Source organism: Procambarus clarkii, chromosome 49, assembly GCF_040958095.1.
Source record: "Procambarus clarkii isolate CNS0578487 chromosome 49, FALCON_Pclarkii_2.0, whole genome shotgun sequence".
Lineage (NCBI taxonomy): Eukaryota > Metazoa > Arthropoda > Malacostraca > Decapoda > Cambaridae > Procambarus > Procambarus clarkii.
Genome location: NC_091198.1, coordinates 20,706,906 through 20,851,084, shown reverse-complemented (window position 1 = coordinate 20,851,084; position 144,179 = coordinate 20,706,906). Strand labels below are relative to the sequence as shown.

The 144,179-nt window shown below is 41.6% G+C and overlaps 4 protein-coding genes and 1 long non-coding RNA gene across 6 annotated transcripts in view; 4 read left to right on the top strand and 1 right to left on the bottom strand.

Moving 5' to 3' along the window:
- Positions 1–27,798, top strand: part of LOC138351351 (synaptotagmin-7-like) — a 63,677-nt gene extending 35,879 nt beyond the window's left edge. Inside the window, exons 4-6 of the mRNA XM_069303130.1 lie at positions 12,866–13,037; positions 15,658–15,867; positions 19,610–27,798. Of these exons, the coding sequence (XP_069159231.1) occupies positions 12,866–13,037; positions 15,658–15,867; positions 19,610–19,710 (483 nt within the window). The 3' untranslated portion in view covers positions 19,711–27,798. The remainder of the gene's footprint in view (positions 1–12,865; positions 13,038–15,657; positions 15,868–19,609) is intronic.
- A 3,684-nt stretch (positions 27,799–31,482) lies between these two features.
- On the top strand, positions 31,483–38,573 carry LOC123763198 (uncharacterized). Its single transcript, XR_006773408.2, has 3 exons — positions 31,483–31,646; positions 32,100–32,260; positions 34,001–38,573. It is a non-coding gene; the product is annotated as an uncharacterized lncRNA (long non-coding RNA).
- Positions 38,574–60,676: 22,103 nt separating this feature from the next.
- LOC123763196 (uncharacterized) lies at positions 60,677–96,366 on the top strand. 2 transcript variants are annotated; one of them, XM_069303129.1, is made up of 6 exons: positions 60,677–60,927; positions 65,477–65,863; positions 69,777–69,848; positions 86,086–86,188; positions 87,048–87,229; positions 89,165–96,366. In XM_069303129.1, exons 2-6 carry the CDS (start codon positions 65,490–65,492, stop codon positions 89,796–89,798), a joined length of 1,365 nt encoding a protein of 454 aa, XP_069159230.1. In that variant the 5' UTR covers positions 60,677–60,927; positions 65,477–65,489; the 3' UTR covers positions 89,799–96,366. The 2 variants fall into 2 exon arrangements, with proteins under 2 accessions (XP_069159230.1, XP_045606180.1); XM_045750224.2 differs by lacking the exon at positions 60,677–60,927 and adding an exon at positions 61,885–62,061.
- Positions 96,367–97,256: 890 nt separating this feature from the next.
- LOC138351419 (uncharacterized) lies at positions 97,257–115,036 on the bottom strand. Its single transcript, XM_069303241.1, has 8 exons — positions 114,973–115,036; positions 114,668–114,807; positions 113,242–113,632; positions 112,411–112,530; positions 106,419–106,528; positions 105,657–105,798; positions 98,723–98,863; positions 97,257–97,396 (listed from the first exon to the last, which is right to left on the bottom strand). The coding sequence occupies exons 1-8, from the start codon at positions 115,034–115,036 to the stop codon at positions 97,305–97,307; spliced, it is 1,200 nt and encodes a 399-aa protein (XP_069159342.1). The 3' UTR covers positions 97,257–97,304.
- An 11,156-nt stretch (positions 115,037–126,192) lies between these two features.
- LOC123763326 (zinc finger protein 578-like) lies at positions 126,193–126,522 on the top strand. The gene has a single exon (XM_045750479.1). The coding sequence runs from the start codon at positions 126,193–126,195 to the stop codon at positions 126,520–126,522; it is 330 nt and encodes a 109-aa protein (XP_045606435.1).
- Positions 126,523–144,179: the final 17,657 nt, after the last annotated feature.

The following is a 144,179-nucleotide window of genomic DNA, read 5'->3' as shown; positions in this document are numbered from 1 at the left end:
CACATCCTGTCCGGTCCAGTTTTGTCCAGTTACCTGTCCTTTTGTCCTCCAGCGCCTCTGAACCGGTTATCTTGATATGATTTCGGGGCTTAGCGTCCCCGCTGCCCGGTCCTCGACCAGGCCTCCACCACCCCTAGGAAGCAGCCCGTGACAGCTGACTAACTCCCAGGTACCTATTTACTGCTAGGTAACAGGGGCATCAGGGTAAAAGAAACTCTGCCCATTGTTTCTCGTCGGCGCCCGGGATCGAACCCAGGACCACAGGATCACGCGTCCAGCGTTCTGTCCGCTCAGCCACCGACTTCGGTGGCCACACCTAGTTCCTCCTCCCTGCGTTCCTCACGTTCATTTTGCTCTGTGGCCGTGCCCCATAAAAGCCCCTTCCCCCATCCCCCATCCCCCTTCCCCCATCCGTACACCCATCACCACTACCCTTCCCTCTTACATTGAAAATGTAGGAATACTTTAAAAAAAAAGTAGTATTTGTTTTACTGAACATTTTACATGTACAGCTGCTCTTAGTAACTCATGAAATTAATAAAATATTAGATGTTAGTAATATATTAAATATTAGCTAAATATTAGATGTTTAACGATGACTTGTTAGAATGTCTAAAAAAAAAAAATTTGGGAGGGAGGGGGTGTTGGCGGGTTTTTTTTTAATGTGGGTGATTTTGTTTGTTTTGATTTGAATTATTTTTGTGTGAATTGTTTGAAACATTTGTGGATAGTTGGTGATTTGTGTCGGAATATTGGTGATTTATCAGGGTATGTTCCTAGTTAATGGAGATGTGAGAGTTGGTTTTTATTCTCGGAAAAATAAAAGTGAAGATGTATGATGAATCCCCTCTGTGTACATGGTTCCCCTCTGTGTACATGGTTCCCCTCTGTGTACATGGTTCCCCTCTGTGTACATGGTTCCCCTCTGTGTATATGGTTCCCCTCTGTGTACATGGTTCCCCTCTGTGTACATGGTTCCCCTCTGTGTACATGGTTCCCCTCTGTGTACATGGTTCCCCCCTGTGTACATGGTTCCCCTCTGTGTACATGGTTCCCCCCTGTGTACATGGTTCCCCTCTGTGTACATGGTTCCCCTCTGTGTACATGGTTCCCCTCTGTGTACATGGTTCCCCTCTGTGTACATGGTTCCCCCCTGTGTACATGGTTCCCCTCTGTGTACATGGTTCCCCTCTGGGTGTATAGTTCACCCATGACATGATTCCTTCATTCTGTGTATGATCAGTCTTCCCCTCTTACGTGTTATAGAACCCCCTCTCTCTCCCCCATGGTGTAAAAAACCCCCCTTTTTCTCTCTCTATCTCGAGATGTACGAACACAGAATGCGTATGATCCCTCTTCCACCAATGTGTGTGATCTCCCATTCCATATTACCCCCCTTCCACCACGTATGATCACACACCCCTTCCGTAGGCCAGTACTGGGAAGGGTCTTATATACTGTTTGGGGACCCGTATGCAAATTCCCCCCGAGATTATGCAATGGCTTCTCCGCTGCCCGAGCGTCAGAGGATTTTCGAAAATGCTGGAATTCTGAAGGAAGACATTTGGCCACAGGCACGCCGGGATAGGCAAGCTGGAGGGTAGTGTCGATGGATAGGCTGGAGGAGTGCATTGGTGGATAGGCTAGGGAGAGGGAGACTAGCTGTGAGACCTCAAACTCGTTCATATAAATAATAATAGTTTATATTAGTGAGTTTAGGAGGATATAGAGGGGCCTCGTATGGGTCAATGTACATGTTGCGCTTTCATTTATTCTTGTGTTCTTGAAGCTCTGCATCTCGGCAGTGGTCATAAGCTGCCAGATGGTGTGTGTCTCTCACAGGTGGTGTCTCTCCCTCACAGCTGGTCCCTATCCACCTCTCAGCTGGTCTCTTCGTCTTGCTAGCGAATTTAAATTAGATTAAAATTTAAATTAATCTTTTTTATTCTCTTCGTAAGAATAGTTTCTAATTCCTGGGATTGTTAAACCTCTCTTCAAGCGCTTCCGCGAATTTATCTAATGTATAATACAGTGACCAAACCTGAACTGCATAACCTAAGTGCAGTGTAACAAGGGTTGTATATTGCTGAAGGGTAAACGTTAGATGTCATTGGGCTTCAAGATGTGAATCCTCATGTCCTATTTGCCTTATTCCCAACAATTATGTAGTTACTATTAGCCTTAAAAGCCCTACCCACCAAACACACGACGTAACTACATCATTCGAGCAACTTTTAACACTTAACAAGTTGTAACAACCAATATAATACGTTGTAACAACCTTCTCATAATGTGTCGTAAAAACGTTATACCAACATGTAACCATTTTATTACGTTGTAACAAGTGGAAAATAGGGATCGTGCTGGAACCAATCGTATTGGCGCTTGTCTTTCCATTGGAGACTTTCGGCGCCGTGGATAGGGAAGGGGACCTGCTGCATGGGTAACAGCTTCTCCGTATCAACCTACCCTGGCTTTGCGCCCTGGAGAGGCCACTCCAGACCGACAAGCAGAGCCCAACTCCATAGTCTCCTGAGACAGTACCGAGCACAAAACCCATTCTCGAGGTAAACCCATAAAGGTACACCAAATACCTGCCCCCCTTAAACCACCTGGATAGTTGTCTAGATATTTGTGATGGTCTGAAAGCATATTAGAGTTTCAGTAATAGTCTACTTGTATACTGGCAAGTGAACCTTTGTTCTAAACCGAGAATATTCTCAAGTTATAACTTCATTGTATTATAAATCGTGGGTTTAAAATATTTAAGGTATATGCTGAATTCGTTTTATTTGAAACGATCTGAAGAATTTGGTTTTCAGTAAATGAAACTGTAGGAGACACTCAAATAGTTTTCGAATTCCACATTTTCACTTTTTTTATAAAATAATACACTTTATTAACGTAATGAAACCTAAATTAACATAACCTAAACTAATCTAACCTAACCTCATCCTAACCTCAATATAACATAATCGCAACCCAACGTACCCATAACCGTAATTCAACATAACCATGGATAGGGAGCAGATAACAGCACTTATTTTTTTCACGGGAGACATCTCCCGTCACGCAGGTTGCAGTCGCACCTCCACAGATCTCCAGTATCAGCTATTGATACTGGTAATGGCTCAAAAGGGCCACCACTTACGGGCTATTCATGCCCGTGCCACCTTTTGGGTGGCTTAATCTTCATCAATCAATCATCAACAGCACTAATTGCTTAGTGATTTTGTAGATACTATCTTCAGGGGGGAGCCCCTCCCTGAGGACAGCTTGGTCCCCAGATTTTTTTTTTCGCACACAAATTTAGCAATTTCAGTATTGTTCAGGTAATATCTGGTAACACTCTTATCAATACCCTTGGGCTGGACGGTAGAGCGACGGTCTCGCTTCATGCAGGTCGGCGTTCAATCCCCGACCGTCCACAAGTGGTTAGCCACCATTCCTTTCCCACCGTCCCATCCCAAATCCTTATCCTGACCCCTTCCCAGTGCTATATAGTCGTAATGGCTTGGCGCTTTCCTCCCCTGATAGTTCCCTCTTATCATTACCAATATTTTGTCTAGTTTGATAGTCTATTTATATTGTTTTGCAACGATTTAGTTTCCTCTGAATTTATTTTCCTGCAAGATGGGGGGGCGGGGTGGGGGGGGGGGCAGGTCAGGGACACTGTGTTTGGAAAAAAATTAAGAGAAAGAAAAGTAGAAATTAGTTTGGAAGAGAAGGTCGCTATTGTGTATTTTTCTTGGGGATTGTTAATTAAGTTTTAGAGGATGTCCAGACGGCTACGGTGATACATCAGTCACTGTACATTGGTGTGCACTGTATAGGGGGGGGGGGTTGTGTGGGGTGATGTTCACTGTTCACGGTGATTGTGGTCATGTTCACTGTTCAACACGAGAAATGTTCAAAACAATCCCTCCCTATAGGGAGAACATATACATAATAAAATCACACTGTAATACCTACAAACACAGAATTACAAGCACCACTCCTTGCTTTATCAACGACCTAATTAACTTACACAATCAGTACCCAATATTGACACTCTGGTATGACGCGATGCATAACCAATTAACAGGTCTAACCACCTAGAATATGTTAACTGTTTCAGTCTAAATAATCCCATACATGAATCTGTCTGAAAACACCACATACATATACTCTTCTCTATTTTAATTTAAAACACACAAGAGGGTTTTTTTTTAATTTAAATATCTTTTATCGTCTAATTTATACGTTTCTCGCGTTCTTTTCTAATTATATTCATAATATAATAAAAAAAATTAAGCATTGCATGTTTGTTGAAGACTTTCAAAGCGATATTATATGGCTTTAGCGAAGGTGGCTTCTTTTTCGAATCGCAACCCGTGATTCTGGGTACGATTCCCAGAGAAGATAAAAATGGTTGGGCACGTTTCAGTGCACCTAATGCGCCTGTTCACCTAGGTTTAAATAGGTAGCCGTGACTTGGGAAACAGTTGTAGGATTGTAACCTGTGGAAAATTAGTAATTTGACTTTGAGATGGACCTCGATATAAGACTTAAATACAATTCACAGTTTAACTCTCCCAGATATAGATATAATATGTATATTTTTTCCAAAGATTTTGCATACTGTATACACAAAAATCTGTTTCCATACATGTTTATACACTATATTAGGTTTGAAGTGGCACAGGTCGAGATAATCCTGTGAAGCCAATTATAATATAGTCTACCAGGGAGTTCCTAAGTCATAGAAAACGGACGTCTTGATAGCTGTTCTGGAGTCATAGAAAACGTGAGTGTAGATGGAGGAGGGGGGAAGCTCAACAAGACCATCTCTCTTTAACATGCCAGCCTGACTACACTTATCCTCCACCTGCTCTCTACACAGGTGAGAGAGGTGTCACAGGTGTGTCTCTTTTCCCAAAAAAAACGCGGGGAAAAGTTTCATGAGTGAAATGAACTCTTAACAGACCACCTTTCTCAATCTTTCCTTTCTTAAATACATAATAACAGTGATATTTAAGAGAAAAAAGAAGTTTCTGTTTGACTAATCAGAAGAAAAACATTCATCTCTTTGACTTAAAACACTAAATGAGGCACAGACTAAGTTCTTAGATGCACAGACTTCTTTGTAGAAGTAGCGTCTTGGAAGATACAACCATGTACAGGTAGTTAGTCAATCGAATGGCCACTTTGTCGAGGTAGTGATTACATTTAATCAATTTACCTAAATTTACCTGATTACCATCATCACCAGTGGCCTCCACAGGTATTCTCCACCTTCCCAAACGACCTCAAAATAACCCCTGAGGATTATCTTAAGTTCTCACTGGATTACATTTACATTTAAGATGGAAGGCGATTACATATGTATATTACCCAACCACTTGGACTCGTCTATACGGATCTCCTTGCGGGACGGCGTTCGATTCCCGATGGTCCAAGTTCCCTGCGGCCTATCACAGCTACTTTTCCTCATATCCCTTCCAAGTACTGAATTAGTGCTTAATTACCTTATTTAGGTAAGATAGTTGCCTTTAGTAAGGTAACTATCGGATGAGGTACCGGAAGGCTTCCTGAAGTACCGGATGAGATATCGGGAAGTTCCCTACATCACCAGATGAGGTACCGGAAAGTTCCCTACATCAGGTGAGGTACCGGAAAGTTCCCTACATCACCAGGTGAGGTACCGGAAAGTTCCCTACATCACCAGGTGAGGTACCGGAAAGTTCCCTACATCAGGTGAGGTACCGGAAAGTTCCCTACATCACCAGGTGAGGTACCGGAAAGTTCCCTACATCACCAGGTGAGGTACCGGAAAGTTCCCTACATCACCAAGTGAGGTACCGGGAGGCTCCCTGGATCACATGAGGTACCGGGAGGCTCCCTACATCATCATGTACCCGGTGCTGTAATGTTCACTACAAGCTCTATATGTACTCGGTCCACTACAAACTAATTCTGGTCATACTATGTATCATGTGAAACTAATTTTGTATACTTGACAAGGATGCATTGGCTGTCAAATTATTTAACAAACTATTAAGTCCTTCGATAGTCACTCGTATTTTTGCAATATATTACAACATAATTGCTAATATTATCATCACTTCATTTGATCAATGATCGAGTGTTTTTGTCGATGGAATATGGCCTACTCTGCCTGTAAATATTTTCAACATTTACATTTTGTTGGCAGGACTGAAATCTTTTTTTGTTCAGAATTTATGATGAATATAGAATGAGTGGGCCGGGGAAATATATATATATATATATATATATATATATATATATATATATATATATATATATATATATATATATATATATATTTTTTTTTTTGTTTCATTTTGGTCTTGAATCGAAGCGTACTGGCTTTGGGTACGAAGGTGTAGGACTTTGGGTTCTCATCCGTAAATTTATAATTGATTTACAAAAAAAAAACAGTGAATATGTTTTGCTATACATTTTTGCACCTTTTACAAAAAATATATTCAAATTTGTTTACCGTCAATGGCATAGTAACTATATTATAATGTCAAATTAAAATTTTAGCAAATTATCACCTGTTATAATAGGGTAAATTATCACCTGTTCCGGCTGGACCTGCCACACTTTCACATTTGTAAACAAAACATAAAAAAAAATTGAAAAGCGTGAGCCGCGAGTGAGACATCTCGCTGAGCGAAAGGTTACCACCACCACCACTACACTCCATCAGGTCCCCCTGGAGGACAGGGAGCTTCGCCCCCCTCACCCACGCATCTAACAAATCAACTGCTACTGATAAATTGTGAAGAGCAAAGGTTGTAGGGAACGGCGCGCCATGCCAGAGGGCTCTTGGAGCTCTCGTTGGTAAGATGAAGAGCAGGTTCTGGCGGCTTCAGGTGGGGGGAGGAAGATTGCTCAATAGGTTACTGTCTTGAAGATGGTTCAAGGGGGAGTTCAGGGTGCTGAAAGTATTGTGGTTAAACACCAAATGGAGATACTTGTTATTGGACATAAAACGTAAAAATTTTATAAATCTTACATAAAGGTTTTGGGTTTTTTATTTTATATTTGTAAAAATGTTTGTGATTTTTTAACTTGATAAAGTTAGTGTTTGTAAAGGGGAAAATTAGAAGAGCTGAGGTCTCCTTCGCTTTCCTCTTCTTGGAAGAGAGGAATTTACTAAGGTCTCTTTCTGCCATATGGTTCGGGAAAAGTTCTGAGTAAAAGTTCACGTATGAGATATGAGATATCTTTAATAAGTGGTCGAGGTTTAAAGTTACCAAACTCGGAACAGAGAATGTATGTACCTGAGACCAAATCTAAATTATCATCGCTCCAGAACTAAGTCAGCCAGGATTGGACTAGCTTCCCTTATGCAAGGAATGCAGCATGAGTTCTGCAATCCTCGGAAGGGAAACCAGTCCAATCCTGGGGGACTTAGTTCTGGATGGATGATAATTTAGTTTTGGACTTAAGCCCCAAAACTCCTCTGAAGGGTTACTAAAGCTTACCAGAACATTTTGCAGTTTTTGTTATATACTTTAAAGTCTATTTCTCCGAAGTCTTTTTTTCTCTATCAAAGTAGTACTTTCAGTCTGATATACAATGTTGGTATAAAGATTTTTGTAGTATATTAAATAATGTTTGTCAGTCTTTTGACTAATAGTGAAGATTGTATTGTCATTTTTCATCAAAGGTGTGTTTCCCCCCCTGTGCACTGTCTTCCCATAAATCACAGAATCATCTAAAATTGTAAACTGGTTTGGATATTTCCATTAAAGTCTTCGGTGTAGATTAGAAAAAAGCACCGGACTCAAGATGGTCCTCTGCGGCTGTCTCAATAACATTATTCCAGTAAGAGTTAACCAACTTAAAGACACACACACACACACACACACACACACACACACACACACACACACACACACACACACACACACACACACACACACGCACACGCACACGCACACATATTTGGTCAACAAAATTTAACAAAATTTGGGATCACAGTGCTTCCTATATTCTTGCTTCATGCAGGTCGACGTTCAATCCCCGACCGTCCACAATTGGTTGGGCACCATTCCTTCCCTCCCACCGTCCCATCCCAAATCCTTATCCTGACCCCTTCCCAGTGCTATATAGTCGTAATGACTTGGCGCTTTCTCCTGATAATATTACATTATATGGAAACATCAGACAATTATATTCACTGTTGCGTAGACAGGTGGGTGCAGGAGACTAATTCTGACTCCTGTTATGATGTATAGAACTGCTGGTTTACCCCCCTGGAACAAGATCCGCCACTCGGTTTATAACCTAGATCGGTGCCCGGTCAATCCTCCTAGCCCTAGTGTTCGAGCCTAGACAAAATTGCTGGCGAGTGTACTACCACTGCACCACAGAAACACAATTTCCTTCAGGTCTTGGTGTCTATATTAACTAAATGTAAACTTTTGTGTAAACTTTGTTCCTCTGAGCCAGATCGCTGGTCAGGAAGTTTACTGACTTCTGTGGTATGTTTGGACGAAGAAAAGTTGACTCGGTCTTAAATCGTGATGGAAATTTGAAACGTACAAACTTCTCTTGTCCGGTTATTTTTGCTTAATTTTTCTCTTAATGTTTTAAAACACACTTTCGGAACATGTGAGATTTTCTTGAACGCGTTGACAGAAAGTAAATTAGTAGAGAAAGTTTCTGGTGATGATTTTTGGCCCCCAAGTGCTGACGACGGAGAGAGCATTTGTAGCTTGTCTCTCTTGTTTTGTTTCACTGGCTCGCTCTCTCACTCTCTCTCTCTCTCTCTCTCTCTGTCTCTCTCTCTCTCTCTCTCTCTCTCTCTCTCTCTCTCTCTCTCTCTCTCTCTCTCTCTCTCTCTCTCTCTCTCTCTTTCTGTGTGTGTGTGTGCCTGTCTGTCTGGCAGAGTAGGGTAAATTGAGACTAGAACCGTGTGCAACACCTGTGTCACTGCAAATTGCAGGTGTGTGTCAATTAAGCCACTGCACAGGTGTTGCACACATCTCTAGTCTCTGGGGGTTTTGGATGGACCCCGGGGGCGCGTGTGTGGTCCCGCGGGGTGGTTGTGGGTCGTGGTGGGTGTCTGGCCACGCCCGGGGGAGGGGGGGTTGTAAGTCGTGGGGGTGTAAAGTGTAAGTATAGGAACAGGTGATCAATAGTAGCAAGATGAAAATATGTGAGTATGTTGCATAGAGTTAAAAATAAAAGTATGTAGGAAGGATATGTTGAGGGCGTAGAGGGGGAGTCCCTCCCATGGAGAGACGAGCCTCGGAGAACGGGATTTTTAGATGGGTGGTTAGGGAAGGGCATGTGAAGGAGGTTAAGGGAGGGGCAGGTGGTAGCTTTGTGGTGATAGGAGAGAGTGAAGTGGTAATATTTTTACCCAAAAAAAAACTCATTCTTACCCAAAGTGTCCTGCCTTCGATGTTTTCATCGTGGGTATGAGGCCTTGCGTTAGTTACATGTCAGACCTTAGGGTGTGTTCCCGCTAGGAGGTCTTGACGGCAAATGAGATGAGAGTCAATGAGGAATAATAGTTTTTGTAAAGAAGTGGGTGGCCATCCTCACCCCTCCCTCCCCCTCCCCTACCTAGCATCCAGAGCGTTAAGGAGCGGCGCATACCCAGGACATAGGTGTGAAGAGTGTCGCCACATGGGCACATGCCCACATGGCACATGGCAGTGTGGAAGCAAGCATTTGTGCGGGTCACCTCTTTGAAGCCCAACGTGTGACTGCGGTGAATGACAGCAATACCCTGTACCATAGCCACTCCTGCTTGCCCCCCACCCCTCCCCCCCAACCACTTCATGCTCCTTAGAGGTGTATAGGGAGCACATAGCATCACATAGTGGGGGCAAACATTTGGGCGGGCTGACTGTTTGATCGGTGAGGTGTAACTGGTTCATGTGCTTTGAAAGGGTAGTCTGTCCTGTCTCACAGCACACAGAACTTAAACATTATGCCGCGGCTGTTGTTGTTGTTGTTTAAGATTCGCTACCTAGAACAAAAAGTTCCAAGTAGCACGGGCTATGGTGATCCCGTAGTGGACTTACCTGGCACAAAGGGCTCTTTAATGTTAACCGGCATATATGTATATATATATATATATATATATATATATATATATATATATATATATATATATATATATATATATATATATATATATATATATATATATATATATATATATATATATATATATATATCTTGAGGTTATTTTGAGATGATTTCGGGGCTTTTTAGTGTCCCCGCGGCCCGGTCCTCGACCAGGCCTCCACCAGCAGGAAGCAGCCTGTGACAGCTGACTAACACCCAGGTACCTATTTTACTGCTAGGTAACAGGGGCATAGGGTGAAAGAAACTCTTCCCAATGTTTCTCGCCGGCGCCTGGGATCGAACCCAGGACCACAGGTCCAGCGTGCTGTCCGCTCGGCCGACCGGCTCCCATATATATATACACATTTTCACGTCTCTTACATGGACAGAGCTAGAGGGCCTTCTGGAGAACATAGTGAGTTGTAGTGATCATAGTGACCATTCAAGCACTAGTGGCAACTAAAGGGCTCATATAAACTCATGAGTTAATTGCTTCTCATATATTACATAATTTTTGCATTATGTGGTATATCTAGACTACAGGTATATCATAGTGTTCTAGTATTCAGATAATATTTACAGAGTTCAGCAGATTTCAACCCGAGAGTCACATGTCAGAAAATAAATGATATTCTGCAATTTAATATTTAAAAGTGTACAAGTTTACCCTTTTCACAAGTTGACACCTTGACAGTGTGTGTGTGTGTGTGTGTGTGTGTGTGTGTGTGTGTGTGTGTGTGTGTGTGTGTGTGTGTGTGTGTGCGCACTCATCTATTTGTGTCTGCAGGACCGAGTTCCAGCTCCTGGATTCCGCTTTTCTAGCCACCGGTTGTCTAATGCAATAACTCCTAAGCTATTCACATATTGGTTTTAAAGATGGGAATCGAGTTTGCCTCTACAACCTGCTCCTTTAGGTCATCCCATTTACTCACTAAACGCTAGAAGAAAACTTTCTAACATCCTTAAGACACAACTTGGTCTCAGGCTTCTATTTTATACGTCAGTATCATGTCTCCCCACTCTCTCTCTCTCCTCCATTCTAGCGTCGTCAGGCCTTCAGTCTCTCTTCATACGCCATCCCTCGCAATTCTGGGACGAGACGAGTTGTGCGTTTTTTTATTTATTTATTTATTTATTTATTTATTTATTTTTAGATGGGGTTCTGGGCTGGGGCAGTATACTCTAAAATTGATCGCACATAGGCGGTGTACAGTGACCTATAAGTCTCCTTATTTAAATGTGTGTGTGTGTGCCTGTGTGTATAAAACTCTTTATTTGTGTATTTGTTCTTCAAACGAGATTGACCGCCCTCACTGCTGCTCCCCCATTCTTTGTGTTAAGAGAACTTGTGAACAAAACTTTGTTCATCAGTTCCCCAAAAAAATACAGATTAAATCCATAAGAAAAAGTTAGGCAAAGTTCGTTACGTGAGGCTGTTCACCACTGGCCGCCGGTATTAAGCTCTCGGAGGAAATTGCCTCTTAACAGAACTTTTATAAAAGAGAAATCAGGCCTCAAGACTTTCCGGTTGAATTTGGAAATGAAACAAAAAACTGGAATGCCTCTTTCTCAGAAACTGTCCTTGCAGTTTTCAAATAGTTCTGGCCCGAGACAGCACTCGGTAAACCTTTTTTAAATATTTGAATATGTTGGATATTAAGTCACTGCACATCCTCTCATGTGTACTCTGTATAGTTAAAACTCAGGGGCCAGAATCACGAAGCAATTACGAAAGTACTTACGAACGTGTACATTTTTCCTCAATCTATGACGCCTTTGGTTGCATTTATTAAACAGTTTACAAGCATGAAAGTTCCCAATCAACTGTTGTTATTGTTATAAACAGCCTCCTGGTGCTCCAGAGCTCATTAACTGTTTAATAATTATAAACAAAGCCGCCAAAGATTGAGAAAAGATGTATAGGTTCGTAAGTGCATGTTTAACTGCTTCGTGGATCTTGCCCTAATGCCAATCCTGACCTTAAACGCTTCCTAAAAGGTTGTAACAGAACCCATGGGCACCACACCAGAAACAAATACTTATATGATATTCCAAGAGTGCGCCTTAACCAAACTAGAAATGCTCTACAAATCAAGGGACCCAGAATGTGGAATGACCTTCCCAATCATGTCAAAGGCTGTACCTCTCTTAACCATTTTAAGAGTAAAACTGAGTTCTACCTAATAAACTCCATGTAACCTGCCTTACCCCCTAAATGTCAACCCATGTCTTGCTATTTTCAAACAATACTTTTTGTTGAACAAGTTGTATAATTGCTGATATCTGCCATGTGTCCCCTCCCATTTTTTTTAACCCTTTTTCAACCCAATATATACTTTAATCGCAATTAGTATTAAGCTTTAGTTAAGCTTTAGTTTACTCCCCCACACCTTGCCCGAAACACTGCGCGTAGTAGTGGCTTTAGGTATTGTATGTATTAGCTCTATCTATAAATCATTATGTTTATAATTCATCTAATATGTATGTACTTTTACCTGAATATACATTTTGATTTTGATTTTTGTGATTTATTTTAGTTCCGTCTTTGAAACCATTTTAGTTTCCCTTCCCAAGTCCAAAGAAAATTCCATCCCTTGTGTCAATAACGTTTTCTAACACATTTTTTAAACATAGAAAACGTTTTCAAACGTTTTCTAACTGCCTTTGTCGATTAAGGCAGCGTCTGGGATGCTCTTGGACGCAGGATCGAATCCTCGTCATGGCCCATGTGAATTTGTTCATTACATTTTCTCTCTTTACTTCGCAGGTAGACTTCTCAGAGAAGAACAACACTTTCTGGAAAGCGCTGCATCCACTGGAGAAGAACAAATGCGGAGAGATCCTGACGTCTCTGATGTATCAACCCTCGACCTCCCAGCTCACACTTACCGTCATAAAGTGCAGGAACCTCAAGGCCAAAGACATCAACGGGAAATCAGGTAATATAAGCCAGGAATCGGACTTCCAGGCCAAAGACTAAAGTACACTGGCTGGTTGGTCATTTGTTATTGTGTTGGCCTTAATAGCCCTCCAGAAGTTAAGTCCAATGGCAAAAAAAAGTCTCGCTCTTTTATCATTATGTTCATGACAACAAAAATTAAACTGCTGCATTTAAACTTTCTTTGAAGATTGTGCATATAATTACCATCAACAAATTAGTATTTTGGACCAAATGGCTTCCCATTATTGGGGACAAGAAGCCTCTAAGGGGTCACCTAGGGCCCTCCCCTTGGTCAAGGGTTGACCCTCCGCAGCATACAACCCTTAACAGGTAATTGCCTGATGAAGATTAAGCCGCCCAAGAGGTGGCACGGGCATGAATAGCCCATAAAACAGGTAATTAACGTTGTTGTTGTTATAGATTCAGCTACTCGGAACAAGTTCCAAGTAGCACGGGCTATGGTGAGCCCGTAGTGGACTTACCTGGCACATAATGGGCTGTAACTGTGAGGTAATTAACTCCCAAGTACACATATATACTGCTAGGTGAACAGACTCATCAGGTGCAAGGAAACGTGTATCCATACATCTTGTCCTACCGAGACTACAGTACTGTAGTCTCGGTAGGACAAGATGCAAAAGGACACTTTTCTTCTTCAAAAAATACAGTACTGTATTTTTTGATGATACATAAAGTGTATTACACATATAAGTGTGTAGTAACAGCGCGCGCTGTTGTTACTACACACTTATATATATATATATATATATATATATATATATATATATATATATATATATATATATATATATATATATATATATATATATATATATATATATATATATATATATGTCGTACCTAGTAGCCAGAACTCTCTTCTCAGCCTACTATTCAAGGCCCGATTTGCCTAATAAGCCAAGTTTTCATGAATTAATATATTTACTATAGTTTTTTTCTTATGAAATGATAAAGCAACCCTTTTCTCTATGTATGAGGTCAATTTTTTTTTATTGGAGTTAAAATTAACGTAGATATATGACCGAACCTAACCAACCCTACCTAACCTAACCTAACCTATATTTATAGGTAAGGTTAGGTTAGGTAGCCAAAAAAAGCTAGGTTAGGTTAGGTTAGGTAGGTTAGGTAGACGAAAAAACATTAATTCATGAAAACTTGGCTTATTAGGCAAATCGGGCCTTGAATAGTAGGCTGAGAAGTGCGTTCTGGCTATTAGGTACGACATATATATATATATATATGACAATGTCAGACCACGGAGGAAAAATGAAACAGGAAATTTCCTTAAGTACTTTCGTATATTAAATACATCTTCAGAAGGTCCTTCTGAAGAAGGTTTGGACCTTCTGAAGATGTATTTAATATACGAAAGTACTTAAGGAAATTTCCTGTTTCATTTTTCCTCCGTGGTCTGACATTGTCACATTCTTAATCACGTGTTTATTTTCGTGATATACACACATATATATATATATATATATATATATATATATATATATATATATATATATATATATATATATATATATATATATATATATATATATATATATATATATATATATAGAATATATAATCAAATATATAATCAGCGTTACAGAGATTAACCGTCAAGAATGCAATTCGTATATTGCACAAAAAAACTCAAGAACGTGATATGTTGAAGTTATACTTTGGGATTGAACTTGCATCCCCAAACTCCTTAAAAGCTCATCATGGTCCAGTTGGTAGGGAGTTCGATACCCCTTATCTCGCGATCAGTATTTTATTCTCCTAATATATTTTTCCCGGCTAACTTGGGCGGTTTCTAAGGTGTGCGATGTAGTACACTCCCATTGTCTGCGGCTAATATTTACTGGATAGCTCTGCCTTTTACTCAATAAGATTATTAAAGAAATTAGAGTTACCAATATTACTGTTTTTGAGACTTGGTCTCTAAATCCTCGATGAAATACATTGGTGTCAGGGCGCGTGTTATATAACACTAAATAGTTTGCTTTCAGTCCTTCCAAAGCAGACTCATTATTGTGACAATAATTAATGAGTCACAATGTCATCTGGACCGACGACTGAGTGGGCAGCGCTCGTGGTTCGTAGTCCCAAGGGTCCAGGTTCAGTTCCCGGCGGAGGCGGAAAGAAATGGGCAGATTTTCTTTCACTTTGATGCCCCCCTGTTCACCTGGCAGTAAATAGATACCTGGGAGTTAGACAGCTGCTACGGGCTGCTTCCTGGGGGTGTGTGTGTGAAAATTAGGATTAAGGACTTGCCTTAAACGCTATGTGTGCTAGCAGCTGTACAAGAATCTAATAACTCTCGTATATATAAATAAATAAATAAAATAAGTAATGGGGCTGAAGATATGACCAAACCACATACCAGAAGACGAGGAGACGACGATGTTTCGGTCCGTCCTCGACCATTATCAAATCGTATGCGAGGAAGAACGATTAGCACACAACTTGATAATGGTCCAGGACGGATTGAAACGTCGTTATTTCATCATCATCATCATCATCATCTGCGCGTAGCTTGATTATCAGGCTCTTCCAAAGTCTCATTTATGATCTTTGTCGGTGACTTGTTCCTTCCTTCGCAGATCCTTACGTTAAGGTGTGGCTGTATTTCGGAGAGAAACGGATAGAGAAGAAGAAATCAGAGGTTCAGTTCTGCACGCTGAACCCCGAGTTCAACTTCAGCGTGATGTTTGACGTCCCGTGGGAGCGGATCCGGGAGTGCCAGCTCAACGTCACCATCATGGACCACGATAAAGTTGGACGCAATGAGGCCATTGGCAAGATCATGTTGGGTGGGTTTCTTCTTGATGCTCTCCTCTTTACTCTCTAGTATCGGTTATATTATATCTCTCTTCCAGCTCGTGGAATCGCGCAACCTTCTTGCATGCTGGAAAGTCTGGAATAAACGTAGGGGGGTGTTCCAGCACGGTGTTATTATGTATTATTCAGGGATTCCAGTCGTGAAGATTTTCAAGTTGAAGGTGCAGAGCTGAGATGAAGAACTTTTGGCATCCACAGCTTTGCCAAATAAAAAGTAATAGACTATTTTCATATTCACAATATATCTTAGTGCTGGTGGATTTCCGTTCATCCTCTCTTGTTCCCTGTCTCTTCTGAATTCTGGTGAGCCCATGCATTTGGACTCTCGGACTCGCACCATTTCCTGTCTTGATCTTTCTCTTTGTTCGTTCGTCTTCTCTTTACGTAGATTTCACGTGGCAGATTCTTGATGACCTCCATGGCAGTGAGCATTTCACCATCCTTGTTACCTTTTTCACCCTCCCCTCTCCTTCCCTAGGTGGCAGTTTGCTAAGGCAGACTGGAACCTATTTACCCTCAGCGCTGCTCTCTCTGACCTCTCCCTCGCTCTCTCCTCCTTTTTCATGACAGCATCTTCCACACTACCCTCCGCTCTATTCCTCGCTCATCCTCTCGGGGCCCACGGAAGTGCGTTCCCTGGGGGAATACAGACTGTGCTCGGGCTGTCCGCTGTAAGCGTGCAGCCTGGAAGAGACACCGCCGCTGGCCGATTCTTTTCTTTTATTTTGGAAGGCGAGTGCGGTAGCCTGTAGGGCCATCCCTACGGTTAAACGTGAATGTTGGGCGTCTTATATCTTCACCACCACGTCCGAAACTCCTCTGCCGCAGATCTGGAAGCGTGTAAGTTCGTTCCCGATGTCTCACCGGTCTTTCACCTCCGTGGTACTCTTGTGGCGGACCCGTTGCAGGTCGCTACCAAACTGGTTTTCATGTTCCCCAATCTTTCCTTCTTCGTAAACCTGTCCTTGAATCTTGTCCTTTGGATTTCTGTAGTCATCTTCGCCTTCCCTATAACGATCCCTTCTCTCTCTCTGAACTTCGGTCTGCCCTGGCCCTCAGCGGTTCTACGGCGGCGGGCTCCGATGGCATTCATTATGAGATGCTTCGCGATCTCCCTCCATGCACGTCTCAGTATTTACTGAGTCTGTATAATCGGATCTGGGAGTCGTCGTCAGTCCCTGAGGACTGGCTCGATGCTGTTGTCCTTCCTATTTGCAAACCAGGGTCTCTGGGAACGTCCCCTAAGGACTTTCGCCCTATTGCCCTCACAAGTTGTGTGTGCAAACTCTTTGAACGTATGGTTAACGTTCGTCTGATGTGGTTCTTAGAACACCATTACCACCTCTCCCCCCTCTCAATTTGGTTTCCGCAAGTGCCGCAGCACGACAAATGTCTTGGTGAACTTGGAAGTCTATATTCGTACTGCTTTTGCTGCGAAGACCTCCGTTGTTGCCGTCCTTTTTGACCTGGAGAAGTCTTACGACACCACTTGGTGATATCATATTCTATCCCAACTTCATTCTTTTGGCCTTCGTGGTCATCTCTCTCTCTCTTTCTCCTCAGCTTCCTCTCTCGTCGTTCCTTTCGGGTGCGCCTTGGTAGCACTCTCTCTGCCTCTTTTCAGCAATACGAAGGTGTGCCCCAGGGTAGTGTTCTGAGCACTACTCTCTTTCTGGTTGCCCTCAATGGTCTTCTTTCCTCTCTTCTTTCAGGCGTCTTCTCCGCTGTCTATGTCGACGATCTTACCCTTTGCTGTCAGGGTGATGATTCGCCTCTTCTTCAACGCCGGCTTCAACTTGTGATTGATGCCATGTCGTCTTGGGCCAATGATCATGGCTTCAGGTTCTTTATGTCTAAGACTTGTGCTATGACTTTTACTCAGAAACGTATCGTTCTTCTTCCTTCTTTGTCACTTTATGGTCACCCCATTGTGTACAAGGATTCCGCTAAGCTTTTGGGGTTGATTTTTGACACTCGTTTGTGTTGGTCGCCCCATATCTCTTACCTCCGTGTTGAATGCTCTAAGGCCCTTACCCCTCCTTCGGGTATTGTCCCATACTACTTTGGGAGCTGATAGGCGCACTCTACTCGCTTTATATTTCTCTCTCGTCCTGTCTAAGCTCGATTATGGTTGCCCTGCTTACTCGTTTGCTTCTCCTTCTACTCTTCGCCGTCTTGATGCTTTGTACCATACTGGGTTGCGCCTCAGTTCTGGTGCATTTTGTTTGACTCCCGTCTTCAGCCTGTATGTTGACACTGGCTTCCTATCTCTCCAGGACCGCCATGATCGCTACTGTCTTTGCTATCTTGCACGGTCCTTGCAACATCCTTCCTCTCGCCTCTGTCGTGCTTTAACTTTTGCCCCTCCTGCCGTTCCTGTTCCTCTTCACAACCTCCCTCTTTCTGTTCGGTTATCTCGCTTACAAGATTCTCTTTCAGCTCGTATTTCTAATATTCTCCTCGTGTTGTTCCTTTTTTGCCCCCATGGAGAGTCCCCCTTCCGCAGTTTTGTACATCCTTAACCCGCATCTCTAAATCTTTTACCCCTCCTATGGTTCTAAAATGCGTTTACTTGAGCATTTTTCTTCTCACTTCCACTCCGTTTCCGTCTTCACCGATGGGTCTAAGTCTGCGGACGGTGTAGGCTACTCTGTTGTTTTTCCTGATTGCACTTATATGTGTCGCCTACCTCCGGAGACTAGTATCTTCACAGCGGAACTTTATGCTATTCTCTCCGTCTCCTGCTTTCTCGTTGTCAATCTTCCTTTGTAGTTGTTGTTGAATCTCGTAGTGTCCTCATGGCTCTCAGGTCCTTTAATCCGGTTCATCCAGTGGTTGTCGAGATCCAGCATTGGCTGTTTCTTAATCACAGTAAATTTAAGTCGGTTGAATTTTGTTGGGTTCCCACCCATATTGGTGTCTCTTTAAATGAGCATGCGGAGGCTGCCGCCAGGGAAGCTGTCCACTCTTGTCCCATGTCTCGTAAAGGTATTCCTTATTCCGACTTTTACCAGGTTGTCCATTCCTCCATCCTTACCCGTTGGCAGGCTTGTTGTTGTTCTGTTACTAGAAACAAACTGTGTACTCTTAAGAGTTGTGTGTCCTTGTGGCCGCCCTCCTACCACCGTAACCGGTGAAGGGAAATGGCTTTGGCGAGGTTGCATATTGGCCATACTCGCTTAACTCTCGGTCACTTGATGGAGCGCCGCCTTGCTCCTTATTGTCCAAATTGCATTGTTCCTCTTACGGTCATGCATATCCTTATTGAATGTCCTGACTTTCGGGACAAGCATGTGTCTTGTTTTCCGACGGTCCCCCACGGTCGCTTGTCCCTCGATAGTATTCTTGGTGACTCAGATACTTTTGATATCGTTGGCCTTATGCGTTTCTGTTCTCGTATTGGCATCTTTGGTGATATTTTGCGCCTTCTGATTATCCTGCACATTTGATGGCGCTACATAGCCTTCCCGGTTTGGTGAGTTGTATTGATAATTACTTACTTACTGATTGGTTGTATGAATTCACAAATAGAACCCAATTTTGCTCACTGGCATGACCACACTGTTCATTTAGTTAGCAACATATATCCAAGTGCCATAGAACGTTTCAAAGCATCGTTAGCAGCTTAATGGTTAAGAAATATTATTGTATTGGTATGGATGTTTAATTATTAGCTTATGTACTTTACTGAAATCGTATGGTGCATCCATGCAGGCAAGGCTGGCAGTGGCACCTCCGAGACCAAACACTGGAGCGATATGATCACGAAGCCCCGGCAAAACGTAGTTCAGTGGCACCGTCTCAAGCCGGAGTGAGAGGGGCGACCCAAGATTCCCTTCACCCGCTCCATACCCCAGCTGCTGCTGCTACTGCTGTGTTGATGGCAACAAGACCGAGCCAAGTATCAGCCGCTGGAGGGCTTCCCAACCGCTCAAATGATGACGACGACAAGCGCACAGTGACCACACAGAAATGGCAGTGTTGTGATGTAATCGTAGATGGCTTTATACGAGATCTTAATTGGAATTAAGAGTGCTGAGTATCAGGACATGGCATATGTGTGTGTGTGTTCTTGTTCATCTGAGCGTGCCTGTACGTGTGTGTGAGTCCATTTCTGCTGTATATTATTTTGCATGTACACACACCCAAGCATGCGTGTGTACACACGTGCTTTTGTCTGTATGTACATGTGAGTGTTTGTGTGCCAGATATGCAAAGTGCAGCAGCAAGATTGTATTACCACCTCCACTTGCAATCACACCACCAGCTGCCCTTCCTGCAGGCCTAAAGTACCAGCACAAAGCTCAGCTACATGTTCTGCTAGTGTAGGCCTACCATCACACAGCTCGCCGCCTCCACCACACTGCTGTCCCACCACCTATCAGCAACTTTGCACCCAACTAAACCAACAAGAAATGTAAAAAAAAATACCAAAAATATGTAAGATAGTTGTGTAAGCACAGTATTGCAGCAGTTTCATCCCAACAAAAATCCGATACCCCCCAGCCCCTTAAAACAACAGAGAAACACATTGCTGGCATAGTAAGAGTGGAAAGAGTGCCATTGAGGGCTTGTGTGCCAGAGTCTGTAGTGGTGGCGGGCGTAGGGATTAATGTGTGTGACTGTGGCTTGGTGGAGTATACAAGGAAACTGAGGTAATGTCAGTTTGAAATTTCTTTCCTCTGAGGATTTTTTGGTAATTAAATCAGAGTTATTAGCACATTTGCTGCCCAGCTCGTACAGTACTTTTTTATTTCCTTTTTTTTAATATATTATAACCTCAAAGTAACCAGAAATTTATTCAAATGAGTACGATGATGGAAAATGCTAATAAGAAAATGTATATATCTAAGGCGTTAGGCTTGTTTTTTGTGAATGTGTGTTTGGTTATTTCCAAAATGTTAATGGATTTAGTTGAGCATCCAAATGAAGAGCGGCATTACCACTTTTCCATGCATGCCCACTCTGGTGTCGTAGGCCGGTGTGAGGGGGGGCCTGTTCGGATTGTCGGTTGTAGTGGGCTGTTTGACATTAATGTTTTCTAAAACACCCCTCCCCCCCCCCCCTTCCGGAACTGTGGGACTCGTTCATATTGTTTGATAGAAGATGGTCAAGTAGGTAACTTTTGAATTTCCCCGAGATACTGTTTGTAATGGTAATATATTTTGGTTTTTAGTTCAGCAGAAATTATGTACAATACACCAGTTTGTTGCTGTGGGTATCTGTAGGATCTCTTTGTATAATATTGTATATGTGGCTCAATACATCTAATAAATATATATATATATATATATATATATATATATATATATATATATATATATATATATATATATATATATATATATATATATTAGCTTAGTTAAACAAAGCATAATATGTCAAGTGATGAGCATCAACAGAGCAATGCTGTAAGGGCGTATTATCATGTGTTGCGAATGGGATAATGAGTCTAACAGCATTGCTTGACCAGGCGCACTTAGGCCTATGTGGCTTTTCTCTGACGCCCCTTAATTTAGACCAGCACAGAATGCAGGCAAAGCTTAAGCCGAACCCCTTCCCCCTCGTTCTCAAACAGTACCATATATATATATATATATATATATATATATATATATATATATATATATATATATATATATATATATATATATATATATATATATATATATGTATATTTAACTCAATTTTAAAAGTATCCTCATACAAGTCTCTTCAGTGAATGTGATATGAAGCTGTGCTTGTCTTCTGGGCTAGTGTTTGAAATGTGTATGAAAGTGATCATTGCTGGACCAGTCATTTTGTTGAGTAGAAAGTGTGTCAGGCGTGCGTAAATCCTCATGTTAACAGCCTAAGATATATTTTGATTTAATAACTGCTCATGTAATTGTTATGATTGTCATTAGAATGTTTCTGTGATGATTTCAAACACTTGCTGTTGTCTTTATTGATCACAGAAATTGTGTCGCAAGTCGTCAGATAATAATCCAATGCTTCAGTCATTTTTAATTGGAAAATTACTTTCTTTTCAGTAATGCAAATATATGTATATGCTTTTGCAATACTTACATAGCATGCCAACAGGGATATGGCCAGGATCTGGGTATCATGTCACATGATCTACAAGTCTCCAATTGTCCTTGTAAAAAGTTTTGTTCAGCATAATATTGATGATAATTTAATACAGGAATTAGTGTTATGTTTCAGGGAGTATTTTACATATCTGCTTATTTTAAAGTTGAAACACTTTTTATATATGGCACACAAACAATATAAATGTGAATAATTTCAGCATTCATAATCGCTACACTGTCGCATAGGTATATATATGGGGTGTGTGATTTTTAATGTCAACAGTTAGGATGTGTTTATTTTTATTTTTTAGTAGTTTTTTTTTGCGCTAAATAACAAATACAATGTTGCCTTCAAGTCCTGATTACTAGGAATTAAGACCTTGGGTGTTAGGTAACTAAGATCCTAATGCCCAAGAGTTTGGGTCCAGAATAACTGTAGATCCTCAATAATCTAAATTTATGAGCAGTTGAGCTCTTCATATTGTTGGGGATAACCAAGAATTGCAATTATTCGTGTTGAAGATAGCCAAGATCCTGAGAAAGACAGACACTCTTAAATATGCAAATAGTGATAGCTTTTATCTTTGGATAAATAATATGCTTTCCTGTGTGTTTTTGTTTTAATGTTCTGTAGAGATTTGATTGATAAGGAACACCCTCCTAATACCTGCCACCAGTTGCTTATTAATTTCTTCATCTCAACATGTACCAAATGAGCCCCACTGTTAATGAATAATGCATTACAAGTTTATCATAAATATTATACACTGTAAGTGTTTATCTTTTCGCTGTGCTGTTTTGATTTCAAGCAAAGAGTATAAATGGAATGAGGTTATATTTACAGATTTTATATAGAAATATGTAATCCATGTTTTTTCTATAGAAATATTTATATATATGTCAGTTTAAGACCAACCTTCATGGAAACTGCAAAATTGTTTACTTATAAATTGCTTAATCTAAGGTATAGAGTTTATGCTTGTTATTGATAAGGAAGCATTGGATAATTTGTGTTCACATGTTCTTATTTACTACCAATGACAAAAGATCAAGCTTTGGCTTTTTAGCAGCATGAGACAAACTTCCTTAGACAAGTTCATGAGGCGATACATAGCCTTAAGTTGAAGAGTCGCCACACGTTCTTGATCAAAGGGACTTTGGTGAGTTTGCTAAGAATATCACGTTATGTGTGAAGTGAATTAGTAGAACTGGTTCAAGCGTATTAATAAGCGTCAAAAGCATATAGGGTGCATAAGCAGCCCGTCCTCCTAAAGTTTCCCAACGTCAAGAAAACGGTCGTCAATTTAAAGTGGTCTCTCCTAACCTACCACAAGACCCAAAACAGGGCAGTACGTCACTTTCGCCAGCCGCTTCCATTTTCTAGTATGATCATTTTTGGCCTTGTGTAACGCAAACGATCGAAATACGACGTTCTTTGTAGGAGGACAGGTTGGCAGAAGATAGTCAGTTGGACATTTAACTCCCCATCTTAGGCAGACCAATTATATGGGTGTTAGATGGTTATTTCAGTTACCAGGTGTCTGTTCGAGACCAGGAGAGATTAGTCAGAATAGTTAAATCCGAAGAAATTGGTTTTTGTTTATAAACACAAAGTGCATTAGCTTTATCTTTTGTCACTTTATCATATCATTTGAAGGAGATGTAGCAGCCATCATGAAAGTCTGAGCACCTTGACACAACACCTAAATGGATGAATTTATTTAGATGTAGCTGTGTGCAGGCAAATCAAGATGTTAGCCTTTCCTTAAATAAGAGATGCAGGTACATCTTATTTGAATTAGAAAGGTTTTGATATCCATGAGATGTTTGGGAAAATGTATTTTCATTTTTGTCTTGTGATTTAAAGAAAAATACATGCCACAAGGATGCTGTAATACTATTGTAAATGTATATTATTGTGCTGATTGTAACACCACTTGCAGTGATAATGATGATTATTATCTGGAAATGTTTCAATTACAATTTTTTTTAAATCTGAGAAACACGACTCTCAACTTAAATTGTCGTAAACGTAGGATCAAATAATATTGTGGGGAAAATGCATTAAAGAATAGGTTCACAATTTTCACATGTGTATGTAAATGTAATAATTTAAACTGCATTGCTATGAATTTGGATCAAGTCTGAGTGATTTATAAAAGGGGAAAAAAGCGAGAGTACTTTCTGCGGGTGAAGGTATGTTAGCTGAGGGCAGAAACCACATTTAATTAATATTAGTACATGTATTTGTAGAGCAAATTTGTCATCAAGACTGGACAGTGCTATACAGTATAGCCAACTTAGCCAAGTGCTTTCTTTTAAGAAATACTTGCAATTAAGACAGAGGGGATGATGGCAACACACTCAAGTTTATTATCCTACAAATAGACATGCACAATCACGCTGGAAATAGATATACACATAAACAATCGTAGTACATAATGTATACATTCACATTAATAATACACAAGGAACACCACATGTGCATTATACTCGCATGCAGTACCCGACCTACACAAAAGATATCTCACAGAAACACACAAGTATGTCGTAGAGATTCTCACCATTCAGAACAATAACTATCCCGGCGCCGAAAGGAGAGGTGTTGCATCGCCTCACTAACCCCCATTCCCCCTGAGCAAGCAAACTGACTATCCACAACATAGTTTGAAACATTTGCCTAGTTAGCAGAATCCGAATGCCCCCGGACACATTCCAGTATTACACTGTAGTAGCTGTCTTCAGAGGCTCTTTGCACTGTCTTAACCTGTATCATTCTGATTGGCAGAAGAAAGCAGTTAACTAGTGAACAAAAGCTCTATGTGATTCATTTGCATATTATAAATTTGTAATTAGGCTCCCAGTAAACTCAGTGTTAAATGATCACAGATCATATTCGTACAAATAATCCTAATTGTTGTTATTTTGGCTAAAATTGTCAGAGTATGAGAATAAATTGCTTTATAATTTACGCAGCTGCTTATATCTTGTTATAAGAAATTAAAATAAAAGTAGATTATGGAATATTTTTATGCTAAACTAAGTCTTATTTGTGTTCAAAGATATGCTACAATGTAACAAAAAAATCAACCTATATTTATGTGATGAAGCACAGGGTTTTTAAATCTTAAGTTTAGTTTTGTGATGTCCATTGTATCAGTGACGAAAATATTGTAGCTTTGGTGGCTAGCACTTGCACTGTATCTGTAGTTGGCTGTGGCCCCTGTCTGTGGTTGGTGCGCCCCTTCTGTTGGCTGGCAAGACGGCGTCGTGTATCAGTTTTTCAGTGTGTGTGTGGGGCACTCTACAGAGTCCCAGTCTGACTGTCAGTGTCCTTCCTCCTTGCCACCAGAATCTGCCTTCACTTAACTTAACATTCGCACAGGGCAGCTATTGAACATTTTTGGGAAAAAAAAAAGTATTTTGCTGTTTATATTTGTTGTGTAGACACTTGGCAAGCAAGCAACCAACTTTTACAATCTCTGTTTCTATAGTATGTGGCTCTGAGAGCATCTTCTCAATTCCTAAGCAAGAGTGTGTCTATCATTTTGACTTTGATTTTACACCAGATGTTTCATATACTTTTGTTTTTGTCCTTTTAATTATTGTACACTCGCTTCTGGGTGAATCCAAAGAGCTGGTCTCCTGGAGATGTATGTATCTACACTGTATTTTTTTCCTAATTGTTTGATGTAGAGAAATGTCCAGTGACTGGAGGAGCATAAAGGAACATTAGATGTGTTGCCTCTGTAAGACCCGTGTGTCATACCATGTGTTGCTGGCCCTCTCGTGTTCTATTTCAATCGACGTGAACAATAATATTAACTCTCAAAACGTGCACAATAAAAATCTCAATAAAGTGATGAGTCTGCTAATAAACATTGAAGCTGTACGAACAGCCTCAATGTTGAAAAATAATGTATACTCAGTATTATACATACAGAGTATATATATATATTTTATGTAGTGCAGGTCGATCACAGCTAAATTATAAAATGTTGATGAAATCTGACTGCTTTGGACAGTATATGAGAGAAGCCTTCGTGCACCACACCGTAACAACCAGTGTCATCTCTGTGCTGCCAGGTCACATGTCTGCTACCAGTGTCACATCCCAACTACCAGTGTCACATCCCAGCTACCAGTGTCACATCCCAACTACCAGTGTCACATCTCGGTCACAAGCATCACATCAGACACCAAGGGAACCTCTCAGCCACTTGGTACATCCAGCAGGGTCTAAGGATGCAGATGAGTAGTTGAGTTTCCTTCTCGTAGTTTTAATGTGAGTGTCCTATTGTTGAAGTTTTCTTTGCCAACAGTAATGTGACCGAGAACCTAAATACGCGGTGACTGACATGGTGTTTGGAGGCGCGACGCGACTTCAATTCCTTGATATGACTTTGCCAAACGACTGGAGTATTAATTATTAGGTGAAGTGTGTGGAGGAGCTGGAGTGAGTAGTGACTAAGGGTATGTCATGTGTGGCATGCCCTTGGGCACGTTAAGGCAGTTGTATGTGCAGTTAGTACACGTTAGGCTTGTATCGAGGGGTGACAGCGCGTCACACACTGTCTATAGCTAAGCGTCACTCAGGCATTTTTTTCCTCCTATTCTGTCTGGCCCATTACTATAACCTACCGCTCTTAGGCCTCTTGATTAACTGTTGCCAATCCAGTCTCGTTTTGTGGGCCTGAAGTCTGTAACACGAATCTTGCTGTTTCTTCTGGCACAGTTATTGACACTATTACCTTTTCTCCTCCTAAGGTAGAGAGTTGGGATACTCCCCTTGCCATTTTCAGCACCTCTCTCCCCTATATGAACCTATCTCTACTTGGGTGTATTGGTGGGTGAAGTAATGTCTTCATTACACTCTGATCAAAGACAGTGTGTTTAGCTCTCTTGTATCCGTGCCTGAGGTTAGAGTCATTTTTCAGGTTTACTCTTCATGTACAAGTTTTCTTTGTCCGTCTTGACATTTCTCAACTACTGTCTGGCATTTACTCAGGACCAATTATTTCTTTGTTTGTCATTGGAAATGAGAAATATGGACGTTTTTGTAGGCGTACCCAAAAATATATTTACTGAATACATTGCAGACAAATTTGGGTCGAATGTAGCACAAATTTGTTTTGAAATTACACACACACACACTCTCAAGAGGAGATGTCAACATGCAAGGGTTTGTTTGAAGATGTTTATATGAAGGCCAAATTGTGAATAAAGGTCGTTCAAATAGTTTTTGAGGTAATTCACTGTAATCTTTTGTTGGTAGTTGTACAAATCAAATTTCCCGAGATTGTAATAAGTTTGTCTAAATATCTTACTTGTGTCTTCATCTGTGTATATATATATATATATGTGACAAAAGTTTCAAGAGTGGTGGCCAGGTTAGTTAATACATGCAGCTTGAGAGATGTTACTTTGGATTTGCTGGACAGCGTAAAGCTGGCATTATTTATCTTGAGTCTACTCTGGCGCTGAGTAAAACATCCTGTGCAAGTGACCAAATATTGACAGTGGTGGATGACGAATAATGTATTAAGAGTTTATTTATTTTCTTGCAGAGATAAATTCTATATATGTTGTGTCATATTTTGGTAACTACAAGATATGAAGGTTGCGGTGTGCGCGCATTGGGTGAGCTAGGCTTCACTCGGTGGACAGAGAGCCCCCCGCGTCACTGTTGAACATGACTCTGCTAGGTATATTGTATATATATATATTTAGAAAGCAACGTTTCCCCACCTGCGCTTAACACTATGGTTGCCCTTAACAGTGAATGTGATTATACTAAGTCAGAAATATAGTATTGAGACTAAAAAGAAATGCGTTTTCTTAACCCTGTAACAGATACATTTCCTTACGCAAAGGTTAGATATAACTAAAGTATACTTACTTGAAGCTATTCCTATCTCTTTAAAGCTCGGTGTCGTCGTGAAGGGGCTTGGTGGGCAGCTGTTGGGTGATGCTCCATGGGGGCAGTGCTGTGTCCTTTTGAAGGCTTATGCTCCTGCTGCCGTCTTCACTAAGTATGCTGGATGGCTTCTTCATGTTGCTTATCTTTCATTTTTTCTTCTCCCTCTTCTCCTTTCTCATTGTTTTTCCCGCGGACGTTTTGCCATGTTTCATAATTGTTTTGGACATATGTTTTGAAGGCCGGGTGTTTGGATAGGCGCGCGCACTCACCCGTAGAACTGTGGTACCAGACGTTGCGAGCTTTTATTGTCAGTTCTCGGTTTCGTTGCTGAACCTAATCTCGACAAACTGATGGTTCTTAAGGTGGCGACTGCGGGCCGTATACTCACGATGCACCCTTGGGAAGGCCCAGTCTTGTCAGGTGTCTTATCCTCTAATGGTGGGTATGGGGAGTGAATCAGGAATGAAAATATTACCTACTCGTTTGTATGCCGCTGAATGATGGTCTTATAACTTTGTAGGCTCGTGGGGATGGGCGACCAGTCCCCCGAGTCGAAGTGTGTTGGAAGACCAGGCTCTGTTTCCCCCGCAACAATGGGCCCAGACCCAGCTAGTCCTTTGACCCTCCCGACTGCCACCCTATGCTCCCCCCTCTTGTTTTGTAATAGAGATGCAACCTGTCCTCGACTCAAGTCCACACGTTTATTGAGGCAATAAAATACATATGAAAGCCTTGTAGGGTATTTTTATGCAGTTAAACATACGCATAACAGTGTATATGAATGTTGAGGTCTTGCATTCATTGAGGGAATTGTGGATACATTGTTCAAAATGTTGGGAGTACATAATGAATGGAGAAGTGAGGTAATTATTTGTGTTGTGTGGGGAGTTAACCTTGTATGATAGCATCGTGGTGAAAATTTAGTAGAAGTAAAGTATATGAGCCGAATTGACAAAGAATGTGTTATTATGGTGACATATGATAACGGTACTGGCAAGTGTACTCATGAGAGTTAAATGTGAGATATAGTTGACATGTGACTAATAGGCAGAAAGTGAGAGTGGTCGCCTCGCTCTGGGCGGAGGTGGACGTGTCGCCTGTGAGCTCCCGATTTGCTGTCCCGTAGTAGTTTGTGTTTGTGAGCGGACCCTTGGGGCCGTAGCGGCCCCCCTCCCCCCCTGTGAAGCGGAGGGATACCATTGGACTAGAATTTACTGGCCCAGCGTCTTACCCGGCAGTTGAGGTGGTGATGATTGACATGTTGCGGGTGGATGTGGCGTTTAAGTTGTATCCGGGCATCGAGCTGTAGTGAAATTGTGCTCCACGGCCGTGTATCGTGACTTTGTGGACCGCTATGACGGCAGGACGTTTACTCTGCCTGAGGGCTGTGGAAGTGTCGGAGAGGTGCAGTGAGACTACCTATGTGGCATTTCATGGTGCTCCCTGACTGTCTTCTCCAGCGTCACTTTACCCGGTATGGACGGGTCTTGAGTGTCCGGATGAATGCAGTCTCCTCCGGGCGGTGGACGGGTATCCCGAATGGGACCTGCACTGTGGCGCTGCATTTGAAGGACTCCATCCCTTCGTCTCTCTTGTTTCTGGGCTTCATGGTACGCGTATTGTATGGGGGTCAACCCCGGACTTGTTTCCGGTGCGGACTCTTGGGCCATTAGGCTGCGTGTTGTGATGCGAGCCTCTTCAAGGAGGATGACTTTGCCCCGTTGGCGGTCCCGGACCTGTCGGAAGATGCTGCTGTGATGAGTGATACTTCCCAGTTGTCTGGTGTCCCGTTGCCGGTCTGTGATGGCAGCCTTGATGTGGCTGTCGAAATGGAAGTTAGTGCATCCCCGGCTCCCGCACCTCAGCCTCCCCTGCCTGCCTCGTCTCCAGTTGTGTGGTCTCGTGCCTCCGGACGTCGAGGCTGCGCATCGGCGTGTACTGTCTCCAGGTGTTGTGTGTTCGGCCCGTGTCGACGTGCAGACTGTGATGTCTCCTGCGGTGTGTGGTCCTCTTCCCCGGGTTGTTGAGTGATCGTGCGCGACCGACTAGTGGTTCTGCTACGGTGCTTCCTGGCGGGGGTGATAGTTCCGACGACCTGCGACCTGTGTGCAAGCGTTCGCGGCGAGTTTTGAGTCTGTCTCCGCCTCGTGATGGGGCCTGGGCCGACGTCAGGGATTTTGGGGACTCCGGAAGTTCGTCTTGTATGGATGGTGATGTGGGTGATGCTGTTGGAGTGGCTGCGGCTCCCGTGGGCCGTGTTGCAGCGGTGAGATTGTCGCCTGGCCCTGGTCCGGTGTCTTCTCCTAGTTCCCCGAGTTGTGGCACCGGCCGAGATTACGGGGACTTGATGCCGGTTTTTAAGAATGATTCTGTTGCGGCGACCCTCGTGTCTGTGGCGTCTATGTCTGTGCCTTCCGCGCATCTGGCCTCGGTGATGCCGACCGTTGCCCTCTGCTCAGCCGTCCTTTGTTACTCCGCCCCCTGTGGTGTCGGTCCCTGCAGCTTCGCCCTCTGTGATTGTGTCCCCCGCGACTCCTGTGCGGTTCCACCGTCTGTACCGAAGAGCTCTGTGCAGCCTCTTCCCGTGACTTTGGCCCCCCATGGTGGATGTTCCTGACTTGATGCATCGACCGCGAGGATCACGTAGTCACGTTAAAACGCGTCTGCGTCATTCATCAATGTTAACATTGTGTTCATTCAGAATAGGAATTTTGTCAAATGTAAATTAATATTGTTATATTTTATCATCGTATGTATATTTAGGCAATTGTTGTGTTCACGTGGGTGAAGCATTTATAGCGTTGGAACAAAAGTGGTTAGGACGTAGTTGTTTCTGAAGTGTTGGAAAGTCATCTGTTGTTTCGAATGTAAAACATTGTTTTTCATACAAATGTCCGTTTGGCGGCTATATTAATGAATAATTGTCTTGCATTTATAAGGACGGGCAGCCTAATATGGTGAAGAAATTGTCAGAAGTTGGATAAAGGTTATTGTCGTTAATGTAGCCGATGGTTAGTAACGTAACAACAATTGATTAGCAAGCAGCAGGGATACTTTTAGCCCTAAACATAGTCCATGAGGAAAGTAAACAGAGACGTGTGTTTACACGGAGAAGCGGGTATACCTTTTCCTTGATATATTTGAGTTTGAATAAATAATAATGATGAATTACCAGGGTGTCCAATCAGGTGGAGCCGACCAATGAGAGTAGAGGTAGCGAGAATGTGACTTGAATTGAAAACGTGGAACGTGATTGGCTGTTGAGTCGACCTGCTCGTTGAGGCGGAAGCGAACGTTATTTTGGGCCTAGACCTAACGGCGGTAGGTGCTAGTGTTAGGTGTCTGTTGAAACCATTTGACCCCGTGGGGTTACCTTTTGGGGGTTACTGGGGCCAAGAGACCCTAGTGTACACTCGATTACCTAGTACAACGTCAACAGGCAAAAATATCAAATTTTACAGCTGTATATCACCTCTCGTGGGTATATAGGCTGATATTATTGTAGTTGACTAATAATCAGTACTAAAATATAAATTTGAAAGTACGCAGTGCATATTGATTAAGATAAAATCTGAAATATATTTGTAGGGCGAACATGAGATCGTGTGTGGTGAAAATGAGGCTACTGGAGAGGCAGCAAAGTGGCGGAGACTTGACGTTCAACGATGATTGAAGTGTGGACGTGCAGATGTCCCGGTGGAGTAAAAGACTTTACTAGAAAGACCAAGTAGTTATGGAGGTAATCGACCCGAGGCAAGTAAGTGATGTAGTTAAAATAATCATTACGTAATTTAACTGGAACATTTTAGATAGATGTTCATAATGGGCAGGTTTGAGGCATTGCATTACTAGGGTATATAACCAAAATATGGCGTTATTAGGCCATATGACTTAATAACCCCATAAAAGGTGTTACTTTAGTCTTAAAATAGTAGGTAGATGGGGTAGGTTTTTAGTATGTTATGCAGTTGAGTGGACATTTAGTGTGGTTAGTTGTTAATTTAGTATGACCTGAGCGGTTGGCAACGCACTGGTTGTAACTGAGTCACAAGGTTTTTGAGGAATGTGATACCAAGATGCCCTTAAAAGGAACGATTTAAATAGAATAGGCTCCCATCAGTATTTCAGAAAGAATAGTTTTAATGAAAATTTTGTAGAATAAATGAGAATTATATTGTGTGTAGGCAGTGACTTCCCCCTCGTGTTGCAGGTGATAAGTAGCAGAGCGTGGCCTGTTGTGGGACAAGACGCGCGTCAAGCAGATGTTTGGTGCTGCAAGTTATAAAATATCTTCCTGAAGGCTGTTGGTTGCTTTCTTCTTGTACACAAGAGGCGTGGATAGATTCGAGCCGTCCCTTCTACAGACTAAAGGTGAATGTTAATTGTTGACGTGAAATCTTGTAGTACTGGTAAGACCACTCTTGTGGTGTGGACGCTTTGATTGTGGGGGGCAGAGGTGCATCATAAGTGTTGTAGGCTGAACTGTCAATAGGAGTATACGTAAATTTGAACGCAAGTATCCATTATAAAAGAATAGTAAAATGAATACACGTTAGGTTGTTTTTGTGTAGTAAGTGCTTAGAACATTCATACACAATAGAACAGAGGTAAAAGTTCAAACATTTTAAGTGAGAATGGGTTTTACAAACGAGAAGGAGTCTGGGGGTTTGAGCTGAAATCGGATTACAGTATGGGTATATATGTGAAATAAATTGTACGTGTTAAGTAGGTAATTACACGAGTGTTGATGAAAAATGACACATTTTATAGTTAAGGTTTGGGGCTCTTTATTAAGTTTGCTTACAGCGTCAGGCGGAAAGTATTAAATGGCGTGTCCCCGTTGGGGGAATGAGTGAATACGGCCATACGAGGGTGATGTATTATGGCACTCGTTAACTCTTTGATATAATTAGCCTTAGGTGAAGAGAGGCATGAAGAATGAGTACAAAATTGTTCCGGGTTCTGAGTGTGACGTGTATGACTGTGGTTCACGTAAGAAGTAACTTTAGAGGAGGTTGATAATGTGAGCCAGGTATGAGATGAGCCGTGGCTGGGTTGGTTAATGGCTCTCGTATAGAACACAGAACTGAATGTGGTGTTTATAAATCGTTGGGATGGTGTAAGAATGTTTAAGGATCGGGTAAAGTCCCAAAATATATAGTATAATTGCAGTACCCGTGGTGTAGGGATTTAGACGCTTGGGTAGCGTTTTCCGAGCAGTTTTGTCTGGGCGGATTTAATTTGCGCAAATAGTTAACTGTAGCATGTGCCAGTGAAGACGATTGTAGAAACGCATTTGTTAAATATAGGAATAAGGACTTGGGGGAAAGTGTTTGCGTAGTAGTGGCTGTATAAGAATGTTATGTATGAAAAATATATATAGGGTGGCAAGTATTAGTGAGTGAACAGGAAGCAAGTTTTCTAGGAATTACAAATAATAGGAAGTAGAAACGAAGTTGGGGCACGAGTTTTGGTATAAATGAGTTAATGGCGATATGAGACGTTAAAGGTGATCGTTGTTAACTAAAAAATACATGGTCAGACCGGTAATGGCTTGTTGTAGAGAAGTTGCTGCAATGACACGAATGATTGGCGTTCATGTGGAAGTAACGAGAAGAATGTTAAATGTAATAGTGGAGAGTAGGCATTGAGCATGTTAATTATAGCTTACATAAGTATGGTTTTCCGTGTATATATGAGTTGTAATAAATATGGAATTACGAGGGTATCGAATTCGGTGCCGCCGAGCAATGACAGTAGAGTTAGGTAGTATGTGAGGTAAATAGAAAAAGTGGGGAACGTGATTGGGTGTGGTTGCTTAGGGGCAACGAAACGTTATTTTGCGGCTAGACTTAGGCTCGTACATGTTTAGTGTGTTGATGTTAAGTTTGGACCCCGTTACTGGGGCCAAGAGACCGTAGTGTTTTGTAGGTTAGATTGTACAGGGTGCAAGCGCTAAAATCGGGGTAAAGAAATAATTTAGTTGTATATACCGTGTTTGGGGTATATAATGTGAGAATATTTGAGTCGTGACCCATGATGATAAATGTGAAATATTAAAGAAACAGTAGGTAGTGTATTGTGATTAACATGTATTGTTAACTATTGTAGGAGTCGTGAGAAGAGCATCAGGTCGAATGTGGTGAAGTTGACCCATGAAAGTGATGGGAGACGTGACCTTCAGCGATGAATGTAGTGTGGAGGAGGCCGCCGACATGTCGAGGGAAGAATACTTTATTGGTAGAGAGAAGAGCAAGGAGTGATAACCCTGGAAACACAAACGGGAAAAGTTTCTATGTTCCGCTTGTTACAACTTGCTATATTGGTTGTTTTAGGTGGTTAGGTGTTAAAAGTTGTACCAACGTGGTAGTTTTGCGGGAAGATTATAAAGTAGTTATGAATAAGGTACTTTAGACCAAATGTAGGATATGGACATAGGAAATCTGTAGGGTTGAGGGATAGAATTTTTTGTTTGTTAATAAATGTGGTTAAAGCATATGGGTTAACTAAGCCCTATAAAAGTGCTAGTTTAGTATGTTGTCATGTTAACACTATATATTTAGTATGAGGTAATCGGAGGGTATGAACACACAGGTTGTAAATAACGGTAGTAAACATGTTTCGGAAAGTGATGTAGAATTAAAATCTGATGTGGTTCCATCCGAAATTGAGAGAATCGTTTGAATGACATGTAATAAAAATCCTGTTAAATCACAAAGTAACGTATGCTGGCATTTGACCGTGTACAAACTGCATGAAAATATTGATTAAGATGGCGTTGACACGTCCCACAAATGAGAGTGCAAAATATTAGAGATGAATGTGAATTGGTTGTTAAATAACATTTAGATATTGAATGTGCAAATACCAATTGTGACTTGTTAAATGACAAGTAGTGGGCAGATAGGTATGAAAATTTGCATACCAGGAAATTAGTGAGGAATACAGGAGTGTAATGAGTTTTGGTAGCGATGCATGGTAAAATAAGGATAAATTAGTTGATCACTTGCTCCTCAGGAAATGGTGTGATGTATAACAAGGAGAATATTATGTAGTGATGCAATAGGAAATGTTGTATATATATATATGTAGAGAAGGCGAACTTGAAAGAATTGTTTGGGGGGGAAAAAATGTTTGAAAATTAGGCAGGTATAGAGGGGAAAAGTCAATATGCGTCATTCTCGACTAGTTTTTGAATGACAGCAATGGATAGGAGAAAAAGAATATTTACGTTGGGAAGTGAAAATGTAGTTGAGCAAGAGGAGTCTGAAAATGAGAGATTTGTGCGATATGTAGAAAAAGGGGAAAATGTTGTTTGTGCACTGAACATGATTGGTGTGAAATAGAAGTGAAAAATTATCTTCATTGTGAAGAAAAAAACATTTAGTTGTGTGTCAGCAGGTGAAACATGGCTGTTTAATTGCAATAAAAACACCAATAGAATATTAAAGGTTTCAGTTGCAATTATTGTATTCAGTTAGTGAAGAGATTTGATTTGAAAGTCATGATTCCATAGATATAAATATAATGTGCTAATCATGATTGTGGGTATCGGGTGACAAGTTACAGTGGGAGGAAAGGTTAGAAAAATATAAGAGCATAGAGGAGAATGTGAAGTATGGTTGGCTGATGAATTGTTGTAAATATGCATATTTTCGTAAAGTAGGTGCAAACCGTTTTTGAAGAAATGGGATGTAAAGGGGAACGAGTCAGACACCGAAGTAAGAGGCTTGGCCCGGTCGACGAGGCCTCGTGGCTTTTAGATGCGGGTGCTCGCAGCCAGGTTGATCCAGTTCTCTCTGTAACAGTGTGAGGGTTCGGCCAGTTATGGCCCTTGTGTGTAGTGGAAGCGTGTTGAACAGTCTGGGGCCTCTGAAGTTGATAGTAGGTGTTGCACCTCTGCTTTTGAATGTTTTTTTCAAACATCATCGCCCCTAGGCGATGGTGTTTGCAACCTTGACGAAAGGAGGGAATCGAGTAATAATTGATGAATGTGGATGGTGCATTAGCGTACAATATAGGTAGGGCAGGGATATAAGCGTCATTTTTAGAGTTGTGTGGGTGAAGTATGGAATGTGTAACGTATTTACATGTGTTGTAGAGAAGAAAATATTTTGTATCGAAATGTGATTGATGGATATTGTGAGTGATATTATTATGGATGGGTACCCAAAGTACATATAGCGGGCCGAAGGTTGGGTAGTATTCGTGAAATAAGTAAAATTTGTAATGACGCACTAATGGGAAGAGGGCACACCAAAATGAGAAATGCACAAGGGCCGTGACAAAGACTTGAATGTGCGTCGTAGAGCATCCGAGACAGTGCCTTAATGGAGTGACGGTGGTTTGTGGCTGAGAGAGGCTTGAGGGAGTTATGTTGGACTGGTTGTACCATGTCGATTAAGGTAGCGTCGCATCGTTATCACGGCCCTTGTGCATTTATTAATGGGGCGCGATGTCAATGAATATGTATGTGTTATTTAAGAATGCAATAAGATTGAGGTTTAATAATGTTGACAGTTTACAAGAAGTTGATTAGAGGAAATGATGTACAATGAGCGTATGGTAGAGGGCTGATTAACTTAAATCGTGATAAGAATATAATTTGTGTTGCAGGACTCGTGGGCCGTCTGGGAGAAGGAGCACCCAACAGGTGGTAGGGGCGTGAAGTTGATGACATGTATTTGTTGTAGTACAAAGACATTTTTGATAAATCGAATGTTCGTTGCGTTAGTACAGAGTAAAAGGTGTTCGTGTGTTATTTGTTGAAGTTAAATGTGTGGGGGGGGGGGGGGACAGTAGTTTGGTGTGTAAGGTTGAAGGATTGGGTGGTACATTAGTTTTGAAGGTGTTGGTGTGCGTAAAAAGTCAAATAATTTAGGTGAGGTGAAATTAAGAAAACGAATTGTTTGTAAAGGGCATTATGAGATACTGTTATTTGAAGTATATATAAGGGGAAACTGTGAGTAAATGTTTAGTTTGAGGTCCAGGTAGTAAGAAATGAATGACGTTAGCGTTTGATTATGGAGAAAGGTAATGGTGAATGAAATGGAAATGTTAGTAAATAGATTGCTGACTTCGCGCGGCAGGCTACGTGAAGAGCCGTATAGTATAGGTAGCGGAATTGAGTGTTTTGCTGGACGGGTTGAAAGTGTGGGCAAAATGTAAATAGTTTGTAGTACTGGTTAAGAGTGAATATTAGGTTTACATGACGGAAATTTTGCAGGACTGAGTGTTTGGTTGATATAATATTAGTTATAGAGGTGGTTGTTCATAAACTTTCAGTGAGATACTATATTGTTGGCTATGTAAATGTGTTGATTTGGAAATAATAGCCACAAACTGTAATTAGAATAGACCGGATGAGTATGCATGTATAGACGGCATAAATTGAAACTGTTACCCGTACTTTACATAAGTGTAGCTGGGGGACAGTAGTAGTGTATATAAACTAGAAGATCGGCGACATGAAGTGTCTGGTGATGAGAATTTAGTCGAAGGTTAATGAATGAGTTTGGAAGATGTTTTATGGGTGGCACGTGTTTATAATACTGGTTGAATTTGAGGGTTTTCCATGTAAGGAGTAAAAGAATGAGGGGTCATGGCGTGAGTAGGTTTTGATAGTCTACAAGAGTAAATGTTAGAATAAAAATGTGATGTTGGTAGTATTATGTGGAATAAAGTATGTTTGTTGTAAGAAGTAAATGAGTAGACATTGTGAGTGTTGAAAGTAAGACGAAAGTTCGTATAGAAATGTAATGTCTGCAGGGATTAGCGTTTAAAAATAGTAGAGTGGAACATGGAGTGAATAAAATGAGAAAATAGAGTAATAAGGGTTATGTATGAGGTTGATATGAAATAAGGTGAAAATGAGAAGTAGGGAATATGGTATTTGTAAGATATGTTTAAATGAAAGTTAGCGTTGCAGAGAATAGTAGTGCATTGGCTAGTTTGATGGTTAAGGTAAAATTTGCAGTGCATGTAATAGTTGAAAAGAAGGTATTAAGATGTTTGGTATTTGCACGAATGAATTTCGATAGTTAGGCATGTGGTCGAAGAAATGACAAATAGTAATGAAGGTTGGTATGTTACATAGGAAATATTGGGCTTTGAGTAAATTGTGAAGACGATGACTAAGTAAAGAGAATGTTAGGGGTCTTACTTTGTCATTTTTGTTACTTGTCTGTCAAGATGGTTAGTGTACTTAATTGTAATAGAATTATATGATGAGTACTAGTTTCGGGTTTCGTTAAATGTAGTGATTATGCGGTCATTGAAATAAACGTTGCAACATGTTTGTACGAGAAATATATTTAGTATTGTTGAATAATAAAATATTTGTTATAGATATGGAGTTGTGATGAGAGAATAAAGTAGATGATTGATGTGTAAGACAGCGACGTCTCAGAGAGTGTAATGTATACCATTTCATTGTGCACTTGTCCAATAGAGAGGAAAAGAAAGATGGTAAATGTATTATGTTAGCGAGTAGTGATAAAAAGAAACAGGTCGAAAATCCGTCTTTATGCACATTGTTTGTGACATTATGTGTGTCCTTAAAGGAACCTCACATGACGCATATACTGTCACAAGGAAATATAAGATGATTTTGTTGGCTATTAATTTGGTGTATTTAACGTTGAGTCAGAAATAAATATACAAAGATGATGGCAAATTGTCATTTTATGCTGTTTTATTTTAAGTTAACCAATGTATATCGTGCATGTTTAGTATTCATAATGGACAAATACAAGGGAATGTAAAGATGAATGAAATAAATTGCCTATCATTATAACGCAAAGTACTGCACAATTGATATCAGAGATAGGATGGCAATACGAGAGAAGTAGGAATTTTATTTTAGAACGCTTATGACGTGATGCATATACTCGACATTCACCTTCCAGCGTCAGTGTAGATGTAATATGTTATCGAGCCTAGTAGCCAGAACGCGCTTCTCGGCCCATGCTGTACGAGAATCGCAAAAACCTGTTAGGATCGTTGTATTGCCCTCTATATAAGTACCCACCCACTCCGGTGACGGACTACAGAGGTAAAAAGTAACAAATCCGAATATATGTATATTATATTTATAGAAATAATATACTATAAACATTATTATATTATAAAAAATATAAAATGATATGAATAAATTATATACAATAATTTTGGCCGCTAGCGGCCAAAAACCGTGCGATTTTTGCGGCTAGCGGCCAAAAACCGTGCGATTTTTGCGGCTAACGGCCAAAAACCGCGCTATTTTCGACGCTAGCGGCCAGAAACACTGCGATTTTGCAGCTGGCGGGCAAAAATCGCGCGAATTTCGCCGCTACCTGCCAAAAATCGACCGATTTTCGCCGCTAGCGGCCAAAAAGGGCAATTTTCGCCGCTAGCGGCCAAAAATGGGGCGATTTTCGCGCCTAGCGGCCAAAACTCGTGCAAATTTCGACGCTAGCGGCCAAAAATCATGCGAATTTCGCCGCTACCAGCCAAAAACCGCGCGATTTTCGCCGCTAGCGGCCAAAAATAGCGCGATTTTCGCCTCTAGCGGCCAAAAACCATGTGATTTTCGCAGCTGGCGGGCAAAAAACGCGATTTTCGCCGCTACCGGCCAAAAATAGCGCGATTTTCTCCTCTAGCGGCCAAAAACCATGCGATTTTCGCAGATGGCGTGCAAAAATCGCGATTTTCGCCGCTACCGGCCAAAAATAGCGCGATTTTCGCCGCCTGCGGCCAAAAACCGTGCGGTTTTCGCCGCTAGCGGCCAAAAATCGGGCGATTTTTGCCGCTAACGGCCGAAAACAGCTCTATTTTCGACGCTAGCGCCCAGAAACCATGCGATTTTTGCAGCTGGCGGGCAAAAATCGCGCGAATTTCGCCGCTACCTGCCAAAAATCGACCGATTTTCGCCGCTAGCGACCAAAAAAGGGGCTATTTTCGCCGCTAGCGGCCAAAAATGTGGCGATTTTCGTCCCTAGCGGCCAAAAATCGTGCAAATTTCGTCGCTGGCGGCCAAAAATCGTGTGAATTTCGCCGCTGGCGGCCAAAAATCGCGCGATTTTCGCTCCTAGCGGCCAGAAACTATGCGATTTATGCAGCTGGCGGGCAAAAATAGCGCGATTTTCGCCGCTACCGGCCAAAAACCGCGCGATTTTCGCCACTAGCGGCCAAAAACATGCGATTTTCGCAGCTGGCGGGCAAAAATCGCGATTTTCGCCGCTACCGGCCAAAAATAGCGCGATTTTCGCCTCTACCGGCCAAAAACCATGCGATTTTCGCAGCTGGCGTGCAAAAATCGCGATTTTCGCCGCTACCGGCCAAAAACAGCGCGATTTTCGCCGCTTGCGGCCAAAAACCGTGCGGTTTTCGCCGCTAGCGGCCAAATATCGGCCGATTTTTGCCGCTAACGGCCAAAAACCGCGCTATTTTCGACGCTAGCGGCCGGAAACCATGCGATTTTTGCAGCTGGCGGGCAAAAATCGCACGAATTTCGCAGCTACCTGCCAAAAATCGACCGATTTTCGCCGCTACCGGCCAAAAAAGGGGCTATTTTCGCCGCTAGTGGCCAAAAATGGGGCGATTTTCGCCGCTAGCGGCCAAAAATCGTGCAAATTTCGACGCTACCGGCCAAAAATCGACCGATTTTCGCCGCTAGCAACCAAAAAAGGGCTATTTTCGCCGCTAGCGGCCAGTAACTATGCGATTTATGCAGCTGGCGGGCAATAATAGCGCGTTTTTCGCCGCTACCGGCCAAAAACCGCGCGATTTTCGCCGCTAGCGGCCAAAAACATGCGATTTTCGCAGCTGGCGGGCAAAAATCGCGATTTTCGCCGCTACCGGCCAAAAATAGCGCGATTTTCGCCGCTAGCGGCCAAAAATCGGGCGGTTTTTACGGCTAACGGCCACAAACCGCGCTATTTTCGACGCTAGCGGCCAGAAACCATGCGATTTTTGCAGCTGGCGGGCAAAAATCGCGCGAATTTCGCCAATACCTGCCAAAAATCGACCGATTTTCGCCGCTAGCGGCCAAAAAAGGGCAATTTTCGCCGCTAGCGGCCAAAAATGGGGCGATTTTCGCGGCTAGCGGCCAAAAATCGTGCAAATTTCGACGCTAGCGGCCAAAAATCGCGCGATTTTCGCCGCTAGCGGCCAAAAACTATGCGATTTTTGCGGCTGGCGGGCAACAATAGCGCGATTTTCGTCGCTACCGGCCAAAAACCGCGCGATTTTCGCCACTAGCGGCCAAAAACATGCGATTTTCGCAGCTGGCGGGCAAAAATCGCGATTTTCTCCGCTACCGGCCAAAAATCGACCGATTTTCGCCGCTAGCGACCAAAAAAGGGGCTATTTTCGCCGCTAGCGGCCAAAAATGTGGCGATTTTCGTCCCTAGCGGCCAAAAATCGTGCAAATTTCGTCGCTGGCGGCCAAAAATCGTGTGAATTTCGCCGCTGGCGGCCAAAAATCGCGCGATTTTCGCTCCTAGCGGCCAGAAACTATGCGATTTATGCAGCTGGCGGGCAAAAATAGCGCGATTTTCGCCGCTACCGGCCAAAAACCGCGCGATTTTCGCCACTAGCGGCCAAAAACATGCGATTTTCGCAGCTGGCGGGCAAAAATCGCGATTTTCGCCGCTACCGGCCAAAAATAGCGCGATTTTCGCCTCTACCGGCCAAAAACCATGCGATTTTCGCAGCTGGCGTGCAAAAATCGCGATTTTCGCCGCTACCGGCCAAAAACAGCGCGATTTTCGCCGCTTGCGGCCAAAAACCGTGCGGTTTTCGCCGCTAGCGGCCAAATATCGGCCGATTTTTGCCGCTAACGGCCAAAAACCGCGCTATTTTCGACGCTAGCGGCCGGAAACCATGCGATTTTTGCAGCTGGCGGGCAAAAATCGCACGAATTTCGCAGCTACCTGCCAAAAATCGACCGATTTTCGCCGCTACCGGCCAAAAAAGGGGCTATTTTCGCCGCTAGCGGCCAAAAATCGTGCAAATTTCGACGCTACCGGCCAAAAATCGACCGATTTTCGCCGCTAGCAACCAAAAAAGGGCTATTTTCGCCGCTAGCGGCCAAAAAAGGGGCTATTTTCGCCGCTAGCGGCCAAAAATGGGGCTATTTTCGCCGCTAGCGGCCAAAAATCGTGCGATTTTCGCCGCTAGCGGCCAGAAACTTTGCGATTTTTTCAGCTGGCGGGCAAAAATAGCGCGATTTTCGGCGCTACTGGCCAAAAACCGCACCATTTTCGCCGCTAGCGGCCAAAAACATGCGATTTTCGCAGCTGGCGTCAAAAATCGCGATTTTCGCCGCTACCGGCCAAAAATAGCGCGATTTTCGCCGCTTGCGGCCAAAAACCGTGCGGTTTTCGCCGCTAGCGGCCAAAAATCGGCCGATTTTTGCGGCTAACGGCCAAAAACCGCGCTATTTTCGACGCTAGCGGCCAGAAACCATGCGATTTTTTAGCTGGCGGGCAAAAATCGCGCGAATTTCGCCGCTACCTGCCAAAAATCGACCGATTTTCGCCGCTAGCAACCAAAAAAGGGGCTATTTTCACCGCTAGCGGCGAAAAATGTGGCGATTTTCGTCGCTAGCGGCCAAAAATCGTGCAAATTTCGTCGTTGGCGGCCAAAAATCGTGTGAATTTCGCCGCTAGCGGCCAAAAATCGCGCGATTTTCGCTGCTAGCGGCCAGAAACTATGCGATTTATGCAGCTGGCGGGCAATAATAGCGCGTTTTTCGCCGCTACCGGCCAAAAACCGCGCGATTTTCGCCGCTAGCGGCCAAAAACATGCGATTTTCGCAGCTGGCGGGCAAAAATCGCGATTTTCGCCGCTACCGGCCAAAAATAGCGCGATTTTCGCCGCTAGCGGCCAAAAATCGGGCGGTTTTTACGGCTAACGGCCAAAAACCGCGCTATTTTCGATGCTAGCGGCCAGAAACCATGCGATTTTTGCAGCTGGCGGGCAAAAATCGCGCGAATTTCGCTGCTAGCGGCCAGAAACTATGCGATTTATGCAGCTGGCGGGCAATAATAGCGCGTTTTTCGCCGCTACCGGCCAAAAACCGCGCGATTTTCGCCGCTAGCGACCAAAAACATGCGATTTTCGCAGCTGGCGGGCAAAAATCGCGATTTTCGCCGCTACCGGCCAAAAATAGCGCGATTTTCGCCGCTAGCGGCCAAAAATCGGGCGGTTTTTACGGCTAACGGCCAAAAACCGCGCTATTTTCGACGCTAGCGGCCAGAAACCATGCGATTTTTGCAGCTGGCGGGCAAAAATCGCGCGAATTTCGCCAATACCTGCCAAAAATCGACCGATTTTCGCCGCTAGCGGCCAAAAAAGGGCAATTTTCGCCGCTAGCGGCCAAAAATGGGGCGATTTTCGCGGCTAGCGGCCAAAAATCGTGCAAATTTCGACGCTAGCGGCCAAAAATCGCGCGATTTTCGCCGCTAGCGGCCAAAAACTATGCGATTTTTGCGGCTGGCGGGCAACAATAGCGCGATTTTCGCCGCTACCGGCCAAAAACCGCGCGATTTTCGCCACTAGCGGCCAAAAACATGCGATTTTCGCAGCTGGCGGGCAAAAATCGCGATTTTCGCCGCTACCGTCCAAAAATAGAGCGATTCTCGCCTCTAGCGGCCAAAAACCATGCGATTTTCGCAGCTGGCGTGCAAAAATCGCGATTTTCGCTGCTACCGGCCAAAAACCGTGCGGTTTTCGCCGCTAGCGGCCAAAAATCGGGCGATTTTTGCCGCTAACGGCCGAAAACCGCTCTATTTTCGACGCTAGCGCCCAGAAACCATGCGATTTTTGCAGCTGGCGGGCAAAAATCGCGCGAATTTCGCCGCTACCTGCCAAAAATCGACCGATTTTCGCCGCTAGCGACCAAAAAAGGGGCTATTTTCGCCGCTAGCGGCCAAAAATGTGGCGATTTTCGTCCCTAGCGGCCAAAAATCGTGCAAATTTCGTCGCTGGCGGCCAAAAATCGTGTGAATTTCGCCGCTGGCGGCCAAAAATCGCGCGATTTTCGCTCCTAGCGGCCAGAAACTATGCGATTTATGCAGCTGGCGGGCAAAAATAGCGCGATTTTCGCCGCTACCGGCCAAAAACCGCGCGATTTTCGCCACTAGCGGCCAAAAACATGCGATTTTCGCAGCTGGCGGGCAAAAATCGCGATTTTCGCCGCTACCGGCCAAAAATAGCGCGATTTTCGCCTCTACCGGCCAAAAACCATGCGATTTTCGCAGCTGGCGTGCAAAAATCGCGATTTTCGCCGCTACCGGCCAAAAACAGCGCGATTTTCGCCGCTTGCGGCCAAAAACCGTGCGGTTTTTGCCGCTAGCGGCCAAATATCGGCCGATTTTTGCCGCTAACGGCCAAAAACCGCGCTATTTTCGACGCTAGCGGCCGGAAACCATGCGATTTTTGCAGCTGGCGGGCAAAAATCGCACGAATTTCGCAGCTACCTGCCAAAAATCGACCGATTTTCGCCGCTACCGGCCAAAAAAGGGGCTATTTTCGCCGCTAGCGGCCAAAAAAGGGGCTATTTTCGCCGCTAGCGGCCAAAAATGGGGCTATTTTCGCCGCTAGCGGCCAAAAATCGTGCGATTTTCGCCGCTAGCGGCCAGAAACTTTGCGATTTTTGCAGCTGGCGGGCAAAAATAGCGCGATTTTCGGCGCTACTGGCCAAAAACCGCACCATTTTCGCCGCTAGCGGCCAAAAACATGCGATTTTCGCAGCTGGCGGGCAAAAATCGCGATTTTCGCCGCTACCGGCCAAAAATAGCGCGATTTTCGCCGCTACCGGCCAAAAATAGCGCGATTTTCGCCTCTAGCGGCCAAAAACCATGCGATTTTCGCAGCTGGCGTGCAAAAATCGCGATTTTCGCCGCTACCGGCCAAAAATAGCGCGATTTTCGCCGCTTGCGGCCAAAAACCGTGCGGTTTTCGCCGCTAGCGGCCAAAAATCGGCCGATTTTTGCGGCTAACGGACAAAAACCGCGCTATTTTCGACGCTAGCGGCCAGAAACCATGCGATTTTTTAGCTGGCGGGCAAAAATCGCGCGAATTTCGCCGCTACCTGCCAAAAATCGACCGATTTTCGCCGCTAGCAACCAAAAAAGGGGCTATTTTCACCGCTAGCGGCGAAAAATGTGGCGATTTTCGTCGCTAGCGGCCAAAAATCGTGCAAATTTCGTCGTTGGCGGCCAAAAATCGTGTGAATTTGGCCGCTAGCGGCCAAAAATCGTGTGAATTTGGCCGCTAGCGGCCAAAAATCGCGCGATTTTCGCTGCTAGCGGCCAGTAACTATGCGATTTATGCAGCTGGCGGGCAATAATAGCGCGTTTTTCGCCGCTACCGGCCAAAAACCGCGCGATTTTCGCCGCTAGCGGCCAAAAACATGCGATTTTCGCAGCTGGCGGGCAAAAATCGCGATTTTCGCCGCTACCGGCCAAAAATAGCGCGATTTTCGCCGCTAGCGGCCAAAAATCGGGCGGTTTTTACGGCTAACGGCCAAAAACCGCGCTATTTTCGACGCTAGCGGCCAGAAACCATGCGATTTTTGCAGCTGGCGGGCAAAAATCGCGCGAATTTCGCTGCTAGCGGCCAGAAACTATGCGATTTATGCAGCTGGCGGGCAATAATAGCGCGTTTTTCGCCGCTACCGGCCAAAAACCGCGCGATTTTCGCCGCTAGCGGCCAAAAACATGCGATTTTCGCAGCTGGCGGGCAAAAATCGCGATTTTCGCCGCTACCGGCCAAAAATAGCGCGATTTTCGCCGCTAGCGGCCAAAAATCGGGCGGTTTTTACGGCTAACGGCCAAAAACCGCGCTATTTTCGACGCTAGCGGCCAGAAACCATGCGATTTTTGCAGCTGGCGGGCAAAAATCGCGCGAATTTCGCCAATACCTGCCAAAAATCGACCGATTTTCGCCGCTAGCGGCCAAAAAAGGGCAATTTTCGCCGCTAGCGGCCAAAAATGGGGCGATTTTCGCGGCTAGCGGCCAAAAATCGTGCAAATTTCGACGCTAGCGGCCAAAAATCGCGCGATTTTCGCCGCTAGCGGCCAAAAACTATGCGATTTTTGCGGCTGGCGGGCAACAATAGCGCGATTTTCGCCGCTACCGGCCAAAAACCGCGCGATTTTCGCCACTAGCGGCCAAAAACATGCGATTTTCGCAGCTGGCGGGCAAAAATCGCGATTTTCGCCGCTACCGTCCAAAAATAGAGCGATTCTCGCCTCTAGCGGCCAAAAACCATGCGATTTTCGCAGCTGGCGTGCAAAAATCGCGATTTTCGCTGCTACCGGCCAAAAACCGTGCGGTTTTCGCCGCTAGCGGCCAAAAATCGGGCGATTTTTGCCGCTAACGGCCGAAAACCGCTCTATTTTCGACGCTAGCGCCCAGAAACCATGCGATTTTTGCAGCTGGCGGGCAAAAATCGCGCGAATTTCGCCGCTACCTGCCAAAAATCGACCGATTTTCGCCGCTAGCGACCAAAAAAGGGGCGATTTTCGTCCCTAGCGGCCAAAAATCGTGCAAATTTCGTCGCTGGCGGCCAAAAATCGTGTGAATTTCGCCGCTGGCGGCCAAAAATCGCGCGATTTTCGCTCCTAGCGGCCAGAAACTATGCGATTTATGCAGCTGGCGGGCAAAAATAGCGCGATTTTCGCCGCTACCGGCCAAAAACCGCGCGATTTTCGCCACTAGCGGCCAAAAACATGCGATTTTCGCAGCTGGCGGGCAAAAATCGCGATTTTCGCCGCTACCGGCCAAAAATAGCGCGATTTTCGCCTCTACCGGCCAAAAACCATGCGATTTTCGCAGCTGGCGTGCAAAAATCGCGATTTTCGCCGCTACCGGCCAAAAACAGCGCGATTTTCGCCGCTTGCGGCCAAAAACCGTGCGGTTTTCGCCGCTAGCGGCCAAATATCGGCCGATTTTTGCCGCTAACGGCCAAAAACCGCGCTATTTTCGACGCTAGCGGCCGGAAACCATGCGATTTTTGCAGCTGGCGGGCAAAAATCGCACGAATTTCGCAGCTACCTGCCAAAAATCGACCGATTTTCGCCGCTACCGGCCAAAAAAGGGGCTATTTTCGCCGCTAGTGGTCAAAAATGGGGCGATTTTCGCCGCTAGCGGCCAGAAACTTTGCGATTTTTGCAGCTGGCGGGCAAAAATAGCGCGATTTTCGGCGCTACTGGCCAAAAACCGCACCATTTTCGCCGCTAGCGGCCAAAAACATGCGATTTTCGCAGCTGGCGGGCAAAAATCGCGATTTTCGCCGCTACCGGCCAAAAATAGCGCGATTTTCGCCGCTACCGGCCAAAAATAGCGCGATTTTCGCCTCTAGCGGCCAAAAACCATGCGATTTTCGCAGCTGGCGTGCAAAAATCGCGATTTTCGCCGCTACCGGCCAAAAATAGCGCGATTTTCGCCGCTTGCGGCCAAAAACCGTGCGGTTTTCGCCGCTAGCGGCCAAAAATCGGCCGATTTTTGCGGCTAACGGCCAAAAACCGCGCTATTTTCGACGCTAGCGGCCAGAAACCATGCGATTTTTTAGCTGGCGGGCAAAAATCGCGCGAATTTTGCCGCTACCTGCCAAAAATCGACCGATTTTCGCCGCTAGCAACCAAAAAAGGGGCTATTTTCACCGCTAGCGGCGAAAAATGTGGCGATTTTCGTCGCTAGCGGCCAAAAATCGTGCAAATTTCGTCGTTGGCGGCCAAAAATCGTGTGAATTTCGCCGCTAGCGGCCAAAAATCGCGCGATTTTCGCTGCTAGCGGCCAGAAACTATGCGATTTATGCAGCTGGCGGGCAATAATAGCGCGTTTTTCGCCGCTACCGGCCAAAAAACCGCGCGATTTTCGCCGCTAGCGGCCAAAAACATGCGATTTTCGCAGCTGGCGGGCAAAAATCGCGATTTTCGCCGCTACCGGCCAAAAATAGCGCGATTTTCGCCGCTAGCGGCCAAAAATCGGGCGGTTTTTACGGCTAACGGCCAAAAACCGCGCTATTTTCGACGCTAGCGGCCAGAAACCATGCGATTTTTGCAGCTGGCGGGCAAAAATCGAGCGAATTTCGCTGCTAGCTGCCAGAAACTATGCGATTTATGCAGCTGGCGGGCAATAATAGCGCGTTTTTCGCCGCTACCGGCCAAAAACCGCGCGATTTTCGCCACTAGCGGCCAAAAACATGCGATTTTCGCAGCTGGCGGGCAAAAATCGCGATTTTCGCCGCTACCGGCCAAAAATAGCGCGATTTTTGCCGCTAGCGGCCAAAAATCGGGCGGTTTTTACGGCTAACGGCCAAAAACCGCGCTATTTTCGACGCTAGCGGCCAGAAACCATGCGATTTTTGCAGCTGGCGGGCAAAAATCGCGCGAATTTCGCCAATACCTCCCAAAAATCGACCGATTTTCGCCGCTAGCGGCCAAAAAAGGGCAATTTTCGCCGCTAGCGGCCAAAAATGGGGCGATTTTCGCGGCTAGCGGCCAAAAATCGTGCAAATTTCGACGCTAGCGGCCAAAAATCGCGCGATTTTCGCCGCTAGCGGCCAAAAACTATGCGATTTTTGCGGCTGGCGGGCAACAATAGCGCGATTTTCGCCGCTACCGGCCAAAAACCGCGCGATTTTCGCCACTAGCGGCCAAAAACATGCGATTTTCGCAGCTGGCGGGCAAAAATCGCGATTTTCGCCGCTACCGTCCAAAAATAGAGCGATTCTCGCCTCTAGCGGCCAAAAACCATGCGATTTTCGCAGCTGGCGTGCAAAAATCGCGATTTTCGCTGCTACCGGCCAAAAACCATGCGGTTCTCGCCGCTAGCGGCCAAATATCCGCCGATTTTTGCCGCTAACGGCCAAAAACCGCGCTATTTTCGACGCTAGCGGCCGGAAACCATGCGATTTTTGCAGCTGGCGGGCAAAAATCGCACGAATTTCGCAGCTACCTGCCAAAAATCGACCGATTTCGCCGCTAGCGGCCAAAAAAGGGGCTATTTTCGCCGCTAGCGGCCAAAAAAGGGCTATTTTCGCCGCTAGCGGCAAAAAATGGGGCGATTTTCGCGGCTAGCGGCCAAAAATCGTGCAAATTTCGACGCTAGCGGCCAAAAATCGCGCGATTTTCGCCGCTAGCGGCCAAAAACTATGCGATTTTTGCGGCTGGCGGGCAAAAATAGCGCGATTTTCGCCGCTACCGGCCAAAAACCGCGCGATTTTCGCCACTAGCGGCCAAAAACATGCGATTTTCGCAGCTGGCGGGCAAAAATCGCGATTTTCGCAGCTACCGGCCAAAAATAGCGCGATTTTCGCCTCTAGCGGCCAAAAACCATGCGATTTTCGCAGCTGGCGTGCAAAAATCGCGATTTTCGCCGCAACCGGCCAAAAATAGCGCGATTTTCGCCTCTAGCGGCCAAAAACCATGCGATTTTCGCAGCTGGCGTGCAAAAATCGCGATTTTCGCCGCTAGCGGCCAAAAACTATGCGATTTTTGCGGCTGGCGGGCAACAATAGCGCGATTTTCGCCGCTACCGGCCAAAAACCGCGCGATTTTCGCCACTAGCGGCCAAAAACATGCGATTTTCGCAGCTGGCGGGCAAAAATCGCGATTTTCGCCGCTACCGTCCAAAAATAGAGCGATTCTCGCCTCTAGCGGCCAAAAACCATGCGATTTTCGCAGCTGGCGTGCAAAAATCGCGATTTTCGCTGCTACCGGCCAAAAACCATGCGGTTCTCGCCGCTAGCGGCCAAATATCGGCCGATTTTTGCCGCTAACGGCCAAAAACCGCGCTATTTTCGACGCTAGCGGCTGGAAACCATGCGATTTTTGCAGCTGGCGGGCAAAAATCGCACGAATTTCGCAGCTACCTGCCAAAAATCGACCGATTTTCGCCGATAGCGGCCAAAAAAGGGGCTATTTTCGCCGCTAGCGGCCAAAAATGGGGCGATTTTCGCCGCTAGCCGCCAAAAATCGTGCAAATTTCGACGCTACCGGCCAAAAATCGTGCGAATTTCGCCGCTAGCGGCCAGAAATCGCGCGATTTTCGCTGCTAGCGGCCAGAAACTATGCGATTTTTGCAGCTGGCGGGCAAAAATCGCGATTTTCGCCGCTACCGGCCAAAAATAGCGCGATTTTCGCCGCTAGCGGCCAAAAACCGTGCGATTTTCGCCGCTAGCGGCCAAAAATCGGGCGGTTTTTGCGGCTAACGGTCAAAAACCGCGCTATTTTCGACGCTAGCGGCCAGAAACCATGCGATTTTGCAGCTGGCGGGCAAAAATCGCGCGAATTTCGCCGCTACCTGCCAAAAATCGACCGATTTTCGCCGCTTGCTTCCAAAAAAGGGGCTATTTTCGCCGCTAGCGGCCAATAAAGGGGCTATTTTCGCCGCTAGCGGCCAGAAATGGGGCTATTTTCGCCGCTAGCGGCCAAAAATCGTGCAATTTTCGCCGCTAGTGGCCAGAAATAATGCGATTTTCGCAGCTGGCGGGCAAAAATCGCTATTTTCGCCGCTACCGGCCAAAAAAAATGCGATTTTCGCAGCTGGCGTGCAAAAATCGCGATTTTCGCAGCTGGCGTGCAAAAATCGCGATTTTCGCCACTACCGGCCAAAAATAGCGCGATTTTCGCCGCTTGCGGCCAAAAACCGTGCGGTTTTCGCCGCTAGCGGCCAAAAATCGGGCGATTTTTGCCGCTAACGGCCGAAAACCGCGCTATTTTCGACGCTAGCGGCCAGAAACCATGCGATTTTTGCAGCTGGCGGGCAAAAATCGCGCGAATTTCGCTACCTGCCAAAAATCGACCAATTTTCGCCGCTAGCGGCCAAAAAGGGGGCTATTTTCGCCGCTAGCGGCCAAAAATGGGGCGATTTTCGCCGCTAGCGGCCAAAAATCGTGCAAATTTCGACGCTAGCGGCCAGAAACCATGCGATTTTTGCAGCTGGCAGGCAAAAATCGCGCGAATTTCGCTGCTACCTGCCAAAAATAGCGCGATTTTCGCCGCTACCGGCCAAAAATAGCGCGATTTTCGCCGCTAGCGGCTAAAAATAGCGCGATTTTCGCCGCTACTGGCCAAAAACCGCGCGATTTTCGCCGCTAGCGGCCAAAAACCGTGCGATTTTCGCCGCTAGCGGCCAAAAATCGGGCGGTTTTTGCGGCTAACGGCCGAAAACTGCGCTATTTTCGCCGCTAGCGGCCAAAAACCGTGCAATTTTCGCCGCTAGCGGCCAAAAATCTGGCGGTTTTGCGGCTAACGGCCAAAAACCGCGCTATTTTCGACGCTAGCGGCCAGAAACCATGCGATTTTTGCAGCTGGCGGGCAAAAATAGCGCGATTTTCGCCGCTACAGGCCAAAAACCGCGCGATTTTCGCCTTTAGCGGCCAAAAACTATGCGATTTTCTCAGCTGGCAAGCAAAAATCGCGATTTTCGCCGTTACCGGCCAAATATAGCGCGATTTTCGCCGCTACCGGCTAAAAACCGCGCGAATTTCGCCGCTCCCTGCCAAAAATCGACCGATTTTCGCCGCTAGCGGCCAAAAAAGGGGCTATTTTCGCCGCTAGCGGCCAAAAAAGGGGCTATTTTTACCGCTAAGGGCCAAAAATGGTGCTTTTTCGCCGCTAGCGGCCAAAAATCGTGCGAATTTCGCCGCTAGCGGCCAGAAATCGCGCGATTTTCGCTGCTAGCGGCCAGAAACTATGCGATTTTTGCAGCTGGCGGGCAAAAATAGCGCAATTTTCGCCGCTAGCGGCCAAAAACATGCGATTTTTGCGGCTGGCGAGCAAAAATAGCGCGATTTTCGCCACTACCGGCCAAAAACCGCGCGAATTTCGCCGCTAGCGGCCAAAAATCGACCGATTTTTGCCGCTAGCGGCCAAAAAAGGGGCTATTTTCGCCGCAAGCGGCCAAAAAAGGGGCTATTTTTACCGCTAGCGGCCAAAAATGGGGCTTTTTCGCCGCTAGCGGCAAAAAATCGTGCGATTTTCGCCGCTAGCGGCCAAAAAAGGGGCTATTTTCGTCGCTAGCGGCCAAAAATCGTGCAAATTTCGTCGCTGGCGGCCAAAAATCGTCTGAATTTCGCCGCTAGCGGCCAAAAATCGCGCGATTTTCGCTGCTAGCGGCCAGAAACTAAGCGATTTTTGCAGCTGGCGGGCAAAAATAGCGCGATTTTCGCCGCTACCGGCCAAAAACCGCGCGATTTTCGCCGCTAGCGGCCAAAAACATGCGATTTTCGCAGCTGGCGGGCAAAAATCGCGATTTTCGCCGCTACCAGCCAAAAATAGCGCGATTTTCGCCGCTAGCGGCCAAAAACCGTGCGATTTTCGCCGCTAGCGGCCAAAAACCGTGCGATTTTCGCCACTAGCGGCCAAAAATCGGGCGATTTTTACGGCTAACGGCCAAAAACCGCGCTATTTTCGACGCTAGCGGCCAGAAACCATGCGATTTTTGCAGCTGGGGGGCAAAAATCGCGCGAATTTCGCCGCTACCTGCCAAAAATCGACCGATTTTCGCCGCTAGCGGCCAAAAAAGGGGCTATTTTCGCTGCTAGCGGCCAAAAATGGGGCGATTTTTGCGGCTAGCGGCCAAAAATCGTGCAAATTTCGACGCTAGCGGCCAAAAATCATGCGAATTTCGCCGCTAGCGGCCAAAAATCGCGCGATTTTCGCCCCTAGCGGCTAGAAACTATGCGATTTTTGCAGCTGGCGGGCAAAAATAGCGCAATTTTCGCCGCTACCGGCCAAAAACCGCGCGATTTTCGCCGCTAGCGGCCAAAAACATGCGATTTTCGCAGCTGGCGGGCAAAAATCGCGATTTTCGCCGCTTGCGGCCAAAAACCGTGCGGTTTTCGCCGCTAGCGGCCAAAAATCGGGCGATTTTTGCCGCTAACGGCCAAAAACCGCGCTATTTTCGACGCTAGCGGCCAGAAACCATGCGATTTTTGCAGCTGGCGGGCAAAAATTGCGCGAATTTCGCTACCTGCCAAAAATCGACCAATTTTCGCCGCTAGCGGCCAAAAAAGGGGCTATTTTCGCCGCTAGCGTCCAAAAAAGGGGCTATTTTCGCCGCTAGCGGCCAAAAAAGGGGCTATTTTCGCCGCTAGCGGCCAAAAAAAGGGGCTATTTTCGCCGCTAGCGGCCAAAAATCGTGCAAATTTCGACACTAGCGGCCAGAAACCATGCGATTTTTGCAGCTGGCGGGCAAAAATAGCGCGATTTTCGCCGCTACAGGCCAAAAACCGCGCGATTTTCGCCTTTAGCGGCCGAAAACCATGTGATTTTCGCAGCTGGCAAGCAAAAATCGCGATTTTCGCCGCTACAGGCCAAATATAGCGCGAATTTCGCCGCTACCTGCCAAAAATCGACCGATTTTCGCCGCTAGCAGCCAAAAAAGGGGCTATTTTCGCCGCTAGCGGCCAAAAATCGTGCAAATTTCGACGCTACCAGCCAAAAATCGTGCGAATATCGCCGCTAGCGGCCAGAAATCGCGCGATTTTCGCTGCTAGCGGCCAGAAACTATGCGATTTTTGCAGCTGGCGGGCAAAAATTGCGTGATTTTCGCCGCTACCGGCCAAAAATCGGGCGGTTTTTGCGGCTAACGGTCAAAAACCGCGCTATTTTCGCCACTAGCGGCAAAAAGATGCGATTTTTGCAGCTGGCGGGCAAAAATCGCGCGAATTTCGCCGCTAGCGGCCAAAAATCGACCGATTTTCGCCGCTAGCGGCCAAAAAAGGGGCTATTTTTGCCGCCAGCGGCCAAAAATGGGGCTATTTTCGCCGCTAGCGGCCAAAAATCGTGCGATTTTCGCCGCTAGCGGCCAAAAATGGGGCTATTTTCGCCGCTGGCGGGCAAAAATCGGGCGGTTTTTGCGGCTAACGGCCGAAAACTGCGCTATTTTCGCCCCTACCTGCCAAAAATCGACCGATTTTCGCCGCTAGCGGCCAAAAACAATGCGATTTTCGCAGCTGGCGTGCAAAAATCGCGATTTTCGCCACTACCGGCCAAAAATAGCGCGATTTTCGCCGCTAGCGGCCAAAAACAATACGATTTTCGCAGCTGGCGGAAATCTGTATTTATATATATATATTATATTTAGTTTTTTTACAGATTGTCAGTCATGTTTCACCACAGGCCGGCTTACTTAGAGACAGGAGGAAGTATCTGGAATGGCCAACTCCAGGGGCTCTAATGGGCCAGGCTCTGCTTCAGGAGGCTCGGGTGGTTCTCTGGCCCCGACCACTGCAGTCTCCGGGTTTGGAGTCTGTCTTCTTTCAAGTCAACTGTCAGTAACTGCGACGGCGCTGGAACAAATTATATGACAGAAAATGTCTGCATTGTTGTGAAGATTCGCTACTTGGAATAAAAAGTTCTAAGTAGCACGGCCTATGGTGAGCCCTTAGTGGACTTACCTGGCACAGAAGCGGGGCAAGTAGCACGGGCTATGGTAAACCCGTAGTGGACTTACCTGGCACACGAGCGGAGCTGTAACTTCCTGCCTGCATTATAGAAATGGTTAACAGACCACTGGAACATTATTTAACAGTGCAGTTACAAAACCATTAAGATTAACTCATTCAACAGAGCAGTAGTAGTTACACACGGAAAAAATTACTTAAGCGCCCATACAAGTCAAATACTCATACTCTGCCCAAGTATAACAAATATAACTGTCGCCCTGCCACAGGATTAGGGCCCCATGCAGGATTATCCCTGCAAAAAACTTACAATTGTAACTTTTTCTTTCACATCTTATCTTGCTCTAAGGCTTCTCAATATACGGGTCACTGCCTTTTAGTGGGTGCCAAGAAACAAAATCTTCAGTTTCATTAATATAATTCACAAGGCGGAAGTTACTGATGTTCCCAGCACATCTGTGGTCGACTCTCGTATCTTTGCTATTTTTATTTACAGCACAAATTCTCCTTCAACCAATTAAAACCTTTATCAAAGCACATATTTCATTAAAACCTGTACATGCAACAAAATTAACAATATTCGTTCAGTTTTTCGTTCCAAATGTTCATAAACTTTCATTTGATACTTCTGAGATGTATTTTTTTTTTGTTTTTCACTAGATTTTCAGTTTTTTTTTTTTTTTGGGGGGGGAGATATATACAAGAGTTGTTACATTCTTGTAGAGCCACGAGTACGCGTAGCGTTTCGGGCAGGTCCCTGGAATACGATCCCCGCCGCGAAGAATCCTAAAGAATCGTCATAACCACCCAACCTCCAAACCAAGTAGTTCGTCTACACTGGTCTGGAGGAGGGAGGGACCTGTAGTTCACAAACTACCACCACTTCAACTGAATTGTTCTAATGCAGGTAATGAGTCACAATAACGTGGCTAAAGTATGTTGACCAGACCACACACTAGAAGGTGAAGGGACAACGTTTCGGTCCGTCCTGGACCATTCTCAAGTCCATTGGATATAATCCAATCAACGAATTTTTCTAATGTCATGTCATTCTGACAAGCCACAAGCCATTATTATTTTCCTTAACCGGTGACTTAAGGATGTATTATTTTTCCCTGTAACAAATTACTGTGACACCAAGTCCTTATCAGAAACTTACACACCCATTAAGTAAGTAATTATCAATAGAAGGCACCAAACCGGGAAGGCTATGTAGCACCATCAAATGTGCGGGATAATCAGAGGGCGCTAAATATCACCAACGATGCCAATACGAGAACAGAAACGCATAAGGCGAACGATATCAAAAGTATCCGAGTCACCAAGAATTCTATCGAGGGACAAGCGACCGCGGGAGACGGACGGAAAACACGACACACGCTCGTCCTGGAAGTCAGGACATTCAACAAGGATATGTACGACCGTAAGACGGACAATGCAATTTGGACAATAAGGAGCAGGGCGGCGCTCCATTAAGTGACCATTAGTTAAACGGGTATGGCCAGTACGTAACCTAGCCAAAGCCGTTTCCCACCACCGGTTACGGTGGCAGGAGGAATGCCACTGGGACACACGACTCTTAAGAGTGCGCAGTTTGTTATCAATAACAGAAGACCAACAACTCTGCCAGCGGGCAAGGATGGAGGCATGAATACCTGAGTAAAGGTCAGAATAAGGAATACCTGTACAGGAGATGGGACAAGCGCGGATAGCTTCCTTAGCGGCAGCATCCGCACGCTCATTTAAAGAAACACCAACATGGCTGGGAACCCAGCAAAACGCAACTGACTTAAATTTACTGGAGAAAAACAGTCAATGTTTAATCTCGACAACCACCGGGTGGACCGGATTAAAGGACCCTAAAGCCATGAGGGCACTACGAGAGTCAACTACTACCACGAAGGAGGACTGCCACCGGGAAAGCAGGAGACGAAGAGCATAGAGAATAGCATAAAGTTCTGTTGTGAAGATGCTAGCCTCCGGAGGAAGGCGACACATATAAATGTGGTCAGGAAAAACAACAGAGTAGCCCACACCGTCAGCAGACTTAGACCCATCGGTGAAGATGGGAACGGAGTGGGAGTGAGAAGAAAAGTGCTCAAGGAACAGGCGTTTCAGAACTGTAGGAGGGGTAAAAGATTTAGTGATGCTGGTCAGAGAAGTACAAAATTTGGGAAGGGGGACCCTCCACGGGGACAAGGAGGGAACAATACGAGGAGAAACATTCGTAATATGAACCGAAAGAGAATCCTGTAAGTGAGACAAACGGACAGAAAGAGGAAGGAGGTGAAGAGGAATAGGAACTACAGGAGGGGTAAAAGTCAAAGCACGATAGAGGCGAGAGTGAGGATGCTGTAAGGACCGCGCAAGATAGCGAAGGCAGTAGCAATCACGGCGGTCCTGGAGAGAGGAAGCCACTGTCAGCGTATAAGCTGAGAGTAGGAGTTGAACAAGTCACCAGAGCTGAGGCGCAACCCAGTATGGTGCAAAGGATCAAGATGGCGAAGATTAGAAGGAGAAGCAGAAGAGTATGCAGGACAACCACAATCGAGTTTAGACAGGACGAGTGAGGAGTGCAAATAGAGGAGCGTGCGTCTGTCTGCACCCAAAGAAGTATGGGACAAAACCTTGAGGTTAAGGGCCTTACAGCATTCAACACGGAGGTAAGAGATATGGGGCGACCAGGACAAACGAGTGTCAAAGAATAACCCCAAAAGCTTCGCGGAATCTTTGTACACAAGGGGATGACCATAAACCGACAAAGAGGGAAGAAGAACGACCCGCTTCAGAGTAAAATTCATAGAACAAGTGTTGGTTGTAGAGAACTTTAAGCCATGATTGGTGGCCCAAGACGACACGGCATCAATCGCAAGTTGAAGCCGCCGTTGAAGGAGAGGTGAATCACCACCTCGACAGCAAAGAGTAAGATCGTCAACATAAAGAGCGGAGAAGATGCTAGAAGGGAGGGTGGAAAGAAGACCATTGAGGGCAACCAAAAATAAAAAAAAAATAGTAGTACTCGGAACACTACCTTGGGGTACACCTTCATACTGCCGAAAAGAGGCAGAGAGAATGGCACCAAGCCTGACTCTAAAGGAACGACGAGAGAGGGAGAGAGGGAGATTACCACGAAGGCCAAAAGAACGAAGTTGGGACAGAATATGGTATCTCCAAGTCGTGTCATAAGCCTTTTCCCAAGTTAAAAAGGACGGCAACAACGGAGGTCTTCGCAGCAAACGCAGTATGAATATAGACCTCCAAGTTCACCAGGACATCAGTCGTGCTGCGGCACTTTTGAAAACCAAACTGAGAAGAGGTGGTGATGGTGTTCCAAGAACCACATCAGACGGACATTTACCATACGCTCAAAGAGTTTGCAGACTCGACTCGTGAGGGCAATAGGGAGGAAGTCCGTAGGGAGAGTACCGAGAGACCCTGGTTTCCGAATAGGGAGTACAACGGCATCGAGCCAGTCCTCAGGGACTGACTACGATTCCCAGACCTGCTTATACAGACTCAGTAAAGACCGAGACGTGCATGGAGGGAGATGGCGAAGCATCTCATAATGAAGGTCATCCGAGCCCGCTGCGATAGATCCACAGTGGGCCAGGGCAGACTGAAGTTCAGGAAGAGAGAAAGGATCGTTATAGGGCAGACGGAGATGACTGTGGACATCTAAGGGATGAGATTCAAGGACAGGCTTACGAAGAAAGGAAGTTTAACGTACGATTATGTTACGTTGTTGGGTTGATTAGATACACAGTGTTTAGTGAGTTTCATATTTATTTAGTAGTCCTGGATACAGCAGTGTCGTAGACGTTGAGACGAAGCCTGGAGCAGAGCAGAGCAGAGAGCCGAGTGTGGCCGGAGTCGCGGAGCTCTATGTGGGTTCCAGTCAGCCTTGGCAAACTGCCACCTAGGGAAGGAGAGGGTGGAAAGAGAAAAAAGAAACGAGGATTAGAAAATTATCACTGTTATGGAGGTCAAGAACCAGCCACGAGAAATCTAAGTAAAGGGACGACGAGCAAATAGAAATTTCAAGACAGGAAAGGGTGCGAGTCCGAGAGTCCACATGAGTGGGCTCGCCAGAATTCAAGAGAGAGAAGCGAGGACGAACGGTTCGAGAAGACGGCCTCGGGTTTTGGTCAGAACATCACCCCAGAGGGTATGTCGACAGTTGAAATCACCCAAAAGGAGAACCGGCTCTGGCAAGGAGTCCAGGAGGTGCTTAAGATCAGGAAGGGAAAGCGGGACATTTGCGGGGAGATAAATTGAACAGACTGTATACCATTTACCCACAAAAACACGGGCAGCAGAACAATGGATAAGTGATGGAAGAAGTAGGGGGACGAAGGAAACATCAGAACGAATCAAGAAAGCAGCAGAGTTATGGGGGAACGAGGGGGAGGGTAGAAAGAAAGGAATAACCACGAAAGTGACCAGGACGAGCACCAAGCATGGGTTCCTGGAGACAAACACAAAACGGTGTAAACTGTGTAATTAGAAGTTGGAGTTTATGGAAGTTGGCATAAAATCCACGAATATTCCACTGAAGATTAGACATTACCAAAGAGAAAGGACAGTAACAGAACAATGAAGAAACAAAGAACAACACAGTATATTAAAGAACCTCAGGATCAGGAGCAGAGTCAGCAAAATCAGGGTTAGGGGGCATGGGTAAACTAAGGATGGAGGGAAGGAAAGAAGGGAGCGGGAGGACAGACCAGAGGCGGACTGATGGGACCCCGGAGGAGGAGAAGACAACCGAGAGGGGCACTCAAAAACAGCAGGAGGAGGGGGGGGGGCCGAAGAAATCAGGGAATGCACCTCAGCAAGGCCAGCAACCGAGAGGGAATCGGGGGCGAAAGAAACTTCCATATCTGGGACAGGGGGCCCGACCACCCAAATGGGAGGGGACGTAGTGATAGAGGGAGGGTGGGCGAGGAAGAAAGCGATGCCTTCTTACCCCCTGGGGAGGAAGAAGGAGAGGAGCCAGGCTTACGTTTCTGACTAAGAGACAGGCGTTCCAGTAACAACGTACTGAGCGACAGACTCAATGATCTCAGCAGAAGAGGAACGGGAGCGAACAACACGAAGATTGCTGGGAGGATGATGGACATCAGCCTGGACAGACAGGTGGTGTGGAGGGTCAAGAGACTGGGGGAAGGGTTGGGAAGAATGGAGGGAGATGGGAAAGAAGACAGACATGGTGGACTGGGTAGGAAGGGGTGAAACTCCAGATGGAGAACCAGGAGGGAGACCTATCGGGACAGGACGCACAGGAATAGGGGAAGAGGTGTTGGGTGTGTTCGGGTCTAAGGCCTGGAAACGGTTGTGAGACTGAGGAAGGTGGGAAGAACAAGGAAAGGTAGAACGCAACACGCGAGGGTAGGATACACCCTCAAAAGGGGTGAGACCACTAACTTGGCGTCTCACTTCAGGAAAAGACAGACGATCACGGTGTTTCAAGATGAGGACGGCCTACAAGTTTGTAGTGTATACACGAGCGTGAGAAGGTAGGGTGGGCCTCTGGCATACGCGGGCGTGCCACTGCGGTCCAAAACAACCATAGAACCCGCAGCAACAGATTGCGGGTTCTATGGAGCGACATCATAGCACTATGAAGTCCCTGTAGACAACCTGCGAACACTGCTCAACAACCGCACGGTGACTTTAAATAAGCTATACACCACCGATTGTCCGCCACGGCAACTTTTCAACACGTCAAACAATGCCACATCCACGAGTTGGTAGTCCACATACCTGGAAAATTAAAGTCCAAACGTCAAGGAATACTCCACCGGGGGAATAGACACTTCCATCACACAGGAGGACGCGGGCTCAAGTCCCCACGAACCACACCACAAAACGACCGCACACCAGACTGGGTCAGCAAGTACTTGAGAGCGCAGCCGACGTCTACCCTCTCTGGCGGGCAAACCCCGAATGCAAAACTTTAAAAATTTATCAACTATACTGTGACCCAAGGCGGTATGTGCGCCAGGCGTCGTAACAACCCGGACCGTTGAATAACAATGCCAAACGGCAGTATTAAAATCCAAATTTCGCGAAACAATGTGACCCGGCGGCTCCCAAGCGGAACAGATGTCCATTCGTTGTCAAGGTTGAACCAGGAGTCCCACCATTTAGTTTGCCCTTGAAGTTCCCCCGAGGTGAAATAATTTGGCCGCACCCCCAACACTTGGGTAAACTGCCCAACCACCTTGGCAATAGTTTAATCGGCCATCTCGAGCCAATACAAAAGTCACATGCTGGCTATAATTCGGCCTTCACTGTCCCACCAGCCCTAGGCAGGGTGAGCATTCTTTACTCAAACTCACTTATACAATTCGCAAAAGAAAGTGGGGCACCGAATTTCACCAGGACAATGCCAGTTGCCAGCAACTGTATAAGCCAGCCACATCCCGAAAACCTCCCACAGCGCCTCTGGTACCATTGAAAACTGCAACTTAGTTGCAAACTGTAATCTATTCGCATTCGAACGACGATTCCTCGGTGACAACGATCCCATCCTCAGCCGGACGACGTTCAACTGCTACTCTCCAGTCAATAGCAGAAGTGACGAGTACACGTCCGCACTCCACGGCCACTCTCAGCAACTCCAAAGGAAGAGGTATCAGTGGATCAGCATAGTTTGGTTGCCGCGTAACTGACTCGCTGCAGATGTAAACTTGCCATTTATAGAAACTGTTGTCACTTGTGACATTAAAAAAAGAAGATATATATGCGTGCGTTTGTAATAAACCGGAATGTGTGTAACTAGCTGAGAAGATTGTCACTTGCTTAGTTAAATAAACCATTCAGTTCGTGAACACATTAATTACGTGCCCCTCTAATCCTTTTCACTATCGTGGAAATGGGTATTTGGTGCATAACACATGATTAGTGAATGGATGTTTATGCTCAAACATAATTTTCAAAATAATCCTCAAATTATGCTACAATGTACCTGTTGATAACCCTCAAATTTGACTTTAATGTACCTACTAATCTTTGTTATATTTTCTTACAATACATTTTTTTCAATTTTGCTAGAAATTATCTACCCAGAAATTACATGGTCGAAACGCTGTGCGTACTTAGTGGCTTTAAAATAAAATGGTATGTACTCTTATAAACCCAATGCACCTTCTTGTGTGTGTATATATATATATATATATATATATATATATATATATATATATATATATATATATATAAATGTTATGCCCTACATGCAAAGTCTTGCATTGTTATTATGTTTCCACATTATAGAATTTACTGAGTAACATTTATTGCTGCTAATTTTCAAATCTCCGTTGTCAATTTCTCTGCAAAAGACTTAATACTTCACTTAATAAAAGAATTAGTTTAGAATTCTGGTAAATTCAGGTACAACTCTAGCGAGTTATCTAGAATTATCTATCCAGCTATATTGGTTTAGATTCTATGACATAATTCATCGACACAATAGAAAGATTCTCTCATACAGTATATGAGTAGCACGCAATAGACTTTTGTAAAGTGGAAGACGCTCTCCTTAAAGGCTGGGGGTGATTTATTTCTTAGGGAGTTGTCAATATTGTGGCGAAGATGGAGCCGTGCGCATGGCGGCAGTCGTCGCGGCCTCAGCAGCCGACTAGTGTTTGGTAAACACCGCAGGGAGCTTGTTGCTGAGTCTTAGCCCTCATTTCAGCCTTCAGATATCTTATGACAGGAGATCTTTCACGCATCTAGCTAGAGGGGTCATTGATCCTAGCGTGGGAAGGTCAGTAATATATATATTTAGTGAAAGTATAATGTATTTTTTTTGGAAGGGGAAGAGAGAAGAGACATGTTTCGCTGATGTAACAGATTTACGTCTTAAGGAAACCTTGAATGGTGTCTTGATTTTGGTGTGTATTATCGTACAGGAAGGCAGAGGTGTGGCCAAGGAGAGACGAGTGTGGCGTGGAGGAGCAGGTGATGCTGTAGCAGCAGTGGGAGGTGTCTTATAGCCTCTTCTTCCTACCTACGTCTTAATTTTTTTTTTTTTGCTTACTTCATAAATTCTGATTCTTATGCCCATCTTGTGGCTATAGGCAGCAGAAGCACATAATGGGGTCAGGAACTGAATCTCAAAAATCGTTTTGCTAAGCAAGTTACAACATTGATGAGCTAGTTATACAATTTATAATATACTTAAGTATCAATTCATTATTTAATTAGTTTATTATGGACCCTATAATTTTCCTTGTAGGCGAGTGGCAGAAAAGTTTGTTTTGCATAATGGGTTAAGGTACTGGATCTTAATAATTATTATGATTAATTTTGTCAGGGACAGGTAGCCTGTGTATGTATGTTAGGCTTGTATCGAGTTTACCCCAAGGTCAAATTACTGACCCTACCTAGGATACAACCCCTACAATGGTTGACTTATCTCCCACGTACCTAGCTACTGCTAAATGAATAGAGGCATTAGGTGATAGGAAATTTTCCTAACTATTTCTCTTCTCTGCAATTCCTGATTATGAGTTGAGAATGGACCAAGCTGTACAAGCTATATTACCAAGATCCCAATGTTTAAGCTAAATAATTTGCATTTCTAGTGATTCAGTTACATACCTTTTGAGGTATTATTATTTCAAAGGAGGTTACTCTTCCAGTGCTGAGGAAACTGCAAATAAAAGCCTTTGGCTGCTGTGAGAGTCAGTTCCTGTTTATACATAATCACATCCATACATTGAAGATGCAAAAGTAGTGGAAAAGATGTGACAAGAATGAGAAGATGCCCGAAATGCTTTGCGTAATAGTGGCTTTAGGCACTGTATGTACTAGCCCTAACTATAAATCCATCACTCTTTGTAAAATCTCTTTTATGTATGTACCTTACCTAAATAAACATTTTGATTTTTGAAGAATTTATGTGTGGGTATGTATTATGCATTGCTGGTCAAAATAAGGGCAAGTGATAGTTATCTTTTTCATTGCAGTATTAGGAAGTTAAGAGAGAGTTCAAGAAAGTATTAAATTTCAAGAATGATTAGGAAAGATATCAGATGCTGTGAAGGAAAATGACTTGAAGAATGTGAATGCAAAATGGGCATTAGGTAGTGAGGCAGTTGCTTATTGCCTCACTTATTGCTAAGTGAGGCTGAGGCACACTAGGAAATGTGCCCAACCGTTTTTCTCTCATTTGGGAATTGAGATCGGGATTCCCAGTTACTGTATGAGTTGAGAACGAAGCCAACTGTACTGCGAGACAATCTAAAAGTGTAGAATATTTTTAGGTTTGGGGGCGAGATGATGAGGGACATAAAGTTAAAAATGTCAAATGTGGCAGGATGGTAAAGTGCCTATCATTTGAGCAAAGGCCATTGAGGCACCTACATAGAAGGGAATGAGTAGTAGGGAAGATTGTAGGATTATTCTGCTGTTATAGATTTAGAAAAAGCAAATAACTGCATTGATTGGGTAGTTTTATTGGAGGTTTTGAAGATCTATCGAGTAGGAGAAAGTTTGTTGACATTAGTATAATCCTTTAACAAATACCAGAGCATGTGTGTGGGGTATGGCAAAAATTTTAAGATTACACTTTCTCTGGCTCTATAATAAGTATTGTATGTGTATGGATGAGTTAGTTATGGAGCTAAACTTGAGAATATTGGGAGTGGCAGTTCATTGTATTTGATAAATTGTTGGCACCGGCATGTCTATAAGCAGATGCTGTAGTGTTCTTCGCTGAAAGTGAAAAGGAATTGCAAAAGATTGTGAAGGAGCTTGAAAGTGTGTGCATGAAAACAAAGTTGAAGGTCAGTGTTGGAAAAAAGTAAGGTAATGGTGTTATCTTACCTTTTATGTAGACAGTGAGCATTGTTGGTGCTAGGACTAAACTGTGTTATACTCTGCTAGTGACATTTCTGTCTGTACTGATGTTGATGTTCTTGGTGTATTATTTCTCTCAGACTATTTAAAAGCATTCCAAGGTTATACTCAACTTCTTTAAAGGCAGATTCTTTGGTTAACTCATGAGCTCTATCATGCATTTGGACACCAATATGTGATGCAGTATCAATCATACTATCATGCAAGAAGAGCCACACATCTATGGATCATCCAATAAAATTGGCAGAAGAGAAAACTGGATAGTTTTTATCGTGAAGAAAACGAAAACTTCACAAAGTGTCGGACCAACCGAGCTGTGGTGGATATGTGGGCCACTTTCAAGCAACAGCCTGTTGGACAAAGCTCTCACTGCCTGGGGAGTAGGCTTGGGGAGTTGAACTCCCAGAGCCTCATCCAGGTACTCCTAGATGTTACAACTGCTCAGCTTAGACTTGGCTTTAAGTATCTGGGAGTTTTCATTACCTGCTGATTTAGACCTGACCAAATGTAAACTGTGTCAACTAAATTATTCACAAACCCTCCATCACTGTGATGGAGTACAAAAATATGCATGAATTCAGAGACAATTCTTCAACAAATGCTCAAGAAATGTCTAAATATTGTTTGTGAAATAAATTGGAATGGTTAAGTGCTGGGATTAGTTGATCAGTTTAAATACAGTATTTGAGATGTATGATTGTCAAGAGGAAGTGAATAAAATCAGTGAATCTTACTGTAAGGACATTTGGTCCTCAGAACCACATCACTGTGATGGCAAGACTGACCTTATTATGCTGGCAGACATGAGAATTGGATCCTGGATGACATCAACTTCATAGGCATTGTTGTCTCTCTTTCATTTAGGTCTAAGAGATTCAGGAAACTTCTAATATTCACTAAAAATGTTCTCTCTCTCCCACAAGGAAGAATTAGGTGGTGTTAAAATATAGGAAATTGTCAGAGAAGTCAATGTTGTATATTCCCTCCCTTAAAACCTTCCTTAGAAGCCAAATGATCAGGACATATGTGGTCTGAATCTGTCTTTTTAGCCTTTAGGAATTAGATTTTTTTATTTGCCAATGAATTGGTATTAAACTTGTCCCCTGAAAAAATATAACGGTGAATAGTTTCATATGTCATTTTTAATTATCAAAGGGCTTCTATTCATATCTCATTAGTACATAATAATTGTCAATAACCTTCTTCCAGTCCAATGTTTCAGATCTAGTTGTTCTAATATTTCAAGTCTAATTCCAAATCCTTTAGAAACACATCTTAATATTCACTTTTTACTAATCCATTTGTATTCCTCTTAACAGGTGTGGCATAACAATGAACTTTCCTGAGGTCCGGTCAATGGGAGGCAGTGTAGGTGGTGGTGTGGGCATCGGTGCAGGTAGTTTGGGACACACTTCTTCCGTGGGGGAATCTAACTTAACTGTTGCATCTCCTGCCTCCTCACCACCAGAAACGGCAGCTTATTTGAGTTTCCAAACTACATCACCCCTCTCCTCCCCTCAAGCTGGTTACCCACCAGTCTCCCGTCCCAGTATAGCCAGTATGTGGGGCATCGGGGGCTTCACAACACCACCCATGCCACCCCCGCCTGTTGTGTGTCCTAACACCACTGCATCAACCCTTGGCATTCCGCAGATGCCCAGTGCAACTTACTTCAACTCCCGAGCACCAATGGGTTTTAATTTCAGGTGGGACTTCAAGCCATACTAGTTTATTATTGGTTTTGTATGAAATTATCTTTATTTTTCTGAGTAATAATGCTTAGTAGTTGATGTATATTTACTAGGCTAAATATTTTTTTGTTGCGCAGGTTTTTTATTTTAAGGGGCATTTAAAGTGTTTCAGCGCAGACACAACTTAAATTATCTCATGTATAATATGAGGGCATTTACTGTAGCTGTTGAAATGATTAAAAGATTAGGTATTTGAAATCAAACTTGTTTACATGTGCTGTACTCTAATTAGCTTTAGACTGATAAGTAGTGTTCCAGAAATCATATTGTCTCTACATACTGTTATTTCCATTCTTCAGAAATACATTCCGCATCAGTAATAGAACACATGAAAAGTACTGTTATTAAGGGAATACTGTATATATATGATGGCAAACTACATGTTAAACTCTGAATAATTTATCTTGCACATAGTGATTGAAGGTTGTGTAGTATTTTCACTCCTTTCTGCTTTAATGCATGTAGTTACGACCTGTACTGATGGTCAGTTGGTATGATACCACTTATCTTAATGGTTTGGCATAGTGACAATTTCTTGTGTACAATTGTTTCTATATAATTAGACTTATTATAGGTTAGGTTTTTGTTTTTGCTTTTACACTACTGTATACAACATTATTATACATTGAACTGTATGCTCAAAATTGTAGATATTATGCCAAATATATGTACGAGCTGTATATTTAGGAATTTCTAAAAAAAATACAGTAGCAGATGTTAGTGACAACATATGATTGGGCATATCACTTAACTCTTAAGTATTAATGAACAAATGTAGTGACTTGAATGAATAAAGGGAATGAAAAAAACAGAGGGGCCAAGCAAGTTTGTAATACAGTTGAATCCCATTTTTAAATGGGTATGCTTTGCTGAATTGAACTAAAAATTTACCAACAATAACAAGCACAGCATATATATAATTGCCATTTACCTCCTGTACAGTCAAATATCTGATACCTGAATGTTCCGATTCATAAAACACCCACAATTTTGAAGAATTTAAACATATTATATCATTATATATATAAAACTACTGTACTATACTGTATATTCCTGGAATTGTATCTAAGAATAGAGGCATATCTTTTGGATGCGCATGCAGTCACACTTTCACTCAGATACTCATGATTTGTCATCAAGAGGAAGGAGTATGTATACAGTATAAGAATGGATAGTGAGTGAGTGTGTAATTACTTCAGTGTAGTCTCAGGATGAGAGCTAAGCGTGTAATGTCCCTTCTTCTCAGTACTGTACTCTTTTTGTTATTTGATACTGAAACTACTGATGGTTTTGGCTTCTACTGCCTTCTCACTTAACGTGTTCTGTCTTCTACTTTGTTTGCAAAAAGAGAGCGTTTTTATAATTTTGTGACATATTTGCGTCCTTAGCTTGAATCTATGTCCTCTTGTTCTTGAAGTTGCAAGTTTAAAATAATTCCTCTTTGTTTTGTGAATGCCTGTTACTATTTTTGTAAGTAGTGATCATATAATCTTTTTTTTTCCTGCTATCATTGAGCTTTGGTGCACTTTATACATTTAGCCTCTCCTCATAGCTCTTGTTTGTCAGCTTCAGAAGCCATTTAGTAGTGTGTTTTTTAATCCATTCCAGTTTATTGATATGTTTTTTAATATTTCTGAATATGGACACCATACCACCACTGCATATTCCAATTTTAGTCTAAAAAAAAAAAAAGTTGTGAACAATTTCTTTATTATTTCACTGTCCATGTATTTTAGGCAGCTGCCTCCCAAGGGTTAAAAAGTAATTCTAAAGTTGGAAAGGGCAGCATAGGCACCTCACACGATGTCCTTTATGTAGTCCAGATACATCCCTAGATCTTTTTTTACCGAGTTCTTTAATGGCTTAATGCTCCACTAGTGGTGTCCCATCTTCCCAGTACTCTTTCTTATAACGCTTTGAAACTACTGATGGTTTTGGCCTCCACCACCTTCTCACTTGGCTTGTTCCAACCGTCTACCACTCTGCAAAAGAAAACTTACTAATGTATTTTTGGCACCTTTGTTTCCTTAGCTTGAATCTGTACTGTGTCCTCTTGTTTATAATGTTGATGGTTTCAGGAATTCCTCTTTGTCAATTTGGTTGATTCCTGTTAGTATTTTGTATGTGGTGATCATATCACCACATTTTCTTCTATCTTCTAGTTTTGGCATGTTTAATGTCTGCAGTTTCTTCTTATAGCTCTTGTTTTTCAGTTCCATAAGCCATTATGTAGCTTGCCGCTGCACCTTTTCCAGTTTCTTTGTGCTTCTTGAGATTTGGCCACCATACAACTGCTGCATATTTCAATTTTGGTCTCGCAAAAGTCATATAGTTTCTTCGGTAGATATGTGTATCTATGTATGTATGTGTGTGTATGTACAGATATTTACTATGTTTGCCTGCAGGATCAAGCTGTTAGCCTTTCTAACCGTCGGTTGTCTAATGTACTGACTCCCAACCTATTTTTTCTATTATATCTTTATATATTTCTCTCTCTCTCTCTCTCACACACATCTCCAGGATGCAGTCCATAGCAGCTGTCTTTTTCTTTATTTGTTTCTTGTAATTGCCTTCCCATTATGGTGTAGTTAAATACAGGTCCCCTGTCTCCTTACCCATTTCATTACTTTACACTTATTTTGATTAAATTCCAGTAGCCATTTATCAATCCACTCCTGAAGTCTGTCAAGGTCTTCTTGCACCACTCTACAGTCCTCATTAGTTCTTACTCTTCCTATTAACTACAAATCATCAGTAAACATCGACATGTAAGAGGTTATTTACATAATTAAACAAGCATTGGTCCTAGAACAGAACCTTGTGGAATAACCAGTCTCCGTGATGTAGTGGTAAGACACTCGCCAGGCGTTCCGCGAGCGCTGTGTCATGGGTTCGTATCCTGGCCGGGGAGGATTTACTGGGCGCAAATCCTTAACTGTAGCCTCTGTTTAACTCAACAGTAAAATGGGTACTTGGTTGTAACGACGATTCTTCGTGGGGGTCGTCTTCCAGGGACCTCCCGAAACGCTACGCATACTAGTGGCTGTACAAGAATGTAACAACTCTTGTACTGTATATATATCTAAAAAAAAAAAATCACCACTTTTCACACTGCTTGAACCTGACATCCTCTGGCTATGACCCTTTGTTTTCCTGCCCATCAAGCACTCCTGAGCCCAGTCCAGTGCCTTTCCTGTTATCCCCGCTTGTCTATCTCTTCACTTTGTGTATTAATCTTTCGTAAGGTTCTGTATGAAAAGATTTTTGGCTTTTCATACAGATCTACCAATCCGTCTCATACAGATCAGTTTACCCATCCTTCCTTCTCTTGTCTTATTTTGATGACCCGTCATAGAATTCAGTCAAGTTCATTAAGCATGATTTTCTGTCTTTGAACCCATCTTGTTCCTCCGTTATAAAATTTGCTCCTCCCAAATGTTCTTCAATCCTTTTTCTGACGACTTTGAGTCTTGCATGGAATGCATATTAAGGACACAGGTTCATACTTTATCTGTCCCTTTTCTTAAATATTGGAACTACTGTACATTGGTCTTTTTTCCAGATTTCCGTTACAGCTCTCTCATCTCTAGAGTAATGTTGAACACAATAGTTAATGGGTAACACATGCTCCCTGCAGCTTCCTTCAGTAACCATGGTGATATCTGGTCTGGTCCAACTGACTGTGCAATGTCCAGTTCCTGCAAGTGTGTTTTTACCTCTTCTACATTAACTTCACGTTTGTCTAGTGTTGTTTCTAGTAGTTTGTTGTATGTGTATGTATGTGTAAATATTTTTGTATGTTAAGGTACTTTATAAACACGAATGCAGTGTTGTATACAGTATTCTTATATGGATTCTTTTCCTCCAGGATGGCAGGTTCACACTTAAATGGTTTACCCTTTGTTTACAAGCGCAAGCCTGAGGAGGAACCAGAGGAAGTGTAAGTAGTTCATTGTGCCACTTACTTTTTTATTTGGTATTGCCAGTAGGGCTTTCTTTGATTTTAATATAATTATTTATCTTTTTTGTTGACAATTTTGCTGTGTGCACGCACGATATCTGGAAAACTCCTTTGTATATCAACTTGATACCTTTAACACTTATTTCTGTTGATGTAGAAAGTTTAATGTATAAACAATTATTTTGCTATGGGGAGCCTCTTAATGGTAGATTTTAGAGTTAATATATCAAGGAAGGAGGTAGAACTTTTGACTTGAAAACTAAATACAGTAAGTGTAGCTGTAACGAAATTTGCAATTGGTTGCCATGGGAAATAATGGAAGACATCTGTTGGAGCGAGTTTGCATATTTGCCGGACAGGAATGTGGTGACGAAAGCCTCAACCATATTCAATAAAATACAGCTTGTTACAAAATTCAGTTTTACAAGTGATTTTGGTATCAAAATGTGTGTAAATGTATGTTCTGTTATTTTCAAAGTGCTTCTTGCATCAGTCTTGCACACATTACACTCCTTAAACTCAATATACTCCCTGCAGTTATTACATCACCTTGTATTAATTATACCACTGTTAATATATCTCGAAGATATTTTCAAGCTTGATCACTCCTCACGTATGTGATTAAATATATCTTAGTAAAATGATTAAATAACTTACTATATTTTTATATTACTTATAATAATAACATAATATATTCACACACACACTGAACTTCGTTATTTGTTTCCGCCATATTTCGTTTATATTTGCGTATTAACCATGCTCAGTGTTCTCCAGTGATATTTGTTTTGCCCAATACTGTATTGGTGACATATCTCGTATGAATATGCAGATATTTGTCAGTTCACCATGTTTCACCAAAACCTTGTAATTGGTACACAATGGCTTCACCAAGCCATATAAACACTTTAAGTCGTGTTTTCACCATATACTGTTTGTTATATGCATTCATTATTGTCCCGTAAATGTTTTCTGGGAGGGACAACTCGGTGGCTTTCCTAGCTTATACACTGGTACAACAAAGCTTTAGCTCCACACACCAGGCCTGTCCCTGCAAACACACAATGTAATGATCCCTATGATTCCCTTGTTACAACTTGTAATAAAGTTATACATTGTGTTCATAATGTTTTTATAACATATAAGAACGTTGTTACAACATATTATATTGGTTGATACAATTGTTAGGTGTTAAAACTTGTTTGAATGTTGTAACAACGTTGTACAGTAGTTTCATTGTGTGTTTGGCGGGGTGAGACCTGAATGTCATCTGCCAGAAGCCTTGAGCAGAATCTGGCAGATTGTTAGTCAAGACTTTCCCCTCATGCTAGCTACCATTGTCATGTGGGTGAGATACAGTAATTTACTTCAGTTTAGCATGTTCTGTTAGCAGATTCTTTTGAGGGTCTTCTGGGGTAGAAGCAGGACCAAGTCTTTTACCACCGACATGTTTTCCATGCGTGGAGATCAGCATCTTTCCTGTTTTCTTCTGCTAGAAGTTGAATATATCCATAGGCTTAGACTTCTATGGAGAAAAATAGTTCAAAATAGTTCTCCTGAGTTGGAATGGACAGAACACACAGCAGGTTAAGTTAGGTCTGATATATCAGTTGACTTGTTTTAATTGAGGGCTTATCTGGACTTGGACAAGTGGCATTTAAGGATTGTTATTCCTATAGGTCCCCGAGTTGCCATACACATTCTGCTTATTACCTGCTTATGCTCTCCGCTGTACCCCCTGGAGTCACTTGATTGCTTATATCATCCCTTGCTGAGCTCTGTGGTGGATATTTCAGTGTATGTCATGCATTTCTCAAACCTTACTTGCTTATTTCATTTCAAATTTATGTGGTGTGTGAGCAGGCCCTCGAGTTGGGTGTATCTAGGAGACCTATTTCTCATGACCTGGTGGTATGGGGCCAGATTCACGAAGCAGTTATACAAGTACTTACGAACGTGTACATCTTTCCTCAATCTTTGACGGCTTTGGTTACATTTATTAAACGGTTTAAAAGCATGAGAACTTCCCAATCAACTGTTGTTATTGTTATAAACAGCATCCAGGTGCTTCGGCGCTCAATAACTGTTTAATAATTGTTAACAAAGCTGGCAATGATTGAGAAAAGATGTACAGGTTCGTAAGTGCTTGCATAACTGCTTTGTGAATTTGGCCTATGGTCTGTAGTGGCTCCATGGACTCTGTTTTGGATTCTGATTCAGCACCACCCCTTCATCAACTTCTCTATCCTCCCTGCCTCCGCTACTACTACGTTGCCCAGTGTGACCAGTGCTTCATCCCTGATGAATTCCTCGTTACACTGGCATTGAATACTCTACCCCCTCACTATTAAGGGGCTGTGATATTGTACTCGCCCTTGGCTCCCTCTCATGCCTTGAATGCTCCCACATTCACTGATATGATTGATTCATTTATGTGCACCAAATATTTAGATGTTATTTATACTGATTAGATATTATTTATACTGACAAGTATGCAGTTGTGGATGAGCTCCAGCTGTCTGCTTATTGCTTCGGTCCATCTTCAATTATCTAGTACTGTATATGCATTGTTGAGGTTCAATCTTAGAAATAGGGCCAACTGCACTGCTTCCTATTAGTTAGGTTCCAGAAAGAGTTAACTAGCAAGTGCTCTCTCCTGGCTAGTTAGGAAAGAGCATTAAATTTCACACCTACCATCGCTTTTCCACAGATTTTTACCTTCAGCCAGGTGGTGGTGCCTTTTCCTGGAACATAAGTCCTGCTAGTCCATTGCTTTGCTTAACTTCATGCTTTGCAATTGTGTTCATGACATTGCATGTGCTCTAGATTCCATTTCATTCCAACTGTGACCACCAGAGAAATCTGCTCTTGAGGGGTTGTAGGTTTCCAGCAGTGTGTGTTTGGCACCTCTTGAGTTCCCTGATATCCAGGCAGTACATTTCATATACAGTATTCTAATCCTGTGGGGTTTGTTGTTGGGGAGACAAGTCTTTTCTTTGTTTTGAGAATGACTACTGTTAAGTCATTCAGCTAACCCTACTCGGGGTCATTCAGGACTGTGTGTTTGGGCATGTAAGTCCAGCCTGTAATGCTTTGTTCTGTCCCTGGTGCATGTTTGGGGGAAGGGGGGGGGGGGAAAGCCTTGCACTTTAGCTGAGGGTGAGAGACTGTTAGGTGCACACCTTTCCTAATAGGTACATGGTAGCATACGTCATTCTTTAACAAGTGGTATATGTTGTGGGGTTCACCGAGATGCTCTACTGGCACCCAACATGCCAGTTTGTCTGTACAATCATGAGTGGCTGGTGGCCCTTGTCACTGTGTGGTTTATTGTCTGTATTACAGTCGGTCTGGGGAGCCGGTCAGCCGAGCGGACAGCACGCTGGACTTGTGATCCTGTGGTCCTGGGTTCGATCCCAGGCGCTGGCGAGAAACAATGGGCAGAGTTTCTTTCACCCTATGCCCCTGTTACCTAGCAGTAAAATGGGTACCTGGGTGTTAGGCAGCTGTCATGGGCTGCTTCCTGGGGGTGGAGGCCTGGTCGAGGACCGGGCCGCGGGGACACTAAAAAGCCCCGAAATCATCTCAAGATAACCTCAAGATAACCAGTGCTGTACTGGCTGGGACATAATGTTCTGTTTGATTGTTTACCTGACATTGGGATTTGCAGATTTTTGGGATGTACTGTACTTGTATATATTTGAACCCCTGATAGTGATCTCTGTTGCTACCATCATTCAGCTTGTTGGGTTCAAGGTCTTTTCACCTTCAGAGTATGTCATTTGATGGGACTGAACTCCAAGCAATTCTAAGCAGAGATTAGTCCCTCTTTCTGGGTTTCCATCTGTCTCTGCCCTATTATCTACTGATAATGGCTGTGGATGTAGTTCCTATTGGTATATTATATTCTGTTGCTCTATTCCTACTCGTATGTTCGTAGGTAGAATTATGTTCCTACCAGTCTATTTTTTTTTGCAAACAGTGTGTTAGACGGTTGGAACAAGTTTAAGTGAGAAGGTGCTGGAGGCCAAAACCGTTAGTAGTTTCATAGCATTATGACAAACAATACTGGAAAGATGGGACACTACGAGCGTACCTCTTACCCTGTAAGTGCACTTAGGTAATTGCACATGCACTTGCATGCATATGCATGCACATACAAATTTTGCCCCACATAAGTTATTGAACACTCATACTATATAATATAATAAATACATGAAAACGAGTAATAGATGATCAAAGAAACATCTAAGATGAACACTGGAGTCGTATCTTATACAGACTGTGTCAGCAAAGTTATTATTGGGTGTTGAGTGATGACTCTGTGCCTTGCCACAGCACAGCTTTTCACAGCTCTTACTACCGGTAAAAATGTGCATAATTATAATATTTTTTTTAGTGTTTCATACATTTTGCATACGAATGTGTAAATCTGTAATAAAATATATTTTGGAATTTTTTAAATATTTTGCGCATAGGCATTTTTCAATAGCCGCTGTCTAAGGGTTAACTCGGGGTGCAGCTCGGCCTCCTCCAGGGATGGTCCCATCCACTATGACGGCAGAGGCAGTTGACCCTTCTAGTCCTACCGGAGTTTTGAGGCATTTTCCTTTCCCAACTGACCTTAACCCCCAATCTGGAGCTTCTCCTTGGGAAGATGTCTTTCTGTCACATGTGTTAGGCAAGGAATATGGTTCTGTCCCAGAACTTTCAATGTAGGGTTCTGGGAGCTGAGGGGAAGGCTGAGGAGGGGTCCATGGGTGTCCTTCAGCCCTTCTTGGACCTTGGTTCCCTCAGGGGAGGATCTTTTGCTTTAGCTGGAGAGTTTTCCTTATTTGTCTGCTATGTTGCTCTGGGTGGGATCTCGTCTGCTGTTGGTCGAGGTAGGTCCTTAGGTGGATCTGATTCTCGGGCCATTAAGCTTCCTACTGCAAGTTCCTTTCTGCTCAACATCTCAACTACACATTGCAGAAGGATGGTTCTGCATTTGATTCATGCTGGTCTTTTTTGTGGTTCGCCCTTTTGACTCGGCTTTGGGTGTTCCCATGCAAAATCGGGCAAATTTTGCCAGCTTTTGGTCCTATGAATTGTGGGCTTTTCAGTCGTCTTCCTTGTTCTGTGGTGGAGTTGGTCGGTCCTTCCCTCCATTCTTAGGGTCGAGTCTTATGGGTCAATGTTCCTTCCTGGCACTGGTTCGGGTCACTGCGTGTTGGTTTGATGCCGAAGTGGTCAAGATGATCTCAGTCCTTCAGTGGGTATCCTGGTTATTTCCAGTCCTGAAGGAAGACTTGGCAGACCAATGGTACTTCCTTGATCTTTCAGGATTGAACTGTTTCATTCTGTGACTCGCCTTCCACATGACCAATTTTGCCCAGGTTTGACTACTACTACAAGCTGGAACTTGGAATAAGAGGTCCCTTAACCTCTTATTCTTCTTAAGGAACTTATTTCTCGCCTTCTTAAGGTGCCCTTAACAGGGCGCCTGATAGCTGAGTAGACAGTGCTTCGGATTCATAGTCCTGAGGTTCCGGCTTCGATCCTCGGTGGAGGCGGAGACAAATGGACAAAAAGTTCCTTTCACCCTGATGCCCCTGTTACCTAGCAGTAAATAGGTACCTGGGAGTTAGACAGCTGCTACGGGCTGCTTCTTGGGGTGAAGCAGCCTGTGGTGTAACAGCTGCTACAGGAAGTCCGAGTTGGTTCCATCCCCAGGTTCAGACTTGGCTGGGTCTAGTTTGGGACTCTTGGTTGGCTTCTCTGTCCTTGCCTCTGTCTGCTTTGCCAGGTTTGTCACTACTGTATTGGGCGTTGGATTGAACCCAGATGACTCGTCGTTTAGTCAAGCAGTTGTGCGAGAGCCTGAACTTTGCCTGCATGATTTTCCCATTATTCAGGGTTTGACTCAGGGCAGTGTTCAAGTTTCTCTGGTTATGCCAACTTTGCTGCTGCTGGGACTAGAGGGTTCTAACAGGGTTCTAGCTGCCCAGTATTTAGTTAATGTTCCCGCATCGCAGTTGATTACCTCCATCTCTTCCAGGTTTGTTGACGAGTTGCTCATTAGCTCTAGAACTGATGGGGAACCGGTTGAGGGTAGGAACCAGGTCGCCTGGCGATGGTGATCAGTACTAATGAGTTTTGAGTTTGAATAAATCCCTTGTTCAGTGGGAATCATTTGTAAAATTATTTTGTTGTTCCGATGTATCATTTTCTAATGATGCAAGCTGGAATCCCTCCAGTGTCTGTAAAGCTTCGCTGACTTTTTGGATGCTTTCCAGTGGGGTGACGAATTGGCAGTCACTCTCTGTACCTCGGTGAGGGGAGGACAGGGAGGGGGGGACTAGGTTCTTGCTCTGTCTGTGATAGGCTAAATAAAACTTCCATGACTAGTAATATTGCCTGATATTGCAGTGACTTTCCTGATATTGCTCCATTAGCTTGGAGCAAGATCAGGAAATAACTTCAGTGACCCAATGGGGCTCGACCATAAAGAGGTATTTTATTGCATTTAATGTTGTTGAACACAAATAACTTAGTGGCTAAGGACTTGTGATCTTATTCTGCAAAGCATTTTTGAACTGAAAAATGAACTAGAGGGCATTTTTGTTTTTTTTAAATATTTATAATATATATTTTTTTAAAAGCGATACATGTTGGCATACAAGCTGTGGATACCTCTCTTGATCAACTGCAATCTAAACATAGTTAGTATATTATTTAATTAGGATTCAGAGCAAGAGGTTTTCTTCTGAGTGATGATAGGTACATAGTTACAGTCTGCAGAATAAATGTAGATTTGTTATGCATTTCAACTGATAAGCCTTTCTACCTGTGTATTAGAATGTGGAAGCAATAAAGTACAAAGAGCTAGCAGTGATCATTCTCTAAAGGGGAATTTGTTCCAGCCAAGTCCATTGGCTGGTTGACTGGTAGAAAAATGTACCTTTGACTTCGTGTTGTGCTAGTTTATTAATATGACACTACTGTACTGATACAGAAACTCAGCAACTTCCTCGTAAGAATCCCAAGACGGATGCTGATATCTTCAGTATCATGGCACGTTAAACCACTGAAGCAGTTACATCTTCATCTGCAGACACAAGTGCAGAAGCATCTTAATAATGTGTGTCAATATGTACAAGAAAGTAAAGGACAACAGAGTACATCCTTTTACTGCTTAAATTATCTTGGTATAGTTTGATCATCAGCTCTTGGGGGAGCGTTTGTTTAATATTTCAGCAGAATTACTTCTCGGAAAACTGTTTTCCTTTAAAGATGTTACTTTTTCAAATTCCCGATGATCTAACACAATTAGTCTAAAAACATGAAAAGATAAAAACAAGTGGTTCGATTCCGAAATTACTTGATAAATCGAATGTTGAAGTAAGAATCCAGTTCATCTCTAATTACTGTACGCGTTTTTGTTTATTTAGCATGTGCATCTGCTTATGTTAATGATTAGTATCACAATATGATTCTGTTTAATTTAATATATTAGAACATAGTGATTTTTCTTATGTGTAATACCACGACACAAAAATCAGAATGACTTAAATTTTCAACTTTCTGTTTATATATATATATCATTTCCAGGAAATTCTAACTGTAGTACTTTGCTGAGAATTATATTGCAACAGCCTGGGCTCATATCTTTGCATAGTGGGCTGATATAATATATAATTTTCTCTTTAGTTTTTCCTGTTAATTTCTTGGCCAGTGAGATTTGTCCTTACATTTTTTTTTTAAATGGGATATATATTTTGAAATGTGATATATATAATTTTTTTTTAATAATGCCATGAGAAGCTGTGTGTTGATTTCAACAAATATTGTTGCTTTCAGTTGCAGGAATTTTGTAATTGTATTGACTGATTAATTGTGTGCTTATCAACTCTTATGTTAGATAAAATTAATATGTAACTTGATACTGTATATTGAATAAGTAAATTGATATGTTGAATAAATAAGGTTGATATATTGAATAAATAAGTTCATATGTTGAATAAATTGGTTAATATACTGAATTATTGTGTTGGGATGATTGATAAATAATTTGTCTGTTTATTTGAATATTAGCGTCATGTAAAGCTTGGATCGTGTTGATTAAATATGCATGTAGTTTGGTAGGAACTGCAATGAACTGAAATATTCCGTTTGATTGCATTTTGTTGTTAGTTGTTTTGGTATGAAATGCATATAAAGCACCATTTAGTGCCATATATAATTGTTCTATATATATATATATATATATTCTAATATATACATGTGATTTTGAACATTTTAGTATTTTGTACAGTATACAGTATATTAAATTGTATGAAAAATGTATTCGAATACACAATTAAAGTATTCGTATTCGTATTCAAATACATTGACAAATTAGAGTATTCGTATTCATGCCTTACTGAAGTGTTTGTATTTTAATGTATTTATATATTCAACCCAAGTCTTACATTATTTGCAGCAGGAGCCATTGAATATTTAACATTAATCTACTCATTGCACTAACACTCATTGGCTCTTTGTTCTTATCAAATCTCCAATGAGACTAAACTTGCCTGAGAAGACAAATTGAATACCCTGGTTGGGAGAAGGGAGAGAGACACACAGGGTCAGTGGTCAACAAAGTCCTCTTGAGATTGTGCTGTTTACAAGAACGCCAGGGTTTGTCCAGCTTAATTGGGCAGTAGATATTTTAGTTTTAGTCAAATATGGTTTACGTTTTTTTTTATAGAAAATATCTTGTTTACATATAATTTTAGAACACTATATTCAGCGACAGACACGAAATGTCATATGTTTTAAATACTGTACTTGAGTACTATATATTACATAAGATAGATTACAATTGCAGAAACATAATTCGAGAACTAAGTTAACTCTCATACCAGGACTAGTTGAGGGCCACAGGGCTAACAACACTGCGAACCAGACATGATAGGGCTGATCTCACTGAAATGTTCAAAATACTGAACAATTTGGAGGATGTTGATCCGGACAATTCTTCAAAAGGTCAGATGTAGTGCAAACAAGAAGGTAACAGTTTCATGTTCAACAAACCACAGTTTAGGACTAAAATCAGGAGATGCTTTCCGTGCACAGGGTTACAAACTCATGGAACCGGCTATCCACTGATGCCGTAAATGGCAAAACTCCACGGAACTTTAAAATCCAGTTTGACAGAATCATCAGGACAATTGGTGAAATCTTTGACAAGCTGCCGGCTTCCTCTACCCATCAAAGCCACTAGAGTATTAGTGGCCCTCGGGTGAAATATATACACCTGTACATGCAACAGTGGTAAATTTATAACTATGCTTCCAGGTAGATAATACACAACTATATTTTTAATAGGAGCAATACAATGACTGTGATGAATTTGTTGTGGTGAGAAGTGGACTATATAAGAATTTAAAATACTGTGGTTTGATGCCCCACAAAACTTTAGGGGGTTAGTTTATTTAAATTTTATTTAATTTTAATTTAAACTATTCAGTCAGTTGGTAAACATTAAAGTTCAGATTTCATTCCGAGTATTAATTTGACTATTGTGGTTTCTGAACAAATCCACAAGGGCCATGTCATGGCACAGTTAACTAAGGGGCGTCTTGGAACATCCCGGACGTAGGTTCAAACCCTCATCACGGCCCTTGTAGATTTGTTCATTTGATATAGCACACTATTGTGATTTCCTGTGTGTATTCTGGTCTCTGTTCCAAAGGCCAACCAATCGCCTGCTCGTGTGCCTTGCACGAACATAAGGCACACCATACAACATACAGTATACGGCAACAATGACTGATCTCGGCAGCACTGCTGAAAAGGAATATAAACCCGAATTTATTTAAAGTATCTTGCTTATCTTAATTTATGCTTAATTACTGGATAGTATAAATTTGTTAGTATTATTTAAGGTTTAAGGCCTTGACTGGCAAAAAAGCATGCTGTGTGTTAAACCTGGGAGGGTCCCAATATGGCCTCCTGGCATCCTCCTATGGAAGATGAACTTATGCTGTCGTTTATAATACAGGAAATTTTAGGCTACAATAATAATAAGAGCATAAGGTTTATATCATAATTATTTAGTGTGGAATGATCAATAGTGCAACTCGCTTGTTAATTATGATTTTCATGCCTCATAACTGCACTCAAGTCACCCCCCTTTCCTAAGTATAATCTATTTGGCCAAACAAGAGAATATGAAGGTGGGGTGTCACTTATTTTTCTTAAGTGTGAGGTGGACAAATACCATATTTGAGGTCTTGAGGCTATCTACCAACTGTCAGCAACAGGAATGGCCCACGTCCGATGGTGGCGTATGAGTGAGTTCTTTCTTGAATGGCAGCTTAACTGAGTTATATTGATGGCCATTTCTCAAAAGCGAGACTATATTATTCGGTAATTATTGAAGGTGTCAAAACACTATTATTTGTTAAGGAGCTAATCATGTTTCCTCTTTAAGATATAATTTTAAACTATTATTAAAGTAATGTTGACAGTTGATTTGATTGTTATGGTATGACGCCATGAGCGAATTATTGGTGTTGCATGTAGGCGTTACTGTGCAGTTATGTTATGTTATGATCTCTTTTATTTGTTATTTATTTAGGAACAGAGAATTTAATTCTCATAAAGGATTTAGTTTATAGTATCTTACATTTAATGATTATCAATTACTCGTTACCGTACTAGATAGTTTCCATAATTACATTAGATCTGTAAGTCTGACTAATAGAAAACTATGGTTGTCCCAACTATATCAAAAGGGAAGGGCACACATACACTAAAAAACAAGTGTTGAATGTAATGAAACGGCAGTTTCTGGGTGAACCCCAGAGGCTCCATGAAGCTATCACAGTGATTACGTACCATACTACTGGATGTCATCAGTCGCAAAGTTTTATTGGTCTGCTTGGGACTACTGGCCAGAACCTGGGCCCCTCTACAGAGGTGCAGAGGGCGATAGCCTATGAATACTTTTACATCTGCCACCACCAGGGAAGCACCCAGAAAGATAGGCAAATAAAGACAAATTGGTTCACAATTTAAAAACAAGGTTGAGGCCCCAGTGTTGCCAAAAGAACTCCCCAACAATGAAAAAAAACACAATTTAGTGAAATTGCTCCCCCCCCCTCATTTGGGGGTGGAGGGAGCCAGCTCGAGTCAGCTGGGCTTCCTCACCATTCAATTCTATAATAACTATAATAATAAAACACCGATGCCCTTGGGGAGGGAGGGTGACGGGAACCTCTTGGGTTCACCCAGAGACTGGCGTTTCATTAAATTCAAGATTGGTTTTCTGGGGGAAGAGGGGCTGTGTCAGTTCCTTGAAGTTAACTATCCACAGTGAAGGACAAAAGGGGCACCAACCGGGGAGGTGTCAGCATTGCAGGTATCAAGACGAGGAAGCGGCCGGCAACTGCAACTCATGACCCAAAGTCACATAGGTCCGCCAAGGACCCGGAATGGGCACAAGACACCAGGTGCCAAAACCCCACAACCAAAGGACCCCTCCAGATGACCATCGACCCAATCCTCACAGAATAGGAAGAGCCAGCAGCAAATAATCAAACACCCACCAAGGCCAAGAAAACAAAACACGAACCAAAGGGGGCCAACACAAATGTACAGAAGGAAAAGATAGAACCCAGTTCAGACACCAGGCAGGTTCAAATGGTGCTCGAGCAGGCCAGAGGTGAAAGAGATAGCGAGAAACGGCACTCGAAAATGGTAGACCGGAGCCAGAGCAACAATGACCATCAAGTACAGGCATCATTAAAGAACTGAATGGTGGGGGGGCCTGGCTGACCCAGGCCAGCTCCCTCCTCCACCAAATGAGGGGGAAGGTAGGGCAAACTAGTTAGGGGCTAGTTTTGCCAAATTTTGGTTTGTTTTCATTGTTAGGGGGAGTTCTTTTGGCAATGCTGGGGCTTCAGTCTCGTTTTTAAATCATGCAGTAATTTGTTTTGATTCTCCTATCTATCTTGGAGCTTTCCTGGTCGTGGTAAAGATGATCAACTTTAAATATAAAGTGTTCATAGGCCATCGCTCCCTGCACATCGCTAGAGGGGGGGGGCCAGGTTCTGGCTCGTGGCCCCTGATAGACCAATAGAACTGCAACTGATGACACCTAGTAATATGGCACTTAATCAGTGTGATAGCTTCAGGAAGCTGACGGGCCTCCCCCCAGGAAGGACAGGGTAAGTAGCTTGATAATGAAAAACCAATGATTTTGTAATAAGTTTACATATATTATAATGAGACTAAATTTAAAACAAATAGTGGGATTTTTTTTTTTTTTTTTTTTTTTTATAGTTTCGTACTTAGTGTTTACCATTGCTGTTCACAGTGCTTATGTTCCCTCTTACTATTCTTACTTATTACACTGCTGTACCTAATTATTAGTAGACTTTGAGGTAGGGTGAGTCTTTGATACCTTATTACAGTGGGTATTTCCCATGGTTTTGTAGTAAAAACAACAACCCATACAAATTTTTTTATCTTCACTAGCAGCAACCTTCAAGTTGAGAAGAAATATGAAAAAATCACACATTTAAAACTGTTTTGGTTAGCAATTAAATTTTACATTATTTAGTATTAAACTTATGTGTCACACTTTCCACATTTGTATCAAATATCATTAACTATATTTTAATTTCAAAATATAAAGAAAACAAATTTTAAGTTGCCTAATAGAAAAAGTGGCTTGGGCAGATCTTACTTTGTACCATTGACGGAGTCCTGTAGTGCAGTGATCGACAACGTTGGCCCGCAACCCAGTGTACCGGGATCAATGTCCACAGTAGAACAGAGATGATTGGACCTGATGCCTCTCTTCATCTAGCAGTGTATAGGTGCCCAGGAGTTAGGCAATAGGTGTGGGTTGCATCCTAGGAAAGATCCATAGTTGGCCTAGAATTGGGGAAGGCTTGAATAACCTGATTATGGTCTAAGCTCACTAATTCTGATCATATGGGATAACCCTGATCAAGTGGATATGAAAATTACCAAAATTGCTTATGCCATATGTCAAATAAAATTGCTATACATACTAGTATATTGTACCACAACGTAACTTGTATATCCACATATAATAATCAATTTACATTGTTATGTTAGCATCTTCATAAAAGTAAGTCAAAATTGAATGACAAAAACTTATCTTGGTGGAGTTAATAGCTGTTCTGGCCTCTGCTATACAAGTGTTTGTATTGCGTGTACTACTGTACTGTACGTTCTTTCCTTATTATTAAACACAGTACAGGGTACTTACTTCTATCCCAAATGATATTGCAACACTCACATCAGTACAGGAAATCCATTTTCACAAAGTTCAATGACTCTAACCTTATCCTTAATTGATAGAGTAACTTTCTTTTTCTTAACACCTCCACATTGATTGCTGCTACTGCCAGACATGTTCTTGGCCAAATATTATCCAAATTTATTTTCAAGAACAAAGTTTTGGAATGAAACTCTTTCTGCTATGGTCTATCACTTTGGTATATCAAGATAGGAAAGAAATGCTTGGCTAGGCATATTCACAAGGTGGGATGGGTCCACTCAGGAGATGGTATGTGGCCTACCAGATGAAACAAATTCCTTTATTTTAGCCGGGAAATATACTATACGGCCTTTACACACACGTTTAATGGAATAGTTACAATATTTTATACTGTTTTTATATATTTTGTTATTAATGTATTAATATAATTGTTTACTAACTTGACAGCAAAGCCCAGCTTTTTAGAGTTCTATCTGAATTCAATGAACAAGAACTTTGACTCCGTTTTAATTGAATTACCCAGAGATTCGTGCTGCAGAGGTTTGAATTAGCACGTTCTTTGTGTGCAGGCCTCTCTTTGCCCAATAACAAAACCATTGGAGGAATATACACACTGCAATAATGCAGAGATTGATAGAAAATACATTAGAATAAAGGACACATGTGCTGTATTACTAAACAGATTATTTTAAATACAGTATTAGATGATTTGATAAAATTGAAGACTGAAATATATTTGAGAATGTTAATTTATTAAAAAGTAAACTCATTGAAGTTATTATTAAAGATATACAGTATTTGGAGAAAATATTGTTTTGGCAGAGAAGAAGAAAAAGAAATGTACAATAGACAAAATCAAGTCATGTGTATATATATAAAACAGTGAGCCACATTAGTTGTTGAGATGTAAGTTTTGTCCTAACCACATACTTGACAAAGCACTCAGGAAAGTGCAACAAATGTGGTGTAAATCTTTACATCAAATTAAAAAATACATGAGTGTGTATTTTTATCTTAAATAATAATAATAATATTATTATACAGTACTGTATGTTGGCTCAATTATGGAGGAGCTATAGTAGACCTCCAAGCTTATTTAGAAAACGTTATGTTAAGGATAAGGAAAAACCTTTAGCAAAGACCTAATGTGCACAGTAAAAAAAAAAACTGAAACTCCTCAGTTTTTAGGCCCATCTGCTCCAGCCTTCATCCTTCCTGAAGGAGCAACCATTTACTGTACAAGGTAGGCTCATATGGGGTGAATAAATGAAATCAATATTTAAAGGCATAAGAGCAGGGGTCGGAAAGATATTAATGGTGGGGGCCAAAATGTTCCTGCCATTTCATGTTGCAATAGAGGTTTTGTTAATGTTAAAATGTAAGTTAATGTTATATGGAAGTTAGCTATGCATATTAGAAATTCTTTACCAACTCATCACCTGTAGACTTGGCCTTGTGAAATTATAGGGGGAAATTATGGACAACCATGTATGGTTGTCCATAGGTATTAGGATTAGAAATTAGGCAAGAAGTGGTTAGTAACCCCCTTTGCTGATTAACCTCGTTTTGGGTTAATTACATTTGATATGGAAGGGGGGAGGAATGGGCCTGTACCAACACTGACCTGGGTGTCCAGCACCAACACTTGACCTGGACATCCAACACCAACACTTGACTGGACATCCAACACCAACACTTGACCTGGGCATCCAGCACCAACACTTGACCTGGACATCTAGCACCAACACTTGACTGGACATCCAGCACCCCTGGAAGAATGGTAGACAGTTGGTGTGGGACTACACTTGCATTTCAGCTTTGGCCAACACCTATGTTAACTTCAGTGCTGCACAGGCAGGTGGTGCTGCCAATCACTGGGAAGCAGCTAAGTCTCATAAATACAGAGATCTTGATCACCACTACAATTTGGTCCCCATTGCCTCAGAGACACTTGGTGCCTGGGGTAAAGGTGCTGCTAGTTTTTTTAAGGAACTGGGTTCTAAGCTAATTGAAAAAACTAGAGACCCCAGAGCTGCCAGTTTCCACTTTCAGCGCTTTAGTGTAGCGACCCAGAAAGCAAATGCTCACTGCATCCATGGTTCCTGCCTGCCATCTGAGGAGCTGGAGGAACTCTACAACCTATGACAAGTAGCCTTGTACCCTGCATGTAACCAATGTTGTAACCCTTTTTGTGTAATTAAATTTTAAATAAAATAAAATGAGATATATATATTTCTACAGTATACAAAAAGAATAGGGGTGGTAGAATAAAATATTAGTGTTCAGTGAGGATCCACAACGTCTTTTCTAGGTACTCCTTGTTTTCTTCTCCAAGGCTATGGGTCCCTACAATTGCACCAGAGGTGGTACCCTTATTTGGGTTAAAAAAAAATTATGTATATATATTTACAGTATATTAATTTAAGAGAGAAGCATATATATATTGCCAAGAGTTTGTAGGGCTAGTAATTGGCTCAAATTCTTACCACTGAGTGCTTTAATTCATCTTTCAAATGTTCAATTTCTTCATCATAAAACAGGAAAGTTAAGAATTGTTTGTAGCAGTATGGGAATTGAGTATGTTGAAGGTCATTAAGCTATCACAAAGTGGGTTGGTTTCATAATATATATACACTACTTTATACTAAAAGCCCACTTTTCTTGGTGGGCTTTTAAAGAATCCAAGTTGAATATCTCCAAGTCACATTAATGTTATTCAACGATTAAATATTGGCATCGTTGTGAATGTGATGATATTTACACACCATATTTCCTTAATTTATCGTGGCGCAGTCGACTAAGGCGCGTCTGGGATTATCCCGGATGTAAGTTTGAACCCTCAAACTGGCCCTTGTGGATTTGTTCAGCTGATGATGCCTATCTTTATTCTCTATACAGAACTGTTTGTTATTATTTTTTTTCCTCTACATGCAGGAAACCAATAACCAAGCAACACATCAGTGAAGAGAGAATGGCTGCGCATCTAAATTCTCTCCATCTTTCAGAAAGTTACTACAATCATCGACTTGGTAAAAAAGTAAGTGCATTTTAGTGCTATTGATATGTGGATTATATGTCTCACTTTTCCAGTTAACATATTCCTTGCAAGCCTCTCAACTTACAGACTACAGCATATATACAAATTACATCAAGTACTAGTATAGTTACTAGCAGCTATCAAAGTGAAAAAAACTGTAGCCAACTCTCAGGCTCCTAGCTTCGACGCAGAGCTTGACTTATATATATACTGTATGCGGAAAATCCACAGAGAAATGTGAAAGGAAGTGAACGTTTCGGCCTGGTTAAAGTCGGCTGAAAATAAATAAATATATACAGTATATAGGTGAGTAGAATATATATATATAATACATATATATAAAAATTTGTGAGGGTACCACCTCTGGTGCCAATGTGGGGACCCATAGCCTCATAGCCTCAGCCTACAGTATATATGTATATATATAAATAAATAAGTAACACATGATCACTAAGCACAATTCTTATTACACACTTATGCTCTACTGTACAGAATATGATTTTCTTTGGAGTTAAGTCCAAGTGAATATATGTGGCCCACTCCGTCAGAGCCTGGGTGAAGATGTTCACACTACTATCGCTGACCCTCCAGGGATCTACCAGATTCCAAATTTCCAGGGATTTAAGAGCCCTAATGAACTGCTATGATTCTTCCAGAGCCCAAATTTCTTACAATTTTAGGGATACTACATGAGCTGTGGCATGTTCATATTTGTCTAGAGATTTATAATTACAGTCTTCCAACTTAGTGATGTGTGTATGCTAGTTTTTAAGAGCGTGGTTAAATATTATTTAAAGGAATTTCCTTAATTTGTATTTACATACTAAGCTCAATCAGTAATATAAGGTCTTACTTTCAGGGTTGTGCAAGTGACATGGACATGATGCTGGAGGAGGAACCTGATGACGGTTTGGGAGACGATGGGATTCCACGACCCTGGAAATCCAGAGCCAAAGGTCCCGCGTGTCTTATCATTGCTGATGAAGTGAAGCAAATTATTCCTGGAGAATCACAACTTCCAGCATCATTATTAAAAAAATTGTAATTATTAATTTGTATACAGTATGTTCTTTCTGGGCCTTTCTTTTCACCCAGTCTCAACCATTGAAGCCTTTCCCTTGGACTCCACTTCTCTATCCTGGGCATTGAGCATGGATTCTGGCTCTGCCCCAGGCCCCTTAGCTGTGGTTCCTGGGGCTTTGGGGGTGTGAGAAATAACCCTTGGGTCCTGTTTGATCCTTCGTGTATGCTTCTTCTTTTTGTGGAGAGTTTTCTGTGCTGGGTACAGGGAATTTGTTTTCCCTTTCCACATGTGGGATGCTGTGTGTGGCTCCTCCAATGATAATTTCTGGGTGCCCTTCGGTTCCTTAAATTTGTCCTTTGGAGCCTCTGGTCTCCCACCTTCCCTAGTGGAGGCTTGGGAGGCAATCTGGACATACCCCGGGCATGGCCCAGATTTTGCCTCGGTCATGGCCCAGATTTTGCCTCGGTCATGGTTGGATGCGTTGTGAGATTCCGGAGCTCTCCTGGCTGGCAGACACCCCTTTTTTTTTCTTTAAAAAAAAAATTACCAGGAGCTTGGCTTGGTTTTGTTGCTTCCACTCGCTTTAGTGGTGTGCTGCTTTCGTGTTACAGATTTGCCCATTTGCCCCACTCCCGAGGTATGTCAGATTGTTGCAGTTCTGTGTTAAGGTTGGTTATGTTGTTGCAGTAGACTTTCACACTCATTACACCTGGGCACTGCCGTGCATTTCGTGAGCCTTCTGGGGCTGCTTTCAGCCTGCTCTGGGCCGTGCTCCTTGTGCTGGGATTTTGATCTTTGTAGTAGTGCTGTTGACGGTTCTTGCTTTACAAACCTGACCTTTGGGAGGCAGTGGCTGCATTTTTTCTCTACATGTTGTTCGTCTTCTGGTCTCTTGGGGTTTGGCTTTTAGTGCCGTTCACATCCAGCGAGTTAACTCCACAGAGTTAACCGTTGATGCTAACATCTTCCTTTGGCTTTGCTGGATGTTTGAGGGCCCGGACATGGACCTCTTCGCATCTGCTTAGTTGCGGTGCCTTCCTCTTTATGAGGTGCTATCTCATGACTGCAAGACTCTCGCTGTGGTTGCCTTTCGGCTGGACCAGATCCAGTTCTTGCTACGAGTCCTACAAAATTGTAGTCCTAAATGTGAGGGTTTCCTTCTAGCTCCCTGCAGCCAGCCCAGCCTTGGTATAATAATAGTTTAGAGACATAATACGTATGTACATAACACATACATACATACATAAGATACATGATAATTTACGCTTAGAAAATATTAGAAGAACTGGTTCCAAATCTTCACACAGTAATAACACCATGTGAGACCAGAAGGCATGGCAGGATGTGTAAAATAGCCCCATTGAAAAACAAAGGTGCAAAAGGCACACTGAGAGAGAACTCAATCAACATCAGAAGCCCAAGACTTTTCAACATTATCCTCACACATATGGGTGACTGGCTAAACTCTTGCATGTTCAAAAGAGAACTTGACAAACAACTTCTAAGTATACCCGATCAACCAAGCTGTGACTCGTACATCAGGCTGTAAGCAGTCGCATTAAACAGCCTGGTTGATCAGGCCAGCAATCATGAGGCCTGGTCAGAGACGACCACAGGGACGTTGATCCTCGAAATCATCAGCAGGTAGTAGTCATGCTAATTTTTATGCTAATTGACTGGTCCAATTGCCATCTGAAATGTTCTGTTCTTCAAATGCCATATGACAATAATGATATACACAAATATATATTAAAAACATTAATGTTAGCCATTTGATGGCCTGCTAGACTTCGGTTCACTTCTCGGGGTGGATCATGTTGGGAGCACAATTATTATGTCTTTATATACTAGTACAATATGTAAATGTATAAAAAATGCTCAAAGATAAAAATAATACAGTACAATAACATATATTACAGTATTGTGTTTTAATGATGGATTATTATTTTCAGAACTAAGCCCAGCATGGAAGTAGTGTTGTGGCAACCCCCTGAAAACCTCATCAGAAACATAATTACGCCAAGCTTAAGCACTCTGATTAAAAATGCAGAGAATAAAAGTTCTCCCTCTGATTCTGTGACTAATGCCTCCAACTCTACAAGCACAGGAGACACATCAACCAGCAGCTCGCCAGATTCTGGTATCTCGGTTTCATCCCCTCCACCATCCTTATCTTTTCTTGGCCAGAATTCGACATCACCTTCATCATCATCATCCTCTTCCTCCTCCTCCTCATCATCACAATTGTCATCATCATCAGCAGCCTCACTTAGCACAAGCATCACAGTAGGATCATCAGATGCTAGCGACGATTTATTATCACTTCCATCTACATCATCTGGTTCTCGAGGGGGATATCTACCTCCCCTAAGAAGGCCCGCTAGCCCATTACCTGATCCCATGGCAGATGACGACTTTTCCGAGCGTATGGAGTTTAACAATAACAATAACAATGCACCAAACTTTATGTGGCTGGAGGAAAATAACAATACTGCACTACTTGATCTTAATGCTGTTGAGCCTCACAGAGTTCCACACTTGGATGACTTGCCTGATCTACCAGACTCTGATGACATGGACCTATAACGCTATCAGAATGGCATAGTGCTGTGTGCCTATTAATGAACACAATTAGTCACTTGTGGCAGGTACTGTTTCACCATATTGCTAATATTAAAATAGATTTTTCTATGAAACAAAGTATGAAACTTTCTGATAAAAGTTTAATGTTTGTTAAAGACATGAATTGGATTTAAGAAACCAGAATACAACATCGTGTTTACACATAATACGAAAATGTTCTAAAATAAACTCGAGTAACATTGAAATATACATGCTGTATTTGCTTTGTCATTTTTTCAGAGGCATCAGTTAGATTTATTTGCAGACCGAGCATTTTAAATTTATATTTTATAAAAATGAGACACGATATAATTGTTCCTGTGTAAATTGTTGAAAATTCTAGTCGGGAATTTTTGGTTAAGGGGTAAAGATGACATGAATCTAAAGTCAGTACAGTACTTATGTTTGATTCTATCTGTTGTATAATATCCTTAATTTTTGGATTTGTTAGCTTTTCCGCAATTTAGCACATGTTCTTTGGGTTTCACAAATGAGCAAAATGTGATTGTACAGCAGTGAACATTGTCATTGTTACGAACTGTCGGTGTCAGGACTTGGCCCAGGTAAATGATAGGAAACTGTGAATTGTATTTCAAATCTTAAATCCTTTTAAAGCATATTTTATATAAAAAATATATGTCAAGTAAATAGATTGATCATAAATATGAACATCGCACTTCAGCTCATTTGAGGTATCAGCTCTATAAAAGCAATTCTGATATAGAATTATAGATCCCTTCAGTCATAAGGTATACCTTGTATCTCACATTTGTAGTGAAAATCACTGTTACACTGAATGTAGTTCATATTTATCTTTTATCATGAAATGTACAATAACAGAGTAGATTCTATTCTTAGAAACTCATGTATTAGTTTAGTGCACTCTTCCATTGCAGTTTTGAATTGTTCTGAAATTGAAATAGATCATGTTTTTACTAAGCCTGATGTACATACTAGTATTATTTTCTGATAGGTATTATTTTAAGGTATGATTTAGAAATTTTGTCTGGCATACTTTACTTTCAGTAAATTTAAAAAGGAAAAAAAATAATAAAAAAAAGAAAGATATGCATGAGAAGTATGTTATGCTTTTTGAACTCAATGCGGATGCCTATACCTAATATGTACTGTTATGATTCTGTACATCTTTATAAATGTTATGATGTTGGTTTTCAAAGAATATCTGTATGCAAGATATACTATTATCGTATTTGCACGATTATAAACTGCACCTTTTTTCTTCCTTCCGTCTCCCATCCCCCTTTCCCCTAAAAAAATGGCAAAAGAGGGTGGAGAAGGTGTTGCTTAAAATAGAATGCAAAGCTTATTAAAATTACAGTACAATCTCTTGTATTCGCCACCTTCACTTGTCACTTGTAATGAAACGATCACCACCACGTCGCCATAAAGCAGCCACGTTATCATCACTAGGTCACAACCATACCTGGGTCATACCTGGAGTGGGTTCTGAGAGTTTTAGACTGTTGCTTGGAGTGACACATACGCCCACATATCCACTACAACCTAGTTGGTACAACAGTTCTTGCACGAACATTTTTTTAAGAGAAACCGCCATTGATTCAGAAATATTTCTTATGCTTGCTAGGAAGATATTGAATAGCCACAATCATTACCCTAAGTTACCATAACCATTACCACAAGTTACCACAACCATTATGGGTCAATCAACCATATAGGGCCGGACGGCTGAGTGGGCAGCGCTTCGGATTCGTAGTCCTGAGGCTCTGGGTTCGATCCCCTTTGGAGGTGGAAACAAATGGGCAGAGTTTCTTTCCCCCTGATGCCCCTGTTCACCTAGCAGTAAATAGGTACCTGAGAGTTAAACAGCTGCTGCAGGCTGCTTCCTGGATGTTTGTAACAAAAAGGAGGCCTGGTCGAGGACCAAGCCGCAGGGACGCTAAGCCCCGAAATTATCTCAAGATAACTACAAGTTACCACAAGTCATTACAAGTTACCACAACTATTACTACAAGTCTCCACCACAATTTCCACAAGTCACCACCACAATTTCCACAAATCACCACTACCACGTCAACAAAAGTTACCACCAAAGACATCATCACTGCAATGTTGAACTCTGCAAATCTATTTACTGTTATTAATTTGAACATATCCTAATTGTTTATTATTATTTTTTGTATATGTACTGTTCAGCAAATTTTATTCATATAGTATTTATTGAACAATTGTGATAATTACCAGTATTGAGGTGAAATAAGCCAAGTTACAGTCTAGGCAATTGTTACAATATTTTTTTTTAATTATAAACAAAAAATTTAATATTATGTAATTGCAACAAGGGAGCATAAGGAAGGCTTGATAATTCTTTATATATTTTTAAATAACATGTTATCAAACCACTATAAATGATACACAATAGCATAATAATTTCTTTATACGACAACATTAGAGAACACATTTACAAATCCCCAAGACATATCGTGAGAGAAAGAGATAACATAGACACCACTCGGGGCATATACTATACACATTTCTTGTGTTAAGAGCCATTCTTAATGTGAATGTAATTTTTATTTTGTTTTAAAATGACGACACGTCATTAGACTGCATCTTAGAATTTACGTTTAAGGTTTTTAGTATGAAATGTGTGCAAAACTTACCCTGCGGCTCAGAAATGGGGCAGTTTATAATCATGTAAATATGGTATATTAGAGTTAAAATAACTGAAATCATTATAAGGTGATTTATATGTTCAAAATGTTATGTTATGTTGTTCAAAAATGTTAAATTGTGCTACTTTCTGAAGCCCAATATGATTATAAAGAGCTGTTAACCCTTTGGCTGCAATATACAGTAGTGCAGTATTAGCTTGACAATAAATAGGTGTTCACAGCTTAAGCAAGTTTTCCCAACTGTTTTCCCAAGAAAATACTTTTTATATTATGTAATGTTCGTCCAGACATTTGACCCTCAAAACGATATTTTGGTCCCTGTATCAGCCACTTAGCAATGAAAGAAGGAAGGGTGTGTGTGGGCTTGGTAGTTGCATCAAGTTGTAAGTGTGTAGACTGGCATGTTTGTAGACTGACAGGTGCCGGTTATGATGCCATTTGCCATAGTGATATTTTTCTTACAGTAGTCATTCTTAGACCGTTCTTTAATTGTGCCTTTTTATTTTTTATATATATGCAATCTAAAATATATTTTAAAAGATGTTTCTTGGTATATGTGGAAAGAGCACCATTTCTAGGGGGAGCCCCTTGATGCTACTTGAAGCTATTACACTGATTTAGTGCCATATTTCTAGGTGCCATCAGTTGCGGAGCTTTTATTGACCTACCAAGTACTGTGAGCCAGAACCTGGTCGTCTCAAAGAGGTGCAGGGAGCGGTGACACTATGAACACCTTCCATTTAAAGTTATTAACGTCTGCTGCCACCAGGCAAAGCACCCAGAAAGTCAGCGATACAAAACAAACTTTTACATGGTTAGAACGAGACTGCAGCCTCAAAACTGTCCAAAAGAACCCCCCAACAATGTAAACAAACTATCAAGGAAACTAGCATGCACAAGTATGCACTACCTCCTCTTGGTCATTTGGGAAGAAAAGAGAGACAGACTGGCCCAGCAGGCCTCCTCACCACCAGTTCTTATTCTGATGTGTATGTTTGCCATTCTAGTAGGTCTGGCTCTGACCTCCTGTTTGACATACTGTATGTATCCGGCTTGGCTCGGGTGGCCCTATGTACGTACCTCCTACGTGTCCTAGTTTCCGTCTTGGTTATGTATCCGGCTTCTTTGGGTTCAGTTCTTCCTCCCCTTTGGGTGCATTCCGAGGTTCTGGTATCATCTTGGCTGGTAGACTGTCCTTGGGATTGGCGTGGTTCCACTGGACCAGCACGCTTGAGTGGTGGGAGGGTATCTCCTATGTTTTTGCTTTTGAGGCAGGTTGCCATTTGGGCTCTTAGTTGCCCTGTTGGGCTATCTGGAGCTCAATTGTCCTGGAATCATTCGTTTACATTAGCGACAGTTTAGTGTGCTTGGAGGTGCATATGTTCAGGGTTCCGTTTCCCCTGGATGCTCCTTAAGTGCTACCCTTGCATTGTTAGGGATGTTTTCCTTGGGATGTTTGGGACACACTTTCTCAGCTCTTAGCTCGCCTGTGGTGGCCTTTCCGGTAAGCCAGTGATCTTGGACTGTCTGTCTGTCTGTCCTCAGGTTGGAAGTGTTTTTGCTGGTCTGGCGCACTGTGGTTCGCAAGGCCTCATCGTTGTGCTGAGGTAGATCTCCAGCTTATAGTCTGATTGGTGCTATGATTCTCCCTGGTGGCTCATTCCCCACAGATTGATGCTGGGGGATTCTGGGCTTGCATTTTGTCTCTTTTTAGAGGTTTTTCATCATTTTGCCCTTTTCTGCTTGGGGCTTTTCCACTTTTAACACCCCAGTGTTGTTCCCTGGTCCTTCCCATGGCATCTGGGTCTTTCCAGCAAGTTTCTTCTTTTAAAGCCTCTCCCGTGGGCTCTGCTTTTCTACCTCGGGCAGTGGCCGTAGATGTTGGCTCTGCCCTGGGTCCCTCGTTTGCTGTTTCCAGGAGTTGGAATGGCGCCCTTGGGTCCCTCGTTTGCTGTTTCCAGGAGTTGGAATGGCACCCTTGGGTCCCGTTTGGTCTTTTCTGGGGCTTTGTGCCTTCTGCAAAGGGTCATGGGTTGCAGGGGGGGGGGGATTCCTTAACCCCCTCCCTGTAGGTGTTTAAGTTGGGTGCTGCTTCCCTCTAGGCTTGTTTCTGAGTGTCTGGGCTCTTCGGTTTCAACCTTCCAGAAGCTTCAGTCCTCCCAAGTTTCCTGGTGTTGGCTCGGGTGGCCCTATGTACGTACCTCCTACGTGTCCTAGTTTCCGTCTTGGTTATGTATCCGGCTTCTTTGGGTTCAGTTCTTCCTCCCCTTTGGGTGCATTCCGAGGTTCTGGTATCATCTTGGCTGGTAGACTGTCCTTGGGATTGGCGTGGTTCCACTGGACCAGCACGCTTGAGTGGTGGGAGGGTATCTCCTATGTTGTAGATATTTCAGGAAGGTTCTTATGAGTTCATGCATGCCTCCTCACTCCTGCCCTTCCTGATTTTCAGGACGATTGTATGTCTTGCTTTCCTTATGTCCCTCAGGAACTTTTGTCCTTCAATAGAATCCTTGGCGAATTGGATACCTTTGATATTGCTCGCGTTATAGGCTTTTGCTCATGTATTATCATCCTTAGTGATATTTAGCACATTTTGAATATCCCGCGCCACTGATGGTGCTATGTCGTCTCCTCGGCTTGGTGCCTTCTTTTGATAATTACTAATATAGCCCAAGCAGAAGTACTGCAGCCAAAGGGTTAAGGAACTAAAAATATTAAAAATGTTCAACTCAAATAATTTGGGGCATGAAATGTTTAAGCCAGGAAGGACAGGTTGTCATGATTATTAAAAGATATTTGTACCTCTGTAGCTACATCAAATCTCTTCTAGTTATACACATAATCTAGCATTTGACCTACACTTTTCTGAGTTATTTTTTCTTATATGATGGAGCTAATAGTTTATTATTTACTGTATTATTTCAGATGCTTTCTGTAATTTACCTCCAAGTTAAATGAGTCATACGCAAGCAACTGTTAATTTGTTTACAATAGCTTGATACAGAAATATACAAAATGCAAGATTTTTGTGCATTGTCTGAGTTTTAGTTTAGAGGCTAAAAAGTATTGTACTGTACTGTATTTACATTTTACCACTTATTTGATATTACTGAAAGGTTTAACAAATATATGTTTGTAATTTAAAAGTGTAATGATTAAGAGTCCATTTTGATAACATATCAATTTTTATACAATATTTACTTTCCCCCCGGTATTACTCAAGATATAAAGCAATCCAGAGAAGAGAATACCAGTATCCACGCATGCTCAGAGGGAAACAAATTCTGAAATCTGAAATTTTTTGCCCATTGGTTGAAACAACTGTTTCTAGCCTCGCTTGTTTACCCTGCTAGTGCGTGAGCTCTCGTTATGAATTGTGATCTCCAGTATTGTATTTTTGTTGATGCTGGAATAGAACTAAATTAGATATTTTATATAAGTACTGTATTCCTGTAAAAGTCAAATCCCCTTCCCCTCCCACCATGTAGCATTAATAATATTGTGTCCTTTTGAAGTCAGTGGGGTACATAATAAGTATTTTTAATGCTGCAGTAGGAATGCATCTCTGGAAGATTATCTATATAACCAGTCACTTTCACACACACTTTGTGTTTCCTTCTTTCCTCCATTTACCGCACTTCACATCTTCATCTGCTCTTACATCAACTACAGAGAGAGAGGCTTTATTGCATTTGCATTACTACCAAAGTAAATAGATGCTGCCTTAGTATCTGTGGAATTTACTTTGAAGGTTATGATTGGTAATGTTGCCTTTTTGCAGGTTGTCATAAAGGTTATGATGGTTTCTATTATATTTCTTCTAACACTGTACTGCTAAATTTGATATTCAATGCATTAATGACTTGATTCTTTCACTACTTATTTTTCATTTAAATCTTCCTGACTAGCTCTTTGAAGATATCAGTGGAGGTATTCACCTGTTAAAGAAGATGCCATAAGAGTAAAATATGCACTAATTTGACTTGAAAAAGTAGATATGATATAATAACAATCTTAAGACAAAAACCAGCTTTTCAGGCAATCTCCCAGGGAGGGAGGAAATACACAGCAGAAAGGTGAAAATAAAACATTTGTGTATTTATAGATTATATCAAGTTAAACCTCTTGTTGAGACTGACACACAACCATTATTCTGGCAAATATTTACTCTTTGCAAATTAGATAAATTTAACACAAATATCAATAATGAGGAAAAATAATTACCTAGTATATATCATTAGCCCAATTATCTTAACAATTCAGGAAAATTATCACTGACAAAATTGGCAAATTAATATTGATTTCATTTTCAGATTTGCCCCGCCTTACATTAGTTATATATTTTCATAATTATGCTTGCAGATTAATGTACCTGTCAAAACATTCAAATTAGTATTCCTGTACTCTTGGCAGAACTGTACTGGCAGCACTGACTATTGACACCAGCTGATTGCTCAGATACTTCAGATTCCACAGTTAGCTAAAAGAAAAAAAAAGAGAGATGATTTCCTAATACTCTCTCAGCTATCTGGTTTAGTTTTTCAATCAGCCTTTATACTGTGTATATACTTTGATATCTGTCATCTGTTCTTCTAAAACACAGTTTACTTACAATCATCACTTAAACAGTAGTTTATAGTGGCGTGCAGAAAAAAAGATGAATATTTATGGCATCTCTGTAAAGCATTAGTCTTCTGAATATCTTTTTAATAACTATGGAACATCTTGCAACGATCTCATGCTGTCTGCAACTTTAATTCCTCTGCTTGGAAGTAAGTTGTCTATGGACATATGAAGAAGTGCCTCGATGAGACTACTACTGGCACTTTGTATACCAGTAAATGTACGTTGAGGTAGATGGTGAATTGCTTTGTATGATATGAGTTGAAGCCTTGAGCCAGCAGGCATCTGAAAAAAAATCCAACAACCGATAGAGAACATACAATAATAGCCGTTTGGGGTGAATACATATTCATATGAATGCTGATATAAGGACTCAATGTAATCATTCTTGACTACTATATGACAATTGTGAGAGTATATATGGCCAGTAAAAATGTATTTAATGATTTTGGTTAACAAACAATAACAATCTTATGAATTGGATCAAATTACAATGCAATCTAAAAAGGGGAGTTTTTGGTTTAACTTTTTTTTTTCATAGTAAACTATGGAATGCTTTAGGTTATTAAGACCCCTCTAAGTTCAGATCTTAATCATTAGATCTGAATAAATGGATGAATGTATGTAGTCCCAATAGCCGTCTCCTTTTGGTCTGGAAGGAGTTACGAGGGATAGCATCCAGGCGAAAACCTTTATTAATAACTCCATTTATCGGGATATGAGGAGAACTGAAAAAACAACTAGCCATAATTCAATTGTAGATATCCCAGCAATTACATCGGTAGTCTGGAATAGAGGTGACATGGTCATGAAGGGTAAGAGGACAGGATCCTGGGTACCAGACACACACACACTTCAAGATGTTACAAGATCAAACACCACATTCACTCTAAACATCTACCACCTAAGGGCTATTCATGCTAGTGCTACCTCTTGTATTGGCTTAATCTTCAACAACAGGGAGTAGCCGTATTAGTCGGTGAGATGTGTACGTCTCCTAACCGCATACTCAGACCTTGACAAAGCACCCACGACAGTGCAAAAGAATTGGTGTATATCTTTACATAAAATACACAAATACATAAGTTTGGGCTTTTATACTATGTAATTATGTCTGTGAGAAGACATTGCCATTACTTAAAACTTGTTTGAATCGTATGTTTCCAAAATCTGTGAAATGGTAAATCTCTCTGTGGGTCACCAATTATTTAGATTTTAATACCCCGATAACTGTGTACATTATTGAAATATAAATTGTGCTTAACTGAACATACCTAGAATCTGAGGGGTAGCTATACTGGTAGACAACATACAATTCATTTAAACAAAACGCCTCGCCTCGAATGGTCCTATTGGCTGATTCGAGGCGTCTCCTATCTGTATTCACCTAAACTTATTTGTATTCCTAAAGCTTCCAATTGAAAACCACTGTCTTTTTATGTTACCCACCAACACCATGGTTGGTGTGAAACACACACACACCAACAATAATGTATTCCAAACATCAACAGCCCTATTTCCTAACTAATAGTTACCCAGGTCTTTCCTGAATCTAAACTTACCCACTCTGGTAAACTCCAGAACATTATTCCAGTACCAAGGACAACTCACTAGGATCTCTGCAGACCATTCCAGCACAGGAATACTTCAGACACTGTAGGAGAGATGGGAAGAAACCCAGCGTGCCTCCTGGGAAGTTGGCACAGTCATATCCTGCGTACTCTGTGTTGTACATCAGGACCAGACGGCAAGCTGTGGGTGAAAGGAGTGGCTGAGAGGTAAATACGAAATAGGGAGAATTACCCGAAGGTGAAAAGATCGATGAGGGGATATAAGTTGACTACACATTTTTGTGTATATCTTGCTTTTTAAGGTTGGTATGACCCAAATTGGTTCCTATATGTATAATTTACTTAGGTGCAAAGATAAACTAGGTTTAAAAAGTATATTATTTGTATGTTATATGTATATTATATACAGGGCAGAGTAGTTTTTAAACTCTAAAGTGGATTTCTTCCATTTTTGTTGCTCGAATGATATTCAATCCTGACTTATAAACATAAGAAGCATCCCAGTCATACAATTAGACAGTGTGTAATATATGAGAGCAATGCTAAAGTAGTTACAAACACGGGTCTTACCAACAGGGAAGGTATAATGAATATTTGAACTGTTCCTAAATGTTGATAAATTGTTCTGGCAAAAAGTTCATTCGAAATGTTTAAGTCTTTTAAAATGTATAGAGAAGGGAGAGAGTGATATGAGAAGTGCAAGATTTATCGTGTACTTGAAGATTTATAATGTACTTATCATGTACTTTAATTTATCTTACCTGTGATGCTGGACTTTTTCTCGTCTGATACATATTTTTAATATGTGAATCTGTCGAGACACTAACATGAAAATGAAAAATATAACGTTAGGGAAGGTGATTAGATGAAGCTCATGGTTGGCCTATGTTGGGCTAGGGTAACAATTTTAATATTATTTCTTTTGTCATGATTTTGCCAAGTCTTCGAAAGTTGGATTTCTGAGCAGATGGCCAAAACAGTTCAAGTCCAGAAAGGGAGATATTACACATCTTACAATGTATAATACTGTATACATTATATAAAGTATTCATACATAAAGGTCAGATCTCATAAGCATAATTTAAAATAAAATATGACACGTTGCATTGATTACATAGGAATGATTTTATGTCTGCCTTGTGGTTATGGCCTGTGGTGATTCCTAGGATCAACGTCCCCGCGGCGCGGTCTCTGACCAGGCCTCCAGGTTGGTGGTCTGGTTAACCAGACTGTTTGATGCGGCTGCTTGTAGCCTGACGAACGATTTACAGCCTAGATGATCATGTATTCTTCAAAGGTGTTTATCGAGTTCTCTTTGGACCACCGTGAGAGGCCGGCCAGCTATGTCCAAGATTGTTCAACTCATTGGAGTGTGATGAACAGTCTTGGGCCTTTGATTTTGAGTTGTCTCAAAACGACGTGCCTATTGCACCTCTGCTTTTCAACGGGGATATTCTGCACATCCTGCCATGCCTCCTGGTCTCATGTGATGTTATTTCCGCGTGCAGATTTGGAACCAGTCCCTCATATATTTTCCAAGTTGAAATTATTATGTATCTCTCCCTTCTGCATTCTAGAGAATACAGATTTAACAAATTTAATCGGGCCCCAATAATTAAGATAGACATGGACGTGAGGTTCGGCTCATGCACTCATCAATAACTACACAAGAAAATGGCAATGAGGAAACATTCGATATACCTGTCACGTTTTTCACCTTGGTTGATACCTGGTTGATGGGGTTCTGGGAGTTCTTCTACTCCCCAAGCCCGGCCCGAGGCCAGGCTTGACTTGTGAGAGTTTGGTCCACCAGGCTGTTGCTTGGAGCGGCCCGCAGGCCCACAACCCACCACAGCCCGGTTGGTCCGGAACCTTAACCAGATGAAAGCTGGAAATGTGGTAGTTTTCAGGTGGTTATGGTAAACTCAGATGGTAACAACTATGCATCTGTAGAGGGTATTTATGCAACCTCTCAACTAATAACCCTCACTTTGTACATCATGGTCACTAACGTACAGAATACAACCTACTATGAACAGTATCGGCTGACAAATATCCACATTTTATATGCATGGGTTGGATAGGTTAGGTGGGTGACTTAAGTTTAGTTCATTTTCTACCACATATTGTTCTTCATTTACAGTGCTAATCATCACACATACTATGTTATCAACAAGGTTAGAGATCTGTTAGATTAAAAATGAAATAAAATAAAATGTTTATTCAGGTAAGGTACATACATACAAGAGATTTTACATAAATTGATCGATTTATAGATAGAGCTAGTACATACAATGCCTAAAGCCACTATTACGCAAAGCGTTTCGGGCAGGAAAAACATTAATGACTAAAACTTAATACTAATTGAGTATAAAGAATAAAATGTGCTGAGAACAAATAAAAATAAAGATAAAAAAGGGGGAAACATGGCTGAAAAAGCAGCACAAATACAATTAGGTAGACAAACAGCGTTGTTTAAGAAAACAGACATGGGTTGACAACAGAGGGGTAAGGTAGGTTACAGGGAATTTATTAGGTAGTGCTTCGATTTTATCTTAAACTGGTTGAGAGAGGTACAGTCTTTAACATGGTTGGGAAGGTCATTCCACATTCTGGGACCCTTTATTTGTAGAGCATTTAAAACTAGCATTTCTAGCAAACTAGCATTTCTAGCAAACTAGCATTTCTAGTTTGATTAAGTCCAAGACTACTTGAATTGTAGTCAGCTATTGAGCACTCAAATGCAAAGGGTGACTGAAGCGTTTTGGCATTGCTAACCAGATTTATAATATTAGCTTGCAAGAGTTTACAGTGTTAGGCTCTTAGCATACCGGGTAATTTGGTTGACAGATCAATGTTGAAGTCACCGATTTTAAACGTGATTTTGCTTTTAGTTTCTTGACTAGGACCAAGATACTAATATTGTTCGACATGTTATACTGGTATTCAGAAGGGTGTACTGTTCCGTTAATGCTGACTTTTGTAAAGAAAAAAATTGCCGTGATTAAAATCGGTAGGTGCCGTGATGAAGATTCGAACCTGTTTTAGGTACTCCTAAGCACACGTCTTTGACAAAGATGCCTTAAAAGTGGAAGCGTTAGAGGTAGAATTCATGATTGACAGAGCCAGAGTGCATTCGGGGATTGTGTGAAACCCCTGGTTCGGCTTAAGTGGAAGCCTCAGAAACCTCCATGGATTCAGTAGATTCCCAGGTTAGTAATCCTTTTTACCATGTGGCCTAGTTGTCTAAGGCGTGTGCTTGGGAATACCCAGAGCAGTTTTAGTTTTTTTAGTTTAGTTCATTTATTATGCACCTCATACCCATCTTGTGGGCGGTAGTGGAAAGGATTACAGAGGCACATAATGGGCTCAGGGACTGGACCCCACAATTCATTTAGAGCACAGAGTCGAATCCTTATCACGGTTCCAGTTGATTTCCTCGTTAAATACATCACACTAATGTGGTTTCTCTGTGCAAAGTCATGATTGTTAATTAGAATTTTATGTTATACCAATACAGTTGTAAAGGCGAACTTTGTATTACGCTGTTCCAAATATTATTAATTGCATCATGGCATTTCACTGAACCAATTATTAATGAGGATTTCGTGTTAGTCGGCAGCGGACGTTGATGGTTGGTTCTCCAGCGGTCTGCACTCTACCTTGGATCAATCTCAGCCTGGCGCTGTTTAACACGACACACACATGTTCACATGAACAGGTAAGTGCTAAGATGACCGTTGTCGACAGTGTGGGAGCACCTTCCACACGACATTCCCTCCCACCACATTCCACCATCACGCTATAACAAACTTTTTTTTTTACTCAAGTGGGTACAGGAACAGACTTAATTCTGACGCCTCCAATCCGTTCTCACACTAGGGTGGTTAAAGCAGCGGCCGTCCTCACACTAGGCTGGTTAAAGCAGCGGCCGTCCTCCCCAGACAACTCGTTCTAACACTAGGTTGGTTAAAGCAGCGGCTGTCCTCCCCAGACAACCCGTCCTCACACTAGGGTGGTTAAAGCAGCGGCCGTCCTCCCCAGACAACCCGTCCTCACACTAGGCTGGTTAAAGCAGCGGCCGTTCTCCCCAGATAACTCGTCCTCACACTAAGCTGGTTAAAGCAGCGGCCGTCCTCACACTATAGGCTGGTTAAAGCAGCGGCCGTCCTCACACTAGGCTAGTTAAAGCAGCGGCCGTCCTCACACTAGGCTAGTTAAAGCAGCGGCCGTCCTCACACTAGGCTAGTTAAAGCAGTAGCCATCCTCACACTAGGCTGGTTAAAGCAGCGGCCATCCTCACACTAGGCTGGTTAAAGCAGCGGCCGTTCTAACACTAGGCTGGTTAAAGCAGCGGCCGTTCTAACACTAGGCTGGTTAAAGCAGCGGCCGTTCTAACACTAGGCTGGTTAAAGCCGCGGCTGTCCTCCCCAGATGCATTCATTAATTTTAACATACTGTGTATTAAAAATTGGTTTGTTCTCATGTATAAATTAATATTATACATAAACATTCTGTGTATAGTTAGGCGTAGGTTTGGTTAGGTTCTGTTGGAGATTATTTGTATTTAAAGTACAAGGGTAAAGCATTTGCTGCAAACCGTCCTCAGACCAAGTCCATTCCATCCAACAGTCGACCCCCAAGGAAGCATTCATGAATCTTAACATGCTCTTCATTCAAAACTGGATTTTTTTTCAAATATAAATCAATATTATTATATATAAGCATAGTGTACATATATAGGCATAGGTTAGGTTAGGTCTTTAGGTTCTGTTGGCGATAATTTGTATTTGTAGTACGTGGGTGAAGCATTTACAGCGTTGTGGTTCACCAACCTGTCCTCGACTCAAGTCCATTGCATTCAGCGGTCAACCCCCCCAGACGCATTCATAAATTTTAACATGCTGTTCATTCAAAACGGGAATTTTCTCAAGTATAAATTAATATTATAATATATTAGCATATTGTGTATATATAGGCATAGGATAGGTTAGGTGTTTCGGTTCTGTTGGCGATTATTGGTATTTGTAGTACGTGGGTGAAGCATTTATTGCGTTGTGATTCGAACAAAATTCGTCAGTGAAGCACTTGTTCCGGATATGTTCGAACGTCAGCAGTTGTGAGTCGTGTGTAAACCGCTTTTCATTCATAAACAGGGGGTTTGGCGGGTGCATGGAATCACTTTTGGATCCTTGTTTGGAGGACGGGCTGGGTTCAAACAAAATTCGTCAGTGAAGCACTTGTTCCGGAAGTGTTCGAACGTCAACAGTTGTGAGTCGTGTGTAAACCGTTTTTCATTCATAAAAAGAGGGTTTGGCATGGAATAGACTTTTGTGTCTGTTCAGCCCATCTTCCAAACAAAGAAGCAAACGTGATTCTATGCACCCGCCAAACCCCCTGTTTATGAATGAAAAACGGTTTACACACGACTCACAACTGTTGAAGTTCGAACACTTCCGGAACAAGAGCTTCACTGACGAATTTTGTTCGAACCACAACGCTGTAAATGCTTCACCCACGTACTATAAATATAAATAATCGCCAACGGAACCTAAACACCTAACCTAACCTATGCCTATATATGCACAATGTGCTAATATATTACAATAATTTATATTTGAGAAAATTCATGTTTTGAATGAACAGCATGTTAAAAATTTATGTATGCGGCTGTAGGGTCGACCGCTGAATGTAATGGACTCGAGCCAAGGACGGGTTGGTAATCATGGCCCAGCGCAAGCATTTACGAACCTATTTATCTTTACTCAATCTTTGCCGGCTTTGTTTACAATTATTAAACAGTTAATGAGCTCCGAAGCACCAGGAGGCTGTTTATAACAATACCAACAGTTGATTGGGAAATTTTCATGCTTATAAACTGTTTAATAAATGTAAACAAAGCCGTCAAAGATTGAGAAAAGATGTACACGTTCGTAAGTACTTGCTTAACTGTTTCATGAGTCTGGCCTCAGGTTACTGGAGTTCAGACCTACGCTCGGTGTTGGGAGACATGGATTTACAGGTAATTTTAAAGTTTTTTCGGTCCAGGTAGGGGTTTAAGGTTAAGGAATGCGTGTGACACGCATTCTCAGACGGGCAGGGCAAAGCGATTTGATCGATTGTTTGGTAAATTTAGGCAATTGAATACAAATTAGGTCTCTGAGCACTTACCTGTTCTTGGGTGAGTGCTTCGTTAAGTAGTTTGAAAATGTGAAATTGAAGAATACGCAGGCAATGAGTCACAATAATGAGGCTAAAGTATGTTGACCAGACCACACACTAGAAGGTTAAGGGACGACGACGTTTCGGTCCGTCCTGGACCATTCTCATGTCGATTGAGAATGGTCCAGGACGGACCGAAACGTCGTCGTCCCTTCACCTTCTAGTGTGTGGTCTGGTCAACATACTTTAGCCACGTTATTGTGACTCATTGCCTGCATTTGGTAATTATTGTTTGTGATGGTATGGTCAGGCGTGTCTGTTATGACTCCCAGATATGCCATTATCAAGTTTTGTGGCAAGTATAAGTATTTTTGTTAAGAAGTAGGTACTAGTGTGATTAATAGCATTTGAATTATATGTGGTCATAATGTCCGTTCTTTGGAGCTATCTACTAAGTTTAGTGCACAAGTCAGGTCGTACTTAAGCACCCAGATTCACGAAGTAGTTACGCAAGCACTTACGAACGTGTACATCTTTCCTCAATCTTTGACGGCTTTGGTTACATTTATTAAACAGTTTACAAGCATGAAAACTTGCCAATCATCTGTTGTTATTGTTATAAACAGCCTCCTGGTGCTTCGGAACTCATTAACTGTTTAATAATTGTAAACAAAGCCGCCAAAGATTGAGAAAAAATGTACAGGTTCGTAAGTTCGTGCGTAATTGCTTCGTGAATCTGGCCCCGGTCGCATCCGTAGCCTAATGGTCGCACAGAGTGGACGTAAATGAGACCAAAGAGCAGTTGAACTCACTTTTTGAGTTTTTTATCTGTTGTAGGATCCACGAGTGATTGGAACAAGTGTACAGTTGCATGGAGGAGGTGTACTTGACGTAAGCTGGCAGGTCAAAGGGCAGGACAACACTCCCGGCGGGGCAGAGGCTTGCGTCAAGTTTCTGTGTAAACAAAGAGAAAACTTACTCTCGCGTGTCAAATGAGAATAAAAACACGAATGGGGTAACAGGAAAACATTTTCCAGGAAAATATACATTAGGACTGGGGTGTCAATTGAGGATTGAAGGTATTATAGGTGATCTAAGAGTCTGAGGAGGCCAGCTAAAGTCTCAGTTAGATTCCAGTTGCGTATCTGTGAGATCCTCCTTTGTGCTGAATGTTTACTAATGTAGTGGTTACAGCTACTGGCTCTTCTTCAATGGTCCCCAAACAAACATGCATCAGAAACCTCTTAACCCCTGAAGGTTTCGAACCCTGTTAGCCAGGGCCACCATGCCCCTTGGCATGTCCAATTCTATACCACTCAACCAACTGTATTGGAATGTCGTCTGACTTTTAACCCAATACCCAACAGCTGTTGTGATCATTTTGGGCACAGATATTTTATCAAATCACTTCATCATGCTGGGACCACGTGAGTCACATTTGGGCATCAAGCTAGAATGGTCCCCCAAGCCAACATGCATCAGAAAACTCTTGACCCCCCTGAAGGATTCGAACCCGGCCAACCAGGGCCATATATATATAAAATGTTGCCATATATGTAAAATGTTGAACCCACCTGTACGGGAAGTTGGACTGTGTAGTGATTCCAGCCAGGTGATGAGACCAACGATGGGTCGTTAGCCAGGTACGGGTTGTAGCTCATTAGCTCACACGAGGTGTCCCAATCTGGTCACAGTCATGGTATGTTAGATTTCGTGCACACACACACACACACACACACACACACACACACACACACACACACACACACACACACACACACACACACACACACACATTTGCCTGTGGTTAACAGATGGAATGCATTAGGCAGTGATGTGGTGGAGGCAGACTCCATACACAGTTTCAAATGTAGATATGATAGAGCCCAATAGGCTCAGAAACCTGTACACCAGTTGATTGACAGTTGAGAGGCGGGACCAAAGAGTCAGAGCTCAACCCCCGCAAACACAAATAGGTGAATACACAAAGATGCCGAAGAAATATAAGAAAATTCCCTTTCGCAGAGTGGTAGATGGTTGGGACAAGTTAGGTGAGAAGGTGGTGGAGGCCAAGACCGTCAGTAGTTTCAAAGCGTTATATGACAAAGAGTGCTGGGAAGACGGGACACCACGAGCGTAGCTCTCATCCTGTAATTACACTTAGGTAATTACACACACACAGATCAAAGAGCCAGAGCTCAACCCCCGCAAGCACAACTAGGTGAGTACACACTCATAGGGCCTCGCAGCTGAATGGACAACGCTCGGGGGTCGTAGTCCTAAGAGGCCCGGGTTCGATCCCCGGCCGAGGCGGAAACAAATGGCCAGAGTTTCTTTCATCCTGATGCACCTGTTCACCTAGCAGTAAATAGGTACCTGGGAGTTAGACAGCTGCTAAGGGCTGCTTCCTGAGGATGTGTGTGCGTGTGTTATAAATATATGTAGTAGATATAATAGAGAAAAAAAATAGATTGGTTAGAAAGGCGGGGTCCAATAGCTAATAGCTCGATTCTGCAGACACAAATAGTAACTACACACATTGTTTATTTTGCAGCTATTCTTGTTAATTTGATAAACTGTTATAGCTGAACTTCTTAATTCTTATCTCGTTTGAATATAGTTTTCCGTTTTCCCGCTAAGGTTTTTAAATCTCATGTTCATCCATTAAAGATAAATTAATTTATATGATATTCAACGTTTCTGGGCTTCAATTAGACACCTTTGAAATGTGATATAATTTTCGTGGACCTCTTTGTCAAGTCAGCTGTCACTGGAGTCACGTCACATGTCATGAATGTGACAGGTCTGGTCTTAGAGCTTATAGGGAACTCAGCCTCACAACTTTGCAGGAAAGACGACACAGGGGAGATATAATCACAACGTATAAGATATTGAGGAAAAATTTACGAAACAAATAGTGATCAAAATAAGCGGTATGTCTTAGGGGGCCATACATGAAAGCCTTGAGGAAATGTGTGGAATCAAGTTTCATTACATTAACTATGAGTTGAAAAGTCAGGGAAAGGGAGCTAAATACTCAACCCCACAAGCACAGATCTTGGTGAGCATATCAAATTAAATGTTTATTCAGGTAAAAGTACATATATATAAATGAGTATGTTACGTACCTCTCTTAGATACGTAATTAAATAAATTAATTTGTACTTATATATGCTTTGTGTAATATATGATTACATGTATGTACATTTATGCAGTTGTGTGTTTATACACAACTATTGTTGTCTGTTTGTTATATATACATATATGTTTGTTATATATATTAGTAGATATATATACATTGTTGCCTGTTTGTAGTTAGTTCCAACGTATCGTGGGAAGGACTGTTTTTTTTTCTTTGTGTACAGCTTGTTCCCGTGGGAAAATGATTTGTAATGATCATAAGTGGGTAGCAGTATGTGCAATTATAATTGTTTGAACATTAGTCGGCAAATTGTTGTTATACATGTTATTCTGACCAATTACTAAGTTAGTTTAAGATTACTCTTGTCACAATATATTGCTCCATGTAAGTTTTATAAATACTTGTAACTTTGGCATTTTCTCGCGGTGGGGTTCAGTCCCTGAGCCCATTATGTGCCTCTGTAACCCTTTCCACTACCGCCCACAAGATGGGTATGGGGTGCATAATAAATGAACTAAACTAACTAACTCGCGGGGCCGAGACAATGACCCGCTCTAGAGAACAGCAGTTGTAGTATCCCTAGACATTTAAGGTCTAGCTGTTGTAGGGTTTCGAGCCGTAACGAACGATTGGTAATAGAGTACATACATCTTGGTGAATGCATGTTTGTTAGCGAGGAGTCACAATAACGTGGCTGAAGTATGTTGACCAGACCACACTAGAAGGTGAAGGGACGACAACGTTTCGGTCCGTCCTGGACCATTCTCAAGTCGATTGTGATAATTCTCACAATCGACTTGAGAATGGTCCAGGACGGACCGAAACGTCGTTGTCCCTTCACCTTCTAATGTGTAGTCTGGTCAACATGTTTGTTAGTATATCACACTAAGTACACACTATATACAGTGAGACTGAGCTTGAGTCAAATAGTGCTTCAACTAATCTGAATGTCGTTAAGACTTATGGTCCAACAGGCACTAAGTGCGGCCAGTTATACTAACAAAATACGAGGGACATTGGAGCACCTATTTAACAGATAAATTGGAGCCAATGCAATTGTTTCCGAGTTTGTTTTGCTACACAAACTTGCTAATGGTTTGTCAGGAAAACATTATCTGTAAAATATAGTCTCTCCTTAACACATTCTTAAAATATATGTGACAAGGGCACAAGCCAGTTCGTCCTGAAAATGTGTATTAGGCGCAATACAAAATATTGAACTTGTCGCAGGCAACGGACAACCCTATGTAAACAAAAAACTTTAGAACCATTAAATAAACGTTTCATCCACACACATCTAGTGGAGGTTCAAACGTTTCATCTCGCATAAGTACTGGAGGTTCAACGTTCCACCCCATACATCTACTCGAGGTTACAATGTTTCTTCCCATATATCTATTATTGATTCAAATGCTCCACATTATTTATTAGAAGTTCAAACAATCCATGCTACATTAGAGGGGGGCTACCTGCCTGTTGAAGAGTCCGGGGATCAATGTCCCCGCGACCCGGTCCCTGGCAAGGCCTTCTGGTTGCTGATCTGATCAACCAGGGTGTTTGATGCGGCTACTCACAGCCTGGTTGATCAGGTATTCTTGGAAGGTGCTTGTCGAGTTCTCTTTTGAACACTGTGAGGAGTCAGCCAGTTATGCCCCTTATGTGTAGGGGAAGAGTGTTCAAGAGTCTCGGCCCTTTGATGTTTGAAATTGAAATCTTTGAAGTTTGTAGAGTTCTCTCTCAGCGTGCCTATTGCACCTCTGGTCTTCAGTGGAGCTAATTTTGCACATCCTGCCATGCCTCTTGGTCTTATGTGGTCATATTTCTATGTGCAGATTTGGAACCAGTCCTAATATTTTCCAAGTGTAAATTATTATGTATTTTTCCCCGTCTACGCAAAAGGGGAATGCAGATTAAAAAAAATTAGGTGGTCTAATAATTTAGATGTTTTATTTAGTGGAGTCTAGTGGTAAGGGATCTTTGCACGCTCTCCAGGTTAGCAATTTCTGCAGCTTTGCGTGCGGCTGTTAGTGTGCAACAATATTCCACTCTAGAGAGCACTAATGTGTTGTTTGAAGGTTCTTGCTATGCAACCTGTCATTTTTCTTGCAGTTGTGACAGCTACTTTATTGTGTTCTTTAACAGTAAGATCTTCCGACATGATTACTCCTAAATATTTTACATTGCTTTTTCTCACTGTGAATGATTCAGATTTTACTTTGTTAATATTTCACTCCTGTGTTCTGTTAGGAAGTTAATGATCCATCTCCTTACTTTGCCTGTAATACCCTTTGTGGGCATTTTTTTTTAGATATATACAAGAGTTGTTACATTCTTGTAGAGCCACTAGTACGCGTAGCGTTTCGGGCAGGTCCCTGGAATACGATCCCATGCCGCGAAGAATCGTTGTTACAACCAAGTACACATTTTGGTTGTGTTTACCCATTTTGTGTGCAATAACACAATGGTCACATCTGTCGAAGGCTTTTGCGCAATCTGTGTATCAGATTTCATTTTGTTTAGCATCTAAGGCCATATGTCAGTTGTCACAGTGGTCTAGCAATTGTGAGAGGCAAGAGCGCCCTGTTCTGAACCAATGTTATGTAGATGTTGTGATTCTATATTTTTTTTGTGATCTTACTTCTTAGCACTGAATCAAAGATTGTTATGATCTGCGATGTTAGAGCTATTGGTCTATGCATTTTTTTTCATCAGCTCTACTACCTCCTTTTGGGAAGTGGCGCGATCCCTGCTGTGTTAATTATATCAGGGATAACACCAATATCTAGGCTCCATCTCCAAAAGATATTTAGGGCCAATGAGTATGTTTTTTTTTTTTGCAGTTCCTGATGAATGAAGAATTGCATGAGTCTGAGCCTGGTGCCGAGCGCATAGGAATGCTGTCTATGCAACCTGTCCTCTTACGCAGTCTCTTTTTCGCTCGTATGCGTTAAATAAGCCAAAAATTGTCGTAGAAGAAAATGGAAGGGGCTTGCGAAAGTGACGTACTTTCCCGTTTTCTGTTTTGGGTCCTCTGGTAGGTTGATTGATGAAGATTAAGCCACCCAAAAGGTGGCACGGGCATGAATAGCCCGTAAGTGGTGGCCCTTTTGAGCCATTACCAGTATCAAGAGATGATACTGGAGATCTGTGGAGATGCGACTGCACCCTGCGTGACAGGAGATGTCTCCCATGTCTGGTAGGTAAGGAAAAGGACAATTTAAATCGACTGTTTTCTTGATATTGGGATACCTTAGGAGGACGGGCTGGTCTATGGCTTCTTCATAGTCGAGTGGAGTAATGGTAATATCTGATATATGGCTCGGTGGTGGTGTCCCATCCATATTGAATTAATTTCGAACATTGCTCTGCAATGTGTTCAGGGGTACACTGAAAACAGAACCGTATTGTATGTGGATTACACACACAAATCACAATAGCGTGATGCATCAATGAACAAATCCACAAGGGCCGTGACGAGGATTCGAACCTGCGTCCGAGATCATCCCAGACGCTGCCTTGTGGATTTGTTCATTGTACGTAGATGTTCTTGTTGATATATCACGGTACTGAGAGTTCTCTGTGTACTGTTATCATTAATACTACACACTTTCACCAGTATCTATCACCACTCAAATTGTAAGATAATTGTTATTAAATTTATCTAAATATGTACGTTTCAATTGCATTGTTCTACATCTGTTCAATCCAACTAGAACTGTAACGATTAGTACAAGGTGTTACAAGTAAAGTAACATTATAATTATTATTGTATTATAATCTAAATTAGGAAACAGCTGAATTATTCATACTCCTGATAGTAATCAAAATCAAAATGTTTATTCGGGTAAAAGTACATCAATAAGTCAATATTGACTTATTACATTTGCGAGAACGGGTTGAGTACATACATAGAAGATGAGTTACAAACATACTGTTGGATTTCTAGATAGAGTACATACAATACATACAATACATACAATACATACAGGTACATACAATACCTAAAGCCACTAATACGCACAGTCAATGTCAAACACTGTTGTATATATATAACGCCTGCCCGAAACGCTTTATATGCTTATTTATATACAAGAAGGTACATTGGGTTTGTGAGAATACATAGCATAGTATTTACAATCTTGTAAAGCCACTAGTACGCGCAGCGTTTCGGACAGGTCCTTAATCTAACAGATAATTTTAAGTAGGTAAATTCTAGCAGAATTAATAAATGTAATAGTGGCTTTAGCCATTGTATGTACTAGCTTTATCTATAAATCCATCAACGTTTTGTATCTCACCTTGTTTGTATGTACTTTACCTGAATAAATATTTGAATTTTGAATAAATACCGCGCGCTAACCGATTGCGCCACTGGGACCTTTGCGCACAGCGTTTAGGGCAAACGTTTCGAGTAATGTACTCACCGTAATAATTGAAGGAGACGCAGAGGGTGTTCTGGCTACAGGAAGCAGCACATTGGACAATAGACATCCTCCGAACGCTGCCGATAACCTTACTTGGATTAACGTAGCGTATATTCAAACCTGTCATGTTGAAAAATGTTGAAAATATAACCCATAGGACACACAGAAATCTGGGTTGCTCTCGGACGCAGGTTCGAATCCTCGTCACGGCCCTTGTGGATTTGTTAACCCCATAGGGCTCCCCGACCGTCCATAAGTGGTTGGGCACCATTCCTTCCCTGCCCCGTCCCATCCCAAATCCTTATCCTGACCCCTTCCCAGTGATATATAGTCGTAGTGGCTTGGTGCTTTCCCCTGATAATTAAAAAAATAACCTATAGGTCTATGTTTAACTTTTTATTTGATATTATGACTGGAAAATTAACTCGTAAACTCTGCGTCTCATTGGTCAGTTTCTGTAAGAATTTGTTTAATATGATGATTAATGGTTGGAATGAGAGAAGTGATTAAGTTACAATTACTCGGTCAGGATCAGACCTCTGTGCTGTAAGGCCATTACTTCTGATAAGCAAATATTTCCATTAGATAAACTAAGTCTTGTGAGGAGAATTAGTCTGAAGAACTTCGAAGTGCTGGCTAAGTCATGCACCAACCACACAGAAACGGCTCAAGGCTTATTGTTGTTGTTTTAGAATCAACAACTGGAAACAAAAAGTTCCAAGTAGCACGGGCTATGGTGAGCCCGTAGTGGACTTACCTGGCACAGGAGCGGAACTGTAACTTTTATTAACGGTTCAAGGGCGAAATTAGATACATAAATATTCGACCCACCTGTACTATTCCAGTAGACATGTGCCCCAAATATGACCTGAGTCAGCAGAAACATCACAAGAATACCCGGGATGACCATCGCTGAAGACTGGTCTTGAGGTCCGCTTAGCGAGGGACAAGAGCGGCAGATGAGCGTAGAAGCAGAGGAGTGGGAGATGAGAAGAGTTGAGGGACTCTGAGCATATATCTGAGGAGCGTGTGTGAAGCTGAGCAGCGGGAGATGCTCAGGAACGTGAGGTAGTGATGAGTATGAGTTGGTGACCGTACCAGCGCGCCTCACACACTGGCTGAAGGAACGACCAATCCCACGCTGCTGGGAGGCAAGAATCGATGCAAATCCATACACTGTTGGCTGCCTACGTGAAGAAACAGGAAAATGGTTCGAGGTTTTCTGAAAAAGAACCTTAATTAGATAAGTTTAATGTTGACCAGACAACACAGTTTACTAAAGTAAACTCAAGGGACGTCTTCACTAGAAGGTGAAGGGACGACGACGTTTCGGTCCGTCCTGGACCATTCTCAAGTCGATTGTGACTTTCTCACAATCGACCAAGAGAATGGTCCAGGACGTCGTCGTTTTTCGTTCGTATGCGTTACATAAGGCCAAAAAATTGTCGTACAAGAAGTGGCTCGAGAAAGTGACGTACTGTTCCGTTTTCTATTTTGGGTAATCTGGTAGGTTAGGAGAGGACACCTTAAGTTGATTTCTTAAGTACCAGGGGCCAGATTCACGGAGCAGTTACGCAAGTACTTACGAACGTGTACATCTTTCCTCAATCTTTGACGGCTTTGATTACATTTATTAAACAGTTTACAAGCCTGAAAGTTTCCCAATCAACTGTTGTTATTGTTATAAACAGCCTCCTGGGGCTTCGGAGCTCATTAACTGTTTAATAATTGTAAACAAAGCCGCCAAAGATTGAGAAAAGATGTACAGGTTCGTAAGTGCTTGCGTAAATGTTTCGTGAATCTGGCTCCTGGTACTGAAGTGTATCAGTTGGTTTGGTATTGGACTTAGCGCCTATCATCCACTGGAGAGTTGTTAAGGCCACCACAATAGCTTAATGATCAACCAGCAAGTGTATATTAGTCCTGAACTAAAGTAAACTCTCAATTTATTTACACATTGAGGTGGGTTACACCTCTCAGTGATGTCTCCTTTGAAGTATCAGTCCTACTTGTCGTTGAGGGCTGCTTCGAGAACACATCCTCGTGAAGTGGGTTAATACCCAAGGCTTTGGGTATTAACCTTTTGGGTAGGGTAACCCAATACCCTATCCAGGCTTTGTGCCCTGAAGAGGACACTCCACCCTCGACAGAGCGCAACTCCATAGTCTCCCAAGACTTCAGGATGCCTATTACTACTATCCTAAAGGATTACCTTAGGACCCAAAGAAACTATTAAAAACGAAACATTGAGACCTACGAACACAACGTCGAGGATTATATTGAGACCCAAATACACGCCCTGGAAGGCTGCGTTAATTTCCAACGACACGAAGTTAAGGACTGCGTTGAGAGGCATTGAAAATACATCGAGGGCTTCGTTGAGACCCAATGAAATGACTTTGAAGGTTACGTTGAATCCAAAAGACAACAATTTGAGAGCCGCATGAAGACCAAATTACACGACCGCAAGGAATGCGTTGAGATTCAAGGATAAGACATCGAGAACTGCGTTGATATAAAAGACACAACTTTTTGGGCATCATTTAAAACCCAAGGACACACCATCGACGGCTGCGTTGAGACACAAGGACATGGCCTCTAGGGATTCGTTGGGATCAAAGGACATAGTTACAAGGGCTGCATCTGGCCCCTGGAACCCGACCTCGAGGACTGCGTTTGAGGCCCCAAGAACACGACCTCGAGGACTACGTTTGGGGCCCCAGGAACCCGCACTCGAGGGCTACGTTTGAGGCGCAAGGACTCAATCTCGACGGATGTTTTGGGTACGACTTAGAGGACTGATTTGAAACCCAGTGACACAACCTTTAGGGCTGCGTGACATTTCCAGACGAACGAAATCACTATTGACGTTTCCCACGGTAATGGCTTCCGGTCCCTTATATGCGTTTTACCCTGAGTGCTACAGCTCGCGTTCTCTGTGTTTACATCTTTTATGCGTCAACTATGCAGAGGTTAGGCTTCAAATTAATCTAGTTTTGTTGAGAGAAATATATGAAAGATCCTGATGTTATGAATGTGTGTGTGTGCATCTGTTAGTGATCGGGAATGTTGGAAGCTATAAAAATAAGTACAGGTATATATTGTATTAGAGATATACCATATTGTATAATTATTGTTCTGAGGCTCTTTCGTACTAAGACTAGGGAAAGGATAGGTCCATTAAAAACTGAGACATGTCAAATAACAGATAGTGATGAAGAGATGAGTAGTATTTTTAATAAATATTTTGTATCTGTATTTACTAAAGAGGAACTTAACAATATGCCTTCAGCCGAACAAGTCTATGTGGGTGGGGACGAGGACAGGTTGACGAGTTTAGCAGTTACCAGGGAGGATGTTCTTAAACAAATAGTAAAACTCAAACCAAACAAATCCCCAGGGCCGGATGAAGTGTTTGCCAGGGTGCTTAAAGAATGCAAAGAGGAGCTTTGTGACCCACTGTCAACCATATTTAATAAATCAATAGAGTCAGGCAGAGTGCCAGAGTTTTGGAAAGTTGCTAATGTGATACCAGTTTTTAAGAAAGGAGATAGATCACTTGCGTCTAACTATCGACCAATTAGCCTAACGTCTATTGTGGGAAAGTTACTCGAATCTATAATAGCAAATAAAATTCGTCTTCATCTTGAAAAACATAAATTAATAATTGAGTCGCAACATGGTTTTATAAATGGCCGTTCATGTTTAACAAATTTGTTATCTTTTTATTCTAGCATTGTTGAGGCAGTTGATAGTGGTAAGGATTGCGATGTTGTATACCTTGACTTTAGCAAAGCTTTTGATACAGTGCCACATGAAAGACTGATTAAAAAGATAGAGTCTCATGGTATTGGGGGTGCTATATTAAGCTGGATTAGGGCATGGCTATACCAAAGGAAACAGAGAGTTAGTATAAATGGAATCAAGTCAGAGTGGGAAAATGTTGTAAGTGGAGTGCCTCAAGGCTCTGTCCTGGGACCTCTGTTGTTTATAATATATATAAATGATTTAGATTCAGGTTTGAGTAGCAACATTTGCAAATTTGCAGATGATACGAAAATCGGTAGGGAAATTAATTCGGAGGAGGACTCACTATCACTTCAAGTTGATCTAGATAGGGTTTTGAAATGGTCAAAGGATTGGCAGATGCAGTTTAATGCTGATAAATGTAAAGTTCTGAGGTTAGGTAATGATGATAGAGTTACAAGATACGAGCTAGATGGTGTTGTGATTGCGAAGTCGGATTGCGAAAGGGATCTGGGAGTTATGATTAGTAAGAATTTAAAACAAAAGGATCAATGCATAAATGTTCGTAATAAGGCAAATCGGACACTTGGATTTATTAATCGCAGCGTTAGTAACAAGACACCTGGTGTGGTTCTCAAGCTATATCTTGCTCTAGTTAGGCCCCATTTAGATTATGCAGTTCAGTCTTGGTCGCCATATTATAGAATGGATATAAATTCACTTGAACGTGTCCAGCGTAGGATGACTAAGTTAATTCCCCAAATTAGAAATCTTTCATATGAAGAAAGATTAACAAAGCTTAAGTTGCATTCACTGGAAAGGCGAAGAGTTAGGGGCGACATGATAGAGGTTTACAAGTGGGTGAATGGACATAACAAGGGGGATATTAATAGGGTATTAAAAGTATCAACACAGGACAGAACACGAAACAATGGGTATAAATTGGATAAGTTTAGATTTAGGAAAGACTTGGGTAAATACTGGTTCTACTCAGAAACTCAGTTTCTGAGTAGAACCAGTATTTACCCAAGTGTTCTGAGTATTACCCAAAATACTCAGAACAACTAACTCAGCCATAGAGTTAGTTAGGAGCAAGGGAGGAATCCCGATCATATGTGGCATTCTTCCAAGAAAGGGAGTGGGAAATGAATGGATATCGAGGGCACTTGGTGTCAATTGCCGGCTGGAAAGATATTGCAAATCAAATGCAATATCTTTCATAGACAACTGGGAACACTTCTATGGAAGAAATGAAATGTATGCTCGTGATGGGGTGCATCTATCGAGAGCTGGGGTTGTTGCTGTTGCGAACTCGTTAGAAGAAGTGGTTAGAGGTGTTTGTTTGGGTTTAAACTGTTAGTAGATAGAGGTATGGGAATTGATTTGGAGGAAGGAGGTAATAAAAGTATGTGTTTGTGGGAGAAAGGAATTGGCAAAACGATCAGGGAAAGAGAAGGTCCGCAAAATAACAATTCACTTAGGGTATATTACACTAACAGTAGAAGTCTAAGAAATAAAATTAACGAATTAAATGCTCTTGTCTGCACAGAAAAAATAGATATTATTGCACTTACCGAAACGTGGATGAATGTAGAAAATAGAGAACTATTAGCTGAATATCAAATATATGGATTTAAACTATTTCACACAGATAGATATATTAGACGAGGAGGTGGAGTAGCCATATATGTTAGGGACAATTTGAAATGTAGTCTCAAAGAGGGAATCAAAACAGAGTCACACACAGAAACTATTTGGATTGAATTAAACGAAAAAGCTAATAATATTATAATAGGAGTAATATATAGGCCACCAAATTTAGACAGAATGGAAGCAAAGCATCTATGGGATGAAATATCTAGAGCATCTAGATCTAACAGTATTTATGTCATGGGTGACTTTAATTTTAGCGGAATAAACTGGTTGAACAAAACAGGGAATAGTGAAGCAGAAGATTTTCTAGAATTAATTGACGATTGCTTTCTTACGCAACACATTAAGGAACCAACACGGGAAAATAATATTTTAGATTTAGTGTTAACTAAATCTAAAATTTAACTAAATCAACCACATGAAAGACTGATTAAAAAGATAGAGTCTCATGGTATTGGGGGTGCTATATTAAGCTGGATTAGGGCATGGCTATACCAAAGGAAACAGAGAGTTAGTATAAATGGAATCAAGTCAGAGTGGGAAAATGTTGTAAGTGGAGTGCCTCAAGGCTCTGTCCTGGGACCTCTGTTGTTTATAATATATATAAATGATTTAGATTCAGGTTTGAGTAGCAACATTTGCAAATTTGCCGATGATACGAAAATCGGTAGGGAAATTAATTCGGAGGAGGACTCACTATCACTTCAAGTTGATCTAGATAGGGTATTGAAATGGTCAAAGGATTGGCAGATGCAGTTTAATGCTGATAAATGTAAAGTTCTGAGGTTAGGTAATGATGATAGAGTTACAAGATACGAGCTAGATGGTGTTGTGATTGCGAAGTCGGATTGCGAAAGGGATCTGGGAGTTATGATTAGTAAGAATTTAAAACAAAAGGATCAATGCATAAATGTTCGTAATAAGGCAAATCGGACACTTGGATTTATTAATCGCAGCGTTAGTAACAAGACACCTGGTGTGGTTCTCAAGCTATATCTTGCTCTAGTTAGGCCCCATTTAGATTATGCAGTTCAGTTTTCAATGCCTTCAGCCGAACAAGTCTATGTGGGTGGGGACGAGGACAGGTTGACGAGTTTAGCAGTTACCAGGGAGGATGTTCTTAAACAAATAGTAAAACTCAAACCAAACAAATCCCCAGGGCCGGATGAAGTGTTTGCTAGGGTGCTTAAAGAATGCAAGGAGGAGCTTTGTGACCCACTGTCAACCATATTTAATAAATCAATAGAGTCAGGCAGAGTGCCAGAGTTTTGGAAAGTTGCTAATGTGATACCAGTTTTTAAGAAAGGAGATAGATCACTTGCGTCTAACTATCGACCAATTAGCCTAACGTCTATTGTGGGAAAGTTACTCGAATCTATAATAGCAAATAAAATTCGTCTTCATCTTGAAAAACATAAATTAATAATTGAGTCGCAACATGGTTTTATAAATGGCCGTTCATGTTTAACAAATTTGTTATCTTTTTATTCTAGCATTGTTGAGGCAGTTGATAGTGGTAAGGATTGCGATGTTGTATACCTTGACTTTAGCAAAGCTTTTGATACAGTGCCACATGAAAGACTGATTAAAAAAATAGAGTCTCATGGTATTGGGGGTGCTATATTAAGCTGGATTAGGGCATGGCTATACCAAAGGAAACAGAGAGTTAGTATAAATGGAATCAAGTCAGAGTGGGAAAATGTTGTAAGTGGAGTGCCTCAAGGCTCTGTCCTGGGACCTCTGTTGTTTATAATATATATAAATGATTTAGATTCAGGTTTGAGTAGCAACATTTGCAAATTTGCCGATGATACGAAAATCGGTAGGGAAATTAATTCGGAGGAGGACTCACTATCACTTCAAGTTGATCTAGATAGGGTTTTGAAATGGTCAAAGGATTGGCAGATGCAGTTTAATGCTGATAAATGTAAAGTTCTGAGGTTAGGTAATGATGATAGAGTTACAAGATACGAGCTAGATGGTGTTGTGATTGCGAAGTCGGATTGCGAAAGGGATCTGGGAGTTATGATTAGTAAGAATTTAAAACAAAAGGATCAATGCATAAATGTTCGTAATAAGGCAAATCGGACACTTGGATTTATTAATCGCAGCGTTAGTAACAAGACACCTGGTGTGGTTCTCAAGCTATATCTTGCTCTAGTTAGGCCCCATTTAGATTATGCAGTTCAGTTTTGGTCGCCATATTATAGAATGGATATAAATTCACTTGAACGTGTCCAGCGTAGGATGACTAAGTTAATTCCCCAAATTAGAAATCTTTCATATGAAGAAAGATTAACAAAGCTTAAGTTGCATTCACTGGAAAGGCGAAGAGTTAGGGGTGACATGATAGAGGTTTACAAGTGGATGAATGGACATAACCGGGGGGATATTAATAGGGTATTAAAAGTATCAACACAGGACAGAACACGAAACAATGGATATAAATTGGATAAGTTTAGATTTAGGAAAGACTTGGGTAAATACTGGTTCAGTAACAGGGTTGTTGATTTGTGGAACCAATTGCCGCGTAACATTGTGGAGGTGGGGTCCCTCGATTGTTTCAAGCACGGGTTGGACAAGTATATGAGTGGGATTGGGTGGTTATAGAATAGGAGCTGCCTCGTATGGGCCAATAGGCCTTCTGCAGTTACCTTTGTTCTTATGTTCTTATGTTCTTATGTTTTGGTCGCCATATTATAGAATGGATATAAATTCACTTGAACGTGTCCAGCGTAGGATGACTAAGTTAATTCCCCAAATTAGAAATCTTTCATATGAAGAAAGATTAACAAAGCTTAAGTTGCATTCACTGGAAAGGCGAAGAGTTAGGGGTGACATGATAGAGGTTTACAAGTGGATGAATGGACATAACCGGGGGGATATTAATAGGGTATTAAAAGTATCAACACAGGACAGAACACGAAACAATGGGTATAAATTGGATAAGTTTAGATTTAGGAAAGACTTGGGTAAATACTGGTTCAGTAACAGGGTTGTTGATTTGTGGAACCAATTGCCGCGTAACATTGTGGAGGTGGGGTCCCTCGATTGTTTCAAGCGCGGGTTGGACAAGTATATGAGTGGGATTGGGTGGTTATAAATAGGAGCTGCCTCGTATGGGCCAACAGGCCTTCTGCAGTTACCTTTGTTCTTATGTTCTTATGTTCTTAACAGGGAAACGCAAATTAATGACATCGAAATAGGGAGTGAGCTAGGGAGCAGTGATCACAAAGAAATCAGATTTAGCATAGAATGGAATAGACCAGTAGGAGAAAATTCTGTTAAAGTGCCAGATTTTCGAAAAGCTGATTTTAATAGCCTAAGAAATTTTTTGGGTCAAATTGATTGGAAAGGCTTGGGTATGGGGTGTGGGCCGGTCTTGGAGCGAGACATGAACCCAGCGATAGGTGACTTAAATGGGGATTTCGATGTGGATTCAATATATAACTTATTTAAGAATATTCTAAACAAAGCACAGGAACGTAGTATACCATACAAATTGAATAGATCGTATACTAATGACCCAAAGTGGATAACAAAGAATTTGAAGAACCTTATAGGTAAAAAGAGAGCTTGGTACAAAAGGATTAAAAATGGGGAGGTCACTTTAGAACAGGAATTCGTACAACTGGTTAGAAATGTTAAAAAAGAGATAAGGAAAGCAAAAAGAAACTATGAAGTTCGCATAGCAGGGCAAGCAAAGACAAATCCTAAAGGGTTTTTTCAGTTATATCGTACTAAGACTAGGGAAAGGATAGGTCCATTAAAAACTGAGACAGGTCAAATAACAGATAGTGATGAAGAGATGAGTAGTATTTTTAATAAATATTTTGTATCTGTATTTACTAAAGAGGAACTTAACAATATGCCTTCAGCCGAACAAGTCTATGTGGGTGGGGACGAGGACAGGTTGACGAGTTTAGCAGTTACCAGGGAGGATGTTCTTAAACAAATAGTAAAACTCAAACCAAACAAATCCCCAGGGCCGGATGAAGTGTTTGCTAGGGTGCTTAAAGAATGCAAAGAGGAGCTTTGTGACCCACTGTCAACCATATTTAATAAATCAATAGAGTCAGGCAGAGTGCCAGAGTTTTGGAAAGTTGCTAATGTGATACCAGTTTTTAAGAAAGGAGATAGATCACTTGCGTCTAACTATCGACCAATTAGCCTAACGTCTATTGTGGGAAAGTTACTCGAATCTATAATAGCAAATAAAATTCGTCTTCATCTTGAAAAACATAAATTAATAATTGAGTCGCAACATGGTTTTATAAATGGCCGTTCATGTTTAACAAATTTGTTATCTTTTTATTCTAGCATTGTTGAGGCAGTTGATAGTGGTAAGGATTGCGATGTTGTATACCTTGACTTTAGCAAAGCTTTTGATACAGTGCCACATGAAAGACTGATTAAAAAAATAGAGTCTCATGGTATTGGGGGTGCTATATTAAGCTGGATTAGGGCATGGCTATACCAAAGGAAACAGAGAGTTAGTATAAATGGAATCAAGTCAGAGTGGGAAAATGTTGTAAGTGGAGTGCCTCAAGGCTCTGTCCTGGGACCTCTGTTGTTTATAATATATATAAATGATTTAGATTCAGGTTTGAGTAGCAACATTTGCAAATTTGCCGATGATACGAAAATCGGTAGGGAAATTAATTCGGAGGAGGACTCACTATCACTTCAAGTTGATCTAGATAGGGTTTTGAAATGGTCAAAGGATTGGCAGATGCAGTTTAATGCTGATAAATGTAAAGTTCTGAGGTTAGGTAATGATGATAGAGTTACAAGATACGAGCTAGATGGTGTTGTGATTGCGAAGTCGGATTGCGAAAGGGATCTGGGAGTTATGATTAGTAAGAATTTAAAACAAAAGGATCAATGCATAAATGTTCGTAATAAGGCAAATCGGACACTTGGATTTATTAATCGCAGCGTTAGTAACAAGACACCTGGTGTGGTTCTCAAGCTATATCATGCTCTAGTTAGGCCCCATTTAGATTATGCAGTTCAGTTTTGGTCGCCATATTATAGAATGGATATAAATTCACTTGAACGTGTCCAGCGTAGGATGACTAAGTTAATTCCCCAAATTAGAAATCTTTCATATGAAGAAAGATTAACAAAGCTTAAGTTGCATTCACTGGAAAGGCGAAGAGTTAGGGGTGACATGATAGAGGTTTACAAGTGGATGAATGGACATAACCGGGGGGATATTAATAGGGTATTAAAAGTATCAACACAGGACAGAACACGAAACAATGGATATAAATTGGATAAGTTTAGATTTAGGAAAGACTTGGGTAAATACTGGTTCAGTAACAGGGTTGTTGATTTGTGGAACCAATTGCCGCGTAACATTGTGGAGGTGGGGTCCCTCGATTGTTTCAAGCACGGGTTGGACAAGTATATGAGTGGGATTGGGTGGTTATAGAATAGGAGCTGCCTCGTATGGGCCAATAGGCCTTCTGCAGTTACCTTTGTTCTTATGTTCTTATGGTTCAGTAACAGGGTTGTAGATTTGTGGAACCAATTGCCGCGTAACGTGGTGGAGGTGGGGTCCCTTGATTGTTTCAAGCGCGGGTTGGACAAGTATATGAGTGGGATTGGGTGGTTATAGAATAGGAGCTGCCTCGTATGGGCCAATAGGCCTTCTGCAGTTACCTTTGTTCTTATGTTCTATATTAAGTTGGATTAGGGCATGGCTATTCCAAAGGAAACAGCGAGTTAGTATAAATGGGGTTAAGTCAGAGTGGGATAATGTTGTTAGTGGAGTACCTCAGGGCTCTGTCCTGGGACCTCTGTTGTTTATAATATATATAAATGATTTATATTCAGGTTTGAGTAGCAACATTTGCAAATTTGCCGATGATACGAAAATTGGTAGGGAAATTAATTCGGAGGAGGACTCACTATCACTTCAAGTTGATCTAGATAGGGTTTTGAAATGGTCAAATGATTGGCAAATGCAGTTTAATGCTGATAAATGTAAAGTTCTGAGGTTAGGTAATGATGATAGAGTTACAAGATACGAGCTAGATGGTGTTGTGATTGCGAAGTCGGATTGCGAAAGGGATCTGGGTTATGATTAGTAAGAATTTAAAACAAAAGGATCAATGCATGAATGTTCGTAATAAGGCGAATAGGACACTGGGATTTATTAATCGAAGCGTTAGTAACAAGACACCTGGTGTGGTTCTTAAGCTATATCTTGCTCTGGTTAGGCTCCATTTAGATTATGCAGTTCAGTTTTGGTCGCCGTATTATAGAATGGATATAAATTAACTTGAACGTGTCCAACGTAGGATGACTAAGTTAATTCCCCAAATTAGAAATCTTTCATATGAAGAAAGATTAACAAAGCTTAAGTTGCATTCACTGGAAAGGCGAAGAGTTAGGGGTGACTTGATAGAGATTTACAAGTGGATGAATGGACATAACAGGGGGGATATTAATAGGGTATTAAAAATATCAACACAAGACAGAACACGAAACAATGGGTATAAATTGGATAAGTTTAGATTTAGGAAAGACTTGGGTAAATACTGGTTCAGTAACAGGGTTGTTGATTTGTGGAACCAATTGCCGCGTAACGTGGTGGAGGTGGTGTCCCTCGATTGTTTCAAGCGCGGGTTGGACAAGTATATGAGTGGGATTGGGTGGTTATAGAATAGGAGCTGCCTCGTATGGGCCAATAGGCCTTCTGCAGTTGCCTTTGTTCTTATGTTCTTATGTTCTTATATCTATCTGTGTGAAATAGTTTAACTCCATTTATTTGATATTCAGCTAATAGCTCTCTATTTTCTACATTCATCCACGTTTCGGTAAGTGCAATAATATCTATTTTTTCTGTGCAGACAAGAGCATTTAAATCATTTATTTTATTTCTTAGACTTCTACTGTTAGTGTAATATACCCTAAGTGAATTGTTATTTTGAGGCCCTTCTCTTTTCCTGATCATTTTGCCAATTCTTTTCTCCCACAAACACATACTTTTATTACCTCCTTCCTCCAAATCGATTCCCATACCACTATCTACTAACAGTTAAGAACATAAGAACACAAGAACAAAGGTAACTGCAGAAGGCCTATTGGCCCATACGAGGCAGCTCCTATCTATAACCACCCAATCCCACTCATATACTTGTCCAACCCGCGCTTGAAACAATCGAGGGACCCCACCTCCACCACGTTACGCGGTAATTGGTTCCACAAATCAACAACTGCAGTTACCTTTGTTCTTGTAATTTTACCCCCCTCTCTTTTTTTGTCTTTCTTACTTACTTTCTTTTCTATCTTTCTTACTTTCTACTTTCTTACACCCATCAAACCCACACCTTTTTTTGTTGTTGCCCTTTCACCTCTCTTATCTGCTCCTCACCTCACTCCTGCCTTATATATGCCTGCCCCTCTGCGCACTTATGACAATCGACTTGAAAACGGTTCTAGACGGATCAAAACTTCGTCATCTCATCTTCTAGTTTGGTCAAGATTTAACAATTCCTGGACTTACGGGAACATTGCTTTCACGTCAACTTGGAGATGACAACTAACGTTATGATTCGTACTGGTGATAAGCCCCACAAGTGTCCCGAGTGCCGAAGAAAATTCAAGGACCTTAGCACTATGACATGGCACATGTTTATACATTCTAATGATAATCCAAACAAGTGTCCCAAGTGTGAGAAAAAATTCAAGAACAGTGAAGGTTTGAGAGTGCACTTGGCATTTCATTGTGATGATAAGCCCTTCTCGTGTCCTCAGTGTACGAGAAAATTCGGAGATCTAACCCATTTGAGAAGACACTTGTTAGTGCATTCTAATGATAGGCCTCACGAGTGTCCTGAGTGTGGGAGAAAATTTAAGGACACTTCAACTTTGAAACAACATCTGTCAGTACATTCAGAAGATAGGCCTATCGAGTGTCCTGAGTGTGAGAAAAGGTTCAAAGCCCCTAAATTTTTGAAAAAGCACCTGTTAGTACATTCAGATGATAGGCCTTACGAGTGTTCTGAGTGTGAGAAGAGGTTCAAGGACCATAGAACTTTGAAAATTCACCTGTTAATACATTCAGATGATAGGCCTCACGAATGTCCTGAGTGTCCGAAAAAATTCAGTTACCCTGCGGCTTTGAAACAACATCTTTTAAAACATTCAGATTATAGGCCTCACGAGTGTCCTGAGTGTCCGAAAAAATTCTGTTACTCTGGGGCTTTGAGAAAACATCTTTTAAAACATTCAGATTATAGGCCTCACAAGTGTCCTGAGTGTGAGAAAAGGTTCAAGTCCTCTGAAACGTTGAAACAACACCTGTTGGTACACTCTGATAAGCTTCACCAGTGTCCTGAGTGTGTAAGACAGTTCAAAAACCGTTACAATATGAAACATCACATGTTACAACATATGAACGATGAACCTCATAAGTGTCCTGATTGTGGCAAAAGTTACAGTCTTCGTGGAAATATGAAGAAACGTGTAAAAGTGGATACAGGTGTTACGTCTCACAAGTGTGAAGAGTGTGAGAAAAGTCAACTTACAAATATGAAGAGGCAGGAAGAGGTGCACTCTGATGATAGAGTTAATCGGTGCCCCAGCGAGCAACAAGAAGCAGAATATGAAGAGGAATCAATGCCACAAAATATGTTAGTGAAGTTTGAGATTGAATCTGATGAGTTTTCTAGAAGCAACAAGAAGCAGAAAGTGCAATGAAGTGGATGTTCATAGAATGTTTTAATGTTTTAGGATCATCTGATGTGTCAATAAAAATATTACCTAAAATAAAAGTTTAGATCAATATGTGTTTTTATTACTGGATTTTCACTGCAACTTTGAATTGGGTGTACCCTAATTTTTATACTCTTTCTCTCTTTATATATCTCTCTTAACTGTATTATAAAGAACTGGTTACCCAAGGGAGTGATCCTGTAGCCCGAATGCGCATACTGGAAACAACTATTAGCTGAGTATCAATTAAACGTACTTAAACTATTTCACACATAGATATATTAGACGAGAAGGGGGGTGTAGCCATATGGAAAATTTTAAAGGTAGTCGCAAAGTGGGATTCACAAACTATTTGGCTACAACTAATCGAAAAATCTAATAATAGGAGTTATATACAGTCCACCAAACTTAGGGATTATAGCAATTTTTTTACATTTCAATATTTCTAATATTTTAGACTTGGTGTTATCTAACAGGGAAACACAAATACCTTCACACTGACTTCGTCAGTGTGAAGGTATTTGTGTAGACTTCAGGTATTTGTGTAGCCTTGTATTTGTGTAGCCTTCACACTGACTTCGTCAGTGTGAAGGCTACACTGATCTACTTCATCTTTTTGATAAAGTAAATTCATCCTTTCAAAATTATTTAGGATTGGTTTGAGAAATGTGAAATATGGCTTTTTGGGCGATCAGAGTACATTTAAAATAGTTGCCTTGCAACATATTTATCATAAGAGCAAGAAGCGATTTGGTAAGGAGTTGTTAAAGAATCCCACTGATCTAACAGCCGCTTTACACTACCGCTCCTTGCCAACCATCGTCTTCCTGACAAAGGTATTACCTGTAAGGTATCTTTCCCATCATTTATCAATCTGTAAATTTCTAGATAAGAACACTGCTTTCCAAAGAGGTGGGTTTTCTGATGGAAGAAAACGTAGGTCTGTGAAGATGCGTCTAACCGCTCAACCTGCGCGCTGTTGTTGTTTAAGATTCGCTACTCAGAACGATAGGTTCCAGTAGCTCGGGCTATGGTGAGCCCGTAAGTGGAGGCTTTTTGGAGCCATTATCTGTATCAGTGGCTGATACTAGAGATGTGGCGATGGATGGGGGTCTTCATGATGGTTTTCAGCCTGGAGGGCTATACCAGTTATGGGGTTAGTGTAGACCTCTAGGTTTTCCGTTTTTTCTTTGCCTGTGACTTTGGCTGAGCAGTGCTGTCGTTAGAGTTTGGTGACGTGGCTTCCATGATGACGTATTTGTGATGCGGCGGTGGAGCTCCTACTATGATTTCCTCGTCTGAGGAGTCCGTAACCTCCGTAGTGGGCGTTTTTGTCTTTCGCCTCGCAGCCTTAGGTAGGTTTAGGTGTCGTTGATTGGTGGTTGTAGCTATTTCAGGAGCGCTGGTGGTGCTGTTATCGTTTGTAAACAGCACGTCTGCTAGCGCGGCTGCTGAGATAGTGAAGGTAGGAGTGTTGGGAGCTGGAGAAGGAATTACCTCTGTGTCGCCCGGGTCATGGGCGGTTCTGGAGTCGGTGTTGAAGTTGACCGCATGGTCGTCCTGGTGGTAGTCTCCGGAGTGGATATCTTCACCTTCCTGACTAATGTCAGCGGGTTTGAGGCCAGTTACGTCCTTCAGGACCTTTAAAGTATTGCTTCTTCCGATAGCATGACCGTCAAGTGGAGTAGCTCTGACCTTAAGACGTTTGGGTCGCATTGTGACCACACTGCGCCTTGTGATGCGAAAAAACCCTGCGCGCGCAACATATGTTTATATAAGCTTTGCCCGCGGTCTGGTGGGGTCCCTTTTCCCGCCACCCACGCATGCAGCTGCTTCACTTACAAAACGAGCGCGTTTTCTTCCAACCTCAGAAAAACGTTCTCTCCTTAATTAAGATCTGTGGAACCAGCTATAGCTTTTGGGATGAAGTATTAATGACAATTAAGGTTGGGAAATGTATGGCCCCTGGGGAGAGTACTCTTTCTTTCGAAGATTTCTAGGATCAACGTTCCCAGAGGGCCGGTCTCTGACCAGGCCTCCTGCGGTAAGTGGCCTAGTCAGTCAGGGTGTTGGACGCGACTGTGATTTGTACACATTACATTATAAAAGCATAAATAATCATCATTAATGATTATTTATGTCGTCGTCGAGACGTGTGCCGAAACGTCGTCGTCCCTTCAATTTCTAGTGTGTGGTCTGGTCAACAATCATCATTAAGTTTTGTTAACATTAATAGCCTAAATTAGCCCAACTTAATTGCTTTTAAATTAGCCCAAAATGCCGCAAGTAGCAAAATGAAAAATTTGGGGCTCTCAAAAGTAGCCTAATTCGCTACTTGTAGCCTAATCTGTGTTGCTGGCGGCGTCCCCTCCTCAGAGGAGGTGCCGGCAATGATTATAAAATTATTATTTTCTTTATTTAGACTGATTATTATGATATAGTTATATCACAAGAGATTTAAAGATTATTAACAGTGGTTGATAGTACCTTTTGTCCTTTATTAAGGTTTTTGAAAATACATCATTGGAAGTAATAACATTGGTTCCAGCAATATTTTTTGATTACCTGGAAGCTTCTAGATTCTGGAGATCACATCTACTGTACCATATTGTATAGGCATTAAGCCTAACAGTGTACTTAACCAATGGTCATACAGGATGCTGATGTATATACAGTAGATATGATGAATAGATAATGATGCCGATAGATAGATATGATATGGAATAATACATTCCTTAGATGATGATAATAACATGAGTGGAAATTTCCACAATACCCCAGTCTCCCTTGGGGAGAGGTTGCATCGGCTGGTTTGGTGTTTTACTAATAGACCCGGTAGAAATAGCCTAAGCTACTCTATCCCCTTTTTTACGGGCTCGCCATAGCCCGTGCTACTTAGAACGTTTTGTTCTAAGTAGCTGAATCTTAAACATCTATTCCTTTGAGATATATTGTTTTCTTGTCTCAATAAACATACTTGAACACACGTCGCTTGTTAATTGTTTCTCAGTCAATGTAATATATATTTTGTAACATTAGACCATAAGGTTCTTGTATATTATCTCTTATTACAGTTTGAAATACGTTGTCCATTCCTTCCCACCTTTTGAGTGGATTAATTCATTAGGTCCCCCGCCTCTCATTAGTCTATTCACTGAAGTTACATTTATCTCATAAATTCAATCCCCAATACTGTGTAAGGTCAAGTCCATCCTTATTATCTTAAGCATAACAGTTCTTGGCCATCGTAAAATTATTCTCATGGATTCATTTTTACCTTATTTTTTTTTTTTTTTTTTTTTTTTTTTTGAGATATATACAAGAGTTGTTACAGTCTTGTACAGCCACTAGTACGCGTAGCGTTTCGGGCAAGTCCTTAATCCTATGGTCCCTGGAATACGATCCCCTGCCGCGAAGAATCGTTTTTTCATCCAAGTACACATTTTACTGTTGCGTTAAACAGAGGCTACAGTTAAGGAATTGCGCCCAGTAAATCCTCCCCGGCCAGGATACGAACCCATGACATAGCGCTCGCGGAACGCCAGGCGAGTGTCTTACCACTACACCACGGAGACTACCACTTGTTTAGCCTATCTTGACCAAAACCAGAAATGTGAGAAGCATAATCAATAAGAGTACTAAAATTGCCTGAAATGCTCTGCGTATTAGTGGCTTTAGGTATTGTATGTACTAGTTCTATCTATAAATCCAACATTATTTCACACAAAAATCACAATAACGTGATGCATGAAATGAACAAATCCACAAGGTAACTTCTCACACTTCTGGGGTGTGACTGAAAACTCACACCCCAGAAGTGACTCGAACCCATACTGCCAGGAGCAACGCAACTGGTATCTACAGGACGCCTTAATCCGCTTGACCATCACGACCGGACAAAAGGAAGTGATAGACGAAGCTGTTTGAACCACTTCCCCGCCGGCACTCGGATGGTAATCTTGGGCATAGCATTTTATCAAATCACCTCATTCTTTTATATATATATATATATATATATATATATATATATATATATATATATATATATAACCTACTCTTTAAACAATCAAGTGATTCTACTTCTATTATGTTACATGGTAATTGGCCTTAAAAATCAACAACCCTGTTACCGAACCAGTATTTACCCAGGTCTTTCCTAAATCTAAGCTTATCCAATATATATCCATTGTCTCATACTATTATCTGGTGTCTTATTTAAAAGCACTGTCGAAATTATCTCATATTAATGACCAAATTCTTTGTGAATGATCAAAAAGTCTGTATGTTAGGCCTATTATAATGATTCCCTTTGACTTCTAGTAATATTCGTATTATCAAATGTACATTTTGTTTTAGGTATGATACATTTAAGGTATGACGCCAGCTCTATTTACCAAGGTTCGTCCAGGGCTTGGGGTTAGAATGTGTTGGGCTCAATTGTTTATATCAAGAATAATCACACACACACAAATCCAGGTTGCAATTATTTTAACCATGGAACCAATTATCGCGTAACGTGGTGGAGGTGGGGTCCCTCGATTGTTTCAAACCTGGGTTGGACATGTATATGAGTGGGATTGGGTGGTTATAAATAGGAGCTGGTATAGGCCAATAGGCCTTCTACAGTTACCTTTGTTCTTATGTCGTGGCGCAGTCGACGTAGGTTCGAATCCTCGTCACTGCCCTTGTGGATTTGTTCAGTGATCACACTAGTCTGAATGCTGGATAGATAGTTAACAAATGGCTGCTTCTTATGCAAGAGATAAATAATCTTGACTATCATGTTTGCTTTTCATCCAAACTAGTCCCTGAATCTTCGACTGGCATATATCTGGTAACGAATATATAAATAGCTAACCACATTAGTAATAGCATAAATAAGTGGCACCTTAAGGAAGGCTTAAAGTATTAGTTGGATACCAGTGTGTCTATTGTTAAAAACAAAAATTGTAAAAATATTACGAGGCAAACGTTGTCATGAAAATAATCACCAAAATATATTGTAGGTTGGAGTGAGGTGAAGGGAGATATATAGATCTGTGCGGGCAATAAGTTGAATCATTCTACAGACTATTCATCCCTGTGCCACCTCTTGGGTGCCTTAATCTTCATCAATCTCATTCACATTCACAGACTCGTTCACAGATTTATCTACTGTACAGTAAGAATCATGTGGCTGGCATTTCTTCTCTTAGTGGGGATGGCCCTCACTAACTTGAATGCTTTCCTTATCACCACGACCAATTCTCTTATTCCGAACACAGAAGCTATGCCATCATACACCGTCGTATCCACCATCACCCGAACGGTACATCCCAAACCGGACACCATTACTCGCTCCGTCTACGTCACATCGGTAACCAAAATAGTAAACACGGAAGGAACGTACGTCACTTGGAATCTCACCGTGACTCTTCGTATAATTGACACAACCTTTTTCACTGAGTGGCACACACCTTCCTCAACAACAAGTACACCACAGACGCTTATGGTGACCCAGACCACCAGCTCGGCTACGCGTTCGACCGTCGATTGTCATAGACATGTGATAGGATATATTACAACGACCACGAGGATTGAACTGCTGGAGTCGCAACGGCCAGTGCTGGGGCCGCCGCGAAGAATGACATATTCCTACTTCGCGGGAGTCAGGAACACAGTAACCGAATACACGACCAAGGATGTAATAAAGTACATTTCCCAAACGACAACTCTTACGGCCCAATAATATGAGTTTTAATAAAAAAAAAACTTATTTATATGATTTGTTTACTTATTCCTGTACAGTATTGTTTTATTTATTGATATATTTATATATCATAAATATATTTATATATCATAAATATATTTATATATAAATATATTTATATATATTTAGTTATATATTTAGTTATATATTTATATATATTTAGTTATATATATTTAGTTATATATTTATATATATAAATATATTTATGATATATAAATATATCAATAAATAAAAAAACTAACTAAAAAAAACTATATATATAACTAACTAACTTTTGAAACAATCTGGTGATCTTATGTTTGTTATACTGTAGCAAGTATATTGTCAGTAATATTCTTGCTCCATATTCTGATTAGCTTATGTTTTTTTTTTAAGATATATATATATATATATATATATATATATATATATATATATATATATATATATATATATATATATATATATATATATGTATATCACGAAAATAAACACGTGATTAAGAATGTGACAATGTCAGACCACGGAGGAAAAATGAAACAGGAAATTTCCTTAAGTACTTTCGTATATTAAATACATCTTCAGAAGGTCCAGGACCTTCTGAAGATGTATTTAATATACGAAAGTACTTAAGGAAATTTCCTGTTTCATTTTTCCTCCGTGGTCTGACATTGTCATATATATATATATATATATATATATATATATATATATATATATATATATATATATATATATATATATATATATATATATATATATATATATATATATATATATATATATATATATATATATATATATGTGTGTGTACAAGAGTTGTTACATTCTTGTAGAGCCACTAGTACGCGTAGCGTTTCGGGCAGGTCCCTGGAATACGATCCCCGCCGCGAAGAATCGTTGTTACAACCAAGTACACATTTTACTGTCGAGTTAAACAGAGGCTACAGTTAAGGAATTGCGCCCAGTAAATCCTCCCCCGGCCAGGATACGAACCCATGACAAAGTGCTCGCGGAACGCCAGGCGAGTCACGGGAGACATCTACCGTCACGCAGGGTGCAGTTGCACCTCCACAGATCTCCAGTATCAGCTCTTGATACTGGTAATGGCTCCAAAGGGCCACTGCACCCTGCGTGACGGGAGATGTCTCCCGGACCAAGTGGAGCCACCTCTTGGGTGGCTTAATCTTTATCAATCAATCCTAAGAACACCATCTGGCGCTACGACAGACCAGTCGCATCTTTACGTAAACCGTATATAACACATATAGGTCTCTACTACGCAAACCCTAGGGATCGAAATATATAAACAATATTTCTGCTGGTGAGTCCTTCTTGTTAGTTACATATACATTTTCTGCTTGTAACTCATAATAAACATTTCTTTTATGAAATGTTAATTAAATTTATTATAGCAAGATATTATTCCAGTAGTTATTAAGTAAATAAACACTGGTGAACATGATATGAGAGTAGGTGATGCCAGGCGGGACAGGAATGCTTCGAAGCATTTAGTATCACCTAGCAGTAAGTATAGTTACCCAGGAGTTAGTCAGCTTGTTGTGGGGATCAGTAATTCGACCTTTGATGGAGGGGGGAGGGAACCTCGATACAAGCCTAACATTCTTGAGGTTATCTTGAGATGATTTCGGGGCTTTAGTGTCCCTGCGGCCCGGTCCTCGACCAGGCCTCCACCCCCAGGAAGCAGCCCGTGACAGCTGACTAACACCCAGGTACCTATTTTACTGCTAGGTAACCGGGGCATAGGGTGAAAGAAACTTTGCCCATTGTTTCTCGCCGGCCCCCGGGATCGAACCCGGGACCACAGGATCACAAGCCCAGTGTGCTGTCCGCTCGGCCGACCGGCTCCCAACATGTATATAGTTAATAATAATAATAAATTGTGTTGGGGACAGGCAACCAAAGTTATATATATATATATATAAACACACGTGCTAGGCCTATTTCAAACCTCCCCCCCCCCCCCTCTAGGGTCGAATTACTGACCCTCCCAAGGATGCAACCCCACAACAAGCTTAGTAACCATTGGCTACCCACTTACTGCTAGGTGAACAGATACATTAGGTGATAGAAAATGTGCCCAACCATTTATGTCCCGCCCAGGATTCGAACCCTTAATTCTTGATTGCGAGTTGAGAACGAACCCGACTACTACCGAGACCCTCATATATACACTCTGGCTGCCTGTTGCAAGATACAGAGAATTATTAAATAAATTATTATTTCAAACGTCACCACCACAAGCAGGAAGACTTTGACAGTCCGTGTTATAAGTCATATATAATGTTATAAGTGGGGGGCCATTAGAGGACAATTAGTGTAAGAAGGTGTATCACCTATAGGGGTTAGGCTAGGCCCAGCCCGCCCGGGAAATACAGTAGTTAACAAAAATAGTTGTACAAATGGTCTGCAGTCTAGAGCAGATTGCCTTATCCTATTCATGAGTGGGGATGATAAACTCCTGTAAGTCAGTTACTATTTATTGTAAACTACACTCCCAAGTGTACAACAGTTTCATCTAACATTTTTTCCCCTTATTTCAGTTCAATTTATGCTTTTTATCTCAATTAGTTTATTATGTGTTTTCCCACATCTTGCCTGAAATGTTATGCGTATTGGTGGCTTTAGGCTTAGTATATACTAGCCGTCTAGAAATCCAACATTATTTTTGTAACTCATTTTGTATATACATGTACAGTATGTACTTTTACCTGAATAAACATTTTTATTATTATTGTAACACAACACACAATACCACATCTACCTTACCTCACCTCCGCATAAATAGGGAGACGAGATTCACATAATAGCAAACTACTGTAGTGGTAAAGTCTACAATTCTTTCAGGAACAATTTACTTTAACCTAAATAAATATACAGTACTGTATACCGTACAGTATATGGATATCTCTGAACCACATGCTCCACTGGACAGGATCTGGATTTCCTTGGAACAGAAGGGTGGCACTTAAATGAAGTACTTAAGTACGTTAGTACGTACTAATTTAGTAATAAACCTTAAGAAGTAGAGTAAGAGGCGGGGGAACGCCACAATCAGCCAGTACCACGCTGAGCTAAAACTAATTTATATACCCATTCTCCTAACATATATTCTCATCACTTTCAGGGCCTATCATCAGAAAAATATACAACCTACTAAAGTCCCTCAAATTTATATGTAAACAAATACAACAAATATGTTGCTCGAAATGCTGTGTGTATTATTGGCTTTAGGCATTGTATGTACTAGCTCTATCTATAAATCCAATATTATGTTTGTAACTCATCTTGTATGTATGCAATGTACTTTTACCTGAATAGATTTGATTTGATTTGAAATGTTGTATGATCCAGAATCCCATCTGCACAGTTCAACACTGGGCCTAGGGTCATAACAGTCTGCAATGCTAACCAAGTCCTTTGTATTTGTTTAATTAGTGTTAAATATGCAATGTTTACAAATTAAAAATATCACAACAGTATTAATTACTCAAATAATATACCATAAATATATATAAACTGCTAAACATGATGACTATGCCAATAATTACCTATTACAACAGCCCCACTCCTGTGCCAGGTAAGAACACTATGGGCTCACCATAGCCCGTGCTACTTAGGAATTTTTGTTCCGAGTAGCTGAATTTAAAACAACAACATAAGCCAATAAACAAGATGTGTTTTTAACATTGTTTTAACTTGCACATAATTGTACTTTGCCCCACAATGTCAGGATGGCCTAGCTCATCTCAAACCATCCCAGCCTAATACAAATCAACCTAACCTAACTGATCTCAATACAACCAAACCTTAGCTAATGCAGCCTACTATAACAATATACGATTTAAAAAAAATTAGCTTTGTCAATTTGACTTGTGTCTAAAACAACCATGCTCCTTGCAATTTATACACCTTCATATTCTATTAATGACAGAAGTTAACTAGGACAAACCCTTACCTAACATCATTTTTTATGCATTTTTTCTTTTAAAACTATCACCCAGAATTAATGTCACAATAAAACACGCACAATTAAAGGTGTGTGTGTGTATACTGTATATAATATACTTTACATACACACACAAAGGTATAATGAGTTGTCAAGTACAGATTTAGGTGATTAAATGGTAAATTCTTTCAAGACTACCATCTTTCAGTGAATAACCTTGTATAATCAACACAACATAGGTTTGTTAAAAAATAGATCCTGCTCACATTTTTGGACACAGTAACCAGCTTCTCAGATATGGTACTTCTGGTGGATGTAGTATACATACATGGATTTTGCTATAGCCTTTGATAAGGTACCACATGAAAGATTGACAAGGAAATTACAGGGTCATGGAATAAATGGTCCCCCACAAGGTTACAATTGGGTTATATATTCCTAATTCTCAACAAGGTTGTCGGGAATTGGGTTAAATGTCAGACGACTTCCAATTCTTTGGAATAGTCAGTGTGGCCTAGCAGTTAAAGTACTGGACATGCCAAGGTGCAAGGCTGTCTGAATTCGAATCCTTCACCAACTATTCCAGAGCTGATTGACAATGAACGAAACCAACAAACCTGGTAGGTTGGCATTTTATTTCTTTAAAGACTGGTTGTCTGGGAGTAGGCTCTTGGTGGCTCCCTGAAGCTAACCACAGAGAAACAGAAAAAATAATGGACTTGCCAGGAAGAAGGAGATATAATTCCGAACAGACCATGGGAAGTGAAACCTGGCCCAGTGCCACAGAGGACTGATTGGGACCAGGGACACTGACCTGGGGCAGGGACAAATACTGTACTGGGCCGCCAAGACCCCCCTATTAAACCTCCAAAACCCCAAGTCCGAATATTAGCCCAAATTATAATTGAGAAGACCACTCATGTCCAGGCTGAAGGGTAGACTGAAGATTGGCTAGATTTGATGACACTGCAGTTAACCAGAGTTAAATTCATCACTTGAAAGCACAAATAGATGACTTCAATTCTGCTACACCTAAATTTTTCTCACAGAAGAATGAGAAATTTATTTTTTATCTGCACTAATATGACATTATACTGGTATGTTCTTTTAAATTTTCACGCACACTTGAAAGGTTTATCATCTGTATGCATGGATATCAGTCTGCACCATAAGCTATGAATTATGAATGGTTAAAGATGATTACATATATATGCTTTCCCATGCTTGAGATATTTTTAGTTTACTATGTTCAAAATGCATTGACACGTGTTTTATTATAGTGCTACGGTTTCTGAATGTTCTCCCACACTCACTACACTCATAAGTTTTATTAATTGCATGCACCGACATATGGTTTATTATACTATTACGTCTTTTGAATTTTCTGCCACATTCCGAACATTCGAAAGGTCTATCATCTGTATGCATCGTCCTGTGCCTCTTCATATTTCCAAGCTGACTGAATCTTTTCCCACATTCAGGACACTCATGAGGTTTATCATGGGCATGTAATACCATATGAATTTTCACATTTGAAAGACGACTGAATCTGTTCCCACATATATGGCAAGAATAAGGTTTATCACCTGTATGCACAACCATGTGCCTCTTCATAGTCCCAAGGTGATTAAAACCTTTCCCACAATCGGCACACGTGTAACTAAATGTTTTTTTATCCATATGCAACTTCCTGTGGGCCTTCATATTTTGAAGACGACTAAATCTGTTCCCACACTCTGGGCACTCGTAAGGTTTCTCACCTGTATGCACTACCATGTGAGCCTTCATAGTATTAGGATAACTGAATCCTTTCCCACACTCAGGACATCGGTGAGGTGCCACCTTAATGACCGGTGGCCGGTTAATTTCCGGTAAAGTTTGTGGGAAGCTTATATCCTTCCCAGGACGACAGCAATTGTTTTGCAGCGTGGGCCGTCTCTTGGAGATACAACACTTCCACTGTGTATGATACTTGAACCAAGATGATGTCTTCATGTTTGTTCTTTTTCCTTCTTTACGTTACGTAGAATTTGCCTCAAGGTTTCCTCCTCCACCCAATGACTGTACGAGTCTACTTCGTCAGGAAATTTGCAGGCAACGGTTGTTGTGGTGGTGATTTCGGTCACTTTCGCAGTTACGTAAACTTTGATGTTTTCTTTGGTCAAATTTGGGTAGACTATAATATTTACACTAGTTTACTTAAATAACGGCCATTCCATTCATTTATTCATTTAATTATTTATTTATTTATATATATAAGAGTTCTTATATTCTTGTAAAGCCACTAGCACGCGTAGCGTTTCGGGCAGGTCCTTAATCCTTATTTTCCCTGGAATACGACCCGCCAAATCGTTTAAAAGGTACCCATTCACTGCTGGATGATTGATTGATTGATAAAGATAAAGCCACCCCAAGGTGGCACGGGCATGAATAGCCCGTAAGTGGTACAATTTTTTGTTCAGTAAATCTTTTCAGTGTTCTGAGGTCGCATTTAATCGGCATTTCTTGTTTTGGTAAAGGTAGAATGGGCAAGTTGGAGAAGGTACAAAATGAAATCATGAGAATTATCTTAGGATGCCCAAGAAATGCTATGATTGAGATAATGAGGATGGAGTTGAATCTGCAGAGTATTGGGGATAGAATTGCAGAGATAAATGTAGCCTCTGCCATATAGATTAATGAGAGGTGGGGGAGCTAATGAATTAATCCTCTCGGTTCAAGAGGTGGGAAGTAATGAACAATGTATGATGAAGAAAAGAGCTTATATGAATACCTTATTTTCTAATGTTATAAAATATGATGTTATTACAGAGTGTATTGCTGTGTCCAAGAGAAAATTCACACCACCATGGGAGGATTGCAATGTACATGTAGTAATTACTTCCTTGCAATAGAAAAAAGTATGTATGAAATAGGAAAGCTGAGGGCAACATATGATTGTATAATTAGGAAATTGCCTACAGAAAACACTCTACATGTATATTGTGATGAATCAGTAGCTAGGGATGGGAAGGCAGGATGTGGAGTCTTGATCAGGGAGTACACTGACATCGGCACTGTAGATACTGTTGTTGGACGCCCCTTAACTGACAATGTCTCTTCAACGCAGGCTGAACTCCAAGGTGTATTAGCAGGATTACAGGAAGTAGTCAAATGTGGTAAAAATGCTTGCTTCTTTATTGACAGCAGAGGAGCGTTAGTCTTTAAATAGCAGACGCCCAGTATACTAGAATATTGTGATAGAGTGTAGAGAGAATGTTAAGAAATTAGAAAAAACTGGATATAAAGTAAGATTCATGTGGATCCCTTCACATATGGGAATACTGTTGAATGAGGTAGTTGATGAGATAGCGAAGAGAGCCACGGAAAAAACTCTTGTTGATATTGTATGTCAGTTAACCTTGAAACAAATAAAAACAAGAATCAAGATGATCCAAGAGGGTGAAGAAATGATAAAGAGAATGACAATGGTGGACAGTAGTAACACACTTAAGAATTATTCAGTAATAAATACAAACTCGTCCTTCACCTATGGTAAAGGAAAGTCTACTTGGAAGGATTCAATTTACATGAGATTAAGATTAGGATACAAATATATCTGGCAATAGGGTGTTGATGTCAGTGAAAAAGATAAGGAGTGTAAATTATGTAGTATGCCGCACGCCCACACCTTAGAACATTATGTATTAGAGTGTCAACTTCTTGATAACTATAGAAATAAGGAAATAAGTAGTGTACCACATCAAATTGTTTGGATGTGTGATAATGGTATGATAGACAGTATACTTAGGAGCTACAAGAATTTTGCCCCAAGAGTGTAACAATTATATGCTGTGCTTACTATATTAACCTGCAATGTTAAATGGGATTCTTGTAATGTTAATTGTCTATTTGTACTCACTGAATTTGTGCGCCCCTTGAGGGACTTGAAGTAGAGGGGAGGTAGAAATAGCCTAAGCTACTCTATCCCTTTGAGATGTATTTCTTTCTTGTCTCAATAAACATACTTGAACTAATCGTCAGGCTGCTATCGCGGGGCACTGCTGGATGAACAGGGGCTATAGTCAAATCAAAATCAAGTCAAATGTTTATTCAGATAAAAGTACATACATAAAAGATGAGTTACAAACATAATGTTGGATTTCTAGATAGATCTAGTACTGTACATACAATGCCTAAAGCCACTAATACGCACAGCGTTTCGGGCAAACACTTAAGGATTGGCGTCCAGTCAATCCTTTGATACGAACTCTGTGGTGTAGTGGTAAGACACTCGCCTGGCGTTCCGCGAGCGCTATGTCATGGGTTCGTATCCTGGCCGGGGAGGATTTACTGGGCGTAATTCCTTAACTGAAATACCATCCTGCCCGGTGGTAATATTATATTTAAAGGGATCAGTGTTCCTTCCATTGAAAATTCAAATGTTTATTTAGGTAAAGTACATACATATAAGGGGTGATACAAATATTGATGAACTTATAGATAGAGCTAGTACATACAATGCCTAAAGCCACTATTACGCAAAGCGTTTCGGGCAGGAAAAACACTAAAGACTAAAACTTAATACTAATTGAGATTAAAGTATAAAATGAGTTGAGAAAATATAAAAATAAAAAAAGGAGGGAACATAGAAGAAAAACAGGAAAAATACAGTATGGTCGACAAACAGCATTATTTAAAAAAAAATAACACGTGGGTTGACATTATAGGGGAAAGGTAGGTTACAGGAAGTTAATTAGGTAGTGCTTAGTTTTTATCTTAAACTGGTTGGGAGAGGTACAGTCTTTAACATGATTGGGAAGGTCATTCCACATTCTGGGCCCCTTGATTTGTAGAACATTTCTAGTTTGATTAAGTCGTACTCTTGGAATATCAAAAAGGTATTTGTTTCTGGTGTGGTGCTCATGGGTTCTGTTACAACCTTCAATGAAGCTTTTAAGGTCAGGATTGGCATTACAGTTCAGCGTTTTATATATATATATATATATATATATATATATATATATATATATATATATATATATATGATACACATGAGAGGATGTGCAGTGACTTAATATCTAACATATTCAGAGATTTGAATAGGGGTACCGAGTACGTGATGTCTGGGGCCAAAGTTGGATATTGTCCTAATAGCAGCTTTGTGTTGAGTAATTAGAGGACGTAAATGATTTTGGGTAGTAGAACCCCAAGCACAAATACCATAGTTGTTACCAAGCACAAATACCATAGTTGAGATAAGGATAGATGAGAGAGTAATAGAGCGTCACCAGGGCAGGGCGAGGTACATAATATCTGATCTTAGAAAGAATGCCAACAGTTTTTGAATTTTTTTTGATATATTAAGAATGTGTCCCTGGAAATTCAGTTTGTGGTCAATGAGAACGCCAAGGAATTTGCCATCTATTTTGTTACAAATTTGGGTATTATTTATCCTAAGAGTTATTTAATTTGAGGATTTATTGTCAAACAAAATATAGAAAGTTTTGTCAATGTTGAGGGTGAGTTTGTTGGCAGTTAGCCAAAGATGGACTTTATTTAGCTCAGTATTCCCTGTGATATTAAGAGCAAGGGGGGGTAAGGACTGGAATAAATGAAGGTTATAAGCCAAGGATTGTTTAGCCTTTTAGTTGTGACTAAAAGGCTAAACAATCCTTGGCTTACAAAGGGAATACTTAAATCCATTAATAAAAAACATGACCTTGAGAAGAAGTATAGGTTAGGAATCGTCTCCAAAGAACTTTCAAAGAATTACTCGTCATTGCTATCTAAAATAATTAGAAGAGCCAAAACTAAATACTACGAAGATAAATTTACCCAAACAAAGGGCAACATTAAGAAAACATGGAGCACAATTTCACAAATATTGGGATCAAAGAAGATTTTAAATAACAAACCAATACTCCTGTCTAATAACGATGGTCGGCTTACAGCCTCTGATTTGAATTTGAATTTACTTAGTTTATCTCTTAAACTGGTTGAGAGAGGGGCATTAGTGATAGTTTTCTGTTTGGTTCATTTATTATGCACCCCATACCCATCTTGTGGGCGGTAGTGGAAGTGGTTACAGAGGTACATAATGGGTTCAGGGACTGAACCCCACAATTCATTTAGCTAAGCAAATTACAATCTTAATGTTGACCAGACCACACACTAAAAGGTGAAGGGACGACGACGTTTCGGTCCGTCCTGGACCATTCTCACAATCTGCTTGAGAATGTTCCAGGACGGATCGAAACGTCGTCGTCCCTTCACCTTCTAGTGTGTGGTCTGGTCAATATACTTCAGCCACGTTATTGTGACTCATCGCCTGCATACAATCTTGATGAGCTAGTTACAAAATTCAATACAGTCGTGACAGGGATCGAAGGTCATTCCACATTTTGGGTCCCTTGATTTGCAGAGGATAGTTTGGTTCGGACTCTTGGAATATGAAATAGATATTTGTTTCTAGCGTGGTGCCCATGGGTTCTGTTAAAACTCTCTAGGAAGTGTTTAAGATCAGCATTATCATTACAGTTCAGAGTTTACAGGGCTAACAACACTGCAAACTAGGCATGACAGGGCGGATCTCATTGAAACTTTTAAAATACTGAACAATTTGGAGGTTATCTTGAAATGATTTCGGGGCTTTTAGTGGCCCCGCGGCCCGGTCCTTGACCAGGCCTCCACCCCAAGGAAGCAGCCCGTGACAGCTGACTAACACCCAGGTACCTGTTTTACTGCTAGGTAACAGGGGCATAGGGTGAAGGAAACTCTGCCCATTGTTTCTCGCCGGCGCCCAAGATCAAACCCGGGACCACAGGATCACAAGTCCAGTGTGCTGTCCGCTCGGCCGACCGGTTCCCCGGATGTTGATGTAGGAGGATGTTGATCCGGACAATTTATGCAAAAGATCAGATGTAACACAAACGAGGAGCAACGGTTTCAAGCTCAAAAAGCCACAATGTAGGACTGAGAACAGATGGTTTTTCCCCCACAGGGTTATAAACCCATGGAACCGCCTTCCCGCTGAAGCCGTAAATGCCAAAACTGTTGGGGTTTAAAATGCAACTGGAAAAAAATCATCAGGGCAAATGTAGGGACCTTTGACAAGCTGCCAGCTTCCTGTCCTCGTCGAGAATGTTAGTGTTATTGGCCCTCAGATTGATTGATGAAGATTAAGCCACCCAAAAGGTGGCACGGGCATGAATAGCCCGTAAGTGGTGGCCCTTTTGAGCCATTACCAGTATCAATAGATGATATTGGAGATCTGTGGAGGTGCGACTGCACACTGCGTGACGGGAGATGACTCCCGATTTTTTTGGCCCTCAGGTAAATTCAGGTAAATATAGATTACACTTGGGGATGTACAATGACTTAATATATAACATATTAAAAAATTTAAGTATGGGGGCTGACTGCTGTCTGCGGCTTGAGTTCGTTATTGTTCTAATAGTTGATTTGTGTTGAGTAATTAGAGGACGTAGATGATTTTGGGTAGAAGAACCTTAAGCACAGATACCATAATTGAGATAAGGATAGATGAGAGAGTAATAGAGCGTTACCAGGGCAGGGCGAGGTACATAATATATCATTTTAGAACGAATGCCAACTGTTTTAGATTGTTTTAGCTATATTTTGTATGTGACTCTGGAAATTCAGCTTGTTATCAATGAAAACACCATTGATCTACAATATACATTTGAAACAGCGCACGGAGTCTGCCTCCACCACATCACTGCCTGTATAATGCATTCCATTTGTTAACTACTCTGACACTGAAAACAAAGTTTCTAGTGTCTCTGTGGCTCCTTTGGGGTACTAAGTTTTCACTTGTGTCCCCTTGTTCGTGTTCCCACCCATGCTAAATAGTTTGTCTTTGTCCACCCTGTCAATTCATCTGAGAAATTTGTAGGTGATGATCATGTCTCCACTTATTTCTCTGTATTCCAGGGAGGTGAG

What these genes read in the sequence shown, in the direction of transcription:
- LOC123763196 (XM_069303129.1), top strand. Translation starts at nt 65,490, where the DNA reads ATGAACTTTCCTGAGGTCCGGTCAATGGGAGGCAGTGTAGGTGGTGGT. An exon ending in CCAATGGGTTTTAATTTCAG is followed by an intron (nt 65,864 to 69,776) that starts GTGGGACTTCAA and finishes CTTTTCCTCCAG; the next exon opens with GATGGCAGGTTCACACTTAA. An exon ending in GAGGAGGAACCAGAGGAAGT is followed by an intron (nt 69,849 to 86,085) that starts GTAAGTAGTTCA and finishes CTCTACATGCAG; the next exon opens with GAAACCAATAACCAAGCAAC.
- LOC138351419 (XM_069303241.1), bottom strand. Translation starts at nt 115,036, where the DNA reads ATGTCCTTTGATCCCAACGAATCCCTAGAGGCCATGTCCTTGTGTCTC. An exon ending in TCTCAACGCAGCCGTCGATG is followed by an intron (nt 114,808 to 114,972) that starts GTGTGTCCTTGG and finishes TAACCTTCAAAG; the next exon opens with TCATTTCATTGGGTCTCAAC. An exon ending in ACAGATAAAAAACTCAAAAA is followed by an intron (nt 98,864 to 105,656) that starts GTGAGTTCAACT and finishes TTTCACCCACAG; the next exon opens with CTTGCCGTCTGGTCCTGATG.
- LOC123763326 (XM_045750479.1), top strand. Translation starts at nt 126,193, where the DNA reads ATGAAACATCACATGTTACAACATATGAACGATGAACCTCATAAGTGT.